The 143648-nt window shown below is 47.5% G+C and overlaps 3 protein-coding genes across 17 annotated transcripts; all 3 read right to left on the minus strand.

Moving 5' to 3' along the window:
• Window positions 1–11588: 11588 nt before the first annotated feature.
• LOC100501537 (uncharacterized) lies at window positions 11589–28805 on the minus strand. Its single transcript, NM_001196237.1, has 17 exons — window positions 28526–28805; window positions 28150–28431; window positions 27883–28052; window positions 27680–27794; window positions 27274–27329; window positions 27152–27190; window positions 26978–27076; window positions 23869–23931; window positions 23720–23782; window positions 23552–23634; window positions 21048–21156; window positions 20926–20979; window positions 17521–17608; window positions 17411–17448; window positions 17173–17278; window positions 16328–16494; window positions 11589–11840 (listed from the first exon to the last, which is right to left on the minus strand). The coding sequence occupies exons 1-17, from the start codon at window positions 28683–28685 to the stop codon at window positions 11781–11783; spliced, it is 1752 nt and encodes a 583-aa protein (NP_001183166.1). The 5' UTR covers window positions 28686–28805; the 3' UTR covers window positions 11589–11780.
• A 413-nt stretch (window positions 28806–29218) lies between these two features.
• On the minus strand, window positions 29219–78249 carry LOC103633789 (rho GTPase-activating protein 7). 13 transcript variants are annotated; one of them, XM_020545885.3, is made up of 23 exons: window positions 78046–78249; window positions 74712–74799; window positions 74098–74217; window positions 73460–73496; window positions 59897–59973; window positions 58993–59063; window positions 58820–58907; window positions 58486–58630; window positions 50624–50728; window positions 50285–50362; window positions 49800–49855; window positions 40296–40365; window positions 40044–40128; window positions 39602–39845; window positions 39290–39502; window positions 32278–32330; window positions 31794–31854; window positions 31633–31716; window positions 30502–30618; window positions 30252–30421; window positions 29873–30134; window positions 29529–29737; window positions 29292–29438 (listed from the first exon to the last, which is right to left on the minus strand). In XM_020545885.3, exons 2-22 carry the CDS (start codon window positions 74745–74747, stop codon window positions 29567–29569), a joined length of 2343 nt encoding a protein of 780 aa, XP_020401474.1. In that variant the 5' UTR covers window positions 74748–74799; window positions 78046–78249; the 3' UTR covers window positions 29292–29438; window positions 29529–29566. The 13 variants fall into 13 exon arrangements, 12 of the variants coding, with proteins under 12 accessions (XP_035816210.1, XP_035816208.1, XP_035816207.1 ...); XM_035960311.1 differs by having other exon boundaries at window positions 58829–58907; window positions 78046–78248; XM_008655487.4 differs by having other exon boundaries at window positions 29283–29737.
• A 1430-nt stretch (window positions 78250–79679) lies between these two features.
• LOC100193947 (uncharacterized) lies at window positions 79680–84718 on the minus strand. 3 transcript variants are annotated; one of them, XR_004853350.1, is made up of 7 exons: window positions 84453–84718; window positions 83959–84271; window positions 83312–83385; window positions 82683–82762; window positions 80717–80868; window positions 80439–80575; window positions 79680–80070 (listed from the first exon to the last, which is right to left on the minus strand). XR_004853350.1 is itself a non-coding variant. In XM_023301174.1 (6 exons), exons 2-6 carry the CDS (start codon window positions 84236–84238, stop codon window positions 80000–80002), a joined length of 657 nt encoding a protein of 218 aa, XP_023156942.1. In that variant the 5' UTR covers window positions 84239–84333; window positions 84453–84693; the 3' UTR covers window positions 79680–79999. The 3 variants fall into 3 exon arrangements, 2 of the variants coding, with proteins under 2 accessions (XP_023156942.1, NP_001336770.1); XM_023301174.1 differs by lacking the exon at window positions 80439–80575 and having other exon boundaries at window positions 83959–84333; window positions 84453–84693; NM_001349841.1 differs by lacking the exon at window positions 80439–80575 and having other exon boundaries at window positions 79682–80070; window positions 84453–84698.
• Between the last annotated feature and the right edge of the window lie 58930 nt (window positions 84719–143648).

Genomic DNA, 143648 nt, shown 5'->3' on the forward strand with positions numbered 1-143648 from the left:
AGCAGCTTTGGGGCAGGTGTCACGGCAGGAGGACTCCCCCCCGCTGAGGACGAGAACCAGCCATTCAGGCAGGGAGACGGAGATCCAGGGCCACTAGCGCCCTACATATCCCGGCATGGCTGGAGGAAGTCTCCGTGGGGCTCAAGGACGCCCTTCACCCCCGGGCGCGGGGGGAAGAAAAGGGCAGCCGACCCACGCGGGGGCGGCCCCCCGACTCGCCTCATCTTCCATCTTGGCCTGGATGACGAAAATCCTTGAGGCCGAGGGAGGAGTAGAGGCCGCGGCCTGGCCCGCTTCCCCCACCGTCGAACTAGAGGTCACCATCTTGGGTGGCCACCGGTGGCGGAGCGTGGCCAGGCTGCGTGATGAAAATCCTTGAAGCCGAACGATGGCTGAGAGGTAACAACTCCCATGGAGTTGCGTTCCTCCAACGAGGAGGCGGAAAGGCGGCGGATACCCCCCATCCGGGGGCTTGGAAGATGGGAAGACACGACGCTTAAGGGAGGAAGAAGACATGGTTGCCTTCCGAAAGGAGTCTCCCTCCTTTTAAAGGCAACTCTCCCTACGTGCGCCCCCAGGCGCCACGGGCTGAGTCTTCTCCAACACGCTCCAAGGCCCTCCCCTGCGACTCGGGGGCTGGGTCCCGCATGTCATGCAAGCCGGCTCAGGGCAGAAGAAGCCGAACCACCGCGCGTGGTGCGCACGACTGTCCAGCGGTTACAAGCGACCCCCCATTTCCGCCCAGACCAACGGGCAGAAGGGGCGGGCAGCCATGCAGGCGGCATGCAACCGCGCCAGATGGACGCGCTTCTCCAACTTCTGACACGCCAGCTTGGGAACCCAGGCCCACGCGTCGAGCAACCGGCGCGCCAGTTGCTGCATGCAAGCAACCGCACCGCCACTTGTGCCACCATCGCGCCTCTTCGGTTGCGGAGCCAATGCCGCGACTCGAGGCGACCCAACAGCGCCAGCCTGGCGCGTCGGTCAAAGCGACCGAAAGAGGGCCAGCAGTAATAGCGGTGGCAGGCGGGCGGGCGCAGCAGTCACGTCGTCAGCCAGGCTCACGTCCCATCCTGGGACAGCAAGAGAGCCTCCTCTCACGGCGTGGAGACGGTGCACCCGTGACCCGTTCCTCGAACGGATCGCACGCGCGCAACAGCCGCCCCGCCAACCACTCGCCCCGTCGCATTAACTCCGCGGCGGGACACGCGGCGCCTCTGACGGGAGGAGCGCGCGACGCTTCACCTTCGCCGTAATAACCGCGTCAGAAAAGGTACGCCACGTCGTCCGATTTCGTATCCTTTTCCATTTTCCTCTTTCTCTATCTCTTGCAACAGGGACCGGGGAAGGGGGATACCCCGAAAGGGATCCTTCTCCGCGAAGGAACCAGGCTCCGAGCCCCCCACTACTGATCAGGGGTTCGAAGGCTGGCCCTCCGAAGGGTTCAACAGCCGCCTCAGATCGCGTGGGCCCGACACCCACTACTGGTCAGGGGTTCGAAGGCCAGCCCCCCGAAGGGTTCCATGGCCGCCTCAGGCTACTCGGGCTCCGCGCCCATTACTGATCAGGGGTTCGAAGGCTGGCCCCCGAAGGGTTCACAGTCGCCTCAGACACCGAGCGAGGGATGACCAGGGGTACGTTCGATACATAACCAAGGCTCGGGCTGCGCTCCCGAGGTACCCTAGGACATTTCCGAGACCAGCGGGAACGATCTTGTAACGGAATCCCATCGGAGGGAGGCATCGAGCCCTCGGACCCCGTCGCCAGGGGACCGGGTCCGGCAAATCACCCGCAGGTACTTTTGGGCGTGCCTCTGGGCCCCTAGCCGACCCCCAACGAACGGGGCACGAACGTCCACTCGGATTACCCGCTTGCAGCTCACCGGAGACACCATGTTCGGTGCCCATCGAGGGTAGCATGGCGCACTCCCCCCCTCCTCCTTGCGGAAAGGCGACGTAGGGGCGTATGTAAAAAGTCGAGTCTGTCCCTGATCGCCCTCTCGCCCTGTGCAGAGGCTCGGGGGCTGCTCTCGCAAAAACCGGCTCCGGCCAAATCGTTGACAGCGTCAACATACCAGCCCGAGAGCTTGGACCCCGACCGTGCACCCGGGCTATGGCCAGTTCGCATGAGGGAACGACCAGACCAGCCGAAGCATTACACGAGGTATTAAGACCTCGAAGGAGTGTAACCACTCCTCCGAGGCCTCGGGGGCTACACCCGACGGGTGCCTTCGCGCGCACCCACCGGAACGAAATGCAACCGAGAAAGGCTGGTCCCCTTGCAAAAAAGTGCGACGAAAGCCTCCAAGCGAGTGCTAACACTCCCTTCGAGGCTCGGGGGCTACTGTCGGGGACCATAATTAGGGGTACCCTCAAGACGCCTAATTCTCAGCTGGTAACCCCCATCAGCATGAAGCTGCAAAGGCCTGATGGGTACGATTAAGTCAGGGATCAGTCCACACGAGTGACTCGATCACGCTTCACCCGAGCCTAGCCTCGGCCAAGGGCAGCCGACCTCGAGAGACTTCCGTCTCGCCCGAGGCCCCCTTTTTATGGCGGACACATCACCGGCTCGCCCGAGGCCTTGGCTTCGCTCAGAAGCAACCTTGACTAAATCGCCGCACCGACTGACCAAATTGCAGGGGCATTTAACGCAAAGGTGGCCTGACACCTTCATCCTGACACGCGCCCCCGGCAAAGCCGAAGTGACCGCCGTCACTCCACCGCTCCACTGGCCAGTCTGACAGAAGGACAGCGCCGCCTGCGCCACTCCGACTGCAGTGCCACTCGACAGAGTGAGTCTGACAGGCAGTCAGGCCTTGCCAAAGGCACCACGGCGAACTCCGCCCCGCCCGACCCCAGGGCTCGGACTCGGGCTAAGACTCGGAAGACGGCGAACTCCGCTCCGCCCGACCCCAGGGCTCGGACTCGGGCTAAGACCCGGAAGACGGCGAACTCCGCTCCACCCGACCCCAGGGCTCGGACTCGGGCTAAGACCCGGAAGACGGCGAACTCCGCTCCGCCCGACCCCAGGGCTCGGACTCGGGCTAAGACCCGGAAGACGGCGAACTCCGCTCCGCCCGACCCCAGGGCTCGGACTCGGGCTAAGACCCGGAAGACGGCGAACTCCGCTCCGCCCGACCCCAGGGCTCGGACTCGGGCTAAGACCCGGAAGACAACAAAACTCCGCTCCGCCCGACCCCAGGGCTCGGACTCGGGCTAAGACCCGGAAGACGACGAAACTCCGCCTCGCCCGACCCCAGGGCTCGGACTCCGCCCTGGCCTCGGCCGAACGACTTCCGCCTCGCCCGACCCCATGGCTCGGGCTCGGCCACGGCAACGGAAGGCAGACTCATCCTCGGCTTCGGAGGAACCCCCACGTCGCCCTGCCTAGGACACAGACCACCACGTCAACAGGAAGCGCCATCATCATCCTACCCCGAATCGACTCGGGTCACGGAGAACAAGACCGGCGTCCCATCCGGCCAGCTCTGCCGGAGGGGCAATTATGGCGCTCCACAAGCTCTATGACGACGGCGGCCCCCAGCTCTCTTACGGAAGCAGGACGACGTCAGCAGGGACTCGACCGCTCCAACAGCTGTCCCTCCGCCAGGCTCCGCCGCACCTCCGACAGCCACAACATCACGCCAGCAGGGTGCCCAGATCTCTCCGGCTGCCACATTGGCATGTACTTAGGGCGCTAGCTCTCCCTCCGCTAGACACGTAGCACTCTGCTACACCCCCCATTGTACACCTGGATCCTCTCCTTACGACTATAAAAGGGAGGACCAGGGCCTTCTTAGAGAAGGTTGGCCGCACGGGACCGAGGACGGGACAGGCGCTCTCCTGGGGCCGCTCGCTTCCCTCACCCGCGTGGACGCTTGTAACCCCCCTACTGCAAGCGCACCTGACCTGGGCGCGGGACGAACACGAAGGCCGCGGGACTTCCACCTCTCTCACGCTCGACTCCGGCCACCTCGCCTCTCCCCCCTTCGCGCTCGCCCACGCGCTCGACCCATCTGGGCTGGGGCACGCAGCACACTCACTCGTCGGCTTAGGGACCCCCCTGTCTCGAAACGCCGACAAGTATGCTACAGGCGATGCACAGGCACTGGCGCCCATGCGATTTTCATGTTCCAGCGGCAGCTCCAGTACGCTCCAGGCGATTCACACGTTACAGAATAAATTGCGTGGAAGCTAACAAGGTTGAAATGTCATATTAGTGCATTTTTGATTGGATGGTTCAATAGTCATTACACGAGTTGTAAAACAAAAGGACATGATACTGCATAACGACGAGTCCATATTTTCCTCTACAGAATGGATAGAACCACATGAACATGACTTAAACCTTTATTTGCCTGGACAGTTGCGCGAATCATGAAGAACCAACTGTTTGCAGATCTTGCATAAGCGTGGCACTCTTCCTTGCTTCTCCCTTTTGAACAGATATCTGTTGGTGGATAAACTGTTACTTCATTTGGAATATGGCAACCGATGAATGCCTCATATTCACCCTCCCTAGAATGTGTAGCTGCCGGCAATATCTGGTGTAGAGGTACCTCTAGGTTAGAAATACTAGACAATAAGAAGTCCATGCCTTCCTCAGAATTGTTGGCTTTTTTTATCAAGTCTTCAAACTTGTTGCGTACATTTGCTATCTTTTTTCTCATCACCGGATTATTTGATTCTAGGATCTTGTCATCCAATACGTTCCCGTACTCATCGTAGACAATTTGTCTGAAAATAAAATAGTTAGTCAAAAATATGTTGATAATCAAACACAAAATTAGTTAGCCGTAATCAAATTACCTTTTGCACCTTTTCTCCCATCTTTTCATAAAGTAGCAATCTGGTAGCTCCATTTGTTTTTCACCGCGCAATGCTAGAATAATGTGGCGGCAAGGGATACCCCTTGATTCAAATAACTTACACGAACATGTTGCCATCATGCTTGCATTAAAATGAACATCCCTATCTTTGTTTCTCCCATCACCAATTGTTACAATTTTTATTTCCTCAGACATGCCAATATTTTGAACCCAACAATTATCTCTAGCAGCAACCACCTCTTTCTGAAAGGATAAAAACACCTCATGTGTATATAGATTACTACTCTGTTTTTCCATGGGCCAAGATGTTATTAGCTTAGGAGCACTATGAATGCTTTTGTTGTCTGCCTTCAACTCCTCTTGGCGTTGCCATTCTAAGGCGGTCTCAAATCGAAGCCAAAACTCAACAAATGATAGTTTGCGATGAATAAAATGATTAAAAAAAGGAATTTGCACTCTCAGACCTTGATGTGGTTCTAAGGATGCCTGCTAGAGATACATCCATATAGTATGCTGGAATCCATGATTCACGAATATGATATCTATTTTGTATCCATTCATTCCCATGCAAGCCATAATCAATCATAAGAGAAGTCCATTGTGACTCAAATTCTTCCCCTGTTTCTGAACCCCAAACACATGCATTCAACCTCGGCCAAAAATCATATTCCTTATCATTAACAGAACCACTAACCTTCTCAGGGAACTTTTCCATGATATGCCACATGCATAGCCTATGAATTGTGTCTGGAAATATTTTTGCAATAGCAGCTCTAATGCTAGCAGCTTCATCTGTTATGATGATACTTGGTGCTACCCCTCCCATTGCAACTAAGAATGTCTTGAACAACCATTCATATGATTCATTTTTCTCATTTACTAAAAATGCACCACCAATAAATGTACTTTGTAAATGATGATTGACTCCAGTAAACGGTGCAAAAATCATGTCATATTGGTTGGTGCTATATGTAGAATCAAAGGATACCAAATCACAAAAATGAGTGTAGTTCTTTCTACTCATAGCATCTGCCCAAAAAACATACACCAATCTGCCTTGTTTGTCCACATCAAAATCATAGAAAAATGCTGGATTGATTTTCTTCTTCCTCTCTAATTGTGCAATAAACATCCCAGCATCTGCATTTGTAATTTTCTTTCTAAGGTCACGATAGTAGTTTTGCAAGTCCCTCAAAGTGCACCCAACATTATCAAATCCTCCCTCGCTAACATGTAGTAGCCTATATGCTTGTGAGGTGCCCATGCTTGCTGTATGGCAATTGTAAAGAGTGTTCTTTGCACGTTCGCTAACACTACAGTTCGATCTGAGCAAATGACGCTTATCTGGTGACACAAGACCATGATTGTGCTCTTCAATCATTGCCTCTATAGTGTATCGATTACCACTAGATAGTTTCACATAGATGTATGCGTCACAACCGCATCTTGTTTCAAAAAGGTTGTGTGTTTTCTTACCACCAGAGTGTTGAATATTATCATTGCATTTGTTCTTCCTAAATCCTTGCCTTGAGCACAAGAAACGCTTCCAGTAAACAATACCGTTCTCTAATCTCTGCTGACCAACATGAACTGAGAAGCCATTATCATGTGCATAATTTTTATAGAATTGCTCTGCAGCTTCAATACTCTCAAACGACATTCCAACATAAATTGGCTTCTATAAGAAATAAATTGCAAATAAATTAGCCATGCACTAAATTATCTAAGCACATGTACTAACTAAAATACTCACGGTTGGAGAGGTGCATGGGGTCTTTTTGGGTGTACTGAAGCCTTTATTTAAAACTGGAACTGTTGGTGATGTTGGAGCAGGCAACAACGACCACTCACAGTTCTCCTGATCAAACGTCATTGATCCTATATGGGCAGTTGCCTCTGCTTCCACAATCTCCATTGTTACAACTCACAGTTCTCCGGTGGATGGCAGCAGCGAGCCAATGTTGGAGGGCTCGTCGGCGGCGCACGAGGTGGTGATTTGGGGCTTGTCGGCTCCGCTTCCCGGTGATTTGATCAGACAGAGAACGCCGGCGCTAGGGCCGGTAGGCGTCGCGGTGTTGCACCAAAGCCAGAAGGCGAAACGTCGAGAGAGTGCCTGCGCGTGGTGGGCTGGCGGCTTACCAGGTACAGGAGAGCAGGGGGCATCTAGCAAAAAGCAAGCACCAGGTTGGGGGAGATAATGGATGAGGCGGGAGGGTGTAAACGCAAATATAGCAGGGAACGTTGGATGTGCAATGGATGGTTTGGATTGATTGATTGCATGCGTGCACCGAAGTACACGATTGCACAGGATATGGCCTCGTTAAGATGTTTCCTAAAATAGGAGCACCTGTACCTGTCTGAAATTTTGCAGATAAATATTGCAGGGAACTTAACGGAATGTTCAACTAAAATGTTTGCCAAAGAAATGTCAGAGCTAGGCTCCACATGGTTCCCAATTGAAAATAGAGAAATAAATGTCAGTTGCAGGACAGTTAAAGATAACATGATACCTAATGATATTGGGAGTTTTGTTTCTGCGAAATGTTTGGTTTCTAACTGTGCCTCCACCATTCTGCAGCTATGAATCAACCTTCTAGCACAAATGATGGGTCTCCCGAGCAATGGTTTCTAACTCATGTCTCCCATTTACTGCTGGTATCCATCCTTTAATTCGGATGATGATTAAAAGTCGTCCAAGCCAACAGAAGAAGTATGAGTAGCAACGACAATGATCACATCAACATGTTCAGCTAGCCGATACTAGGCCAGTAACATCAATTATGATCCGACTTCTAACGTGAGTTTTGCAGAGATTATTTTCTGTACTGGATTGCAGTTCGTCCACCCTAGATATACATCTTGTAGATTTTACGGAAAGACACTTCGTATTCTATAAACTCTTGTAATATAGTGAAGATTTCTGAGCCACGTCCGTTGTTTTTTTTTCCCTTAAATTTTTTCTTATGTGTCCCGAGTTTAATTTATATGTGCATTATTTGCAAGCACCTCTGAAGTAAGCACTCGATGACGATGCCTATGAACATAACCGCAATGTTTTGGTTCTCCATCTGGCTCATCTTCGTTAACTACCGCATGTGCGAAATCAAAAAAAAAGGATGGATATTCTAACACCTAACACCTGGTTCATGAGAAAGATATGTTGATCCGTGGCGGGTCCTTTTTACTTATCTCGAACTGGAACCAGACAATATTACGGAAGATATATGTGGTGTCCTAACAAGTCGACAAGAGGACCGTACCAACAGAAACGATTGAGCAGTCGGAAAAAAAAGTAAGGATCCAACTAATCGGATTTCTGATCCAACTAACTAATGACGTGTTAGTTTTAAATTATTATTGGGCGCAGCATCTCCACTAGTTCTAAAAAGAAACTCCCTAAATTTAGTTTAAGGTGATAGTAATAAAAAATCATAACCTCACGGTTGTTTAACGAGGTCTCTAAATATAATAACTTTCTAAATATTTCTATTTAGTTTCGAAATATGGGGAGTTACTTCTCACTCCAAAGAGCATGTTTTGCTCATCAATCACACCGTAAAATCACTTGTTTGCTATTAATTTCACACTAATGTACAAGTGATGCACTTTAAATTATTTAAGTTATGAAAATAATAAATTTAGAATCAAATTAGCATTTTAAAAATATGTAACAACATTAGAATTGGGAACAGTTGGAAACTAAGATTGTTTTTGTTCCTAATATATATTTAGCAACTTACTAAATCAGAGTTTAGGGAGCATTCTTTTAGAGAACCGATGAAAATGCCCTGCTATGACCTAAATTAATTTTGCGATATAATTTAGTTAAGAGAGCCTCTAATAGTTAGTTTTTATGTCTCATATTTCAGTATATCTATATTTTAGATTTCATTCTCATGAAATTTTCTCTACTCACCTAAAATTTTTATCATCTACCTTCGTTGACAACATATTTCCATAAAACTCGCTATTAGATGTTTCTACGCATATAGCCATTTGAGTTGAAATGTTATTACCTCAGTTAATGCCACACCCACGTAGTGCATGCCCCAAGAATAATACTTAATAAAAATGTTCCTAAAATAAATTTAAAACTGTTCGAAAATTTTCAGATAGCGATTCATTTGAACTGAAATGTTATTAGAGCAAGACTAATATTATAGTTAATTGATGCCTGTAAGGATCTTTGTAGCTTATACCTCTTATTCAATATGTACAGTAGTTAGCTCTTTATAAATTTTTTTTGTTGTTATGTCTAAGCCGACAATAAGCTTACAAGTTACAACCCATTTTCCCTCTCTCCTCTATCTTAGTATTCAGTCTACTTACAACATATTATCATACTTGTTCTTACGTCAGTTAATGCCACACCCACGTAGTGCCCTAAAAATAATAATCATTAAAATGTTCCCAAAATAATTTTTAAACTATTTCAATTTTTTCAGATATGTAGGAAACTTAACGCAATGTACAACTAGAATGTTTACCAAAGAAATATTCGAGGTAGGCTCCACATGATTCCCAATTAAAAATATTGCAAAAGATGTTATTTTCACGCTAGGATACCTGAGGACATTGAGAGGTTTTTTTTCAAGATGTTTGTGAGCATATGAGACTTCAGATCTATTTAGTTTAGCAGTGAGACGTAAAAAAACTGCTATATTTTGTGAGCTATGAAAAAAGTTATTGTAAACTATGTACTATGAAAAAGTCATTTGGATCAAACAAGTATAAAATCTATCCTTTTATTTTCTTCTGAAACGGTTGTCTATTCTTATCTATTCGAAAAACAGAATGCTAAAAGTAAGATAAAAATCTATAGTAAATGAAAGCTTCTGCTATAAAATGAAACCTGAAGAATTAGACTGAGTAAGTGGGTGTTTGGTTTCTAGTAACTATTTTTAGTCTCTTAATTTTATTTCATTTTAATCACTAAATTAATAAATACGGAAACTCATATTAAATAATTTAGGAGTTAAAATGGAATAAAATGGAGGGACTAATAAAAATTAGTTATTAGAAATCAAACACCCCTAACAATTTGCATACAAAGAAGTGTTGGGGCAGAGATAGTGTGCCTCCTTAGCGCTGCAGTCTGAAGCTATATATGAACCTTTGTGTTTCCCTAGCAATGATATAATCTATATGGATCATAGTACACCTATATGGCTATATCTGAATGGAAGAACAACGAATTGCTTTCATGCTTTATTTTCTTGAACGGATGTATCAAGGCTATGCCATCCAATCACGTTTATCTATCTGATTGGTTACCCACATCTTATCTTGAACTATTGTATGCGTTGACTTTGTCTAAACTTTTGATTGGTTGCCTGCACGTAGAAGCATGTTGCATGGGCTGATGCAAACAAGTCATTTTAAGGGCATTTGACTGCATCCACCCGTACACGTGAAACGTTTGTATCCGGTCGACCAGGACGGCGCGAGCGTGCACGTCCACACGCAGCCATCCAATCAGGTCCTATATATTTGGACTCAGTCTTGTATATGCTCATGCAATGTTAACCTATCAACATAATTGCATTCTTATATAACATGATAAAGCGTGCATTGTCAACAACAAAGAAAATGGTTGACCCGTGTCTCCCTCTTTTTTCCCCAGAACGTCTCACAATGTATTTTATTAAGAGCATGTAGAGATAATTTACATGACGCGGCTATGAAAGACTCCGCAGTGTATATTATAGAATCGCAAAGTCTCCCATTGCTGACGTTATACATCATTTATTCGGATGATGATTAAGATGATCACGATAATTACAGATTTCGCCCAGAGTTATTGTAACGGCTAGTTGGTCGGTTGGAGGTTATAAATACGCCTCAACCCATCTATTGTAACTCTCTTGCCCGTTCTAACGATTGAGGAAACCCATTTAAGTGCCTTGGATGACATCCTTGCACACCAAATATTTGTGAACATCTTTTGCGGTTAGAGAAACACTCCACCCACTTGCATATTGTGGATCACCATTTGGATGAGACTTAAGAGCTCCTAGCACATCACACATAGGTATTGTATCTTATGACACTAGTTGAGCAACTTGGATCGGTTCCACTCTTGTTACTCTATTAGACTTATGAAGAGGTACTCTAATAGAATCATGGCTTGTTACAGTGTCTCTCTAGTACGCCTCTTATGTTGCCTTTGTTGTAGGCTTAATATGTGATGAATCATCTAGCCTAGACTTGCTATAAGGACATAGGTCACCGACAAGCAATCAAACCTCAGGGATATATATCTATGCTATTTCTTTTCCCATGTGGTTTGCTCACTATACATATTCTTGCAATTACATTTTGTTGTGTGGTATTTGCTCAACCACCTTCTGTATAACTAGTAATAATTGCATTTAATTACTATCTCTTGCTAAGTAGCTTGCATCGATCAATATAAACTAAAGACTAAAGCTACTATAATTGTTTAAAGGCTTGTATAGGTTGAATTAGTGAGTGCAAGATAGTTTGGCCTTCAATTTAAATTGTGAACAAGGCCCCACCAATTAAAGTTTCACATTATCAGAAATCAATTGTTTTCGCTATATCGTTTTTTTCATCTTCAACAGATTTGTGAAAATGAAAATGGCGGGATCTTGTTCCGCTCGTTTTCATCGCTAGTTAGTTTGTTCTATCTGAATGAGCAACGTGGCCTCCAACATTAACATGCTACAAAGCTGACGAATATGACGCAAGACAGGTCGGAGGCGGTCAATCCACACCGGGAAATAGAAACACAAGCAAAAGAAGCGGATGCTTAATCTGTTAAGCATCACATTATTAATTTATTACCAAACTGCAGTTCTCGACAGGGGCCTATGCACTGCCAGCTGCCACCAACAGATCTGATAGCAGTTGCGACATCAGAGAAACAGAACTGATAGCAGTTGTGACATCAAACAAGAATATTTCAATAAACCGAAGGATCTCCCTGTTACACCCTGACCTCCACACCAGCATTGACCAGATGCTCTTTCACTGCTAGTATAGGAACCTGTGACGAGTAAAAGCTCGGAAGTCAATTCAATGTATATCAGGTCCACGACATTGTACTATCTCTATTCATACTGCATAGGGAATGAATGCAGTGAGTTGATCTATTGAGAGTAACAACAGACTAAGCAAAACATTATTGTAGGAGAATCTAACAGACTGTAGTAATGACGTTGTGCAGGTTATATGATCGAAAACACAACAACAATAATAACGAAGCGAGAGAAAAAAACAAAGGGTCAATCAACAGAAGGGTGATGAGGCAGTTCAATAACACAATTGATGATCTGCACCTCTTAGAGCTAGATCTCACCGATAGAGCATTTACCTGGTCAAATGAACAAGCTAACCCTACCATGACTAGGATTGACAGATTCTTCGCGACAACCGAATGGCATGACCTGTACCCCTCGGCTGATCTTCTATCCATGTGCACCATGACGTCGGACCATTGCCCACTGTTAATGCAAGGCCACTCCCCGGTTAATTTCTACCGGGGGTTCAGATTCGAATCGTTCTGGCCACAGTTGGAGGGGTTCAATGAGGTAGTTCATCAAGCATGGAATTCTACAGTTAACACTGATGATGCAATCCTTCGCCTTCACGTGAAGATGACTCGCACGGCCAGGGCTCTTCGGACTTGGAGACGCAATACAGTTGGCAACTTCAAAGTGCGGATGGCTATCATTCAGATCATCCTCACTCTTCTGGAGAAAGCACAGGAAATTAGACAACTCTCCTCCGAAGAATTGGAATTCAGGAGGACCCTTAAAATCAAGATTCTGGATATTGCCTCCGCTCAGAGGTCACGAGCAAGACAACATTCCAGACTTACTTGGATGCGATTGGGCGATGCTAACACTAAGTTCTTTCACTTAGCGGCCAATAATAGAAGAAGGAAAAATTTAATCAGATCGCTAACTCGAGATGACACGCTGTTAACGAGCCAGGAAGACAAAATGAACGAGGTACAACATCACTTCGGTCAGATTCTAGGCATGACAGGGAGGAGCAGTGCTGTTTGTTGGGACCATCTGGGGTATGCTCCTTTTGAGCTAGCTGAGCTGGACAACTTGATTGATGATAATGAAATTAAGGACGTGGTCATGAGGCTTCAATCTGAAAAGGCTCCCGGGCCGGATGGGTTCATTGGACAGTTCTACAAATGCTGCTTTGAGTTGATCAAAAACGATCTCTACATGGCAATAAATGATTTTTTCCATCATAGATCCAAAAGTCTGCATTTGGTCAACGAAGCAAACATCATCCTCATACCCAAGGGGGAAAATGCTGACAGAATTGATAGGTTTAGGTCGTTAAGCCTGATCAATAGCTTCATGAAAATTATAACAAAAATCATGGCAAATAGGCTTGCGCCAAGAATGAATGAAATTATTTCCAACGCTCAGAACGCCTTCATCCAGAACCGGTCAATCCATGACAACTTCCTATACGTGCAGAGGGTGATCATGAAGCTGCATAAAAAAGGTAATCCAGCTCTTTTTGTCAAGCTTGACATCTCTAAAGCTTTCGACACCCTGAATTGGGCATATCTCTTGGATGTGTTAAGGGCCTGTGGGTTCTCCCAGAATTGGCGCAATTGGTAGCTGAAATCCTGGGATCGTCCTCCTCAAGAATAATTTTAAATGGGCAACGTTCAAAGGCAATCAAACACAGACGTGGGGTTCGGCAAGGGGACCCTCTATCTCCCTTCCTATTCATTTTAGCGATGGATCCGCTGCATCGGATGATTGAGAAGGCCGCTGAGGATGGACTGCTTGGACAGGTATTGCCTAGAGAAGCTAAGCTTCGGTGCTCTCTCTACGCGGATGATGCGGGTGTTTTTGTTAGAGCTGACAAATCAGACTTGGAGGTGCTGAAAGGGATTCTCAACGCGTTCGAGGGGTGTTCAGGACTAAAGATCAACTATGACAAAACAGAAATTTTCCCAATTCGATATCCAGCATCATTATGGCCAACGCTAATGGACGTGTTCCCTGGAAATTACTCTAGCTTACCCAGAAAGTATCTAGGGCTACCCCTTCATTACAGGAATGTAAAAAGGACTGATCTCCAACCACTAATCGAAAAAATTAACAACATGTTGGCTGGTTGGAAAGGTAAACTGTTGTCCAAGGCTGGTAGGGAAACTCTAGTAAAATCGATGCTATCCGCACAGCCAATCTACCATCTAACGGTTTTTCCGCCTCATAAATGGTTGCTGCATTCAATTGACAAAATGAGACGCAACTTCCTGTGGAAAGGGAACAATCCAGAGGCTTGCTCCGGGGGTCACTGCCTTATCAACTGGCCCACAACTTGCCTCCCAAAGAGCAAGGGGGGTCTTGGAATTCTGGATCTTGATCGTTTTGCGAGGGGGTTAAGACTAAGATGGCTTTGGCTACGATGGAAGAGCAAAGACAGGACGTGGACTGCCATGAAGCTTCCTTGTGACAGTACTGATGAAGATCTCTTCAATGCATCCACAATGGTGACGGTTGGCAATGGAAAGATAGCTGAGTTCTGGAAATCTAGCTGGATCCATGGTCAAGCCCCTAAGAGCATTGCACCTTCACTCTTCAGGAAGACAAAGAGGAAGAATATCACGGTTGAAAAAGCACTCACTAACAACAATTGGATACGATTATGCTTCCCATGCTCGGGGGAGGTTGAGCTTAGAGAGTTCGTCTCTCTATGGCAGGCCATAGGTAACATGCAAGAACTCAATGGTTTGGAGGACACCATTACTTGGAAATGGTCGGCAGATGGGCAGTACAGTGCAAGCAGTGCTTACAACATCCAATTCTCATCCAATTACAGTACAATGAATCTCTGCCCTATTTGGAAGGCTATGGTGGAACCGAGGTGCCGTTTCTTTGCCTGGACATTACTACATAAGAGAATCCTAACGGCTGATAACCTTCTTAAAAGGGGTTGGCCTTGCAACCCATTATGTTGTCTCTGTAACTCGGCCCCAGAAACAATTCTGCACTTATGCAAGGACTGCCCCTTCAGTAGAGAGGTGTGGAACAAAGTGTTGTCCTGGGCCAACCTTCCTTTCTTGAATGGGATTCCCAGCGACACATCTTTGTATGATTGGTGGACGGGTCTGCGTAGCCTTTGCAACAGACAGTCAAGAAGATGCTTCGACGGCCTGCTAATTCATTTTTGGTGGAATTTATGGCTGGAAAGCAGTGATTTCAAGTCGTCCGACTAATCGTGATTAGTCGGGCTAGTCGGTTCTGTTAGCACGACTAGGGAGGCCGACCCGATCTGCTCGACTAATCATCCGGTCGTCCGATTAGTCGTCGACTAAACGCGATTAGTCGTCCAATTTGGATGGGGGCGATTAGTTGCCCTGGAATCCTAGTTTAGGTCAATAGTAAGTCTGTACTTGGCATTTATCTAGTAACTAGTAAGTCTGCAACTCTTCATCATATGAATTAGTGAGTTAGTGACTACTGAGTAGTAACTGATGTTCAATTGTTCATGTTCTGAAATCTGCAATCTGAATTTTGTCTTCCAGTATTCATATTTGCTATGTTTGGTAATTGGTATTGCTTCCTATATGCTATATATAATTGAGTTAGTGACTGATGTCCATGTTCTGAAATCTGAATTGTCCAGTTCCAGTATTCATATCTGTTATGTACTTATGTTTGGTGTTGCCTTCTATATGCTACATTGCTATATATATCAATATTATATACATAGGTCCTGCAAATATGCAGGAGCGCTGTAGGGACGACCAGGTCGACTAGGACCCGATTAGTCGACCTAGTCGTCGTCCTAATCGCGATTAGTCGCCTGGTCGCCCAGGTGTATCGACTAGCAAGTCGCCCGACTTGAAATCATTGCTGGAAAGAAATAACAGAATTTTCCAAAGTCAGCATAGAAGCGTTAATCAAGTGGCCCTTGCAGTCATCGGATATTGCTAGTAGCTGAGGTCTTGTTGATCTGGTCTAGTGGGTTTTTGTTCTTCTCTTTTTATTTTTTCTTTCTTATCCTCTCCCCTCCGGTTCTTTGGTTTTGTATCTTCCATTTCTTTGCTCTCTAATCTAATATATATCGGAGCGGCAAGTCTTTTGCCCCTTCCTTTCAAAAAAAAAGTAATAACAATACTAGTAAAATAAATTCAACTTCTAGATCAATGGTTCTAGAGGATTCTGGTACAAGATTGCTCGTACACATTCAATTCCCTTCAAGTCTAGCATTGTACAGTGATTTCCCAAATTAAAGATAGGTGTGCCTTTAAATAAGCTGTAAACAAGAGTTGCTAACTTGGCAGTTGGCACCCATACTGCCTAGCACGGCTGAATTAATGAGTAGCATAATTTTAGCAGAAGAGAACTCCGAAAGCTATGCAAGAAATTTAAAATTCTCTGATATGAGATAAGATACATGTAAGTTGCTAGATAAAAAAAATCTCAGGAAATAGTCAATGGCATAGCATTGCGATAGAAAAGAAAGTAGGATAAACATCAAAACCTCTTTCCGGTGGAAAATGCCAGCAGCAAGGGCAGCAGAAGCATTTGTTTTCTCAAAAATTTCAGAAAAATGTTGAACAGCTCCAGCACCACTGCTCGCAATGACAGGGATTGTCACAGCATCAGAAACCATTTTAACCAAATCTATGTCAAATCCACAACCTTGGCCTGCAGGATAAGTCAATCATGACTATATATTCTCATATAAAAGGAGTAACAAATTTACATGAAAATTCAAGCAAACATGCAACCTCAAGTGACCCTAACCACGAATTTCCAAACACAAAGTATAACTTATTAAATATTTATAAGAGAACTAAATGCTCATATCTATTTATTTCAACCTATACTAACATATTACATAGGCAAACCCAGCTTCCAAGGCTATAGAGCGCTTGCTTAACTTAGTCAACAATTATGCACTTGCACTCTTTCTGAGAAACGTGCTAAGGTGTTTTTGGTGTTCTATGAGTTCAAAATCCTTTTATTCTTAATATATTTATATGCACATTTGCGTACTCGAGGAAACAAGAAACATGTGCTAAGGCACCATCAGGAAAAAAAATTATATGTGAATAGGGCATTCAACTGGCTGTTTCAACATAGCCCATCCCTAGCCAAGATAACAGAAGGTTGTGGTAGGCTTGGAGAGCCAACTTAAAACCTAGCCATTCTTGATTCTTGTGTAGATGAATGAATGGGGTAAAATAATAAATCTGGACCGAAAAAGCACATGTCATAAAACTTGTATGAAATGGATTACAAAACCATAGTGCAACAAAGCTGAAACATTGTAACTATGTCATAGCATGCAAAACATAAATCATTCAACAACTGTGAATATACCATCACAATCAATGCAGTTAAGAAGTATTTCTCCTGCGCCCAATTCTTCCACAGCTTTCGCTAGTTCATATGCTCCTATAGCTCGGCTATCACGTCCACCATTCACCTGAAATATAAATCGATAATCATGCCACTGTAAGTCAGCTGCCAGTACTAGACCTAAAATTCAACCGAGCAAGAAATGAAGTCAGCACAAATTTGAAACAGTCTGTGGTTAAGCCAGACAAGAATGACTTACTGTGCACTGGTACCATGCATATTCTTCTCCCGATGGACCTGGGAATACACGAGACTTGAGAACTTAACACAACTGCTAGTTTACATCATAGAGAAATAATAAGAATATACCTTTAGTGGACACCTTTACAGTTTTAAATGGCACATCTTCTTGACTTTTGACATATACCCGTCGAGGATCAATACTGACAACTACAGCCTATGGAAATAATTACAACAAGTGATTTATAAGTTATTATAACAATTAGGTTAAAATAGAAACAGCTATTTGTATGAAAATGGTTAAGATGAATGCTAACCAGCAAGGTAGATTGTGGATAATGTTTAAAACATTTCTAGCAAAATGAGGCACATATAGAAGTAAATCTTTTACTGAATTGATTGATCAGTGCATGAGCAGCACAACCGAAAAGATTGGCAAGAACTAAATGGTTGCCATTGGCTTTTACTCAAATTGGTCATCAAGGCAAAATGATATCATCTCGTTAACTTCAGTTTTCAACTAAGTTGAATTCTTTTTTAATAATTTTGAATGATAATAAATTCAGCTTATTGAACCTTGATAGGCGGTCATGAGTCATCGTGTCAATAAATGGTGAAATCGAGAAGAGCTTTAATACTCTCTTCGTTCCCAATTATAAGATGTTTTGATTTTTCTAAAATCATAGCTTTTGTTTCACCTAGATATATGTTATGATTAGATACATAGTAGAAAGTAGAAACTATGAATGTAGAAATGCTAAAACATCTTATAATTTGAGATGGAATAAGTAGTTTCATAGGATATGTGACCACAAATCAGAGTTTCACCAAAAAAGAAAAAGGTAAACATAGAAGTGTTATGCAGGACCCATAGATCTGAATGAACAAGATCAAAATGATGCTTGGACAGTGGACACTGACTCACTAGAATGACAGGGAAGCTGAATCTGCTTACCGAAATGACAACCCTGGAACTGTTCTAAAGACTCATGACTTGAAACTAAACCTAAAAGAACACGACAAATCAAAATGGACATAAGGGAGCCAAAAAGATAACCCAAATCAAAATGGACAGAGGGGAGCCAAAAAGATAACCCAATCGATGATGCCATTGAGCAAACAGTGAGATGGAGTCATGGACAAAGCAGGAAAAGCAGAGCCGATAAGATGGCAGGGGCAGCGGAAGGAAGACGAAGTCAGTTAAGCTCCCATAAACGCTAAGAATCACAACGACGAGGGACAATACCAACCAGGCCACCGGTGCAACATCCTGAATATAGCAAACATTAGGATCAAGAATAACATGACAGTCATGATCAGCGAACATAAGTTGCATAGTTAGATTTGGGACATAGAAAAACATCAGGAACATAAAAAGAGTTGGACAAAAGAGTGTCCTGTCCAGCAACAGAGAGAAGATCCATCAGTTGAATGAACAATAAGGGAACAAGAGGAAGGACACATAGAAGAAAGATCAGTGCAATGAGGGGTCATGTGAAAAGAAGCACCAGAATAAGAACCTATGCACGAGTACCTAAAGTGGATGTGGAAGATGGTCCCTCAGTAGAAGACTGAAAAACAGTAACGGAACCTATAGATCAAAATAAGCTAGATTATATAATCTGGGCAGATTATAATCCCAAACAAACACCCCCATAATTAGCAGCACCTGGCGATGAAGACACAGCAAGGTGACCAAGGAGCATAAGCATCTCCTGAGTGATTGAAACAACAGGAACTCCCCTAAAAAACTCTATTACTGGCATTACTAGCAGGCTATGAAGTACAGCGAGTCTAAGCCTTATGCGCCTTCTTTCTATAGCAAAAAAGCATCTTCATGACCATCTTTACCATAATAGTTGTAGTGAATACCAACACCCTCATCACCTGTAGAAGGAGCGGGTGCTGACAAAGTTAAAGGAGAGCGGGTGCTGACAAAGTTAAAGGAGAGCGGGTGCTGACTGCTGACAAAGTTAAAGGAGATGGAGTAACAACAGGTTGAGAACGCGGAACAAGCAGCCAACACTGAAGATGGCAGTAAACCATCCACATGAAGATGAGCCTCCTCATTACAAACATCTGCAAGAGTATCCATCAACGAAACAGGAGGATGACGAACGAACAACTGAGCATGAAGTCATATGTCCAACAAAACTGAAAGTTAGACGACTGACCATGGCAAAATTCACAGGTGCTGAGGGACAACTATGGACCAAGAGCTTCAAGCTGACGCCGAACTATAGACATCTGACTGTAGAAATCCACTGTAATCTCCCTGACGTAACAACTGATCTTGACGAACAGCAGCTAGGTAAGTAGAGTGACTAGGACGCTCATAACTCCACATCTGATGAGACCGATCAAGGTGCACAATCTGTGCAGCAAATTGATCCTCCACACTTGTAGCAAGAATAGAATCAGCGCGAGCATCCTCATCCAACCACAACTTGTAAGCTATGAACTGAGACTCATATGAGATCATCAAAATCAACAAGAAGCTTCGCATTGTCTTCATTAGTTGCCTTCTCTGGTATCTGAGGGCGCGCAGGAGCCGTGAGAGAAGACATGCATGGAAGCTCGCCAGTGAGAAACTCCCAGAGGCACATGTCACACATGTGCCAACACATGTGAGGAACCCAGGCAAGATAGTTGGTCCCATCAAATAGCAGTGAACAGTGAAGGACGGGAACACCACCGTTGGAGGAAGACAGTGACATCTCAGTCAAGCAGGCAATGAACTTTTTTAAGGACCTAACAACCACAAAATTGTGAACAATTGTGAACAAGACAAGTTCACAGGTGGAGGAGCGGCGCAGGAGGCCACACACGATGCTTGACCAAGAAGAGGCGACCGATGCAGACGAGAAAGGCGGCCGGAGCGGGTGGTGGCTTGCATGGAGAGAAGGCAGGCAGATGAGCGAGCCGACAAGAGTAGAAGCTGGCGAGCGGTTGTGGCGTGCGTTGACAGGCGAACACATGGGCAAGACCACAAGAGGCGTGCAGGCGAACAAGAGCGAGCGCCGGCAGACAGGTTGTCGCAGCCAATGGACGAACTCCGGCGAGCGATCGTGAATATGAGCGCCACCAGGCCAAAGGAACCGACTGCGAAGATGTTCAGAGCAGCAAGAAGACAAGACAGAGCCATCAAGTGACATGAGAGAGGAACGATCAGGGAAAGAGAAAGAACTCTTACCCTGTTTTTTGGCTCTATATATTATTAATAGAACTCATATTCAATATGAAGACACTAGGACCAAATATATACACCAATACAGGATAGAGACCGTGACAAGGTCTCTCTATATATGAGACCAAATACAACAAGAACAACGCGTAGGCAGAACAAAGACATGCAAATGGTATTTTGTTATGTTACTTCTTTCAGAAAATAAGATGTAACAAAAGAAAACATCTCTCATATATCATGAAAACTAGCTAGTAATGTAAAAACCAGATACAACCTTTTAACTTATATTTGGCAGCAAACCAATAGAAAACAAAATTTTAATGCTGTAGAAATGAATAAAGAAAAACCTGATTGCCATATACTCTAGAGATTTGCTCCAAGCTGCTTTTCCCTGTCTTTACCTGATACACAGAAAGAACTGTATGATGGGGAAATAGCTGAACATTGTACAAAAAAATAAAATACATACACCAGTCTGTAAAAAGGCTTCAGCAGCATAAACAGCATCACTTCCAATTGAAATTTTGTCAGCACCGGACCTGAAATATTCTGATGCTACCTCCAAACTTGAGTAGTATCTGAGAAGAAATGTAAATGATTACATGGATATGTTTTTCTCAACTCAGTATTAACTATAACAACAAATGCAACCTATTGGTAATTAGTTGGAGCCAAAAGTTTCCGGCAAAAAAAGTTTGAATCAGAAGACAAGAAACAGGCAGAGTTGCTAAGGAATCAAGAAACGAGATGAGAAACTGTTTCATGCCTAAAACTTTGGCCAAAAACTAAGAATATATAAAACAAGCCTACTCAGATATAAAAATATGGAAATTGGGGCATCAGCTCATACTTGTCAGTACTTTCTGGATGCCATTTTGTTTTTTCTATTGAAATGGAACATTTTAATATCGGTCCCCATTCCGGCATGCCATTCCGGTGTTCCCATACAATATATTATATTACAAAAATAAAAGAAATTTGAGATGTTAACACAGGCATTAAGGTACTTTACGCCACTAAGCAATCCTAGCTGATGCCGGCATACTGTTTGGCTGATTCCCATGGTCCTCATCACTCCTTGGTGCTGGCGAGCTCACTTTGGAGCAGCAATGGTGGCTTCACTGCGTTGTTCATTCATCTTTGTAGGTTTAAAACTAGAAGACACCAATGACAAGGACAAATGAAGTGATATGCTACTGTCCTTGATGACGGAGACAGTGTGTGCATGTTAGCTTCGGCCCTAGAGCAGCCGAAGGGAGCAGTGGCTGGGAATTCACTGTGAGAAATGGCAGGGAGCTGCAGCGACTGGTAGCGGTATCGACGGAACTTCAATTCCGCCTAGAACGGCCGGAAAGAACTGAAATGGCCAGGATTGTCGCCAGTATGGATGCGACCTCTTATGTACTGGCACATGCGACGACAAGGTGTTCCATCCATCCGGAACGGACGGTAACGAAACAGAACTTACAACATTGCATGAACTTCAATAAATGTTTCTAATGAAGTTAACACAATATTGTGCTAAATAGAAGGTGGATTGGTGATATTAAAGGGGCTCTAACTGTGGGAGCCCTAATTGATTATCTGCACCTCGGGAATGCTCTCTCTGATCTGGTGCAGCAGCCTGATATTGAGGATAGGCATATTTTTTCTATTGCGCCTGATGGTCTTTACTCTGCAAAAGCTGCATACAATGGCCTCTTCTATGGTTCTTGTGCCTTTGTTCACCATGAACATGAACTGATATGGAGATCTTGGGCTCCTTCTAAATGTCGGTTCTTGTGGCTAGTAGCTCAGAACAAATGTTGGACTGCAGACCGACTTGCAAAAAGAGGCATGAACCATCCAGCCAGATGTACTCTCTGTGACCAAGAATCCGAAACAATCAATCACCTGCTGGTGTCATGTGTTTTCTCTAGAGTCTTTTGGTACATCTTAAGAAAATTTGGCCTGCACAGTCTAGCTCCTCAGCAAGGTGATACCTATTTCATGGTTTGGTGGGAGAGGGCTTCAGCTCAGGTTTCTGGTTTGAGGAAGAAAGGACTGGATCACTGGATTCCCTCCTTTCACTAGGAGCGTTGTTGATCTGAAATCATAGAAATAGAGTGGTGTTTGATGGAGTTTCTCCTAATCTCAATCTTCTCCTGCAGTCTGCACACAAGGAGAGGGAGAAATGGCAAGTGGCTTGTGCCAAGGGTCTATCCTATCTGGCTGCACCGCTCTCCATTTCTTAGGGACAGACCTTCAGAGGGTTGCTATTTTTAGTTTTTTCCCTATGAATTGTTTTGTGTATGCTTGTTTCTGGCCTCCTTAAGGAGTGTCTTGTATCTGGAATTCTTTGTCCCTTTCCTTCTGCTATAATATAATGGGGTGCAGTTCTGCGCTTTTCGGGAAAAAAATTAACACAAACTTTGAGCTGGCTTAATCCCTGTATTTATAGTTCTGCTTTTTTTCCTTTCTCTCTTGTTTTCTTCTTCTTTGCTTTGTGTTGTGTGGGGTGTTTCTTCTTTTCTGGTCCTTGCTTTTTTTTCTCGAACACGTGGGAGAACCACGTATCAATATATTAAGAAGATAAGAAAAAAAAAGGTCTAGAAAAGACCCAGTACAAAGGTGCCAAGAAAGCACCCTCGGAAATAAAAAAAACCAAAAATCAAACTACAGCCAAACCTGGCTAAGAGCAGCAGCCCCACCAAGACCCCATAACAAGGCCTCATCATGGATGGACAGTAAAATTGCGTGAATGTTTGGGGTTGCTGACTACCCTCTTTGTAGTTTCCTGTATATGTGTTTTGGGTGATTTATTTTATAGATTTACCACCGGGGGAAGGGGTGGAGTTCCCCGGTTCTAGTTCAAAAATTAAAGTTAAAACAATATTTAATAAAACTATCTTAGCAAGTCAACAGGAAAACTAGGTTGCTAAGCAGATAGGTTCTGGAATTCCCATTGCTCGAGAACATAACATGAGAAATAACCTTCCATTTGCATCTGTGAAGTCTCGTATGCCCCCACCAACTGTAAGTGGCACAAAAACCTTTTCAGAGGCACAACGCAGTACCTAATGAAGATCCCATGTCACTACACCAGACAAAGGGGTGTAAAGAGTAAAGACGACACTTGGAGATTACAGATCTTAAACAAACCTCTAGCATTGGCAAATCACCCAATGGAAAGTCACGGAAACCAGTTATATTCAAGAAGCTGACCTAAAGGGAATAGTATTCATGATATCAGATAATTAAGTTTACAGAAGAAAATTACAACATGAAGAAAAGCTTATGCAGAAAAGTACCTCATCAGCACCGTCTATGTAGTACTGGCTTGCTAAATCGACTGGCTTGCCAAGGTTTCTTACCTATGAGCATGTGATGTAAATATGTACAATTGATGAGAAAGCTCTGTATCAGCCTATATAACAAAGTTCATTTAGATTTATTGGTCAAGATTGCCGTGGGTGATTTGGCCTTGAACGTACTTAGTGTGTATGCCTCTAAGTAGGCCACGATGGGAGTGCTAACAGACTTTTCTGGGAAGACTTAGATGTCATGATTAGAGCTATACTATGCTTTTCACAGGAGGAAATCTCAATGGGCATGTAGCTACAACAAGTGCAGGTTTTAAGACAGTTCATGGAGGTTTTGAGTATGGTAGTAAGAATCAGGAGGGAGAGAAAGCCTTAGACTTTGCGGTAACTTTTGACTTGTTGATAGCCGACACTTCCTTTAGGAAGAGAGAATTCCATTTAGTAACATATAGTAGTGGCTAACACTCTAGTCAGATTGACTTTGTCCTCATAAGAAGAGAGGATAATAATAAGTATCCTTGGATTGCAAGGTGATACATGAGGAGTGTGTTGTTTGTCAGCACATGCTTGTGGTGGCGGCCTTTCATTTTTAGGTGCATGCTCATGGGAATAAACAAACTAAGATTATGAGAAAAAAATGGCAAAAATTGAAAGGGGAGGCATCAGAAGTCTTCAAGGAAAGGGCCATCAAAGAAGGCACTTAGAAGGGAGAAAGCAAACATGTGGGAGATGTCAACCTATATTCGGAAGGTGGCCTCAGAGGTGTGTGGAGCAACCAAAGGGAGTGGAGGCGAAGCTAAAGATACTTGAAGGTGAAACGAGAAAGTCCAAAGGATTATTAAGGAGAAGTAAGAATGCTATAGACATTTGTACCATGACAATAGTGTGGACAACACAAAGAAGTACGACGTAGCAAAGAAGAATGCAAAGGGAACTGTAAGTATAGCAAAGGGTAGGGCGTACAACCCCTTTTTTACCTTTTAAACGGTAAGGTGTGAGGCAAGGCGACGCCTTACTATTATATAAATATAGGCATATAATCTTAAATAGGTAGAGATAATGGGAAAATATCCTATGCAATCACTTATTCTGGTGCAAGCATGCAATCAAGCGATCTGGTGCATCCGATCTAGATCTAATGATGACTGTTATTTTATATTTAACCCCTTCCACCTAAAACATAATACCTATTTTACTTTTAACCCCTTCCATATGAAACCGTTGGATCTGGATTGGATGCTCTGGATAGTTTGATTGCACGCTTGCACCAAAATGAGTGATTGCACAGGATATGTCCTCAGAGATAATAGTACAAATAAGAGTACAAGTTGCCAGACTACATCCCTCAACCCACTTCCAGCCTAACTCCAGCACTTAGCTACACCTTAACCTAACTCTTTCCCGACCTATTATTTCCAGCCTGCTATTTCCCGGCCCAATCAACCCACTTCTTGACCTAACTCAATCCGCCACCCTGTAGTTGCCAGAGAGAGAGGAGGGAGTCGCCGCGAGAGAGAGAGAGGAGAATGAGCAGGGAGGTCGTCGCCCGCCCGAGAGAGAGAGGGAGGACCCACGCAACGCCGTGACCATCTCCGACCCGCGCGACGCTGCCGCGACCATCTCTGACTCACGCGACGCCACCGCGATCTGCGCCGACTTGCGAGACGTCGCGTCTTCCCCGTACAACACCCCAAGGCGTCCTCATTGCGTCGCCTTATACCTCACCAAGGCGCCGAGGCGACGTCCTAATGGCCGAAGTGGACGCCTTATGCTCCTAGGTAAGGCGAAGCGGACGCCTTGAGGACGAAGCATGCCTTAGCGCTTAGGCACGTCGCCTTAGGAACGTCTTAACAACTATGATTGAGACATGAAGATGCCTCGAAGACATAGCTATAGTCTGGCTAACCAAGTTGTTCAACCACATCTTCCGGTCGAACAAGATGCCTGATAAGTGAAGGAAAAGTACATTGGTACAAGAATAAGGGAGATATTCGTACTAATTACCGGAAAATTAAGTTGATGAGCCATACTATGAAGCTATGAGAGAGAGTTATCGAGCATTGTCTAAGAGGAATAACGAGAATATCTATGAATCAATTTAGTTTCATACCCGAAAGGTCAAGCATGGAAGCCATTTTCTTAATAAGACAAGTGATGGAGCATTATAGGAAGAAGGACCTACACATGGTTTTTATTAACTTAGAAAAGTCTTATGACATAATACCAAGGAATGTTATATGGTGCTTTAGACAAACATAAAGTTCCAACGAAGTATGTTGGACTCATTAAGGACATATACAACGATTTTGTGACTAGTGTTTGAACAAGTGACGAAAACACGAATGACATCCCAATTGAAATAGGACTTCCTGGTACTTCAACTTCTGGAGTCGTCCTGCCTGGAGGACATCTTGAAGTACCCCCGCCTAGACCAAGCAGTGAGCTTGGTTCCCGGACTGGAGGGCCAGGGAGGTTTGGAAAGCCCTAGGAGGCTAGGAGAGCCTCAGAGATCTGAAGAGCCCTAGGATCTGGTCCCTAGCATAGGGTGCTAGAGGTCAAGAGAGCCAAGAGGGCCCCTAGATCTGTCCTCCTAGCGTGGAGGGGTCCGAATTTACTCGGAGTTGGGCATGGCCCTCCAAGGAGCGAGGCCTCAGGGGCATGTGGCTAGCATCAGTTGGGCTCTCGTTGAGCTTTCTTCTACTGATGAGATCTTCGAAAGACATATAGTTAGTATCCACGGGTATGACCTTACTTACCCAAACACTGACAACATAGGAAGGGGCAGTAAAAAAAGATTTCAAAGGGATGGAATGTAACCAAAGATTTACCCTTGAATAGAAGTGCATGAAAAACAACTATCCACGTGCCTGAACCTTAACTTGTGACTTCTATTGGATTGTAACTCTAGCGTACCTCAACTTGCTTGGGACTAAATGCTTTGTTGTTGTTATCATTGTATTCTCGGTTTATTATATCGTTGAGGTGTGTGAACTAAGCCAAAGTATCACCTAGAACTAGACCAAAGGTGCCACCTGGAGCTAGTCCTAATGTTTAAGAAGTTTAGCCACACTTGGCACTAATGAACAAAGATGTGTACCTCTTTGCTGCTAGTATGATCTCTTACATCATATTGATCGCCTTTTGTTACCACAAGATCTCCTTTATCATTTGAACGAACATCAAGGCATGCTATCACCTGGATGATTTAAGAGAATAAGGCTGGCGATTTGAACTGTGGTACATACTGAAACATTGACGATACAAATCTTACTCTCTTCGCAAGTTTTGATGCTTTCCTACGTGCTGGGACCTACATTGCAAAAATATAAGTATGAATTTAATATTTAGTATACAACAATAGAGAGTGCATACTAGAAACTATTTTAGTATTACCTTGGTCCCAAGAGAGTTAGGTCTGAGAAATTCTTTTAGAATAGAAAGTCCGGTAGCTGCACAAAGGAAAAAGAATGTTGATACAATTGGTAAGTTTAAACTTAGGAAATCCAAGTGTCAACTACTACCTCTGATCACAAATACAAGTTTATTCATTAATCAGGATTGTTGTAGGGAAACTCTTTTTAGCTTTGACTATCAATATCTAAAAGGTCATAAAGGTGGACATCACAGTATTAACACACCAGATCGATCAAGAAAAAAAATACTTCCATAGACCATAATATAAAACTCTTTCTATTTGAAATAATATGTCCATAGATATTGCTAGTCAAGGTGATGTATTGGATACTGTGTTGACATCATAATTGACCTATATTGACTATCAGATGGAGTAAATATTCACCTCCACTCTTTTCTGGGTGAAATTGAACTGCCTGAATGTTGCCCATTGAGATGGAGGATATAAAGCTGTCACCATAGTTGCATATGGAGGAAATCCAGTTTCTATTAGCATCTGACTAAGCATGAAGAAAGAAAAGAACAAGTCACACCTCATCAGTCAACCAAAGTACGGTAATCTAAATGGCGCTGTTACTCGTTGCTTACAGGCAGTACGCGGTAGGAGTGAACAAAGTACACATGCTGGCCATCAGCTCCCTGCAACAGTGGTGTGTCCTTGGTGATCTGGAGAGCGTTCCAGCCAATATGTGGAACTATGAGGCCATTTGAGGAGTCGAATCGCCTGACCACGCCTGGTATCACACCGAGGCCGCTCACTGTGACAGTAAATGCAAAATCAACCACAGTACCATTCATCCATTTCGCTCAGCTAGTATGCAAGTCGCAGACGAAGTGGGGTTGAGAAGCGCTTACCCGGGCCGTTCTCCTCGCTGGAATCGAAGAGCAGCTGGAGACCGAGGCAGATGCCTAGGAAGGGGCGGTCCCTTTGGATGTACTCACGGAGTGCGTTGGCCATGCCCGTCCTGTTGAGGACGTCCATGGCGGAGCCGAAGGCGCCGACACCGGGAAAGACGAGCCGTTCCGCGGCGACGATGTCCTCCGGGCTCTGCACGTCGCGGATGTCGAAGCCGAGGTAGCGAATTGCGTTGCGCACGCTGCGTACGTTCCCCGCGCCGTAGTCCAGCAGAGTCACCGCTGCGGGGAGGCAATTTTAAGCAAAACGCAGCAGTCAAGCCATGGCTCGAGCCCCGGAAGGGAAAGGGAAGGATGCGTGGTTCGCAGCGCTTACTGTTTGCGCCGGAGGACGCACGGACGGAGACGGAGACGGAGACGGAGCCGCATCCGCGGGGCTGGCTGCTCCGCTTCGGGCGGCGGCCCGCGGAGCAGGGGACGGTGAGGATAGCGGCGACGTTAGCCATTGCTCCCTGCGCCTGCAACGGCGGCTGCATTCGTCCCCTTTCTCGCCAATCAATCGACGCTTATGTCACGCAGGCACGCTGGAGCAGGCGATGAAGGAGCCGGAGCCAGGAGGCGGCTGGCGACGCCGAAGGGGGACGTACGGCGGCGCCGGGGCCCGGGGAGATCGTGCTCAAACTCAGAGAACGTTCCGCTGTCTCGGCGCCCTAGCGGGCCTTTTCTTGCGGGCCCGGTAGGCCGCTTTTAGATAACGGAATAAATAGACGTTGGGCCTCAATGGCCTAGCCGGAGTAATGATTTCCAGCAGAAAGAAGAATCTGTTTTTGAGAAAGCATGAAACAATCAAACAACAGAATCTAACATGATTTTCGAAATTTTCTGCAAATGGACGAAACAAAATGGAGCACGATGCTCACGCAGACGCAGGTATACCGGTCGCTCTTTTTGGCACTGGAACTGCCAACTTAACGGAGCACGATGTTCAAGCAGGTATACTGGTCGCTCTTTTTGGCACTGGGACTGCCAAGTTTTACTGGAATTGCTATTAGGTTACACTGAAGGCATAGATACACATGGTACGGTATTTTTACTTAGCTTGATCGTAAGTGAAGTTGATGTACAAACCAGAGTACCAGACAGACCGACAAATAATTTGCAAACGCACTTTGGCTTTGTCCCAGAGTAGGAGTATTGTTTATTTGGAGATAAAATAGTACAAACCAGGTTGTTCGTCGGTGTCGCTAAAAAACTTGACATATGAATCATCAGGGTGAAGACATGAATGCCTGTGCGATGTACAAATCAAGTTACTCTATAGCTAGATAGTCTCTGTGCATTGTCGAATCGAAGTTTTCTGTTACTGCCTGCAATCCTACCTGAGCTTGTGGCCTAACAACGATGCAGTAAAACGATTCTACTTCTCAGTTGGAGTCTCAGCTTTCGGAGGAGCTGTATGCCTCTGGGCCTGGGAGCGGCCCAGATCTAAGTTTTGCATCTCACTGGCAAGCAAGGCCCTTCTTTCTTTCAAAAAGTTGAGTCGGGTAGTCAGCTTCGCTAATGCAGAGGAAGGTGCGCCTCCAGATTCCTGAAAATAGTGAAAGTAGTAACTTCAAGTCAAAGTGGCATAGTTAGCATAATCTTATTAAGACATAGAAAACAGGTGATTATGGTGACCCAGGGTAGTAAAATCAGTGTTTATTATGCTGCAGAATGTGATCACCTCGGTTTTAGTACTTGAATAGGCATCGGAACCTTGAACCCTGCTCATGACTGGACTATTTGAGTGTGGTCTCTGTGCAAAGTTCCATCTTGATGTAAGTGATCCGTCTTGGCCATCCTTCGCAATCTCACCCTTTGAATACAACATCTTCTGAACCATTTGGTTTGTAGCCCAGAACATGTCAGGTACAGAATAAGACCCTACAATAGGTGGTGCTTCGACTGAGGCAATCTGTGGAGAAAGGGCAGCGTTTTGTTCACCTCTGCAGAAAGCGAGGGGCAATTATATCTAAACCAAGGTTTCTAAATGGAGGCAAATATTATCAACAGTGAGAAAATAATAATATACCAATATTGAATGCTTGGCAGTAAAACCTTACTCGACAAGCTTGTCTGCATTTATGGATCGCTTGTTGTTGCATGATTCACATAACGAGGTGGAACTCAACTGAACTTGGTTGTTGAGTTGTCCCCGAAGATCAGAAACCTTTTGCTTCAAGTTCATAATATCAGCTTCAACGGCAGCAACTTCCTCAAGATCAGCCTTAGTCTATTATCAACATAAAGAAAAAAAAACTTAAAATGGTGAAAAACATTATCTACCTCAATAGCCAGATTCAGAAAGGATACCTTGGTGTCTATCGTTGAGGGGAAGGACACTTGTCCTCTTCGCATATTCATTAGCCCAGACTCCAGAGAAGCCCTCAAACTTCTCTCCTTCAGTAGCTGGTCTCGTAAATTTTCCACCTGTTGAATGTGCAAAATGAAAATATTCTTGTTGAACAGAGAAAAAAAAAGCAGAACATTGCAAGCACAACAAAACAATTCCCGAAACATGTAAATACAGCATAGTTCTGAGTCAAACAGATATCAAACAGGAGAGACAGAAATCAGATGGCAGCTGAAATACAGGAAGAAGGATGGAAGAATCCGCATGTTAAGTTCGTGCTCTATACTTCTATCTCTAGTGTACAGAAGCAGAATATATGGTCCAGTGCCGGATGGATACATGGCTATGACAAAGTGAGATTTTAATATTTTAATAATGGTTTTCTAAATGGCATTGCCCCCACCCTGCCTCTGCAGCCAAACATTACCATGCTAGAAACTTTTTATATCTGAAGGAAGAAATAAACTGATGTTTCACTGTGGCATCATGTTGGCTGCATAATGACCTAGGTCAAGTAAAGAACCATACGCTTTTTTATAAAATGTGAAGTAAAAAAAGTTGGCTGCATAATGACATTAGAACATCAAACAGAATCAGAACTTCATTCAGTTTGTTGTTATCAGGGAGATTCCTACAACAATAAAACATGATTGCATTGGATAAGTATCAAGAAGATGTTTGTTTTGAAAGTATCCATGCTTTAAAAGGGAAAAAAAAGAATCGCGTTAAGATATTGCATATCAGTTGCCCCAGGCATCCAAAATGACAAGAACAAACAGCTATCCCACCGAGTACCAGGACCGTGCCTCAAGCAAAATGCAGGGAGTCCATTTGTTGAATCTTAAAACATAAGGAATAAGAATCGATTTCTCAAACTTGTTTGGGCTACACATGGGTTTGTCTGCTAGTAGAACAACCTCACCTTCAACATAATGCATGATAAAATATATCTTCCTTGTTATTTAAGTTCAAACCCTACCTGGTAGGGAGTATTCTCTTTCCAGAACACCACCAACACCACACCAACACCACCACCACCAACAACAACAATAATAATAATAATAAGTCAGGCCTTAAGTTTGAACTCTTACTTCTTTTTCAAGTGCTACACGGCGCTTGTGTAATGCTTCTTTTCGTTTTTCTAAATTTGCCTGGAGGACTGTATTTTCTTTCTCCTGAAAAACATAATCATCTTACATGGAAGAATGTCACGCTACATGATTTTTGTGTGATCCTAGAGAAAAGGTTGTACCTCCTCCGTAAGTTTAGATTGGAGATGAGTCTTCTTGTTTTCAAGCTTCGTAATATGAGCCCTAGTTCAGAAGCTGAATTAGAAAAGAAAAGGCAGCATAAAATATCAAAAGATGTAAATTCTAAAGCTGACTTGTATTTCTATCTTTCTAAGTTTCCATCTATCCTTCTTAATATATTTTTATTTAGAATCAAAGGCAACAGGAGGAGGCAGCGGCTAGAGAAGGAAGGGAGGAGAGAGAGGTTGGCTGGATACCATGTTGGAGAAGTTGAAACCCTAACTCATTGAGTGGGCTGAGTGATACATATATTAGAGTTACATGGGTTAGGCTCAAGGCCCATAATACCTAGACAGAATACAATAGCCTAACACTAAGAACTAGCCAAACAACGTACAAAGAAAGAATTTGCTGTTTTTACGAGATGTTTATAACTCTTCCGATACATAGCACATGCCCAGTTGCATTGCATATAAGGCTACTTACTTGTCGTTATCACTGGAACAGCCATCCTCCTCTGTTGGCAAGCCTTTTCTTGCCTGTAAATAAAGTGTTTCATTCAAATTGTACGATAACACTAATTCTAACACACAGAATTTTTTCCCGAACATGCAGGAAAGCTGCGTATCATTATATTAAAAGTAGAAAGAAATAAGGTCTAAAATAGACCGGGGTACAACTGACGCCTTACGGCGGTCTAAACGAAACTAACATAGATTGACTCATCTATAAAGCTCTAGTCCACAATTGAGAGGGATGCAACAAGGGAGCTCAGCCCCTTGGCCCCAGCAGTCTCCCAAAGACGGCGCTCATCCCCAGTTTGGATTAGGAAATTAGCAATAATAGGGGAAAGGCCATCAAAGATGCATCTGTTTCGGTGATTCCATAAAATCCAAGCACCCAGTGTAATGAGGAAGTTTAGGTCATCTCTGAAGGACCCCTGAATAGCTTCATTTGCTTGATGCCACCACTCCATAAAATTAATATTCGATGGTTGTGGAGCCAAACCCTGCAGCCCATGGTTTTAAAGTCGTCCGACTAATCGCGATTAGTCGGCGATTAGTCGTCCGATTAGGCTTGTTCTCGACTAGGTGCTCTGTTTTGGGCTCCAGGCTGCTCTTTTCTATTTGGGCCGGCCCACCAGGGGAGCTGAAACTGAGCGCCAATGTGCCAATGCTGTTACCCCTCTTGTACAGTCTTTTACCGTAGCTGGAGTTGAGCGCTGCCGCCTTCATTTGCTTGCTGCTAACTGCTCTGAGCGCCGCCGCCCTCCTCTGCTTGCTGCTGCTCTGAGCGCCGCCGCCCTCCTCTGCTTGCTGGACTGGAGATGGACTGCTGAGTGCTGACTGCTGTGCTGAGCGCCGCCGCCCTCATCTTCTTGTTGGAGCTGGACTGCTGACTGCTGAGCGCCGCCTGCTCTGCTCAAAGTTCAGACCATCCTCCACTCCCTCCTGCTCTGTTGTTCTTTTGCTGGAACAGAGATGAGCACTTCTGGTAATCCCTCCCTCCTCTAGTCTTTTGTTCTTTTGCTGGAAACAGAGATGAGCACTTCTTGAGTTGCTCTTTGCTTGCTGCAGATGAGGATGGGAGTCGACTAGGATTTGCAATCTAGTATACTGTTATATATATATATATATATATATATATGGTCCTGTTATAGATGGACAACTATAGGACGACTAATCGAGCTAATCGACGACTAATCGCGATTAGTCACCTTATCGGTGCTTAGGCGACTAGAGTCGACTAGCCGACTTTAAAACCTTGCTGCAGCCCGAATTGCCTAAGGAGGAACCAACATTCTCTTGAGAAGACGCAATTCACAAACAGATGGTCAATTGTCTCCCTCTCCTGATCACACAGAGGACATCTTTCCGGATGATCCAGACCTCGCTTTTCAAGTCTATCTGTCGTCCAACATTTCTTATGAGCCACCAACCACAAGAAGAATCGACATTTGGGCGGAGCCCAAGATTTCCAAATCAGCTCGAAAGGTTCGAACTCCACTGAACCAAGGAAGAGCCCCTCATAAGCAGCTTTAGCCGAATATTTGCCATTATCAGCCAACCGAAAAATATGCTTGTCCTCCTTATCAAGGTAAAGATCAACTTGGGCCACCAAATCCCAAAGGCGCAAAAAGTCTGCAAGTGCACCAACAGATAAACTTCCAGGAATATCATTAATCCATAAATTATCTTTGATCGCCTCCTGAACTGTCCTTTTGTTAATCAGCTTCTTAGGAATGGTCTCTAAAAGTCGAGGAGCGATATCCACTATCCGCTGTCCACCCAACCATCGATCATTCCAGAAAAGGGTAGAGGCTCCACTTCCAATCTCAGAATACAAGGCCATTTGTAGAACCTCTCGAATTTTCCTCGGGATATGAAGGGGCAGGGATGACCAGAGCCGACCTGGCTCAGTTTTTTGCAGCCAAGCCCAACGCATTTTAAGAGCCCAACTCAGTTCAGTGATGCTGAAAATACCCAACCCACCAAGCTCGCGGGGTCTGTACACTCTGCCCCAGGCCACTGCACAATGCCCACCCATGGCATTTTTACGACCACGCCAAAAGAACCCTCTTCTAATTTTATCAATGTCCTTCAAAGTTCAAAGTAGCAGAAGGCAGGTCCACAGCCATAGCACTGTAAATCAGCATCCCTGTCAAAACAGATTGCACCAACACACTTCTTCCTGCTTTAGTCAACAAATCAGCTTTCCACCCAGGCAGTTGATTAACTATTTTATCCACAATGGTCTGTACCTGCTCCCTTCTTAATTTATGTAACGAAAGGGGCAGACCTAGGTATTTGCAAGGAAAGCTAGAGATCTCACAAGGCCAAAACTGTTGAATCACCTCTAAATTGTCTTCATGACATCTGATGGGATAGACACTAGATTTCTGATTATTATTATATAAACCAGAAGCCTCACCAAAAAGTTGAAGGATGTCCGAAACCATAATCATGTCCTCCACCACAGGATTGATGAAGAGAACCACATCATCAGCATAAAGAGAAACCCGGTGTTGCAGCTGCCTAGAAGAAATAGGTAGTAACAAACCTTCCTCATCTGCTTTAGAAAACAGTTGACCAAGCACATCCATGACAAGCACAAACAACATCGGAGAAAGAGGATCCCCCTGTCGCAGCCCTCTTTTATGTGAAATTAGGCTTCCCGGGTGACCATTGACTAACACCGAGTGGAGGAAGTGAGGAGCAGCCCTGAAATGATATCTCTCCAGATCTGCCCAAAACCTAGATTTTGCAAAACCTCAATAAGGAAGGGCCAGGAGACCGAATCAAAAGCTTTAGTAATATCCAGCTTGATCATCAGACGAGGATGCCTTTGTTGGTGAAGAAATTTAGTCGTTTGTTGAACCAACATGAAATTATCCTGGATAAAACGACCCTTAATGAAGGCATTTTGGTTTGGAGAGACCAAATCATTGAGTCTTGAAGCCAAGCGAGTAGCCAATATCTTGGTGATTAGTTTTGCAAAGCTATGAACAAGGCTAATAGGTCTAAAATCTTTGACCTGATCAGCACCATCTTTCTTTGGGATTAGAGTGATAAAAGCAGAATTCAGCTTATGGAAATTATCAAACTTTCTGTTCCAAATCGCCATCACCGCAACCATAAGTTCATCTTTAATAATGGACCAGCAAGTCTTATAAAATCTACCAGTAAACCCATCCGGTCCAGGAGATTTATCTGAGGGCAGGCAATTTATAGCATTGCACACTTCTTGCTCAATAATGGGGCTGTCCAATTCTAGCAAGTTTGAAAATGGAGTGTCGGCAGTTTCCAAAGCCTCAAGGTTAATGGATATATTTCTGTCTTTACCAGCACCAAGCAGATCAAGATAAAACTGATCCACTGCTGCAGCTTTGTCAATATGAGCAGTAAGGACTTGATTTCCCGCCCACTGTGGAAGCGTGCCGAGAGATGTTCAAAAGAGAAATGTGTCTTGTTTGCCACCGAGTTAAGCCAGAGATAGGTGATAAAATTAGAAGTTGGATTCAGCACTCTGTATCGTAGTGGCTCAGTTCCCACCTTGTAAATTGTTCATACTTTGCCAAGAAGTAATAAAAATATTGTAGGTACCCCCTACAGTAACTTATCATAAAAAAAGGACTTGATTTCCCACAGTAAGTTTGGATATAATATTCTTCTTCTTTCTGTAACGCGCAAAGGAATGGAACAACTTAGAATTTGCATCTCCCTCCTTGAGCCATGAAATGCTTGATCTTAGGCGAGCAATGGTTCGCTTGGTTGAGGCCAAAGCTAGAGAGTGTTTCTTCAACTTACTCAACAGCCACCTCTCAAGCATAGACAAAATACGACCATCCTGCGCAATCTCAAGCTGATGGATCAAGTCTCTAGCAAGATGCAGCTGAGTCTCAATGTGTCCCACCTTCTTGCTGCTCCAACCTTGAAGGGCTTTAGCTGTCCCTTTGAGTTTTAAATCAAATGTGGAAAATGGGCATTGGCCAACAGGAACCGAACTCCAAGCATTGTGCACCACTTCGTGAAACCCTTCAATCTTTGTCCAGAAGGATTCAAAATGAAAACGCCTTTTAACATCATTGCTATCTTTGAGACCCAATAATAAAGGACAGTGATCAGAATCTTCAGAAGCTGCACTTTGTAACATTGCGCTAGGAAACAATTCCTCCCAACGGAAGTTGGGAATGGTGCTAATACTCTTTTTTGGAAGAATCGATGGATTCAAGGACCGAGGGTGGCAGATATTGCGCCAAGACTTCTTCAAGTTGTTCCGAAAAGAAAAATCAATACAAGGACAGTGCAAGAAGCTATTACTGGAAGAGCATGGATGTCGGATATTCGAGGGGCCCTATCTGTGGGGGCAATTGTTGATTATCTTCACCTTTGGAACTTATTGTTAACTGCTGAATTAAGGCCGAATGTTGAAGATAAGCACATTTTTAGGCTGGCTGCCAATGGAAAATATTCAGCAAAATCTGCCTACGAGGGGTTATGCATTGGCTCGATTCCTTTTGAACCGTACGAGAGGATATGGAAAACCTGGGCGCCTCCTAAATGTCGGTTTTTTATGTGGTTAGTTGCTCAAAAAAGGTGTTGGACAGCTGATCGTCTTGCAAAAAGAGGATTGGATCACCCTGATAGTTGCCCTCTTTGTGAACAAGAAAGTGAAACAATAGACCATCTTCTGGTCTCTTGTGTTTTCTCAAGGGAGTGCTGGTTCCTTTTGTTGAGACAATTTGGACTGCATACTCTGTCCCCTCAACCAGAAAATGACAGTTTCCTGGACTGGTGGAGGACAATAAGTGAAATGGCAGCTGGACAAATGAAGATGGGGATTATGGAAGCACCGCAATCAGTGTGTCTTCGAGGGCGGCAGTCCGAGTGTTGCTGCTATTCTGGAGCAGGTTGGAGAAGAGCAAAGGTTGTGGGAGATGGCAGGGGCTAAGGGGCTTATTTTCCTAGCAGCTAACCTTCCTCACGGCTAATTTCTGTTCAAGGTCTGTTGTTTTTTATCTGTTTTTTGAGGAGTTTAAACCTCAGCATTATGGTTTGTAAGGGCTTCGGCCCGACTTTTTTCTTCTTAAATATAATGATATGCAGCTCTCCTGCATATTTGAGAAAAAAAATCAATAGAGCACAACACTCTATCAAGCTTGACAAGAGTAGGCTGATTCTGCTGATTAGACCAAGCAAACTTGCGCCCATGGAGTGGAATTTCTTTAAGAGCCAGATCGTCTACCAATTTTTTGAATCGACCCATCAAAGCCCGATTAATATGCAAGTTGTTTTTATCCTCGACTTGCAATATGAGATTGAAATCCCTAGAAATCATCCAAGGACCCTGACAAGCTGCTCTAATTTGTCTCAGCTCTTGCAGAAATTGAATCTTGGCTTCATTAGATTGAGGTCCATACACACAAGTAAGCCACCAATGATGCCCCTCCTCTGAACAGAACTGCACAGAAACACTATGAACGTCTGTCCTGGTAGCTCCAGTGACCCCCAAATGTTGTCTCCAAGCAATAAGGATTCCACCCCTCGCACCAATAGAAGGTAGGGCCAACGAACCGGTAAAATCAGATCCTAACATAGAGAGGAGAGTACGCTGAGAAGGTTGTGCCATCTTAGTTTCTTGAAGACAGATTATATCCGCACCATAACAATTGAGGAGCTCACGGACAGAATTATGTCGAGCCAAAGAGTTGAGACCTCTTACATTCCAAACAATTATTTTTTCCGGATCCATGGAGTAACAATGGGAGGTAAAACGACAAACAAGAACAACAAAACCGCCAACTAAAATATGCTTGCTGCGGTAATATCCCCAGTCCTATTATCATATTCCAAATTATCTGGGATAGACCACCCAAAAAGAGCAGGAAGAGCCTGCACATGACTACGAGAAAGAGTATGCTTGAAGAGCTTGGCGTAGTCGTCCAAGATTTTTCTCATCTTAGAATGAATCAGATGTTTTAAGAAGATGCCTAGAATAATCCCTTCAACCAAGAAAAAAGTAAGGCCTTTTATTTTACTTTTAAGAGTAAAAAGAATGCTATTTCAACCACTAATTTTTCAAAAGTGTGATTTATTAGCAAAAGTATTTCACAAACAAACACCCGTGTCATTTCAGATGTCACAAGTGATTTTCTCAAAGCTGCATGCATCCTATAGCATTGCCGTCTGAATGAAATACATAATAGTCGTCTATAAAGATTATCTTATTGGCATTTCAACTATATTCTCACCTTTTTCCTCTTAATATAATAGTGTGGGTGTGTGGGTTTTGTTTTGGCTTTGTATGAGGTTTCTATCCTCACCTTTTTCCTCTTAATATAATGATACGCAGCTCTCCTGCGTTTTCCAAAAAAAACAGACTGTCTCTAATGTTAGCGTAGCCGTATTATGTATTCCTGTATATTCTATCACTGTAATGGGCCTTGGCCCATGTACTTGGGTATATTAATATATTTCCTGCCCCAATTAGGGTTAGAGTTTCCAATCTCAGCCTCCAACATCTAACAGTACAGTATGATGGGTATTCCAGTGAGAGCACCAATTCATTCTAGGGAAAGTTAGTACAAAATCTTGTTGGTTTGTGTAGGGTCTCCAAGGTAAAATTTTGAGATGTGAATTTTATCATACAAATAGTTAATGAACAGTCGAGAAACGTTTGACAGAAAACCAGAATTCATAATCATCATTTGAAGTAGATAATTTAGAATCTCTTTTAACAAAAATATTGTTGGTGAAAATGTTTCTTCTTAATATAATTATATGTGTGTTCAAGAAAAAAGTTGGTGAAAATTGAAAATGTTTTACTAGGCATGTGAACACTGAATGGTTATGTTTAGGAATATAAGCTCTGAATGCTAAAAGCAAGACAATGAATAGCATGATAAAAACAAGATATCGATAAAGATTTACAAGAAAAGAGATATCCTCATTTCCATAATATTAGAAAAGAACGCAGTCGCAGTGATTAGATGAAGTACCTTATCATTTGCATTATCAATCCTAATGTTACTATCACATTCGACCTTCATGCCATAAGAGTGTTCAGTATCATCATTCAAATCTTCTTCAACATCTTCACCAGAACCAGAGGAGCCATCATAATCTTCAGGGATGTCATTGTCTGTAGAATATTCCTTGTCAATGTCAGACTCGGTATAAGCATCTGAAGAGTACGAACCGTCTTCAATATCCTAAACAGGTAATTGTTGGATTAAAATCCATAACAATACAGTATGGGTTCAAATAGAACAAGCTTGCAAAGAAAAGCACGTCCAGGGAAAAGCAGGTACATCAAATATCTGATCATATTCCTCAAGCATAATAATAACAATAGCTTGGGCATGGTTGGCAGCAGCAGCAGCTTGAAGCAACTGGAATGAACCATCCCCAGCCATACTGAATTCACTATCAATTTCACATTCACCAAGAAGAAGAGGACGGAGAAGAAGCGGTGCCATGCAAGCTGCCAAAGCAGATGAAGACATCCTATTTACAGCTTTGTGTGATCCAACAATCTGCATCATTTTGAGAATCCTAAAAGAAAAGCAATGAGTTCCATGGATTTCTGCTATTATCAGTTTACCATGCAGACTAAAGAAAACTGATAATTAAATTAACAACAAAAATCATGTACATATTCTTCTAGAATGAACATAGACATCATGAACATTATTTGTGCAGTCTACAATTTGGTTGATAACACATTAGAAATAAACCATTATAGGTAGATACCTCTGCAACAATTGACGATTTGGTTCTGGGAATACTTCATATATCACTCTATTCATAGCATCGAGTCTTTTTGTCTTGTCAGTTCCTGTACAGCCATTTATTTTGATCAGTTTATAATTTTTGGCACAACACAATGTTTAGTAGATAGAGGGTTGAGCTGGTATTTAGGTATGTACTCCATGAAAGGTAGTTAAACACTGAAAATCAAGATTGGGCAGATTGCTGAAAAAATAAGTTTCAAGTCAGTCTTACGGTAAGCTCTAACCAGGGCAGTGCAACATGGTGCCGGAATTGGAGAAGATGGCATCTCTCGAAGAATGCACTGCAGCGAATGAGAATCAACAAATGTTCCTCAGAGACAATGAATTGGCAGAAAATATGATGATTGATTAATGGGAGCAAAGGCTCAAGTACATATAGGCAAGGATGTCTACAGAAAAGGAAACAATCCTACACAATCACAGGAATAGGAAACAATCCTACACAATCCTATCAGGGAGATCCTTGTCTATTGAGACCAATTAACCAAATAAGGGGCAGGCACACAAGGCAACAAGCATGTGCAGCCGTGCCACCTAAACTGCCTAAACTAGCACACGCTAACACCTCCCCGCAGTCAGATCGTCAACCACTGCGCACGTTCAGACTGGTCCTGAATTCGTTGAAGACAGAGGATGGGAGGCCCTTGGTGAAGATATCGGCATACTGTGATGTTGTCGGTACATGTAGGACACCGAGAGCACCGGTAGCAACCCGTTCTTTGACGAAGTGTAGATCAATCTCAATGTGCTTAGTGTGTTGATGTTGGACGGGGTTGGAGGTCATGTAGACGGCACTGATGTTGTCACAATACACTAGTGTTGCGCGGCGAAGAGGAGCGTGGAGTTCCAGGAGGAGCTGGTGCAGTCGTGTGGTTTCGGCAACTGCATTAGCCACAGTGCGATACTCAGCTTCAGCGCTAGACCTAGAGACAGTGTTCTGACGCTTGGAGGACCAAGAGATGAGGTTGTCACCAAGGAACGTAGCATAGCCCAAGGTGGACCTGGGGATAACTGTCTTCTCCGGCGAGGTTATACATCTGCCGCAGGCTTGGTTCTAGGGTAGCAACCCTAGGCGCTTGAGAGTCATTGCAAGAGAGAGAGATTGGTTTGATAATATATTCCTCATTCCTTTGTCTCCTGCGTACATGCCTATATATAGGCCACCGGTTGACCAACTAGGCAACCACTAATTAGGCAAGTGACTAATTGGAATTATCTCCCCTACAATTTAGGTCTATCAATTTAGCCACCAAATCAGTCACTTTCCTTTGCCATGCCTTCCTTGTGCGCGCTTTCCTTTGCCATGCCTTCCTTGCGCGCGCGCTGCCAGCGCCCGTGCCTTCCTTGCGCGCGCTGCTGCCAGCGCCCCCTGCGGCCTCTCGCTTTTGGCGCGCATAGGTGCGACCCCACATGAGTGACCGCTCCCTATGATGCCCATGACATCTCCCCCTCCCTTGAGGACCAGCTCGTCCTCGAGCTGCCATAAACTTACCTGACACGACTTAAGGTTAAGCCTTTTACATCTCGGATTACCTTTATTATTTAAGACGAAAATACAAAATAATTGTGGAACTAAAATATAAATTTGAACTGCAGCTATGTCCTCCTGGATCCCAAGGAAAGAGCTGAACTGCGGCCTTCACGTTGGATGAAAAGTGGAGGAGGAACCAGCCCGTTCTTATGTTGGGTCAGTCCAGCACCAAGGCAGGTGCCCGAATGGAGACGACCCTCTTTGGCTGTGCAGGGGGGCTGCATACCCAGATCTCGACTTCTGCAGGGGGTTCAAAAAGTATAAACGAGACCTGGTGGTTGGGCGCGCAGGCTGCGAGTTGGTGCAGCGATGAGCTGATCAGCAAGTGCAGCTTCCGCACCGCCCGCCTAACAAGGAAGCCGCGCACTGCGGCTTGCAGGCGCACCACGACCTACTCATGTGATGACAGCCATGGGGTGGCCCTGGAGGCCACAGCAAGGTGCTTCTCCCCACGAAGGGACTGTACCTGGCGGCGTGCCAGGAACCCTCGCGCTGCCGTCTGAAGCCGCACCGCTGCTTGGAGTTCCTTCTCTGTCTTCTCCTTGTAGCGGTGGAACATCACAACGAACTGATCCCACTTCTCTGTGAAACGGCCAAAACTCTCTTCGAGCCGAGTGAATGCATCTGGAGTTGGAGAGGGCGGGTGGGAGAGCGTTGCGGCGGCTGATGGCGCGGCGGCTGGTGGTGGTGAGGGATGGGCGGCCGGTGGTGGTGAGGATAACCTGGAGCTGATACCAGGTGTCATGGTCCTTCGGTCCATGGGGATAATTGTCTTCTCCGGCGAGGTTATACCCTCTGCCGCAGGCTTGGTTCTAGGGTAGCAACCCTAGGCGCTTGAGAGTCATTGCAAGAGAGAGAGAGATTGGTTTGATAATATATTCCTCATTCCTTTCTCTCCTGCATACAGGCCTATATATAGGCCACCGGTTGACCAACTAGGCAACCACTAATTAGGCAAGTGACTAATTGGAATTATCTCCCCTACAATTTAGGTCTATCAATTTAGCCACCAAATCAGTCACTTTCCTTTGCCATGTCTTCCTTGCGCGCGCTTTCCTTTGCCATGCCTTCCTTGCGCGCGCTGCTGCCAACGCTCGTGCCTTCCTTGCGCGCGCTGCTGCCAGCGCCCCCTGCGGCCTCTCGCTTTTGGCGCGCATAGGTGCGGCCCCACATGAGTGACCGTTCCCTATGATGCCCATGACATGCGCGTATCCAGGCAACGGCCCAGTCAGCATCAGTGTAGACCACAAGATCTGTCGTTGTAGACGGTCGCAGCAGGAGGCCAAGATCAAGGGTGCCACAAATGTATCGCAGAATCCGTTTCAGCGAGGCAAGATGCGGTTCCCGGGGAGAGTACATGTGAAGGAAAACTTGCTGAACAGCATAGGCGATATCAGGCCGAGTGAATGTCAACCACTGCAAAGCACCAGCAAGACTGCGGAAATCCGAAGCGTCAGTTACCGGCGCATCATCGGCTGAAGCAACCTCTGGATTTGTATCAACCAGAGTGAAACAAGGCTTGCACTCTGACATCCCTGTGCGATCAAGTAGTTCCACCATGTACTGCTTCTGAGAGAGAACGAGGCCATCGCCTGAGGGCTGAACATGCATACCAAGGAAGTGATGTAGCACGCCGAGATTCTTCATGGAGAACTTCTGTTGTAGGGCCGAAATGATCTGGCACAGAAGGGGTCAAACTCAAAAGAGCAATTGTTGTCGATAGTAAATTGACGGACTGAAATAAGATTCTTAATAGTTTGTGGGGACACAAAAATATTATTAAGAAATAAGGAATGAGGTAATTCAGTAGAGCTCGTGCCGACCACAAGAAGCAGGGAACCATCATCGACGACAATTGATGAAGGAGTAGGATACCGCGGGAAAAGTATGTGAAAGATTGTTGGAAGAGGATGTCATGTGGGAAATAGCACCTGAGTCAAAGTACCATTCGGTGGATAGGGGTTGCTGCAGTGTCTCCATGCTGAAAGCAGAAGCCATCGACTGAGTGTCCCAGGAGGGCAGGCCGGCCATGGGGTGGTAGAACCCTAGCGGAGCCCACTGGTCGGCCCCTTCAGTCGGTGTAGCAGGAGCAGGAGCCGCAGGTGGCTACTGCTGGACGACGAGGGCATGCTGCTATGGACAAGCCGGAGGAGGACGTGCGCCGGGCCACATATGTATGGTACCCGTCCACGGGGTTGTAGACAGATGGCCAAGGGCTGCCCGGTGGCGCAACTGCTTTGGGCTGCTGCTGCACGCTGCCCTGTTGTTGTTGCTGACCGCCTCTAGGGCGGTGATGCTGCTGCCGGCCGCCACGCTTGCTGCGACGGCTGCTGTTTCTTGGAGTGATTCCCGTTGGCAGCCCCCCCCGGAGTTGAACTCGAAGGGCTGCTATGGGGAATTGGTGGTGGCGGCGAGAGCAACAGCCGGAGGAGACTGCTGGTTCGCCAGGGTGAGGTCCTCGCGGACGGCGAGGACGGTGAGGAAGGGCCGAGCGCGACGAAGCAGAGTGCCGACGTGGGTGAAGCGCTCGTTGAGGCCACGGATCGCATTGAGGACGAGGGTGCGGTCCGAGGCGACCTCCCCGAGGGCGCCGAAGTCATCAGCCATCTTGAGGCGTGGCAGTACTCGGCGATGGAGAGGTCTCCCTGGACGAAGTTGTGGAACCTCGTTTCAAGTTGTATGGCACGTATTTCCCGGCTCTCGAGGAACTGGGACTCGACGGCGAGCCAGGTGTCCTAGGCAGTGTCGCCCTAGGAGGAGACGATCTCGGCGAGGGAGTCGAGGATCCAGGAATTGACGACGCAATCCATCTGATCCCAATCCGGGGACAGGGAGGAAACCGAGGCATCGAGGTGGACGCGATCCTGGAGGGAGAATTTACCAAGGGTCGGTAAGAACTGGGCACGCCAGTGGTTGTAGTGACCGGAGTCGATGTCGAGAACAATGTGGACAAGGCTCCAAATGTTGCTGATGGCGACGGTCTGGGCATGAAGGTGGAGGGCAGCAGCCTCCTGCAGCAGCATGGTGCCATGGATATCCGTGGGCACAGGAGCGGAGGAGTCGCCCTCATGGAACAGGGGAGCGAGGGCAGCCGCAGCAGCCTCAGCGACCGTCCACTCCCGATCTGCGCGCCAGGGCGGCATCGTGAGCGCTGGCGGCGACGCGGAGCTCCTCCTCTGCCTTGGCAAGGCAGGCAAGGGATGTGTCGTAGGCTTGTTGGCGCTCCAGGGCAGCTCCTCCTTGGCTTGGCGAGCGTCAACTTCGTCGTGCTGAGCGCGGGTGAGGGTGGCCGATGTTAGAATAATCCCAGCACATGTGTGTGCACGAGTCGTGGTAGTTGTGCATGTGTGTGCATGCAGTGCAACTGCTAGCTCCGTGGGTGTGTGCGCATGGTGCTGGTCACTAGCTAGTTGAGTGGTGTAGTGTGTGCGTTAGTTGTGTGCATGCTTGCATGCTGGAAGGAGTGGCCGAGAAGCTAGCGCCTGGCTGGTGACTTGTTCGTGTGTGTGAGGAGGTTGCTTGCATGCAAAGCAAAATGAGTCATGCGGCTCATGGCGTGAAGGCTGGGTAGTGGACTGGTGGAGTTCGTAGCTCTCTGTATGTTCAGTCTGTAAAGGCTCATGTACTGCTCAAGATCTTGCGCTACTACCTCGAGTCCGAGTCCATGGCGATGGTTCCGCACGACGCCGGGGGGAGTTCGGTCTCCATGTCATACCCGGTGCTGTCGTCGGCAAGCTACACGGCGTGGGCGATCAAGGTGGAGTCGATCCTCGACGCGCAAGGTCTCTGGGAGGCCGTGTCTCCACCAGATGATGGCGAGGTGAACGCTGTGAAGAACAAGACGGCGCGGGCACAGCTTCTCCAAGCTCTGCACGATGACATCTTGATGCAGGTCTCCACCAAGAAAACGGCGGCGGAGGTATGGGCGAGCCTCAAGACTCGTTTCGTCGGGGCGGATCGGGTCAAGATGGCGCGCCTCGCCACGCTCAAGGGGGAGTTCGACAAGCTGTACATGGAGGACAGGGAGGCATTCGACGACTACGCCGGCAAAATCAGCGGTATGGCGGCGCGTTACGCCGGGCTTGGCGCGACGCTCGACGACGCTGCCATGGTGAAGAAGCTCCTCGACACCGTTCCAGATCGGCACTTCCCCGCCGTCGCGGGCATCGAGCAGTTCTGCGACGTCGAGACAATGGCGTTCGAGGAGGCGCTCGGCAGACTGAAGGCGTTCGACGAGCGTTCCCGGCGGCGTACTCGTGCTGGCGGCGAACGGCGCGACGACCAGCTCCTTCTCACGGAGGCCGAGTGGAAGGCTCGACAAAAGAAGAAGTCGACGATCAGCAAATGCTTCAACTGCGGTAACCGCGGCCACTTCGCGCGGGACTGCCGTAAGAAGGAGGAGGCGCTGCTAGCCAGGGCCGATGAAGAAGCGACGCTCCTGTGAGTGTGGGACGCGGCGCTAGGATTAGGGGGAGATTGTTAGAATAATCCCAGCGCATGTGTGTGCACAAGTCGTGGCAGTTGTGCATGTGTGTGTGAAAGTCGCCTAGAGGGGGGGGTGAATAGGGCGAATCTGAAATTTATAAACTTGAGCACAACTACAAGCCGGGTTAGCGTTAGAAATATAAACGAGTCCAAGAGAGAGGGCGCAAAACAAATTGTGAGCAAATAAAGGGCGAGACACGATGATTTGTTTTACCGAGGTTCGGTTCTTGCAAACCTACTCCCCGTTGAGGTGGTCACAAAGACTTTCAACCCTTTCCCTCTCTCAAACGGTCACTTGGACCGAGTGAGCTTCTCTTTTCAATCAAACGGGAAACAAAGTCCCCGCAAGGACCACCACACAATTGGTGTCTCTTGCCTCAGTTACAATTGAGTTTGTCACAAGAAGAATGAGAAAGAAAAGAAGTAATCCAAGCGCAAGAGCTCAAATGAACACAACAAATCTCTCTCTCTAATCACTAAAGCTTTGTGTGGAGTTGGGAGAGGATTTGATCTCTTTGGTGTGTCTTGTATTGAATGATATAGCTCTTGTAAGGTGTAGAAGTGTAGAAACTTGGATGCCATTGAATGTGGGGTGGTTGGGGTATTTATAGCCCCAACCACCAAAAATGGTCGTTGGAAGGCTGCTGTCGCATGGCGCACCGGACAGTCCGGTGCGCCAGCCACGTCAGTAGACCGTTGGGGTTCGACCGTTGGAGCTCTGACTTGTGGGGCCTCTGGGCTGTCCGGTGGTGCACCGGACAGGTCCTGTAGACTGTCCGGTGCGCCAACTGCACGTGCTCTGTCCTCTGCGCACGCAGGCGCGCATTAAATGCGTTGCAGTCGACCGTTGCGCGCTATGTAGCCATTGCTCCGCTGGCACACCGGACAGTCCGGTGTGACACCGGACAGTCCGGTGTGACACCGGACACTGTCCGGTACTTCACCGGACAGTCCGGTGGATTATAGCGGAGCGCCCTCTGATTTTCCCGAAGGTAGCGAGTTCAGCTTCGAGTGCCCTGGTGCACCGGACACTGTCCGGTGGTGCACCGGACAGTCCGGTGCGCCAGACCAAGGTGCCTTTCGGGATGTCTTTTGCTCTCTTTGTTTGAACCCTTTCTTGGTCTTTTTATTGGCTTATTGTGAACCTTTGGCACCTGTAGAACTTATAGACTAGAGCAAACTAGTTAGTCCAATTATTTGTGTTGGACAATTCAACCACCAAAATCAATTAGGAAATAGGTGTAAGCCTAATTCCCTTTCAGTGTGCATGCAGTGCAACTGCTAGCTCCGTGGGTGTGTGCGCATGGTGCTGGTCACTAGCTAGTTGAGTGGTGTAGTGCGTGCGTTAGTTGCGTGCGTGCTTGCATGCTGGAAGGAGTGACCGAGAAGCTAGCGCCTGGCTGGTGACTTGTTCGTGTGTGTGAGGAGGTTGCTTGCATGCAAAGCAAAATGAGTCATGCGGCTCATGGCGTGAAGGCTGGGTAGTGGACTGGTGGAGTTCGTAGCTCTCTGTATGTTCAGTCGATAAAGGCTCATGTACTGCTCAGTTGCAAATGGTGGCAACGAAATAGAAAACGCAGCGTCCGTGCACTGTAGGTGTGTGTGCGCCAAGTTCCTGTGTCCATTGTCTTGTGTACAGCTACTGTTCATCTCTGTCTATCTCTGTTCTTGGCGTTCCAGCGAGTGTGTGAGTGCCAGTAGATTCCAACAATTGGTATCAGAGCCAGGTTGACCCAATGCATTCTCAGACAAATCTTGGCTCACAATGTGTGAGGGGGAGATTGTTAGGAATAGTCCCACATTGTGTGGTGAGGGTGAGAAAGCATGGTTTATATGGTTGAGGGTGCAACCCCCTGACAGGCTAGCTTTTTGGGGGAGTGTTGGCCCAAGAGACCTAAAGCCCGCTGCTATACGTGCGGGCGCGTGTGTCGCGGCCCGACAACCTGGGTGGGCGCGCCGTGTGTGCGGGCGGCCCCGACGGACACGCCATGTGTCGGTGGTCCGGTTCCAACAATCTCCCCCTAATCCTAGCGCTGCATCCCGCACTCACAGGAGCGCCGCTTCTTCATCGGCCCTGGCTAGCAGCGCCTCCTCCTCCTTATGGCAGTCCCGAGCGAAGTGGTCGCGGTTACCGCAGTTGAAGCACTTGTCGATCGTCGACTTCTTCTTTTGTCGAGCCTTCCACTCGGCCTCCGTGAGAAGGAGCTGGTCGTCGCGCCGTTCGCCGCCAGCACGAGTACGCCGCCGGGAACGCTCGTCGAACGCCTTCAGTCTGCCGAGCGCCTCCTCGAACGCCATCGTCTCGACGTCGCAGAACTGCTCGATGCCCACGACGGCGGGGAAGAGCCGATCTGGAACGGTGTCGAGGAGCTTCTTCACCATGGCAGCGTCGTCGAGCGTCGCGCCAAGCCCGGCGTAACGCGCCGCCATACCGCTGATTTTGCCGGCGTAGTCGTCCAATGCCTCCCCGTCCTCCATGTACAGCTTGTCGAACTCCCCCTTGAGCGTGGCGAGGCGCGCCGTCTTGACCCGATCCGCCCCGACGAAACGAGTCTTGAGGCTCGCCCACACCTCCGCCGTCGTTTTCTTGGTGGAGACCTGCATCAAGATGTCATCGGGCAGAGCTTGTAGAAGTTGTGCCCGCGCCGTCTTGTTCTTCACAGCGTTCACCTCTCCATCATCTGGTGGAGACACGGCCTCCCAGAGACCTTGCGCGTCGAGGATCGACTCCACCTTGATCGCCCACGCCATGTAGCTCGCTGGCGATAGCACCGGGTACGACATGGAGACCGAACTCCCCCCGGCGTCGTGCGGAACCATCGCCATGGACTCAGACTCGAGGTAGTAGCGCAAGATCTTGGACATAAACTGGCTCTGGTACCAATTGTTGCAAATGGTGGCAAGGAAATAGAAAACGCAGCGTCCGTGCGTTGTAGGTGTGTGTGCGCCAAGTTCTTGGGTCCATTGTCTTGTGTACAGCTATTGTTCATCTCTTTTTTTCTCGAATACGCAGGAGAGCTGCGTATCATTATATTAAGTAGAAAAAGATGGGGTGAGGTGTTAAAGAACCTCATACAACTCAACACACCACGCAACAAAAGAAAAAGAGCATACTAGCCATTGTTCATCTCTTTCTATCTCTGTTCTTGGCGTTCCAGCGAGTGTGTGAGCGCCAGTAGATTCCAACAGCCGAGACAGAGGAGTCAGCAAGTCCAGCGGCAGCAGCAGCCGCCTTGGTCGTGGGAGACTGTGGAGGAGTGGCAGACATGGCGCAGCACGGTAGGGAGGCCAGCGCGTGGGCGCTGCTCGGCAGGGAGGCCGGCGCGCTAATTGAGTGGAGACGAGGAAATCCGAGGCAGAACCCGGACTCTTGATACCATGAGAGAAATGAATTGGCAGAAAATATGATGATTGATTAATGGGAGCAAAGGCTCAAATACATATAGGCAAGGATGTCTACAAAAAAGGAAACAATCCTACACAATCACAGGAATAGGAAACATCCTACACAATCCTATCAAGGAGATCCTTGCCTATTGAGACCAATTAACCAAATAAGGGGCAGGCGCACAAGGCAACAAGCATGTGCAGCCGTGCCACCTAAACTACCTAAAATAGCACACACTAACAGTTACTAAAAGAATAGAACCACAGTTTATTTCTATTGTAGATCATAGTAAATGCTTGTCAAATAAACACCTTAATACAGTCACCGATAACATGTGCATCCTCTTCTGGGGAGAACTCATTCTTTCCTACAAATTGATATTGAAAGACATGATTTTAAACACATAGCTAGCAAGTAACAAATAATCCAGAGCAAATACAACCCTCGGGTTATCAAACTTACACGGTTACACCCTCCCAAATTAGCTTGATGCAAATATGTACGGAAGATATTAATAAAAAGATAAATAACTTACTAAAACTACATACAATAAGCTCTTGGTAAGACACTGAGAAGTGTCAAGCATTGTTGTCTTTACTTTTTTTTCTAAAACACGCAGGAGAACTGCACGTTCATTGTATTAAGAAGATAGAAATAACAGGTCTAAAATAGACCAATATCCATGAAAAACACCACCTTATGGTGGCCAAAAAGGAAAATACACAAAATGATCCATCTAGAAAACAGCCTACAAGCTTTACTTAAAAGGGAAAATGTTCAAAGTACAAGAAATCACCCTTTTCGTAATCCTGAACCCTGCGTTTGACTTCTTCAACATCAGCAGACTGACGAAGAATTCCTTCGACCTTAACACCTAGAAAGAGGGGGAGGGGATTCCACTTGTCATTGAACATCAACTTGGTGAATATATATATATATATATATATATATATATATATATATATATATATATATATATATATATATAGAGAGAGAGAGAGAGAGAGAGAGACAGAGACATGTAGTTGGATGTTATTTGATGTTCACCAGGATATTTATGCCACAAATTCGTAACTACAGGAAATTCCAAGCAAACTAGTGTGTTGAATTATTAAAACAAGGAAAAAATATTTACCATAATCTTCGATGAACTTTAAGGCCTTCTGCAGGAATGCTGTAGTGCCATCAGCATCGACAAGTGCAAATTCTGCTGGTCTGCCAATTACAGACTTATTCTCTGCTGCAACAGATTGAATTTCCTTATATTCCAACTCCATGATAAGATTCAGTCCCTCCCCACCAAATCACAGTAAGAAAGAAATAGATGAAAACAACTATTCCAAATATTGTACAGTCTCAAGCTCCATTATGAAAAGTCTCTGATTTTAATATGTAAGCAAATATATACTGCATTATCTGACATCTGATGCAAATTTTCATATTTTTATGCCACATGTATTATATGTATACATGGTAGGTTGGTGTATATCCTGTCTTGGTCCATGAGGCCCAAAATCTATTTATAAATACTCATGAATAATGGATGACTGGTGCAATTGTAGATATCCTCCATTCTCTTTTTAACTCTTGTGGGACTGATTTGGCCGGCATCTGGCATTAGTTTTTTTTTAGATTTGTTTAGATGGATAAGTTTGTATGTGCGGTGTTGGCCATCGTAACATCCAACTCCAACCTTCCATGCGGCCGCTCAAGCTCCACTACTGGTGCCCGCAAGATCCAACGACATCCGCCATCTTCCAGGTTCAAACATTGTCGCGCAGGTCCAGCTCTTGTGTGTCCGACTGCATCAAGCAACAATGGACAGAATCCCATAATCCGAAAGATGAGCTCATCCTCAGATGGTGATTGTGTTTTTTGCTACTCTGGTTTTCTTGCTTGTTGCCCTATTGCTACTTGCTATAGCCCGTGGCCTATGTCCCTTCTTGTTGTTAGAGTACCCGTTTAGGGTTTGGGGTTTACCCCGTGTAATTACAATCTCACCATTGTGTAATGGGCTAGGCCCAACTAACTTGGTCTATTAATACATCACCCAACCCCGTGTTAGGATTAGGGTTTCCCACACTTGTTGCTACTAGGCTCGATTAGTCGGTCTAGTCAACGACTAATCGCGACTAATCGACAGGTCGATAGCTATGCAACTAGGTTCGACTAGACGACTTGAAAACATTGCTTGAGATGACTAGATGCAGTGATTTTGATGAAATATGTAAGGTACTTCATGTATGTCGACTAACAAATGATTGGCCACGCCCCTGTAGGGAGAGCATGCAACTTGATTAAGTTAGTGTCCTAGAATACTCTGATGCCTAAGTACAAGCACAAACAAACATAATTGAAGAAAGAACTAGAATATTTATCTGGCACAGTCATTTTTCACAGCATACCTCATTTTCATCTAGGCCTTACAGAACTTCTGAATCAATGTCATAATGTGCTTCCCAGCCCCGTCCCTCCCCTCCCGCCCTGGCGCCCCACCCTCACCACCCCACAGCCCCACGTCGGTGCCTACTCCAGGCCCGACGGCCATTCCTTCCTCTCCCTTGGCGCTGGGGACTGCCTCTACCCCGTTGGCCGCTGGCCGTTCCAAGGCCCTTAGGTGGCGCGACGACGGAAGCCCGGCGTTCTCTCCCGTTGGCTCTCCGGGACTCCATCGACGGAGGTCGTCATTCAAGGAGGCTCTTCTTCTACCCAGGGCTGCTCCCTGTCTTGGCCGGGAGGCCGATAATGGCGCTGGCTGGGTGAAGGTTGAAGGAAGACAAGCTCGTCGACGTCGTCTTCGCCCGCTCAAGTCCCCTCCTCTTCTCCCCAGGGTCGTTCCGTCCGACCTTAGGGGGAAGTGTTTTAACTGCCTTTCCCCTTCCCACCGTGCTGCTGCTTGTCGTCGGCTGGTGAGGTGTTTCTGTTGCCGGCTGCCTGGGCACCGTGCTTACGTGTGCCCGCGCCGGCGATCAGGCGTACCCCAGCCACGACGGGGCCTGGTGTGGAGGCCTGTCTCCCAGTCCTCTGGGATGGCTGGCTCTGGTGATAGTTCTGCTGGCAGAGCTGAGGCTGGTGGAATTGATGACGTTGGAAGATTGAAGAAACGCACCCGCCGTGGTCAGAGGAGGAGAAGATCAGGAAGCCAGAGGAATAGCGAAGATCAGGAAGCAGCAGTCGAGGTGCCCGCCCAGCATTGTGCCGAACAAAGCTTTGTTCATGCATCGGGTAGGACCACGCGGATCATCAAGTACTCCAGGAAGATCCTCCAGGAAGAAGAAAATCTTCGGCGGGCTCTGATCATCACTGTCTTTGATCAGACGAATTCTGGCTGCGCCGCGGATGTGTCTGAGGCGCTCGCTGCGAGGTTCAGCCTCGATGCGCAGTCGCTCGACCTCCGTCGTGCTGCGCCAAATTCCTACGTCGCGTTCCTCCCCAGTGAGGAGGTTGCCTGCCGGGTCCTCAACGGCGGTATGCCTTTTGTCTCTCCCACTGTTCGCCTTCACATCAAACGCTGGTCCAGACATGCCTTGGCCGTCGGCGGGCGAGCGTTGCCAGTACCAGTTGACATTGAGCTGCGAGGAATCCCTGCTCATCTCTGGGGGTTGGAGACAGCCTCGCTTCTTCTTGATGAGCACTGCCTCATCCGTGATGTGCACCCGGCGTCCGCGGAAGGCGTCGATCTTTCAGTCTTCAAGTTGAGTGCATGGTGCGACGAGCCAGGGCTTGTGCCGACGGAGTTGGATCTTCTTGCGGAGGAGCCGCGTGCCTGTGACTCCGACCCCAGTCCTCGCACACTGGTTTTCCCAATCTCCGTGCAAGTGTTCCGTTCGGACGGGATCCTGGACAGCAGTTCCTTGCCACCGCCACCGCCTCCCTACTCCGGCGACGATCGCGAGCAAGACCATGACAAGCGGCGGATGAGTCCACATTCAAAACCTACGGCGACTGTTCGCAGACCTGTGCACGCGCGCCTCGGGCCTAGTGCCCGTGCCGGTTCCGCGCGCATCGGGTCTGCTGCCCGCGACGGCTCCGCGTGCCTCGGGCCTTGTGTCCGCGCCGACTCTGCGCCTGGCGGGACGGTTGCGCTCCCTGTCCCCTTGGGGGAAGGGTCTGCCGCTTCGGTTTCTCCTCCTCTGGCGCGCGACTCTGCGTCTGGATGGACTTCTGCGTCGGTTGAGTTACCGGGCGCCTCGGCAGCAGAGGTTTTCGTGGGAACAGGGGTGGACGCTTCGGAGGGTTTCGTGGGAACAGGGGTAGACGCTTCGGGCTCCCCATTACCGTCGTTCATCCCTTCGGTTTCCCCTGGGCCAGTGCCGGTGCCCATCTCTCCTGGGCCTCCCCACGGAACCAATTTTCAAACGATGGAGGAATTTGGCGGGTGTCACAGGACTGGACAGAACTCAGAGCGTCTCTGTATTGTTCATTCAGATCAGGCCTCTGTGCCAAACATGCAAGACCCGAGGGTCCCCATCACCATTGCTGCACAGGTCAGGGACCCCTGGGAAATTATCAAGCATAGTCTGCAAGTAAAGCCACCTTGTTTGAAGGTGTACTCTAGAAGGAGAGATGCCACACCGGTTCACTCCCAGGCAGTGTCTTCGGCAGCCTCGACCCCCTTGCAAGAATTTAGTCAACACATCTCCAAGGCCATTAATGGTCTGTTGAGCCCGCCACCGGTCCCTAAACGCAGAAAGAGGACCCTTCCAAGAAATTTCAAGCCTAGGAGGTCCAGAAGGGTGGCCAAGATCCCGCCTGAGTTAGGCTCCGATGCAGCAGTCTCTGTTTGCAAGAAGTTGGGATTCTGTGATGGGCATGGCAATATCTCTCTGGAAGATGCTAGCAGATATGCTGCTCTATATAATTCACCCCTCTCCAGAGAGCACATCGCTGCTTTGGCAGCTCTGTTTGGTTGGGATGCATCTGAGCTCGCGTAAGCTTGGATCGTTTGGTCTGGTCGTGTTTCCTTTTTCTCAATGGACCAGTGCAGCTTTCTAATTTGGAATGTGAGAGGATTGAATAGTAGGGCTAGGAAAGATAATGTCAAGACCTTAGTCCTGGACTTCAAGCCTTCACTTATCTGTTTGCAGGAAACCAAAATGAGCAACATTTCGGACTTTGATATCCTTTCCATCCTTGGTGCTGGTTACAGTAATTTTGTTTTCAGTCCAGCACAGGGGACAAGAGGAGGCATTTTAGTGGCTTGGAGAGATGGAATTTTCACCCACAGCAGTCATGTGATCAGGGAGTTCTCGGTCTCTATTCAGCTGCAGGAGGCTTCAGGCCCACTTTGGTGGTTCACAGGGGTTTACGGGCCACATCAAGATAATCTTAAACAGGCTTTTCTACATGAGTTAAGTGAAGTCAGGGCAGGCTGTGATGGGCCTTGGATCTTGGCAGGTGACTTTAATCAGATTTCCAGGTCTGAGGACAAGAACAACTCCTGTATCAACAGGGCCCTGTTGAGAAGATTCAGAAGATGGATAGATGAAAAGGAGCTGAAAGAAATTCCTTTGATTGGAAGAAGATACACCTGGTCTAACCAGAGACAGGCCCCCACTCTTGTTAAATTAGATCATGTCTTCTGCACTTCGAGCTGGGAAGGGTTGTTCCCAGCGGCTACTTTATTCAGCAAGGCCTCAGAAGATTCTGATCATTGCCCTTTGATTTTAAAGCTGCGTGAAGAAGAAGGTACAGGGAAAAGGAGATTTCATTTCGAGAGTTTCTGGACCAAAATGCCAGGCTTTCGTGAGTTGGTGGCAGATTCCTGGAGCCAGCCACTTCCAATTTGTGGTCATCTGGAGAGGATCTCTCTGAAGCTCAAGAGGCTAACTAGAGCCCTGCAGTCTTGGGGGCACAAAACAGTGGGCAACATTAAAATTCAACTGGGTTTAGCAAGAGAGATTTTGCACAGGCTAGAAATGGCTCAAGACAGCAGGGTGTTATCCCCAGATGAGTTATGGCTGTTAAGAAAACTCAAGCAACAATGCCTGGTCCTTGCTTCACTGGAGAGAACTGTTGCAAGGCTCAGATCTCGAGTTCAGTATCTGAAAGATGGAGATGCCAACACTTCCTTCTTCCATATGCAGGCCTGCTGTCGCAGGAAAAGAAATCATATATATAGCTTATTAGATGGTGAGAGGGTGGTCACATCTCATGATCAAAAGCAGGAGGTGCTGCATGATTTTTACTCTAATCTGTTGGGGTGTGCCCCCCAGAGAAGGCTAACTCTGAAGCTTGAAGAATGTCACAGAGATCCTATAGATTTGTCTGCTCTTGAGCTGCCTTTTACTGAGGAGGAAGTGTGGGAGGCTATTGCCAGTCTTCCTTCAGATAAAGCGCCTGGGCCAGATGGCTACACAGGGAGATTCTACAAAACTTGCTGGTCTATAATTAAGGCAGATTTGATGGCTGCCCTTGCTGCCCTTCACCTTGGTAATTCACAAAAGTTTGGGCTTCTGAATACAGCATATATTACTCTGATTCCCAAGAAGGCAGACCCCATTTCTGCTGGTGATTACAGGCCCATCAGCCTCATTCACAGCTTTGCTAAGCTGTCCACCAAGGTCCTTGCCAATAGGCTTGCTCCTCTCCTCAACAAGTTGATTGAGGCTAATCAGAGTGCTTTTATTAGGGGCAGATCTATTCATGACAATTATATGTTGGTCCAGCACTCAATTAAGTCATTGCACAGGAGAAAAGTGGCCAGCCTTTTTCTGAAACTGGATTTAACAAAGGCATTTGATTCTGTTTCCTGGGCATTCCTTCTTGAGGTTTTATCCTACCTTGGTTTTGGTAATAGGTGGAGGAATCTGATTTCCAATCTACTGGCTACTTCCTCGACTCAAATTTTATTAAACGGATTTCCTGGGGAGCTGATTAGACATCGCAGAGGTTTGAGGCAAGGGGATCCCCTCTCCCCAATGCTATTTGTCTTGGTGATGGATGTGCTCAGTAGCCTTTTCAGAGTGGCAGAAGAAAAACAATTGTTGTCTAGTCTGGAAGGTGCCATGGTGAAGTCCAGATTATCTCTATATGCAGATGATGTTGTATTGTTTGTCAAGCCCAGGGTGGAAGAGCTAAATTGTGTCAAACTCATTCTTGACTGTTTTGGAGAAGCTTCTGGCCTAGTAACTAATTTGCACAAGAGTTGTGCCATCCCAATAAGATGTGAGGATAATTTGCTGCAGGAAGGGTGTAACATTCTGCAGTGCACCCCTTCTTCTTTCCCTTGCACTTATTTGGGGCTGCCTATCTCAGATAAGAAGCTTAGCAGGAATATTTTGATGACTTGGGTTGACAAGATTGCAGATAGGCTACCAAATTGGAAAGCTAGGCTCCTCAACCTTGCTGGTAGGACAGCCCTTGTGCGCTTTGTTCTCTCTGCCATCCCAGTTTATCTTTTCCTTGCAATGAATGTCCCTAAGTGGGTGATTCACAAAATTGATAAAATCAGAAAAGGATTTGTGTGGAGAGGGAGAAAAGAGGTGAATGGGGGTAGCTGCCTTGTGGCATGGGATTCAGTCACAAGACCTTTGAAGTATGGTGGGCTTGGGATCCCTAATTTACAACACATGTGTTGGGCCCTTCAAGCCAAATGGCTTTGGCTTCAAAAAACAGATCGGGATAGGCCTTGGCTTGGCTTGTCCATCCCCATTCAGCAACATGTTAAAGACCTTTTTGCTGCATCCCTGATTTCTCATGTGGGAAATGGCTCTAATACCTTGTTCTGGACAGATAAGTGGCTTAATGGATGCTCCATCAGAGATCTTGCTTCAGAAGTGGTGTCCAAGGTGGCTAAGCGAGCTCTTACCTCTATGACAGTGGTTCAGGCTCTTGAAAACAGGCAGTGGATTGCACATATCAACCCCCCCCCCCCCCTTTCCTTGATTGGAATTCAGCAATTTCTTTTCTTATGGGATACTTTAGGAGATGTGCAGCTTTCTCAGGAGGAAGACCGCCATGTTTGGAGACATGAGACATCAGGGGTGTTCTCCTCTAAATCCTGCTACAAGGTCTTTTTATTAGGTTCTATTGTTTTTGAGCCTTGGAAGAGATTATGGAAGACCTGGGCTCCTCCCAAATGCAAGTTCTTTCTTTGGTTGGCAATAAGAAACAAATGTTGGACAGCTGACAGATTACAGTTGAGGGGACTGCCACACCCAGATGTTTGCCCAATGTGTGATCAAGCCCAAGAGACAATTCAGCACCTCCTTACTACGTGCATTTTTGCCCGGCAATTTTGGCATACAATTCTTGCTGCTATTGGCTTGGGGCATCTCACTCCGACTGCTGATGAAGGAAATTTTTCAGAATGGTGGGGAAAGGTGTGCCTTAGAGTTACCAAGACAAGGAAAAAGGGACTTAACTCTCTGATAATCCTGGGGGCTTGGTGCCTATGGCTTCAGAGAAACAGAGCAGTGTTTCATGGGGAGTCTCCTTCATTGCCCAGGATTCTTAGATGTTTCTCAGATGAGTGTGTTTGCTGGGTTTTAGCAGGAGCTAAGGAGGTCGGTAGTATGGGCTTAGTTGCTGCCCTGGGCGAGGTCGGGTCTAGTTTCAGTACTTCTATGTAATTTCTTTCGGAATTTTGTGGGTCTTTGGGAGATTTGCTTTGCAACATCTCCTCTTTTGTAATGTTTCTCTTCCTCTTTATTATATAAGATGCGCAGTTCTCCTGCGCGTTCTCAAAAAAAAAAAAAAGAACTTCTGAATCAACAACATATTAAAGACATGTAAAACAAAGGTAGTTAAACACAAATTGGAATAGTATCACCACACTTTTACAGGCACAGCTATCAGAAATGAAAAAGACAGGGGTCAAGAGCTATTTTCTTGAACAATCAGGAGAGCTTTGTGTTAAGAATTGATATATCCATTGAAATTTTGGATAATCTATTGATTCCCCAAAAAGTTGAATTTTCTTGGTCTAGAAATTATGACTTATTATTGAATAAGAGAACCATACATGCAACTTCTGATAAAGTAAAAATAGCTTACATTGTTCAACAGCAGCTTCAACAGGTTCTGTTATGTCAGTGCTGACTACTGGAAGTTGTCCCGCTGTATTCACAACACTGGGTGCCTGAGCCAGAGCATTCTCCAATGCACTTCTCCACTCATTTAGGTCTTCTGTAGTTTCTGCCTGCTCGATGAAAAATCACACCTTTAAATCCATATATGATACCATGAGCCTTATTAATTATTTTTTGACACCCAAATTGCAACCCTAATCCCAATGACGCACTTGTTGCCTCACTAGTGAACCCTAATCCCAATTACACACTCCCAGTGCCAACCCTCCTATAGTAACTAAGAAACTGAATCACCGTACACAAGCAACCTTAAGGGTGAAAGTGCGTCCGTCACGGCCATCAGGAAACACGACTGTTATAAGTTTCCTTTCTTCTTTGACTATCATACTGAAACATTGCACAAGATTATAAGCTTATAAGATATTTTTGAAGGAGATTTATACTTCAACAAATATCAACATTAAATTCACACCTTGCAGTGTTATTCAAGTCAATTCCACCAAGTGTAACAATTGGTTCACTTCCTCTGGGAGGGGGAACATTCTGCAAGTAAATCAGAAAATTGGGGATAATTGCAATGTTTGTGCATAACCTAACATTTCAGTTTGAATAAATTACTGAGCCAGATCCATAGAAAATTTCACCAGTTTTACATGTGGCTGCAATCATGTATACCGCTTGAAAATGTTTACATGGACAGCAATTAGTAGAATTATCATTTTGGTTTTTTGCACAGAATCAAACTATAGTACCACATCACTTGTATTTATAGGTTCATTCAGCTTTCCTGTACATTATGTAGGTATAGTGGATAATGATACAATGACCTAGATCAAATCAGAATGCTAGTCTGTAGTTCATCTGCTATGATGCTAACAGTGGGTATAACTTGCTTTACTTGATTAAAGCTCAGGTAAACCTAAACAAGCAGATGGAGATAGTGAGCCACACAAACTTCTTGTTAAAAATATTCTGTAGAGTTTAGGTGTAGATGCTAAGAGTTGGGTTCATATACCTATTCTTCCACAAAACAAATTTGTGGAATTTATATGTCAAGTTTCACAAGGCTAACAAAATATCAGAACAGAAAAGATCAAACGAGATCTGATCACCGTGTGAGGGTCCATACAGGTATTAAGGGGTCTAACTCAGCCTCACTGCATAAAGGTATCATCACCTAATGTCTTCTTTCAGAATACACTTCACCTTGGAGTGTGCTTTATTAAAAAAATAGTCCAAACAACAATTTAAATCATTCAGAGTATTGTAACTGAAGCAAAGAGACACAACAACATACATTTTCTACAAAATAGTCTTAGACTAATTAGTTAAAGAAAATAGAACAGCATAGAAGGAATGGTAACAATTCATCTTACAGGATCGCTCCTGAAGAACACTAATGATGTCCTTGTAAGAATAAACCAACGCTTTTTCCATACTGTCCAGCCAATCCCTGTAAGCTATCCAATTTAATGAAATGGAAAGCGTAGTGTAGACAGAAATATGTAAAACTTCAAGTTGAAAAGAAGTGGTGAAATGTAAAGATGACAGAATGAAGCATCCAAACTTCTATAAAAGGTTCCACATTAAAAAGGATCAGTTGAAAGCAAAAAAAAAACTGACCCACCTAATTACACTTCAAAGATAACTTCCCCTGCTAAATGTAGTTAAAATATGGAAAATTCTTATTGTTCTACGTTGACCTGTTGCACTAAGTATAGGTGCAGGCAACTTGGAAACTATCTTATATTCCTATATGTAGAATAGTGTATGGCTGAGAATTGATTGATTAGAATGAGGGGGTAGAGGTTACATATATATAGGCAAGGATCACAAGGTTTATAGAAACACCCAATCACAGATTGATCCTTGCCTAATCAACTCATATACCCTACCTAATCTGGCCAGCCTGCATGGGAAGGTAATCATGTGACTAGCCCTGATTCTAGCTTACCAAAACTGACTAACATGCCCCCGCGGTCTGATCATCGGTGGAACGAACATTCAGACTGGTCCCAAAATCCACAAAGATAGAGGACAGAAGACCCTTGGTGAATATGCCACAAGCAACGCGTTCCCGCACAAAGTGGAGGTCGATCTCGATGTGCTTGGTACGTTGATGCTGAACCAGGATGGAGGTCATGTAGATTTGATTTTTTGAGCAAACGCAGGAGAGCTGCGTGTCATTTCATTAAGAAGAAAAAATACAAAGAGGGGCAGGACAAGACTTTCTGGCCCCAATTACAGACCGCGGCTAAGGACAGCGCCACACACAAGGTAGAGAACGATCACTAGCTTCACCGAATTACGGTGGAGTCCCCGAGGGGAGCTGACGCGGCAGGAGGTCTTGGAGGGCTGAAGCTCTAGCCAAGCACCAAGTGCGCCCTTCCTCGACCACCGCTAACACCACGTTTTGAACACAAGGCCTAGAACCCTCAAAGACACAAGAATTACGATGATTCCAAACCTGCCAGGCCACTAGGATGATTAGGGAATTGAGTCCTTTCCTCATGTCCTTTCCAACACTCTTGATGCTTTGGCTCCACCAGTTTGAGAAATGCGTGCAGTCCAGCAAAGGGGCAATGGGGAGCAGACCAAACTTGCTGAGGATCGAAGTCCAGACTTCACGGGCAAAAACACAAGAGATGAGGATATGTTGAATGGTCTCGTCGGACTGATCACAAAGAGGGCATGCAATAGGATGAGGCAGCCCTCTTTTAGCAAGTCTATCGGTTGTCCACACTCTGTTCTTGATTGCCAACCAAATGAAAACTTTGCAATTCGAAGGTGCCCAGGCCTTCCATACTCGCCTCCAAGGGGCAAAGGTTATGGACCCAGCGAAGAAGGCGTCATAGGCAGACTTGCTAGAATAGATGCCATGCTTAGAAAGGCGCCGAGTGTGACGGTCCGAAGTGTCATCCTGAAGCTTTATACTGTCGATGAGGTTCCAAAGCTGCAAATATTCCACAAGCACTTGTACAGACAAGAAAAGCCATGTAGATTGCACCGATGTTATCACAAAAGACCATCGAGGCATGACGCAGTGGTGATTGCAACTCGATGAGGAGCTGACGCATCCAGGATGCCTCGGCGACTGCGTTGGTGACGACACGATACTCAGCTTCAGCGTTGGAACAGGAAACCGTGTTTTGGCGCTTGGATGACCATGAGATGAGATTATCACCTAGGAATATTGTGTAGCCTGAAGTAGATTTGCGAGTGTCGGGGCATCCAGCCTAGTCTTCATAAGAATACACCACTAACTCCTTGACGACGACAGTCATCAACCCCAAATGCAGGGTGCCTCGAACGTAACGTAGAATGCACTTCAAGGCTGCAGATGGGGTTCCCGAGGATCATGCATGTGAAGACAATCTGTTGAACAACATATGCAAGGTCAAGTTGAGTGAAGATCAGATACTGCAATGCACCTGCCAGACTCTAGAAATCTGAGGCATCCTGTGAGCCAAAAGGGGTACCAGTGTTAGCTGAGACCTTCGGACTGGTGTCAACAGGGGTGGTGCATGACTTGCAGTCAGCCATATCAGCTCGATCGAGAATCTCCAGTGTGTACTGGTGTTGTGATAGAAACAGGCAGCCATCACAATGCTGAACACGCATCCCCAGAAAATGATGTAACTCGCCAAGATCCTTCATTGAGAACTCCTTCTGAAGAGCTGCAATACTGCGGCGAAGAAGTGTCGTAGAGGATGTTGTGAGGACAATGTCATCCACGTACAGAAGTAGGTAGATGGTGTTGCCCCCGTGGTGGTAGATGAGCAGCGAGGCGTCGGTGTTGGCGTTGATAAAGCCGAGAGACAGCAGGTAGTAGGCGAAGCGGCTATACAAGCATAGAGGGCTTGCTTAAGGTCGTAGAGAGACTTAGGCGGCACACGAAGTCGGGGTGCTGGGGGTCCTCAAATCCGGCTAGTTGAGCAGCATAGATAGTCTCGAACAATGTTCCGTGGAGAAAAGCATTCTTCATGTCAAGCTGGAGGACTGCCCAATTGCGGAACAAGGCGAGAAAGAGTACTGTGCTGATAGTAGTAGGCTTCCCAACCGGACCAAATTTGTCATCGAAGTCGATGCCGGGCTACTGAGTGAAACCTCAAAGAGTACTGGGCCATTAGCGCTTGTTGCTGCTAGGCCATTAGCGCCTACTGTTGTGGCGGTGCTATTGACGGAAGCGAGGGTGGCGGACGAGGCCCTGGTACGATGAGCCAGGGATTGTAGTATGTGGGGCACGGACTGTTGGGTGCCTAGGAACTGCCCGCAGTCAGATTGGAGCCGCCACCTTTGCGGTCATCCTTATTGCCGCGCTTGCCACCTTGATCGCGGCCACCACGTCTGCCCTTGCTATTGGAAAACGAGCCCCTAGAGTTGCCACCTTTGCTGCCCCCAGAGCCAAAACCTAAGCCCCTGGAGGAGTGCTGGGACGAGTCTCCGGAGCGAGTGTTGGGGTTGCTACCGATGCCGATGACGAGAGCCGTCGGGGGAGCAACTCCCATAGTGAGCTCCTCGAGGACAAGTTTGTCGCAGGCTTTGAGGAAGGTGGGGAAAGGACGCCCGCGCTAGAGATGACGACCGACCGGGGCGAAGCCCTCGTTGAGTCCACGAATCAGATTGAGAACGAGTGAGCGATCGGAGACAGGTTCACCCAGGTCATGGATATCATTAGCTTTCGTCTTGATGCGCTTGCAGAAGTCCACGACGGGAAGATCGCCTTGGACAATGGTGCGATGTTTGGTTTCGAGGATGAGAGCGTGTGTCTCCCGATTCCCAAAGAAATGGCTTTCAATGGCGAGCTAGGTGGCGCGAGCGGTGATGACGCAGTTGCCGCGGCGCATGACAATGTCGACAAGGTCGCCGGAGAGGGTGTCGTAGAGCCAGGAACGGACGACGCAGTCCATCCACACCCAGTCGAGCGAGTCGAAGGGGAAGATGGCCAAGAAGGTGACATGGTTTGCTGATACCATGCAGAATAGTGTATGGTTGAGAATTGATTGATTAGAATGAGGGTAGATAGGTTACATATATATAGGAAAGGATCACAGGGTTTATAGAGACACCCAATCATAGATTGATCCTTGCCTAATCAACTCATATACCCTACCTAATTTGGTCAGTATGCATGGGGAAGGTAATCATGTGACTGTCCCTAATTCTAGCTTACCAAAACTGACTAACACTATAGACATTCAACCTTCTTAAACACGCAAGAGGGTTATGCATCATTTCATCAAGAAGAATAGTACGGGGGTTCAGCTTTCCTAATATTGATGCATCAAGGTACATATAGTTTTTGCTATTAAAGATCCTAAGCTTTACCACATATCTCTATAAAAATGTATATGCACTTTTAGTGGTGCACCAGGGTCGATTTGCTGTGCTAGCTTCGCCCAAGAGTGTAGTACAAAAATACAAATACAACACACACACACACAAACACACCAACACCATTAGTTAAGACTTGACCAAAGCTTCCTTCACCAAAATTTTTAAGCATATGTTTTATAGGAAATATAAACAGATAACATATGTGTCAGCGTCCAAAGAAGGTCATACATGCAGACGATGCCAAAATACCTTCCAAGGATCCTAATGGAAAAAATTTACCAACGGCCCGGCTATGGCCGGACACATGTTCCTAGGCCTCGCGCCCCGGATGACCTATAAGGTAGGGGCATCATTATCAGAGGACTTGATCTCAAGACCTCCTAGACCTATAAGGTTGTCCAGATACCGTCGTCCACAAGAAAGATCGAAACTCGGGGTCCCTAGGGTTCCGAGACACTCCAGTCTTTAGGGAGCTCCTAGACTTAGAGTTCTCTCGGTCACTCAGGCCCCTCGAATCTCTGAGGCCCCCGACCTAGGAGCTTTTACCAATGGTCGAGCCTCGAGGCCTCCCGGTACCCAGGGTCCTTAAAAAGAAAAACAAAGCCCTAATCCGGCTAGGTTGGCCCCTGCCCGCTAGGGTAGGACGACCCTTGAAGGTACAGTGCTACATTCAACCCTAGTTTCGATGGCCTCATGATGTTGGCGATCTAGATAAGGCTCTCGTCCATCACATTAAATGTCATGGGTGACGTTATGGTCAAATAGGCGCACTGTTGTCACGATAAGGTAATAGACATACTCAACACCACTATTCGATATGTGTCGTCGTCTGTATAGTCTATAGCCACGCTTGAATGCGCCAAAGTACTAGCAAGAATTATAAAATATAGACTGCTACACTGGATACCAACTACTTTGTACACAACAGTGCAGACTTCGGTACCTGTCATTTTGACAAGTCATGTTTGCCTTTATAATAGGACATATCTAACACTGTAGCAAGTCATTCGCAACACTATGGCATGATCAGAGCTTGTAACTCTCTCCTCCCTCGACCTATAAAAGGAAGGAGTAAAGCAGAGTAGAGGGGGGTTGAATCCGACCAACATCTAAAAGGCAAACATAGAGGTGAAGTAGACAGAGATAGTATGAACTCTCACTAGAACAAAACATAAAGGAGAGTTAGGAGGTCAAGGTGCTCAGTTATATCTGAGCTTATAATATTCTTTACCTTTGTGTTCGTCAATCCATCATACACAAAAGGACGTAGGGTATTACGTGTGGCGCAGCCTGAACCTCCATAAACTTTCTATGTGTTGGTAATCAGGCTACAACTAGGATCAACATGCATGCAACCTATGCCCCTATCTCTATCCACAAACTTTCCCCCCTCTTTTGGGTGTGTACGGTACCCCAGTATCGTATCACGATGATAATATGATTTTTGGTCGTGCTATTTAGAGCAAGTAGATTGTACCATGGTCCACTCAAAATGAAAGTACCTCTCCCTTTTTCCTTTCTTTACTTTAATTTTTCTCCTAACTTAATGAAATGACACGCGACTCTCCTATATCGTTCAAGAAAAAATGACGAGTAAAATTCATGGGTGACCCTCAAACTTGGTAAGGGGCGTCTCACCTGGTCCATGTACTCTCAAAATGTTATTTTCGGATCCTTAAACTTGCTTCTAGGTCTCATCCGCATCCAAACAGGGCCTAACCCGCTCTATGCACTAATGTGCAAGCTAATTGTGCATTGATGTGGACCTGACAAGTGTCCACATGTCAGCCTACCACTCCTCTCATGTGGGACCCATTCATCAGTCCCTTACCCTATCGACTCAACCATCTCTCCCTACCTGCATTGTGTCGTCGACACAACTGCCTTCACGGCCTTGACCTACCATGTGGGCCCTCGCCCGTGTGGGGACCTCGCTCGGTGGCAATGTTGACCCATTCTCGGTTTGTGTAGGGCCAGCCAGTTGGATGTCTAGCTCACATTAACGTAGCCCGGTTTGAGGCCAAGCTCGTCGGTGCTTTGCCTAGGGTCAACCTCGCCCCATCCGTAGCATCTGTGATGGATCCACATGCAATGCCCGCAACCAGCCTCGCCTCACCCCCACTAATGCGCTTCGATTGTGGCGGCCCCAATTGTAGCACTCACAACAGTTGTGGTGGCTGTCAAGGGCGGTAGTGCCCAAGGTAGGAGGACCTCGGCTACGAAGCTCGTAACTTTGATCCGTGGTGGTCGGCAGGGTTATACCCCCACGCCGAGCTACACGTCGACAGAAGAAGCTCTCCTGGTCGCCGGCTTAAGAGAAGAGTGGGAGAGACTTGATAGGTAAATGCTTGATTTCCTTTCCAAAGTGCCATCATACATGGCTATATATAGCCGGCGGCTTACACAAATGGAGAAGGTTCTCCTTGATTGTAGACTAATCAAATAGGAAGGATACTAATCAGCTAGCTACTTTCTCTTCTAGCCAATCTCCTTCTATGTTTGTTGCATGCACAATCAATCAGGCGGTCGCCTTCTATGTTTGCTGCATGCACAATCAATCAGGTGGCTACTTTCCCTCCTAGCCACTCACCTGCTGCGCCTGTGCCTTTGCTGCCTGCTCGGCCCGGTGCACATCGCGGGCTCTCCTACGCCTGGCGTATGTGTGGCCGTACATGACATCTCTCCGCTCCTCGAGAAGCAGCTCGTCCTCGAGCTGAAAGGTGGGGAATTTGGCGGTGAAAGTGTCCATGTCCTCCCAAGTTGCAGATGCGGGAGACTGATCTTTCCACTGCACCAGTACCTGGCGCACTCCGCGGTTGAGCCGGGTTCGGACGGCCCTATTTGGCTCCAAGGTGACGGCCCCATGGTGAAGTGGGGGTAGTGGCGGCGTAACCTGCGGCGGTGTGCCGTGATACTTTTTGAGGACGCCCACGTGAAACACATCGTGGATACGAGCGCGGGCCGGAAGTTCGAGGCAGACAGCGACCTCGTTGATGAGCTCCCGCACGCGGTACGGCCCATAGAACCGGGGCTTCAGCTTGCCGGTGGTGTCAGTGGCGAGGGAGGCAGGGGAGCGTTGTCGGAGACGGAGCAGCACCCACTCGCCCACTTGATACGTGACGGTGCGGTGTCCCTGGTCATAATACTTCTTCTGGACAGCCTGTGCCTGCTCCAGCCGGTGGCGCACATCAGCTAGGAACTCTTCGCGCTCCTCCATGGTTCTGGCCACAGCCGCCACCCGTGTGTCCCCCGGCTCATAGGACCGGATGGATGGAGGATCACGCCCGTAGACGATCCTGAAGGGCGTGTCGCGGAGAGAGCTCTGGTAGGCGGTGTTAAAGACGTACTCCGCCCATGGGAGCCACTGCAGCCACTGGCGAGGCCGATCGCTCGTAAGGCACCGCAAGTACATGATGATTACCCTGTTCGCCGATTCGGACTGGCCGTCCGACTGAGGGTGGAAAGCCGACGTCATGTGGAGGTTGGTTCCCATCAACTGCATGAGCTCCCTCCAGAACTTTGACGTGAACACGACGTCGCGGTCCGACACCATGGACCGTGGCACACCATGGAGGCGTACAATCTCCACGAAGAACGCCTGAGCCACGGACTCTGCTGAGTATGGGTGTGCCAGTGGAATAAAGTGGCAGTACTTGCTGAACCTGTCCACCACCGTCAAGATGACAGACTTGCCGTGCACTCGGGGCAGGGCTTCGACGAAGTCCAGCGCCACGTCCGTCCAGACTCCCTGCGGAATCGGTAGGGGAAGGAGGAGTCCGGCCGGGTGGAGATGCTCGGACTTGTGGCGCTGGCAGGTAGGGCACTCTCGTACATAATCTTGGACCACCTGTTTCATGTTAGGAAAATGAAAGTCACGTCGAAGGCGGTGTAGCGTGCGCTGAACCCCTTCGTGGCCCTCGGCGTGCACAGCTGCCAGCAGCTCTCGGAGCAGTGGTGAGGAAGGTGGTAAGTAGAGCCGGCCCGCGTACTGGACCATCCCATCAACCACCTCCCATGGCGCACGCCTGGTGCCCGCCTGCACCTCGTCACGAATGGCAGTGAGGGCGGGATCGGTGAGCTGCGCCTGACGCCAGGACGTCGAAGCGCGGGGCCGAGAGAGCCAAGAGAGTCCCATCGTCCGGCGTGTCGTGGCGGGAGAGGGCATCCGCCACCACATTGGTTGACCCCGGCTTATACTCGACGGCGAAATCGAAGCCCAGGAGCTTGCCGACCCAATGGTGCTGTGGGATCGTTGCGAGCCGCTGGTCCAGTAGATACTTGAGGTTGTAGTGGTCGGTTTTGACGATGAACCGGCGTCCCCAGAGATACGGCCTCCAGTGCCGGACCGCCAGGACGAGGCCGATGAGCTCCCGTTCGTAAGCCGCCAGCGCCTAATGCCGGGGTGCGACAGCCCAGCTGAAAAACGCGATGAGGTGGCCTCCCTGGACCAGCACCGCACCGAACCCGTGGGACGATGCGTCGCACTCAACGACGAATGGCTTGGAGAAGTCTGGCATGGTGAGGACGGGGGCCAAGGTGACCGCGTCCGGCGTCCTTGAGGGCGGCTGAAAGGGAATTAGGCTTACACCTAGTCCCTAAATAATTTTGGTGGTTGAATTGCCCAACACAAATATTTGGACTAACTAGTTTACTCTAGTGTATAAGTTATACAGGTGCCAAAGGTTCACACTTAGCCAATAAAAAGACCAAGTATTGGGTTCAACAAAAGAGCAAAGGGACAACCGAAGGCACCTCTGGTCTGGAGCACCGGACTGTCCGGTGTGCCACCGGACATGTCCGGTGCACCAGAGGACTCCACCTTCAAAGTCGTCACCTTCGGGAAATTCCAGAGGCGACTCCGCTATAATTCACCGGACTGTCCGGTGTACACCGGACATGTCCGGTGCTCCAAGGAAGAGCGGCCTCCGGAACTCGCCAGCCTCGGGAATTAATTTCAGCTGCTCCGCTATAATTCACCGGACTGTCCGGTGTAACAGCGGGGCAACGGCTACTTCGGCGCCAACGGCTACCTGCGACGCATTAAATGCGCGCGCTGCGCGCGCAGAGGTCAGGCACGCCCATGCTGGTGCACCGGACACCCTACAGTACATGTCCGGTGCGCCACCGGACATCCAGGCGGGCCCAGAAGACAGAGCTCCAACGGTCGGAACCCAACGGCTTTGGTGACGTGGCTGTAGCACCGGACATGTCCGGTGTGCACCGGAGTGTCCGGTGTGCACCGGACTGTCCGGTGCGCCATCGAACAGACAGCCTCACCAAACGGCTAGTTTGGTGGTTGGGGCTATAAATACCCCCAACCACCCACCATTCATAGCATCCAAGTTTTCCACTTCTCAACTACTTACAAGAGCTCTAGCATTCAATTCTAGACACACCAAAGTGATCAAATCCTCTCCACACTCCACACAACGCCCTAGTGAATAGTGAGAGAGATTTGCTTGTGTTCTTTCGAGCTCTTGCGCTTGGATTGCTTTATTCCTTCTTGATTCTTTCTTGCGATCAAACTCACTTGTAATTGAGGCAAGAGACACCAATCTTGTGGTGGTCCTTGTAGGAACTTTGTGTTCCAAGTGATTGAGAAGAGAAAGCTCACTCGGTCCGAGGGACCGTTTGAGAGAGGGTAAGGGTTGAAAGAGACCCGGCCTTTGTGGCCTCCTCAACGGGGAGTAGGTTTGCGAGAACCGAACCTCGATAAAACAAATCCACGTGTCACACTCCTTATTCGCTTGCGATTTGTTTTGCGCCCTCTCTCGTGGACTCTATTATATTTCTAACGCTAACCCGGCTTGTAGTTGTGATTATTTTTGAGAATTTCAGTTTCGCCCTATTCACCCCCCCCCCTCTAGGCGACTTTCAGCGGCAAACGCCTCCGCGGCTCCTGCGCTCCACGAGAACCCCTCCTTCTTCAATAAGGTCGTCAATGGCGCTGCGACGGTACCGTAGTGATGGACGAACTTCCGGTAGTAGCCCGTCAGTCCCAGGAACCCCCGTACCGCCCTTGCTGATCGAGGCGTGGGCCAGTCCTGGATGGCCTGGACCTTTGCTGGATCCATGGCAACGCCTGCTTCAGAGATGACGTGGCCGAGGTAGCCGACCGTCGTCGCGCCGAACGCACACTTGGTGCGTTTCAGGAACAGCTGGTGGCGTTGGAGCTCCTCGAGGACAGCGCGGAGGTGTCGAAGGTGTTCTCCCCAGCTCTTACTGTAGATCAAAATGTCGTCAAAGAACACAAGAACAAACCGACGAAGAAATGGTCGCAGCACGTCATTCATTAAAGCCTGGAACGTTGCCGGAGCGTTGCACAGCCCGAACGGCATCACCAAGAACTCGTAAAGGCCGTCGTGGGTGCGGAAGGCCGTCATGTGGATGTCCTCCGGACGCATCCGGTCCTGGTGGTAGCCCGAACGCAGGTCGAGCTTGGTGAAGAATTTCGCGCCGTGGAGCTCGTCCAGCAACTCGTCCACCACCGGAATCGGGAATGCGTCCTTGACGGTGAGCGCGTTCAGCGCCCTGTAGTCGACGCAGAACCGCCAGGAGCCGTCCGGCTTCTTGACGAGGAGGACTGGTGATGAGAACGTCGAGTCGCTGCGTCGGACAATGCCCTGCTCGATCATGGCGTGCACTGCCGTTCGAGCTCGTCCTTGTGTGCCGCCGGGTATCGGTACGGGCGGACCGCCACCGGCAGCGCTCCCGATTTTAGGATGATCCGGTGGTCACGGGAGCGTTTGGGTGGAAGTCCGCGGGGCTCGGTGAAGACGTTGCCCAGGGAGTGGAGTAGGGCGTCGAGGAGGGGCTTCTGGGCTGGCTGGAGCTGTAGCATCGGCGTCGGAATCGTCGTGACTGTGCGGAGGACCGGCTTGTCCGCGGGGGAGAGGCCGGTCCAGCAGACAGCGCGTCCCTCGCGCTGGAACTGTATGGTCCGCGCGGCGACGTCGCAGACGATGGGTCCAAGGGTGCCCAACCACTGCGTGCCGAGGACGAGGTCGAAACCGGCCAAGGGCATGACGAAGAGGTCGACGTGGAATATGTCGCCATGCACCCTGATCGGCGCGTCGCAGATGACCCCCAGGCAAATGATGCGCTCGCCGTTGGCCACGGTGGCGGTGAGTCGTGGGCGCGGTTGGATGTGCAGCCCGGAACGGTGCGCTGCACGCTCTCCGATGAAGTTGTGCGTTGATCCCGTGTCGAGGAGGGCGACCAGCACTGCGGTCCCGAGGAACGCGCGGACCTGCAGCGTGTCGAAGGTGGGCACCCCCGCCACGGCATGTAGGGAGTAGATGGGGGCCTCCCCTGCTGGGACAGCATCGCCTGCGGCGTCGTCTATCATCTCAAGTTCAACGTCGTCGATGTAGAAGAGGCGGCGACAGGTGCGGTTGTGGCCGCGGGCGTACTTCTCATCGCAGTTGAAGCACAGCCCGAGTCGACAGTGTTCTTACTGTTCTTCCACGGAGAGACGACGGCCCGGATGTCGCTCGCGTGCGGCTGGTGCAGCACCCGCCGGCGGTGCCGGTAGCGCGAGGAGCGGGGGCGCCTGTGGTACGGCCAACGCCTGCTGTGGTTTCATGGTGGCCGGGAGCGCGCGATGCGCCGGTTTGGCCGGGGCCACCGCCATCTTGTCGAGCTCCATCAACTCCACTTGTCGGGCGAGGCTCATGGTCGCGGCCAGCGTCTCCGGGTTGTGAAGCCGGACGGCGTGGCTGAGGGGTGGGAGCAGACCGCCGGTGAAAAGCTGGACTCGCTGTGATTCGTCAAGCCGCCCGGCGCGGAAGAGAAGGCTCTGAAAACGGTTGGAGTATTCCTCCACCGTCCCGGTGCGTCGGCACTCCGTCAGCTCGAAAAGCGGTGCCGAGCGCAGCGCCGGTCCGAATCGCAGATCAATGAGATCTTTGAATCGTCCCCATGACGGCGTGCCTTCGTCGTCCTGAAGTTGCATGAACCACTCCTGAGCGACGTCTTCGAGGTTGTAGGCCGCCATCCCGACGCGCTCCTAAGCAATGGTACGTTGCTGACGAAAATAGGACTCACACTTGTTGATGAAGAGGCGCAGGTCAGACTTGCCGTCAAAACGGGGAAATTCCCACTTCTGGAACCTGGGGGGCCGATCCGGTTCGCGAGGAGGCTCCAAGCGAATGCCGCCACCGACGCCGGATGACGAGGATGCCTTCTCCTTCATGAAAGCCATCTCAATCTTCATCTCCTTGATCTCCGTCTTGAGCTCCGAATGCCAGGATTTCATCATCTCCATGAGGTCGGCCATGGATGGTTCCGACATGGTGTTGGAGTGACCGGTGGAAGTGGTAGAGGCTGAGGGCGAAGGTGGGGTTGAGGGCTGTTTAGTGGCTGCGTTGGTGGAGGTTGATGGTTGTGAAGAAGACGAGGATCGTCGGCTTCGTGATACCAGGTTGTCAAGGGTGGTAGTGCCCAAGGTAGGAGGACCTCGGCTACGAAGCTTGTAGCTTTGATCCGTGGTGGTCGGCAAGGTTATACCCCCACGCCGAGCTACACGTCGACAGGAGAAGCTCTCCTGGTCGCCGGCTTAAGAGAAGAGTGGGAGAGACTTGATAGGTAAATGCTTGATTTCCTTTCCAAAGTGCCACCATACATGGCTATATATAGCCGGCGACTTACACAAATGGAGAAGGTTCTCCTTGATTGTAGACTAATCAAATAGGAAGGATACTAATCAGCTAGCTACTTTCTCTTCTAGTCAATCTCCTTCTATGTTTGCTGCATGCACAATCAATCAGGTGGTCGCCTTCTATGTTTGCTGCATGCACAATCAATCAGGTGGCTACTTTCCCTCCTAGCCACTCACCTGCTGCGCCTGTGCCTTTGCTGCCTGCTCGGCCCGACGCACATCGCGGGCTCTCCTACGCCTGGCGTATGTGTGGCCGTACATGACAGTGGCCTTTCCAGTAACACTTGCGGTAACCATACTTGATATAGAGGGAGAAAATGGGAGGAAAAAATAAACAGAAATATATTTCACACACAAATGGGCCCCAAGTGTTAGAGATGGGGAATAGAAGGGAGAGGTGAACTTGACCTGTGACACATGTCACGTCCAGGTTAACTCATGGAGTGGGTTGAGCAACTTTTGGACCTAGATGAGATCCGAAACCAAGTTTAGGGAGCCAAAAAAAACTTTTTGAGAGTATAGGGACCCAGATGACCTCTTGCCAAATTCATGGACCAGCCATGAATTTCACTCATGTTATCTAGCTTTTATATATAATCCACTATGTTGGCTGATATCCTATCATCTAAGATTCATGGTAATATAACAATACACATCACAATATAGTTTGTCATGGTTCTAAAATCTGCTTAATGAATATTCTGATACACATAAGATAATGAGATTACTGCTATGACTTCTCAATATGTATGTTTTTCTGTCTTCTTTTACTTGAAAGCCCGACCATTGGTAAATTTGGAAGTTAGAAAGTTATTATGTTGCTCTAATTTTAGACCATCAGAAGGATAATCATCCTATGTCATATACATACGAAAACTTTACCACAAGTTAATGTAGGCATGTGAAAACAGAATTTATGTGTAGTACCAGCAAGAAATAACACCTTTAGATGAAAGCAGTAAATTTCCACTCTTAAGGACCTGCAGTAAAAGAATAAGTGGATCCTGAATTAATAGTATTTATGCAGTTCCAGAAAGGACTAAATGCTGGTTGAAGTGCAACTGAGACTTAGCCATTTAGGAAGCGTAAATCTAAAGTAAATAATAGCTCTACAGTGTATCACTTGCCCTAGGAAATCTAATCCCCATTACAAGTCTATCTCAACATGCATGCCATCCACATCATACTCCCACTAAGGGCTTGTTTGTTTGGAATTATAATCTGCCCAGATTATATAATCTAACTTATTTTGAACTAGCACTTAGCTCAAAATAACTTAGATTATATAATTTAGGCAGATTATAATTCCAAACAAACAGGCCCTAACTATCTAAATCATCTCCCACAAATAGACATGGCATCCCATTAACTTCCAACCTCTTAATTGCAAGATATCAGCATCACCTCCACTTAATTCCATTCCAAATTCTTCACAATCCCCGCAGCAAAAAGTGGGGTATCTTCTAGTAATAGAACATTAAAAGCCCATTGGGAGAATGCCCTTTGCATCTTTGCCTTTATGTACAACCAAACACAGCTTCGTGAAAACACATTTTTTAACTGCAAGAAAATCCAACGGACCTGACAGTTTGGACAAGTTGTTGGTGAATTTTCGCCACCGTCGGATTTATTTGTGATCTGAAAATTGGAGTCGCCCGACCCACATTGGCAGACCTTGAGTTGACCGACATTCTCAGGGGACTGCGAAGATGATACATGTCAAGAGTATGAAACAAAGAAGTTTTTTTTCTCTAACAAAAACAAAGCAGGTTGAATTAATACTCAGAAAATTGCAACAATCCAAAGATGCAAGACCTTTTGGAAATTCAGTTTACTTAAAAAGAGGAAACGTGCAAGATTTTACATGAGCAGTAATGTGTATATACTGTTAGCAAAAACAATCTCGTGAGCAAATCAGAGAGAAAAATGGTACCATTCCAGTAGAACAGTGAACTATATGAATAAAATAACAGCCATTTTATCCCGTTGATCAACCAAACTGAGCTCTATCAACTCGCTTTGTATTGCAACATTACATTAATCCAGTATCTTTTAAGTGAAACCCAGAATCAACTGAACTTCACTAAAGTGACATGGTAAAATCCAATAAAAACTACACAAAATCACTAAAAGGATTAGGACATGGAAAAGATAGGCGAATTAAGAATGTAAGTGAAACATATGTCCTCCCTTACTTGCTGGTAAGAAGTCCTGAATTCCGGAGCTGACATTTTCTGCTCTAGGTTGCTGACTTATGAAGACCTCAAGATGATATCTATCACACTGATAAGTACAGTATTACTAATGATGATTTCATTATAGATATTCTATGCAGGAATAATATAAAAGAAAGAAACTACCAGGTTCCAACAGGAAATCATGTTTTAGTGGTTTCCTGTTGGAACCTGTAATATGGATGAACTCTTTTAAATTTGAACTAGCTTTATAAATTCTTGAGTAACCCTCTTCATGCAAAAAACTCAAATTCCTCATGTTCACAACGAGAAAAAAAACAATGACGTTACTAATCCATGATCATGCACAGTGACTGAAAATATGTGCATGAACTATCAGTTAGCTCAATTGCTGATCTACCAATCCTATGGATTTGTAGTATCATACAAATTATAGCTAAGCAAGAGCAACTGTGATGTGATCTTCTGAATGCCAATCTAGTTTCTCATAGGAATAGATAGGTTTTTTTTTTTGGAAAACGCAGGAGAACTGCGCCTCAATATATTAAGAAGAAGAGATAAATCCAGATCAAAGAGATCTGGACAAATTACAAGGCCTCCTCAGGGAGGCCAGAAACACAGGAAACTGAAAAAATCCATCAAACTAAAAACTCCCTAGTCTCCAGGAATTAGGGCAGCAAGGTATGAAAGACCCTTAGCCCCAGCCATCTCCCAAGACTGCCTCTCCTCCCTGGCTAACTTAATGGACAGATCTAAACTAGGAGTACAACCATCAAAAACACAACTATTACGATGCTTCCAGGTTATCCAAGCTCCTAAGGCCACAAGAGAATTAAGACCTTTACCAGGGATACCAGAAGCCAACCCAGAAATCTGCTCCCACCAAGCCATAAATGAAGAATGTCCTGGCTGGGGAGCCAGTCTCTGAAACCCAAACGGTTTAAGAAGAGTAAACCAGAACACTCTTGTGAACACACAGGAGACGAGGATGTGATCAATAGTTTCAGCTTCCTGGTCACAAAAGAGGCACCTAGCTGGATGATCTAAGCCTCTCTTCGCAAGCCTGTCAGCGGTCCAGCATCTCTTGTTAGCAACCAGCCAAAGAAAGAACCGACACTTTGGAGGTGCCCAGGTTTTCCAAATCAGGTGATAGAGACCAAAGGACGTTGACCCAGCAAAGAGGCCCTCATAAGCCGACTTAGCCGAGTATTTACCATCTGCTGCAATACTAAAAATGTGCTTATCCTCCACTTCAGGCTGCAACACTATTTCTGAAAGAAGCTCCCAAAGATTCAGATAATCCACTAGAACTCCCACAGACAGAGCACCCTTTATATCAGATATCCATTTTCTGTTGGCAAGAGCTTCAAGCACAGTTCTTCTATTTGCAATCCTTTTAGGAATGATGGCGAATAACCTAGGCGCCAGACTACACACATTCTGCCCCAAGATCCATTTATCTGTCCAAAACAGAGTGTGTGCTCCATTTCCAACCTTAGAGACCAAAACAGTGGAGAAGAAAGCTTCTGCCTTTTTTGGAACTTGGATAGGGAGATTTGCCCAAGGTTTTTCTGGATCAGTTTTATGAAGCCATAACCATCTCATACGAAGGGCCCAGCAAAATTCCTTTAAACTAGAAATACCCAGCCCTCCCAAATGGAGGGGTCTGCACACCCTTCCCCAAGCAACCAGACAATGTCCTCCCCTGACTTCCTTGCGGCCTTTCCAAAGAAAACCCTTTCTAATTTTATCAATTGCCTCCAAAGCCCATTGAGGAAAATCAATGGTCATAGCCAAATAGATGATCATACTGGAGAGCACATGCTGAACCATAATCTTCCTACCGGCTCTTGTCATAAGATCAGCTTTCCAACTCGGAAGACGGTCGGCCACCCTGTCTATGATAGATTGAATCTGTTCTCTGGTCAGCTTATGAAGGGAGAGTGGAATTCCAAGATATTTGCAAGGGAATTCAGACCTCTCAAAAGGCAATAAGGAATAGATAGGTTACCAGAAGGTACTGAAACATATAGCTTATTTTAGTTCTTCATGGTCAGCTTCGGATTCACTGGATTGAATTCAGCATAAACCACAAGTGTGAGCTTAAGTTTTTATTCCACCGTTTAAACCTGGAGTATCATATAGCACAACATAGTCACAAAGAGAGGGACATTTTGAACTATGAAAACTCTCATTGTCTTGTTCAATGTAACAGAATATACTTTTTAGAGAACGAAAACTATACTAGAAATGATAGGCTGATAAGACCGTCTTCCACGGTTCACCCATATGGTCACCCAAAACATTGTTTTGCACTGTAGAGTGTAGACTGCATTGTTCACATAGTGGAGTTTAAATATAAGGATGTGGATGGGTACGCTGCTGGAGATAGCCTAAGAGTTGAAGTTCCAACATCATGGAGCGGTGGAGCCCACAAATAATTGAACTTGGCTTCAACGCAAGTTTAATAATAGAGCTCATAATGGACTCTAAATTCTTGCCATGACATCTAGAACCAACAATAAAAACATTCAAATAATGATGTTGGCTATAAGGTTGGCTCTTAGATTATTATCTTGTCTCTTTCTCTTTGATCCTTTTGACTTAGAGTCCGTATAGCAGTTGGCTCTTGCATGAGAGCCCACTTATCTTACTTTTTTATGTCTCTCTCTTCCACACTTATAGCCCATTGCTATACTTGCTCTCATGCTAGCAGTTAGGGTGCCAAAACATAAGCTTTCTAATAAATGGTTTTTAAGAGTTAAGACAAAAGTAACTGCAAATTGTCTATATATATATTGAGCTTCTGAGAAGAGAGTTCAGGCTGCACGGCATCAAAGCACCTTTTCTTAAATGACCCAAACTCTACTTAACAATCTTCAATAGATCGAACAAGATATCACCAAGGAATCTTGTGCTAAAATAAAGACGAGCGAACAAGTTTACACTGCACATGACACGGACCAATAATTGTCTTCAAAATCTTGTCATTTCTGACCGCTAACAAAAGATCCCCCGGATGAAAAGCCACACCCGCAACGATCCGCATGCACTGCGCCCTAAACCAATTGATCTAATTCGTAAATGAAGCACGCAACGGGCCACCCCCCCTCCCGCATGCAACAGCAACGCCGCGGAGAAAGGCTCTTCTGACGCACAAGCGGGTGTCCCCAAAACGAATGCAGCCTGCACAGCATCCTGAAGCCAGATGAACACCCGGCAACCTCATTGTCTCATAGACGCCTGGATCCCAACCTACGAAGGATTCCGCACACCACCCCCTGAAATGCGCAACGCGCACCGATCGAAGAGCGGAGGCGACAATGCGGCTCACCTGCGGGCACGTGCGGCCCGGAATCTCACGTCGGCGCGCGCGGAACCGAGCCTGCCACCTCCTCTTCCTTCCTCTCTTCTGTTCGCGCGCGTTCCTCTCGATCCCCTCTCCCTCCTCCTCCTCCCGCCTCCGCTCCAGTCTCCCGGTTCTATTTCCTCACACCGCTCGGCCTCGTCCCTCACGCCCGCACTTCCTACGGACCCAGTCACATGACCCGGACCTGACGTGTCATAGGCTCATAACAACGGTCCGATTCCCTTCGCGTTCTCCACTTCCGTTCCGCTACGCCACGAGCTAGAGCGAGCGTGCGGACCGGATCAAGCGACTGGGTCCGTAGGATCTCGATGCTAGGTACGTGGCGGCAGATCAGGGGCTCATTCGTAGAATCTCATGCCGTGATGCGGGCGTAGCGGGAAGCACCGAAGCACCAAGCACGTCCTGACGAAAGAGCAGAGTCGTGGGAACGGGCACGCAACCATGCACAGATCACAGATGCACTGCTTGCGGTGACCCCACCTGCTCTTGGGCGTGTGCCCCGATGTCACGCTTTTCCCACCTGCTCACCAGCCGCTGTACGTATCAGGGCATGTATAGTAAGTTGCGTTTTTCCGATCATTATATACACCTATGGTTTATATAACCCAACCTATCTAAACCTTATATCTTATTTATTAGAAGCATTAAGATACGGCTCATTTATATAGATTATATGAATTTAATGGTATATAGAATTTGAGAATCGTACTAAAGACGTTCATTCGCTAAAGGTATATACAGTCATCTTGAGATAATATGTTGTGGTTTTCTAAGCACTAGATACGTCTAAGAAACTCGTTCATACAACCTAATATATATAAATCTTGTATCTTATTTACTAGATACCCTTAAAATATGGTTCATTTATATGGATTATATAAGTTTAACAATATCTAGACTCGATAACCGTGTTAGATACATTCCTTCGTCAAAATACATCTCTTGCTTATGTTTTTTACCCTTAACTCTTAAATACTCCTTAGGCCTTGTTCGGTTATTCCAATTCCATGTGAATGGGAGTGTATTGGAATGTATTGGGATGGATTTTGACTTGCTATAAACCGACTCAATATCACTCAGTACGCATTGATTAATGGTGAAACGAACAAGGAACAAGGTACGCCTCTTGTGTTTTTTTATTTACACTTATCTCTTAAATACCTCTTAACATACGTGTTATTTATGTAACATGCCCTCAGTAGGAATATGCTGTGTGGTCTATTTGGGTAATGATCAATCTAGGATTTTCACATGGTTTCATCACAAATGTGCGTGCAACTCTCCCCGGTCATTGGCATGACCAAAAAAAAAACCGTACCGTCCGAGTAGCGAGCAACTAACCTGTTCTGCTACATGCCTGCACTCTGCACATCGGGACTGTGAGGCCGGTCCGTCCGAACGATTCCCCTGAGACCCTGGCTGATCTGAAAACCACTGCAACTTCAACCGGAGGACCGACATCGACCCATGGCAGTTCACATCGGGACTGCAGTGGAATGGCAAAACCACAAAAGGACGGTACCTGTTGTGCCGCAGCATGCAAAGCCATGTGCCTCACGGACGAACCCGGGGGCCCTCTTCATGGTAGCAACAGAACAGACGAAACACAGCACCACTCTCATAAACAGACAAGCAATGCTAGTCATACGTACAAAGCGTGACAAACAGTACCGCCACAGACAAGAAATGCACCCAGCAGGAGCAACCGACCCTTGGGATTCGTGCAAGAAGCGACGTGGTAACTTGAAAGTTGAAACGTATAAAGGGTTTTGAATCCGATTCACAGCCACAGAATTTTAAGTACAGGCACTGGTAATGAGACACGTATCAAACTGCCATATGTAGTGCAGTGTAAGCGTTTGATGTGATTCGTGCAGAGTTTACCAGTGCTGATGAACAATGACCACTGTTCACACGCTCAGTTGTCCCCTCTTGGTTCGGCGTCCTCGTCGAGATTGATGCCTGAGATGCTCATTTTCCCTATATTTACTGCAAATCAAGGAACAATGAATGAAATACAACACAAAAAGGTTGTGGTCGTGGCCACAGCCGCTGGAAAATCTAGCTGTTGAATGAACATCATGTGCTACTGATAAGGGGCTGCACACTGCGTCTATTTAGCACTTTGTATAGACTTAGGTGCTGTTTGGTTCTGAGAATATAGACCGTAATCCATTTACAGTGATAATGGATACCATTGTTTATGTTTGGTTATCCATTTACAGTGATAATGGATACCATTGTTTATGTTTGGTTAAACATTTACAGTGATAATGGATACCATTGTTTATGTTTGGTTGGACATATCTGCAACGGAACACACTGCTATCCGATCCCAACCTACATAACTCTGTTACCTCTATCCGATCCCTTTGCCGGGTGGAGGCGATTTAAGGGAGTGAAAATAATTAGCACACCCAATCAAACAAATGGCGGTATCTTTTGCACTGTAACAGTAAGCACCGATTTTAGATACCATTGACGTTGCCGTTACCTGCTTTGAAACAAACAGCACCTTAATGGTAATCCATGCTATCTAATGCTGTTCATCCGAGCAGATTCTGCTCATACATGGCCTATTTACAGTATTCATGTTGAACATTTCTCGTAATTTATGCAGAGTCTTAGTGCTTACCAACTGCGTCCAGTCCACACAGATTTGGCATATATTTGGCAATATGATCTTCCGCGTCTTTATCAGCCTTCAGCGTCTCGCATTCAAAGGAGAGCAAGACTTTCTGATTTCCGTGCTCCTTCTCAACCAAACCAACAATGTCATCTTCCCACCTGCACAGCAGTTTATTTGTCTTAGGGGAACCGATATCATTCTAGGAACCCACTAACAGCTATAAGCAAATATCTACATAGCAGTGAGGGTTCATGAACAGCATGGAAAGCATAAGTCTTAGAGAATTGAGCATGTGATTACTGACAGAACAGAAGCATCAGCATTGGCGCATTAATTTTATTAAGGTACCACCGTGCAGCTGTTTGCTGTTGTCCAAAGAAACACTATTATCTTGTAAAAAAAGATGACATGTTCCAACAATTTTTTGTACTAAAAACTCAGATTGGCAAGTTGGACTTCAGAAACCAAAAATAAAAAGGAATTAGGGGGCTTGAATTCATCAATATTCAGGTGTATTAACTTAAGAAAGAACTTAAGCATCAGTCCATTATGCAGCTATGGCCTGCTCTAATGTTTGGCTGATGTGGCATTGTGTAGAAAGGACCTTGTTGGGTGGGTGAGTCACCTGGGCTGTAATGGTTAGTTTTTTTTTCACTGGTTTTCCTTTAGTTAACCATGTGATTGACAGTTTCTAGGCCCAGATTCACACATAAACCGGTCAATTCTTCTTAAGTTAATTGTAGGAGCTCCCTGCCCTTTCCTAAGGTTGTTTGGGAAAAAAAAGAAGGGGCCTTGCTACCTTTAAAGCACTGGCATGACTCATGGTATGTAGATGGCACACCATCTACATTAATAAGCAGTTATAAATTATGAAGTGTTAAAGTAGTACCACATCTTTGTTACAAGATTAGAGCTGATCAATCATAGCTCTTTGACTGCTTGAATAACACACCAGAATGAAATAGCTAAATATAGAGCTTGCTGAAAATAAGATTATAAAACTCGACCTGCGAGGGGTAAGATAGCCCCCGGGCATTGTATTAAAAAGAAGATCTTCTCACACAGGTCGAGATAACCCACAAACCCCTACCCTATTTATACACAGTGTCACCGAAGCTCATACGAGAACGACCGCAGCCGAGGCCAGGCCTTAGATCTGTGCTTTGACGTAAGACAAACTGGGGACTTCTTTTAACACCAGCTTAAAATTCGCTTCCATCGGGAGTCGAACTCAGGACCTAAGGGATGTTACTTAGACCACCTAACCAATTCAGCTAAAAGCCCTTACAGGCTTGCAGAGATTATCAAGCACGTAGCTCCATAGACGTCTTGAATGAATAACCTAATTAGAAAATACTATATAAGTTGGTATGCTTTGCGGCACACCATGCAGGACCACATCTAAAGTTGCAGAATAATGAACTTACATTTGTTGGTGTGCATCTAGATTCTGGACCATTAGCATCCAGTTGCTATTTCATGCCTTGCTGCTACCAAGATTAAGGGATGATAGCAATTTTTGAAATATGTGTGTACACACATATATATACACATGTACACACATACTCACACACCCACACGCGCTCGCACGCACGCACACACACACTTAGCAATAATCCAAACCGCTATCATTTCTAGATTATATTAGATTACTCTTAATATGTGGCGAAACATACTGTTGATGAGACTAGCTCGAAGACACTACAAAAAGAATTTTGCTGAATGTGATACAAAATATGGTAACAACATTATGTTCCAGAAGTTCCCAAAAAATAAGACAAGAATTACTAGTACTAGCATAACTTGTTAACTGCCAATGGGACACAAGAAGCCATATAGATTCTCCATTCATGTACAACGACAGAAATTTATGCAAAATCTCACATATGAGCAAAAAAACACCACATTGTTTGATGAGAAGTAAATTCAGTAGCACCAAACTGAGCTGTGAAATCAAATGAGCAAAATTTACCCATGCAAATGGTCAATGTTTTGTAATCGAGCAGCATCATGGCCCCTGCATTCCACCACAAGCACCTTCTCTCTCTTGCTCTGCCACATCAGCATCACAGATTGATGAGAAAAGCTAATCTCGGCCCACAAATATCACACCTTCTGGAGAAAGTTATTCTTTGTTGCACAAATAGCGCGGTTTACTGAGAAAAAATAGCCTCTACCACAGAAGCCACATAGTTCCATGAGAAAAGATTAGATCTTTTGGCTCTATCGCACAAATTTCACAGTTTCATGAGTCTCTTTCTTAATATATTAATACGCAGCTCTCCTGCGTGTTTCGAGAAAAAAAATGAGGGCACACATTTACCCTAGTGCTTGAGCCTAGTGCACAAAATCATTCTAGGTGAGGTATGGCTTCAAATTCCCTGTCCTCCTCTTATTTAAAAAAAAGGACATGTAATTTTATCCTTTCGTGTTAATATATAACTAGGTGTGTGAGTATGATCTTTTTACATCAACTATGATGGACTTTTTACATCAACTATGATGGACCAGAAATAACCAGGACAGTTTTTAGTTAACGGCAGTATAATTGATTAGTACAAGCTATGCTTGATGGAGGCAAATACATAAGACATGCCTCACCTTAAAATCAATGATGGTGAGCTTTATAAGGCGGTAGTCCTCTCCTCGGCTACATTCCCTCTCGCAAGATATTGCTAACATAATAGAAAAAGGAAGAAAACAGCAAAATAAGCTAAAATCTTCTTATGATAATATATAATTTCAAACTTATCTTGTGTTCTATATAGCAAAAAAGTAAAGACACAGGTGGTGAACTGGTGCAAAGAACACATTATCTCACTGAAACTATACACCGTATCTACCAAAAAGATCAAAGTGACTAATCTAGCCCTTTTTTACTGAATCTAAAATAATTCAGTAGCATAAAAAGGAAGCTCCTGATTCAACAGGTTATACAACAGGTTATACAGTTTTACTTTTATACGTACATTTTGTTTCCAAAAAATGCTGTGTATAACAATGGAAATGTTGATCTGGTGACTGGTATTGCTCGGGATGGTGGCGCCAAAGAGAGGTGACATAATTCCAACAGATGAGAAACCCTCTTATGATTTATAAGATTACCATTCATCTTGTGCATTGAAAAAAAAACACTAGTGACTTCCGTTAGAATTTAGAAATGAGAATAACATAACAATATTTTTCCCAAGCGTGAAACTTGGAAGGAACCAACAACTGCTGTAAGGGGAATGGGGAGAGATGAATACGGGTGCCGTGTAGCCCGTAGCAGATGGAGTCAGGGAGGCGAATGAAATGGCCGGAGATGGCACCGGTAGGCAGCAAGGCGATGGAAGCGACGCCTTCCATGGTCACGCCGGCATCGCCCTCCTCGACGACCTGCCCCGCCTCAGCCACCAGCTCCAGCGGCTGGTAGTTGCCATTGATCCTGTCGACGGCAACGCCATCCTCGACGACCTGCTCCGCTTCTGCCTGCGGCGGCGGCGGCTGGTGGTTGCCATTCGCCTGACAAACCGAGACCGAACCCATAGCTCCCCCTGCGTCGAACACCGACTGCGCCACCTACGGTAGCGAAAACGACTATGAACAAGTTTCCTGTCACCTCTCACGACTCAGGGCATGCCCTATAAACAAGTTCAAACACCACATGGATTGGCTATTATCAAATCGATGAACCAATTACACAAACCCCTTCAGCTGTTGTCACCAATTACGACGGCGGTAGGGAGAAAAATGCACTCACCTCGTCCCCGGGCTCGACAGCCGTCAAATCCTTGGTGGGTGAGCCTTTTGTGGCCGGCGCCGCCACCAACATGATCGAAGCTGAAGGGAAACGTTACCGCGCGACCGCCGCCACCGCACACCGGCGTCGACTCGTCCCTTCCCGCTGCCCTCCTCGACAGTGTGTAGAAGGAACGATTTGGAAAAAAATTCGGCCCTTGCAGCCTTTCTGCATGTTTTGGGCCACCGCTGCAAAACAGCCCTATCTGGCCCTTTCGTGACTGCGCCCTGAAACCAAATCATGTTCAGATTTCTACAATTTGGTGTACCTTTTCATCTCACTACATCAAAATCGCGGTGCATATTATCCCCTACAAATAGTAGTGGTATATATCTGTCGGCATTTCGACCCCGGGGTCCCTGGACCGACGAGTAAATTGTCGCCGCGTGTCCCTGCCCAGATGGATTGGCGCGGGATGGAACACAAGATATGAGACAAGCCTTGTATTATCCTGCACCAGGGGTGCCGCTCGCAGTAGGGGTTACAAGCGCATCGCGTGAGGGAGAGAGAGAGGGGGACACAGAGCTCGTCCGCCACTTCCCTCGCGCGAACCCCCCTCAGGGTGGCCCTGGACTTCCCTTTTATAGAGGCAAGGAGAGAGTCCAGGTGTACAACAGGGGAGGCGTAACTATGCGCTAACGTGTCCGGCAGTGGAGTGCCTAAGCCCTGTGTACATGCCAACGTGGTCGTTGGAGGAGAGCTTGGGCGCTGTACATGTGATGGTGTGGCCGCCGGAGGAGCGCCTGAGTCCTGTAGGAGCGTAGCTGGCAGCGCGGCGAGGACCCTGCTGACGTCTCCTTGCTGTCGTAAGGGGCTGAGAGCCACCGGCGTCATGGCGCACGTGGGGCACCATCATTACCCGTCGTCGGGGTAAGCCGGATGGGACGCCGGTCTTGTTCCTTGTAGCCTGAGCAGGCTAGGAATAGGGGAATGATGCGTCCCCTATCAGCATGGTCAGTCCGAGCCCAAGGTCGATCGAGGCGGAGACTTCTCTTGTGGCCGAGGCCGGGGTCGGGCAAGGACGCGATTCCTCCCGAGACCGGGGTCGAGGCCGAGTCGGGGGGTCGGGCGAGGCGGAGACCTCCTCCCGAGGCCGGAGTCTGAGGTCGGGTGAGGCGGAGACCTTCTCCCGAGGTCGGAGCGTGAAGTCGGGCGAGGCGGAGCTTCCTATTGCGCCCGAGGCTTGAGCTCGGTGGTTGATCGTGACTTGTTGTCAGTCGTTGCCGGGGTGGCTGACACGACAGTCGGAGCGGAGCGGGCGACACTGTTTTCCTGTCATATCGGATAGTGAAGAGGAGGGGCGAAGTGACTGCGGTCACTTCGGCCTGGTCGACTGAGGTGCGCGTGTCAGGATACGGCGTCAGGCATCCCCCGCATTTAATGCGCCTGCGAAGCGGTCGGTTGGTGAGGCGGTATGGCCAAGGTTGCTTCACAACAAAGCCTGCCCGAGCCGGGCCTCGGGAGAGCCGAGGGGGCGCCTGCCGTCTGAGGAGGCCCTCGGGCGAGGCGTGAATTCGTCTGGGACCACTGTTCCAACCCGAGGCTGGGCTCGGGTGAGATCGCGTCCTTCGGGTGGACGAAGTCTTGGCTTGAACCGCACCCGTCAGTTGGTCTGAGGGGGTTAACCAGCCGTGATTAGGAGCGTTGGGGGTACCCCTAATTATTGTACCCGACAGTAGCCCCCGAGCCTCGAAGGGAGTGATGGTACTCGCTTGGAGGCTTTTGCCGCGTTTTTGGTGAGGGGACCGACCTTTCTCGGGTTTTGCCTGGTTCTGGTGGGTGCGCGCGAGCGCACCCGCCGGGTGTAGCCCCCGAGGCCTCGGAGGAGTGGTTTGACTCCTCTGAGGTCTGAATGCTTTTCGTGGTGCTTTGGCCGGTCTGATCGTTCCCTCTTGCGGCCCGGCAGTAGCCCGGGTGCGTGGTCGGGTTCCAAGTTATCAGGCTGGTTTATTGACGCTGTCAACAGTTTTGGCCGTAGCCGGGTGCGAGAGCAGCCCCCAAGCCTCTGCACGGAGCGAGAGGACGATCAAGGACTTTCCCGACTTTTATTATACGCCCCTGCGTCGTCTTTCCGTAAGGAGGAGGGGGGAAAGCGCCATGTTACCCTCGGAGGGCGCCGAACATGGTGTTTCCAGTGAGCTGCTAATAGGTGATCCGAGTGTACGCCCGTGCCCCGTTCGTTAGGGGTCGGCTGTGGCCCAGAAGCGCGCTCCAAAAGTACCTGCAGGTGATTCGCCGGACCCAGACCCCTTCGACAGGGTCCGAGGGCTCGATGCCTCCCTCCGGTGGGATTCCGTTACAAATCATTCCCACCGGTCTCGGAAATGTCCTAGGGTACCTCGGGAGCGTAGCCCGAGCCTTGGTTATGTATCGAATGTACCCAGAGTCATCCCTCACTCTGCATGCTCTGGGGCGATTGTCGAACCCTTCCAAGGGGCCAGCCTACGAACCCCTGATCAGTAGTGGGCACGAAGCCCGGGCGCTCTAGGGCGGCTGTCGAACCCTTCCGAGGGGCCAGCCTTCGAACCCCTGATCAGTAATGGGCTTGAAGTCCGAGTGCTCTAGGGCGGCTGTCGAAACCCTTCCGAGGGGCTAGCCTTCGAACCCCTGATCAGTAGGAGGGCTCGGGGCCCGCTTCCTTCGTCGGGAAGGATCCTTTCCACAACGTCCCCTTTCCCGGTCCCTGTGGCAAGAGAGAGAGAGAGAGGAGGAGGAGGGGAAGGATCTGAATTTTAAATAAAGTGGTGCACCTTTTTTGACGCTGTCATTATGGCGAAGGCGAAGCGACGCCCGCCTCGCCTGCCAAAGGTGTTGCCTGCTCCATCGGGGAGTTAATGTGACGGGTGAAAGGGAAATGTGCCCTTGGGCCATTTCTAAGTATTTTGGTGATTAAGTGCACACACAGGTGCCAAAATGTGAAAATATGCCCATGGATGAACAAAGTGCAAATCACAAGTAAAGGTATGTTTCTAAGCCTTAGTACATTGGTTTTGTGTACTAATATCTTGTCCAAGTGTTAGAAACAGGAAGAAGAAGAAAAGAAAAGAAGTGGAGAGTGGCTGTGTGCAGCCAAAGGCTGCTTCGGGCTGGGGCACCGGACTGTCCGGTGTGCACCGGACAGTGTCCGGTGCGCCAGACCAGCGCGGAGCAAACCAGCCGCTCTCGGGTTTTTCTCCGGCGACTTCGGCTAAAATTCACCGGACTGTCCGGTGTGCACCGGACTGTCCGGTGAGCCAACGGTCGGCCGCGCGATCGGCGCGCGACACGTGGCCGAGCCAACGGTCGGAAGGAAGCACCGGACTGTCCGGTGTGCACCAGACTGTCCGGTGCGACAGATCTGCAACGGTCGGCAACGGTCGGCTTCGCCATTTAAGGAAATAAATCGGGCACCGGACAGTGTCCGGTGTGCACCGGACTGTCCGGTGCGCCCGACGACAGAAGGCAAGGATAGCCTTCCAGATGTGTTCTCAACGGCTCCTAGCTGCCTTGGGGCTATAAAAGGGACCCCTAGGCGCATGGAGGAGTATACCAAGCATTCCTTGAGCACTCTTGATCACTCACACATCAATCTCGCGCACTTGTTCGACATTCTAGTGATTTGAGCTCCGTTCTAGTGTGCTAGTCTCTTGAGCTCAAGTCTGGGTCTTGTGTGTGCGTATTCGCTGTGATCTTTGTGTCGTGTGTGAGTTGCTAATCCCTCCCTTGCTCCGTGATTCTCTGTGAACATCTTTTGTAAGGGCGAGAGGCTCCAAGTTGTGGAGATTCCTCGCAAACGGGATTGAGAAAAGAAAAGCAAGAACACCGTGGTATTCAAGTTGATCATTGGATCACTTGAGAGGAGTTGAGTGCAACTCTCGTCCGTTGGGACGCCACAACGTGGAGTAGGCAAGTTTTGTACTTGGCCGAACCACGGGATAACCACCGTGTCATCTCTGTGATTGATTTCTTGTGGTTATTGTGTTTTGACTCATCTCTAGCCACTTGGCCATAATTGTGCTAACACTTAACAAGTTTTTGTGGCTATAAGTTTAAGTTTTACAGGATCACCTATTCACCCCCCCTCTAGGTGCTCTCAATTGGTATCAGAGCCGTTCTCTTCAAGAAAGGGACTAACCGCCCGAAGAGATGGATCCTAAGGGGAAGGGAATTGTGATCAACGACAAGGAGAAGGAGTCCTTCGTCAACGAGCCAAGGGATGACAAGTCCAATGACTCGGGCTCGGGCCACAAGCGAAAAGATGGGAAGAAGAAGAAGACAAGACGCATCAAGGAGATCGTCTACTACGACAGCGATGAGTCCTCTTCTTCCCAAAAGGACGACGACCACGACAAACAAAAGACGGTTAACTCAAACTTTTCTTTTGATTATTCGCGCATTCCATATAGCTCAAATGCTCATTTGCTCCCCATTCCACTTGGCAAGCCTCCTCACTTTGATGGAGAGGACTACGGATTTTGGAGTCACAAAATGCGTACTCACCTATTTTCTCTCCATCCAAGCATTTGGGAGATTGTGGAAAATGGAATGAAATTTGATAGCTCGGATAGCCCTTCATTCATTAATGAGCAAATCCATAAGAATGCACAAGCTACCACTGTTCTTCTAGCTTCATTGTGCAGGGATGAATATAACAAAGTAAGTGTTGGGCCCATGCTTCGTTGCGCCGAAGGTCTTGCGTGAAGAAGCAGCTTCGGCTGAAATCATCCCCAGGAAATGGCCGAAGGTTCCTTTTTATAGAGCTTCGGCGTTGCGAACCGACATAAAGATAGAATGACCTTTTTATCCATAGAGGTCTAACATAATGTTGTAAACTTTTGTAAAGGGCATAATTGTAATTCGTCACAGGCTGCGTCCTGTGTCTATAAATAGATGAACAGTACCCCCGTACTGTTCACGCTAACTTGGCATTTGCTTTTGCGTCACGCTTGTACTTTCTACCCTCTCTCAGGACCAAAGGTACATTTGTAATTTGAAGTCATTTCTATTTTTCCATGTTAATAAAATAGAAATGATTCTACGATGATGCTTATATTATATTTCATGCTTTATATAAGTCCTTCGTCATTATCTGTTATGTTTGCGAAGGTATTTCTTTTATGACCTTCGTCCCAGACTCATTATTTCTCGAAGGGGACATAATGCTTCGAAGGACGAAGGACTTTAACACTTAACACTTTTTATGTTGCCTTGTTCTTAACTCTTAGCATTTGAGAACAAGTCCCCAACATTGGCGCCCACCTCCGGTGAACTCACTTCCACTTCCTGAGCTTTTCGACACCTTCAGCAAGCATCAGCTTCGTCATGCCGCCGAAGAAGGCTTCAGCACCAGGGGCTGGCACGCTGCAGCCGCTGGACCCCAATCAAGACGTCCTTTCTCTTAGAGAGGCACGAAGCCAGAAGAGGAAGCCAACAGCAAAGGCCACAATGCCCCTCACAGGCTTCTGGACAACAGCAAAGCTCTCTCCGGCCACCAGCTCCAAGAGGCAGAGGCGCCAGGGGCTTCGGAGGAAGATTTGGCGATCAACCGAGAAGAATCTTTTGCTTATTCTGCGGTGAGAACAAAGGCCATACTACCAGGATGTGCCATGTTACTATACAGAAGCAAAAGGAAATAGCTGAAGCAGCAGCACAACAAACCCAGCCGAAGCAGGTCATGCATACAGCTTCGTATCATTCGCCCTACATCCCAGAATATGAGGGCAACCATCCTGCAGTCTCTGCTGCTTCGGCAAGTCAGCCTTCAGCTTCCTGGCAACAGCCTCCGCCTCCACCTCCGTTGCAACAAGGCCAGCAGCCAGAAGGGAGCCAATATGCTCCACATCAAAGGGACTTCAGAGAACAGTCCGAAGCTCGCACGGTCAACAGCACCGTGCCAGAGTCGAAGCACATCTATTGACAAATATCCTACCTTAATAGCAATCTTTTTCATTCAGTTTTATTCTCTGTAATAAAGGACATTGTTTTCATGTAATTAGTTTCGTTGATTCTTACAAGAAAAATATGTTTTCTGCACAGGTTTGTGACAATAAAAAGGACCATTCTTAGTAGTATCTTCGTCAAGGCCTGGATTGTACAGATTGAAGGACATGGATGGCAACGAAATTCCAAGGTCTTGGAATGCGGATGAGCTTCGGCGATACTATGTATAACATGATGTAATTTTTTATGTTTTTTCTTTTCTTTTTCATGGCACCCTTTTCCTTTCCGAAGGGGGAGAAAGGTTTTTAATGGGGCCATCATGTGTAATTTCCTTTTTTAGTCTTATAAGAGCAAAATCCCCCAAAAAATGTAAATGTAACAGCTGAGAACGCACCATCGAGTGCAGAAACTGAAAAAGTAAAAGACGAAGAAGCTCCAAAGACGTCCCTAAGGGGATGCAGAGCTCTCAGCGAAAAGTCAACGCTGGTACCGCCTAAGTAAAAGGCGAAGAAACTCCAAAGACGTTCCTAAGGGAATGCAGAGTTTATACCGTCTAAGTAAAAGACGAAGAAGCTCCAAAGACGTTCCTAAGGGAATGCAGAGCTTATACCGCCTAAGTAAAAGGCGAAGAAACTCCAAAGACGTTCCTAAGGGAATGCAGAGTTTATACCGTCTAAGTAAAAGACGAGGAAGCTCCAAAGTCGTTCCTAAGGGAATGCAGAGCTGATGTGTGGTTGATTCCAAGGAAATAATGGTTGAGTGTGGCTTCGGTTATATGTTTTGGACATTCATTCGCACAACACATTACATCATAGCATTTGCATTCATAAGCATTCATTCATGGCATCTGTGTTACTAAGTGGTTGCTTCGGCAGAAAGAAGAAGTAGTCTTTTATGTTTTGTACAAAAAAGAAAAGCTTCGGCAGAAAGAAGAAGTAGTCTTTTATGTTTTGTACAAAAAAGAAAAGCTTCGGCAGAAAGAAGAAGTAGTCTTTTATGTTTTGTACAAAAAAGAAAAGCTTCGGCAGAAAGAAGAAGTAGTCTTTTATGTTTTGTACAAAAAAGAAAAGCTTCGGCAGAAAGAAGAAGTAGTCTTTTATGTTTTGTACAAAAAAGCAAAGCTTCCGCAGAAAGAAGAAGCAGTCTTTAATGCTTCGTTGTGTACGAAAAGAAGGGAAGGTGTTTTTTTTTCGCCTTCGGCTCAAAATATTGATTTCGTCCACATCAAAGCGTCTTAATAAAAGGGTAAGGATATATTACAAGGTATGTACAAAGTTCCTTGAGAACGGTTTAATTGTATTTACAACAAGTTGTTACAAATTTTCCTCGGTATTTTCTAGCCTACTACTACTAATCTTCTTCAGGCTTCCGCTTCGGCGGCATATTCTTTAATCACCTTCAGCTTCGTCATCCTACATGAATCCAGGTATCCAGAGTAAAAATCAAGTATGAAGGAGAAGGTAAGTACAAAGTAGGATTTCTTACTGGTTCAAGATGACTTCGAGCTTCGTCTCCAGCCTTCTCCCGCCCGCCTTTTGTCCATATCATTTTTATAAATCTATTTGAGATACTTCGGGCGAGGTCAGGTATATCGTCCAGGATTGATGGAGACAGGGTGAAGTTGGGCCTGTTGACGATCTTTCCATGCTCGCAGCCAGCCTTCAGGAATGCTGCAGCAGTACCCCGAGAAGCTACCCAGGCACAGAAGTCACCGTGCCCAGCTATAACTTCGTCAAGTTCTTCAATTTCAGCTTCGATATGATCGAAGGCTTTTGGTAAATCTTCATCCGAAGGGGTAAATTTCTCGCTGCTGGCTCCAACTGAGTAAAAGATCTTCTTTAGTTGTTGGATACAATTGTTGCTAAAATTCAAACATTTATCCTGAAGGCTTGTTAATGATTTCTTCAAATTTGAGTTGGCTTGGACTTCGGCTTCAAGTTTAGAATTAAGCTCTAGCTTTTCTTGTTCAAACTGTTTTGATTGATCGATAAGCTTCGAATTCAATTCTGATATTTTAGCTTCGGTCTCTGCCAGCAAGCCTTCGGTTGATTGAAGTTCGAAGTCTTTCTTTTCGATGATGACTGATTGTTCTTTTATTTTGCTCTCTAAATTTCCAATTATAGCTTCGTGTTTTTTGTCCTCCAAATCCTGCTGCATCATCAGAGCTTTGCTCAGTAGCATGCTCTGCACAAAAACAGTTTTTGTTAGTAACATTTTCATTATCCAAAGCAATAAGGAACAGAGAAAAGATTGTTTACCTTGAAATTGGAATAAAACAAGCTGCCGACGATATGCTGTCGTCGGTAGCGGCTGATATCTGTCTCTAGCTTCGGAAAACCGATACTCTTTGACAGAGTACCGATGACCTTAGCTCCGGTTTGGTCTCGAATGCAGCCTAATTTTTCATCGTCCACACCTCCGAATAGAAGAGCTCCTGGCCTGTATCCGCAAGATTTGGCATAGTCTTTTAGCTCTTCTATTTCGTCTTCCGAAAGTTTTTGCCCAATTAAATTTTGAAATGTGTAGGCTTCGTCGTCCGAAGCGGCTTCGGCTATTTCTTTCCCTTTCTCAGGCACTGCGGCCGTGACTTTTTTAGCAGCAGCCGCAGCTTCTTCTGCAGCCATGTCTTCTAAAATTTTGTCGATATTCTCAATGGTAGCCTCTAAGTTCACATCTTCGGCTGTAGCGGCTTCGGTAGCCGCGACCTTCGGAGGTGCGACTTCGACGTTTGTTGTGTCTTCAGTAGCTGCTGTTTTCTGAATTGATGCTCTCGGTGGCGTCTTGTCAATAACCTCTGTTACGGCAATAATTCTTTGCCTTTTTGCTTTGGTTATCTTCGTTTTTTCCGGCTCCGCCACCTTTTGAAAAAGCTTCGTCAGTCGAGGCCCTAATGGACTTAGCTTCGTGGGCATGGGTTCAGTCATTACCTTTAGAATTTCCTCCACGTCGCTGGTAGAAGGTGGTGTGGGGGTCCCCTCTTCTTCGGATAGTTTTCGCTTTGGAGTTAATATTTTTCTCTTGACAATTTTCTTCTTTTTTTGGTGGTTGTTCTTCATCCTTGTTTAAAGCTTCGGCCGCTCTTTTTATTCTCTGGCCCTCAGCACCTTTGTTCAGCTGCGCATAGTCAGGATATTCGAAGCCCAGTGCATCAAACACTCGGTTCAGCCTTCGCTTCGGACGGGTGCCGAAGGCTGCTGTCATCAGTTGATCTTCTTTTTTCGAATAATTTCCAAGAATTTCATTACACATCACCTCAACTGTGTCTAGCCACTCTTGGCAGGGTTTCTTAAAATATTTCTTGAATTTGAAGTGGTAAGGAAGCCGGACAAGATCCCCTTCCTTCTTCTCCCCCTTTAATTTTGGCATTTCCCATTTTTTCATAGTAGGGAAGACTTTGAATGCTAAGAATTCTTGAACCAGATCCCTGGTACCAATATGCTCTGCAATGATTCTGAATTCATCCATTGCCCGTTGAGTTTGACCCTCTGGTGTCATGTTGCAGTGGGGTCGGGTTTCTCCGAAGGTTAGCTCGAGTGGACTTTGCACAAGCTTCTCCTTGTCCTCATCAACCTTGACATAGAACCATTCTGATTTCCAGCCTGCCGGCCATTTGCTTCGGTAGCTAATCACAGGAAACCTTGCGGTTTTCCGGTAGGCAAAATTGTAGCAACCGAAGTTTTCGTGAAGCCCATCTTTTCTGGCCTTTGTTTGATAATGCAATTCATGAACTCGACAGAAACTGTCAGCAAAGGGCTCCACTGCTTGGCTTCGGAGCGCCCAAATATAAACGCTAAGCCTAACGATAGCGTTAGGAGTTAACTGGTGAAGGTAGATGCCAAACCTCTTCAATATCTCCGCAACAATCTCGTGAAGAGGAAATCTTAGCCCAGCCTTTAAAAAGCTTTTGAAGATGACAACCTCGTCCTTCTCTGGCTTCGGGGTGGTTTCTTCTCCCCCGAAGCGAAGTAGCTTCTTCTGATCTTCACTGAAAAAACCTGCTTTCACCATCTTGGCGAGATCAACCTTTGAAACAGTCGATTTTCCGAAGTCTAGGTGGCTGGGTTTGCTGGGCATGGCAATACGGTAGTCATCTTCGGAGTCGGTTTCTTCAATGTCCCCTTCTCCTTCGGCAGCTGTCGGGTTTGCTTCGGCAGCAGGTATTTCTTCCACAGTCACCAGTCCGGAGCGCTGCATCACTTCGGAGATGGGCACAGTCTCCGAAGCTTCAGTTTCGTCCCCCTCACGTTCAACCCTAGCTGTAGAGCGAACTCTGGCCATTTAATTATGAACTTGTGAAACTTTAAAACTTTTTTCTCCGAAGCAGGCTTCAAGATGGAGCTTCGTTCAAACCTGACAAACAAGCTTCGGTGATGGTTAAAAATTTTGGCAGCAAAACAGTGCAAATAGCAGTAAATGCTGTGGTAACTTCACACCTACTCGTCTGTTTATATAGTACTGCAGGTAAGAAGGCGAAGCGGCAGGGTTTTTACACCAGGCGGGCAGTAACTTGTACTCGCTGCGCAGTGGACCACAAAGACCAAACAGTGACTCTGCAAGGTGGGACCGACACGATCTCGGGAAATGAATCGTTTCTCGGCAACGAGCTCAGGGAAGGTGTTTTTTGGACCTTCGGCTTCCCGAAGCTTGAGAGGATTTTTTCACGGTTCAAGCTCGTTACGAAAAACGATCTAGCGCCGCGAAAGGGGCTACTGTTGGGCCCATGCTTCGTTGCGCCGAAGGTCTTGCGTGAAGAAGCAGCTTCGGCTGAAATCATCCCCAGGAAATGGCCGAAGGTTCCTTTTTATAGAGCTTCGGCGTTGCGAACCGACATAAAGATAGAATGACCTTTTTATCCATAGAGGTCTAACATAATGTTGTAAACTTTTGTAAAGGGCATAATTGTAATTCGTCACAGGCTGCGTCCTGTGTCTATAAATAGATGAACAGTACCCCCGTACTGTTCACGCTAACTTGGCATTTGCTTTTGCGTCACGCTTGTACTTTCTACCCTCTCTCAGGACCAAAGGTACATTTGTAATTTGAAGTCATTTCTATTTTTCCATGTTAATAAAATAGAAATGATTCTACGATGATGCTTATATTATATTTCATGCTTTATATAAGTCCTTCGTCATTATCTGTTATGTTTGCGAAGGTATTTCTTTTATGACCTTCGTCCCAGACTCATTATTTCTCGAAGGGGACATAATGCTTCGAAGGACGAAGGACTTTAACACTTAACACTTTTTATGTTGCCTTGTTCTTAACTCTTAGCATTTGAGAACAAGTCCCCAACAGTAAGCGGCTTGGATAACGCCAAGCAGATCTGGGACACCCTCAAGATCTCTCATGAAGGAAATGACGTTACCTTGCTCACCAAAACGGAGTTGGTGGAAGGTGAGCTCGGACGGTTCGCGATGATAAGGGGCGAGGAGCCAACTCAGACATACAACCGGCTCAAGACCCTTATCAACAAAATTAGGAGCTACGGAAGCACGCGATGGACGGACCACGACGTCGTCCGACTAATGCTCAGGTCCTTTACAGTTCTTGATCCTCATTTGGTGAATAATATTCGTGAGAATCCCAGGTACACCAAAATGTCGCCCGAAGAAGTCCTAGGAAAATTCGTCAGCGGGCGAATGATGATCAAGGAGGCAAGGTATGTGGACGACGCCTTGAATGGACCGATCAACGAGCCGCAACCTTTTGCTCTCAAAGCCACAAGGAACAAGGAGGCGCTACCCAGCAAGGTGGCGCAAATTGAGGCGGCCGGTCTTAATGAAGAAGAAATGGCCCTCATTATCAAGAGATTCAAGACGGTGCTAAAGGGTCGCAATGGACAGCCGAGCAAGACTAAGACCAAGGGGAAGCGATCATGCTTCAAATGCGGTAAGCTTGGTCATTTTATTGCTAACTGTCCTGATAATGAAAGTGACCAGGAAAAGGGGAACAAAAGGGAGAAGAAGAAGCACTACAAGAAAGCCAAGGGCGAGGCGCATATAGGCAAGGAGTGGGATTCGGATTGCTCCTCCTCCGACTCCGACAATGAGGGACTCGCCGCCACCGCCTTCAACAAATCAGCCCTCTTCCCCAACGAGCGTCACACGTGTCTCATGGCTAAGGAGAAGAAAGTAAGTACTCGAAACTCTACTTATGCTTCTTCTAGTGATGATAATTCTAGTGACGATGATGAAATAGACTATTCTAGTTTATTTAAAGGTCTAGATAGAATTACGATTGGCAAAATTAATGAATTAATTGATGCATTGAATGAGAAGGATAAACTCTTAGAGAAACAAGAGGATTTATTGTATGAAGAGCATGATAAATTTTTAGAAGCTCAAAAATCTCATGCTCTAGAAGTTAAAAGAAATGAAATGCTTTCTTTTGAACTATCTACTTGTCATGAAACCATTTCTACTTTGAAAGGTGTCAACAATGATTTAAATGCTAAATTAGAAGTAGCAAATAAATCCAATTCTTGTGTAGAACATGTTGAAATTTGTACTAGGTGTAAAGATTTTGACGTTGATGCTTGTAGTGAACACCTAGTTTCAATTTCCAAGCTTAATGATGAACTGGCTAGTCTTAATGCTCAACTTAAGACTAGCAAGAATGATTTCGATAAGCTAAAATTTGCAAGGGATGCTTACACAATAGGAAGACATCCCTCAATTAAGGATGGGCTTGGCTTCAAGAGGGAAGCCAAGAACTTAACAAGCCATAAGACTCCCATCTCCACCAAGGAGAAAGGGAAGGCTCCTATGGCTAATAGTGTTAAGAAGAATCATGCTTTCATGTACTATGATAGGAGATATTCTAGAAATGCTTTTAGAGGTCATGATGTTTTTGATTCACATGCTTATGACTCTTATGCTATGACTGCTTCTAGTTCTCATGATATGCATGGTAGAAATATGTCTAGGAGAAATGCTATTCATCATGTGCCTAGAAAGAATGTTATTCATGCTCCTAGGAAAGTAGTGAATGAACCTTCCACAATTTATTATGCTTTAAATGCTTCCTTTGCTATTTGTAGAAAGGATAAGAAAATTGTTGCTAGGAAGCTAGGGGCAAAATGCAAGGGAGACAAAACTTGCATTTGGGTCCCTAAGGATATTTGCACTAACCTTGTAGGACCCAACATGAGTTGGGTACCTAAGTCCCAAGCCTAAATTTGCCTTGCAGGTTTATGCATCCGGGGGTTCAAGCTGGATTATTGATAGCGGATGCACAAACCATATGACGGGGGAGAAGAAGATGTTCACCTCCTACGTCAAGAATAAGGATTCCCAAGATTCAATTATATTCGGTGATGGGAATCAAGGCAAGGTAAAAGGGTTAGGTAAAATTGCGATTTCTAATGAGCATTCTATCTCTAATGTATTTTTAGTAGAGAGTCTTGGATATAATTTGCTATCTGTTAGTCAATTATGTCATATGGGGTATAACTGTCTATTTTACAAATGTAGATGTGTCTATCTTTAGAAGAAGTGATGGTTCACTAGCTTTTAAGGGTGTATTAGACGGCAAACTTTATTTAGTTGATTTTGCAAAAGAAGAGGCCGGTCTAGATGCATGCTTAATAGCTAAGACTAGCATGGGCTGGCTGTGGCATCGCCGCTTAGCACATGTGGGGATGAAGAACCTTCACAAGCTTCTAAAGGGAGAACACGTGATAGGTTTGACTAACGTGCATTTCGAAAAAGATAGACCTTGTGCAGCTTGTCAAGCAGGTAAACAAGTGGGAGGAGCACATCACAGCAAGAACGTGATGACCACTTCAAGACCCCTGGAGCTGCTGCATATGGACCTCTTCGGACCTGTCGCCTATCTGAGCATAGGAGGAAGTAAGTATGGTTTAGTTATTGTTGATGACTTTTCCCGCTTCACTTGGGTGTTCTTTTTGCAGGAAAAATCCGAAACCCAAGGGACTCTCAAACGCTTCCTCAGGAGAGCTCAAAATGAGTTTGAGCTCAAAGTGAAGAAGATAAGAAGCGACAACGGATCCGAGTTCAAGAACCTTCAAGTGGAAGAGTTCCTTGAAGAGGAAGGGATCAAGCACGAGTTCTCCGCTCCCTACACACCACAGCAAAATGGTGTGGTAGAGAGGAAGAACAGGACGCTCATCGATATGGCGAGGACGATGCTAGGAGAGTTCAAGACCCCCGAGTGCTTTTGGACGGAAGCCGTTAACACTGCTTGCCACGCCATCAACAGGGTCTACCTTCATCGCCTCCTCAAGAAGACTTCGTATGAGCTTCTAACCGGTAACAAACCCAATGTATCTTACTTTCGTGTATTTGGGAGCAAGTGCTACATTCTAGTGAAAAAGGGTAGAAATTCTAAGTTTGCTCCCAAAGCTGTAGAAGGGTTTTTATTAGGTTATGACTCAAATACAAAGGCGTATAGAGTCTTCAACAAATCATCGGGTTTGGTTGAAGTCTCTAGCGACGTTGTATTTGATGAGACTAATGGCTCTCCAAGAGAGCAAGTTGTTGATTGTGATGATGTAGATGAAGAAGATGTTCCGACGGCCGCTATACGGACCATGGCGATTGGAGAAGTACGGCCACAGGAACAAGATGAACGAGATCAACCTTCTTCCTCAACTATGGTGCATCCCCCAACCGAAGATGACGAACAGGTACCTCAAGTGGAGGCGCTTGATCAAGGGGGAGCACAAGATGACCAAGTGATGGAGGAAGAAGCGCAACCGGCACCTCCAACCCAAGTTCGAGCGATGATTCAAAGGGATCATCCCGTCGATCAAATTCTGGGTGACATTAGCAAGGGAGTAACTACTCGATCTCGATTAGTTAATTTTTGAGGAGCTCAACAACTTCAAGCGCAATGAAGTTTGGACACTGGTGCCTCGTCCGAAGCAAAATGTTGTGGGAACCAAGTGGGTGTTCCGCAACAAACAGGACGAGCACGGGGTGGTGACGAGGAACAAGGCTCGACTTGTGGCAAAAGGTTATGCCCAAGTCGCAGGTTTGGACTTTGAGGAGACTTTCGCTCCTGTGGCTAGGCTAGAGTCCATTCGTATCTTGCTAGCATATGCCGCTCACCATTCTTTCAGGTTGTACCAAATGGATGTGAAGAGCGCTTTCCTCAACGGGCCAATCAAGGAGGAAGTGTACGTGGAGCAACCCCCTGGCTTCGAGGATGAACGGTACCCCGACCATGTGTGTAAGCTCTCTAAGGCGCTCTATGGACTTAAGCAAGCCCCAAGAGCATGGTATGAATGCCTTAGAGACTTTTTACTTGCTAATGCTTTCAAGGTTGGGAAGGCCGATCCAACTCTTTTTACAAAGACATGTGATGGTGATTTGTTTGTGTGCCAAATTTATGTCGATGACATAATATTTGGTTCTACTAACCAAAAGTCTTGTGAAGAGTTTAGCAGTGTGATGACGCAGAAATTCGAGATGTCGATGATGGGCGAGTTGAACTACTTCCTTGGGTTCCAAGTGAAGCAACTCAAGGACGGCACCTTCATCTCCCAAACGAAGTACACGCAAGATCTGCTAAAGCGGTTTGGGATGAAGGACGCCAAGCCCGCAAAGACTCCGATGGGGACCGACGGACACACAGACCTCAACAAAGGAGGTAAGTCCGTTGATCAAAAAGCATACCGGTCAATGATAGGTTCTTTGCTTTACTTATGTGCTAGTAGACCGGATATCATGCTTAGCGTATGCATGTGTGCTAGATTTCAATCCGATCCTAAGGAGTGTCACTTAGTGGCGGTGAAGCGAATTCTTAGATATTTGGTTGCTACGCCTTGCTTCGGGCTCTGGTATCCAAAGGGGTCTACCTTTGACTTAGTTGGATACTCAGACTCCGACTATGCTGGATGTAAGGTCGATAGGAAGAGTACATCGGGGACGTGCCAATTCTTAGGAAGGTCCCTGGTGTCATGGAACTCTAAGAAACAAACATCTGTTGCCCTATCCACCGCTGAGGCCGAGTACGTTGCCGCAGGTCAGTGTTGCGCGCAACTACTTTGGATGAGGCAAACCCTCCGGGACTTTGGCTACAATCTGAGCAAAGTCCCACTCCTATGTGACAATGAGAGTGCTATCCGCATGGCGGAGAATCCTGTTGAGCACAGCCGCACAAAGCACATAGACATCCGGCATCACTTTTTGAGAGACCACCAGCAAAAGGGAGATATCGAAGTGTTTCATGTTAGCACCGAGAACCAGCTAGCCGATATCTTCACTAAGCCTCTAGATGAGAAGACCTTTTGCAGGTTGCGTAGTGAGCTAAATGTCATAGATTCGCTGAACCTGGATTGAATTGTAGCATACATGTACTTATGCTTTTGATCATGTTCCTTTTTGCATTTTGTTGCTTATTATGGTGCTCAAGTTGTACAAACACTCCCTGGACCTCACAAGTCCGTTGCAAAGTGATGCACATGTTTAGGGGGAGATGTGTTACAACTTGACCCTTTGAGACTAACCATGTGCTTGAGTTTGATAATTTAGTCTCGAAGGAGGATTGAAAGGGAAAAGGTGGACTTGGACCATGAAAGACTTCCACTGCACTCCGATGAGAGGGTAACTAATTCCAAGTTCATCTCATGAAATCTTATTGCCATTTGCTCTTAATTGAAGACTTTGGTGAGGCAATGGGGTTAGAAGGCCAAGATTGATCCCGTTTTGGTGCTTGATGCCAAAGGGGGAGAAAATAAAGGCCAAAGCAATAAATGGATCAGCTACCACTTGAGAAATTTTGAAAAAGTATAATAGAGCTTTTGGTTTGTCAAAACTCTTGTATTGTCTCTTTTGTCAAAAGTTGGCTTCTTGTGGGGAGAAATGTTGATTATGGGAAAAAGGGGGAGTTTTTGAAATCCGTGGTCAAATTTCTTTGGAATGACTCTCTTTATGCTTCAACATGTGTGTTTGACTTAGAGATAGAGATTTGAGTTTGATTTGCAAAAACAAACCAAGTGGTGGCAAAGAATGATCCATATATGCCAAAATTGAATAAAACTCAAAGTTAAGTTTTTATTTGAAGTGATTTTGCACTTGTTCTAGTTGCTTTATGTTGTGTTGGCATAAATCACCAAAAAGGGGGAGATTGAAAGGGAAATGTGCCCTTGGGCCATTTCTAAGTATTTTGGTGATTAAGTGCACACACAGGTGCCAAAATGTGAAAATATGCCCATGGATGAACAAAGTGCAAATCACAAGTAAAGGTATGTTTCTAAGCCTTAGTACATTGGTTTTGTGTACTAATATCTTGTCCAAGTGTTAGAAACAGGAAGAAGAAGAAAAGAAAAGAAGTGGAGAGTGGCTGTGTGCAACCAAAGGCTGCTTCGGGCTGGGGCACCGGACTGTCCGGTGTGCACCGGACAGTGTCCGGTGCGCCAGACCAGCGCGGAGCAAACCAGCCGCTCTCGGGTTTTTCTCCGGCGACTTCGGCTAAAATTCACCGGACTGTCCGGTGAGCCAACGGTCGGCCGGGCCAACGGTCGGCCGCGCGATCGGCGCGCGACACGTGGCCGAGCCAACGGTCGGAAGGAAGCACCGGACTGTCTGGTGTGCACCGGACTGTCCGGTGCGACAGATCTGCAACGGTCGGCAACGGTCGGCTTCGCCATTTAAGGAAATAAATCGGGCACCGGACAGTGTCCGGTGTGCACCGGACTGTCCGGTGCGCCCGACGACAGAAGGCAAGGATAGCCTTCCAGATGTGTTCTCAACGGCTCCTAGCTGCCTTGGGGCTATAAAAGGGACCCCTAGGCGCATGGAGGAGTATACCAAGCATTCCTTGAGCACTCTTGATCACTCACACATCAATCTCGCGCACTTGTTCGACATTCTAGTGATTTGAGCTCCGTTCTAGTGTGCTAGTCTCTTGAGCTCAAGTCTGGGTCTTGTGTGTGCGTATTCGCTGTGATCTTTGTGTCGTGTGTGAGTTGCTAATCCCTCCCTTGCTCCGTGATTCTCTGTGAACATCTTTTGTAAGGGCGAGAGGCTCCAAGTTGTGGAGATTCCTCACAAACGGGATTGAGAAAAGAAAAGCAAGAACACCGTGGTATTCAAGTTGATCATTGGATCACTTGAGAGGAGTTGAGTGCAACTCTCGTCCGTTGGGACGCCACAACGTGGAGTAGGCAAGTTTTGTACTTGGCCGAACCACGGGATAACCACCGTGTCATCTCTGTGATTGATTTCTTGTGGTTATTGTGTTTTGACTCATCTCTAGCCACTTGGCCATAATTGTGCTAACACTTAACAAGTTTTTGTGGCTATAAGTTTAAGTTTTACAGGATCACCTATTCACCCCCCTCTAGGTGCTCTCAACGGGACGGGCGATTCACGTGGCGCCCGTTGCGCGTGCGAGCCGTTCGAGGAACGGGGCACGGGCGCGTCGTCTTCACGCCGTGAGGGAGGGCTCTCCCGTCGCTTCAGGAGGGGACGCGAGCCTGCAGGCGACTTGACTGCTGCCTCCGCTCGTCTGCCGCTGCAGTTACTGCCGTCCCACTTTTGACCATGCCAACCGTAGTGCCTACCCCGCGGCTGATCGACCCGTGGCCATCGCCTTTAATTGGCACTGTTGGGTCATGCGCAGGGGTACCTCGAGTCACGGTATTGGTCCCGTAGTCGAGGAGGCGCAACATTGGCGTGAGTGGCGGTGTAGCTTCTTGCACGTCGTAACCGGCGCGCCGATTACATGACATGTGGGCCCGCTTCCTTTGCGCTGGTCCACCGGATGTGGACGGAGCCGAAGGGGCGCACAGTTGTGGTGCAGTTGGACGCTTGTCGCGTGGCAGTCCACCCTTTCGACCACCGGTTTCTATGAAGATGGGAGAGCGCTTGTAACTGCGGGACGGTTACATGCCTCGCGCGCGGCGGTTCGCCTTCTTCGTGCTTCGGATCAGCTCGTATGATATGTGGGTCCCAGCCCCCGTGTCGTGGGGGGAGAACCCTGGAGGATGTCAGTGGGGACTTCGCCCGTGATGCTAAGGGGTGCAAGCGAGGAGGTCTGCCTATAAAAGAGGGATCGATCCCCTGGGCAGTGGCCATGCCTTCATCATCCCCTCATGCCTTGCACCCTTCCGCCTTTTGAGCCCCCGGATGGGGTGCCCCAGCGTCGCCTTGCTCTTGCTGTCGTTGGAGGAGCGCGGCCTCGTGGAGATTGGTACCTTTCAGCCATCGTTCGGCTTCAAGGATTTTCGTCGTGCAGCCCGGCTGCATTCCCTCACCAATGGGCAGTTTGGTGGGGAGAAGCAAGCCGGGCTGCGGCCTCCGCCCCGCCCCAGCTTCAAGGATTTTTGTCGTCCGGGCCAAGGCAGAGGGGCGCACCGAGTGGGGGGTTGCCTCCGTGTGGGCCGGTAATCCTTTTCTTCCCCCAACGTTTGGGGGAGAAAGGCATCCTCCAGCCCTGCGGAGCTTCCTCTAGCCATGCGGGGGAAGGCGAACTGCTGCTTCCTAGACAGGGTGCAGCTTTTCGTCCTTCGTCCGGGCAGCGGTCGTGCCGCGCATGGGCCGACCACGTCCAGGTCTTCCTCGCACCGTCAGCCGCGCCAGAGGGTTGCCCAGCACGTCGTGCGCCGCGAGGGCGGTGCTCGTGTTCTGGGGCGGCCTCGGCGGGGGCAGGAGTGAGGACCTACCGGTGCGCTTTGGGGCGGCTGGCGCTCGCTGGTGCGGTGTTGGTGGACAGGTGGACGCCGCTGTCGGTGCTGTGGTGGCAGTAGCCGGAGAAGGTTTCTCCGCCGATGAGATCGTCGGTGTCACCTGCGTTTCGGGCCTCTGGCTCTTCGGCTTTAATGGCTGGTTCTCGTCCTCCCGTGAGGGGATACGAACGAGAGCCTTCCATCGGTGGCGTTCGCCCTGGGGCCATCGCCGCTGCCGCAGAGGTCGTCGGCGAGCCACCCGGAGCTCGTCATCCCGCAGGCCCTCCGATGTGGGGGGTTGTTCGTACCCGCAGGAACGAAACCAGAGTCCCGTTTGTAATGGCACCTTGAGTGCCAGTGTATGTTCATTATGGCTGTCGAGGCCTGATCATTCGGGTATTCGAGAACGAAGCTGTGTGTCTTCTCATTCCGAGCGCTGGGACTTGTCTGTTGGCTGGCCGAACCACTTAACCGAGCGTCGATCGCCTTTCACGGAAGGTGACGAGTGAGGTGTCCGTATCCCGGAGGCGTAGGAGTCCCTCGGCTCTATCAGCCTTGCCGCTCTAGGCTTCCCTTGCTCAGTTTTCGGAACCCTCGGCTGCTCTGCGATGAGCCGGAGCCGGAGGCAGCGGTGTTAGTGCAGACAGACGCGGAGTCAGCTCGGAAAGAGACTTCGTCGGCCCGGGAGACGGCGACTTCCCAGGCCGAAGAAGGTGTGGCAGCAGCCGCTGGAGCTTGGCCAAGACATCTGCTGGTGCGGTGCTAGCGTCCTCCCTTAGGTGGATGTCCTTTTGCCCGGGTCGCCGTCCGAGGCCGGGCCTCGTTCCGCCGAGGGTGGAATCAACGCCGAGGGTGCTGCTGCTCCCCCTGCTGATGCCAGGACCTGCAGGAACAGTTTGTCTGTAGCATGCGCATGCTTTTTTGCGGCCGCCGAGGCCTAAACACTTTATCATCGTGTTTAAAAAGCTGCGTCTTCTCTCCCCTTGTTTCGAACATCACGACTTGTCTGTCAATAGCAGAATCGTTTATCCGAACGAGAGTTACTTTTCGCGGAAGGTGATGAGTGAGGTATCCGTATCCCGGAGGCGTAGGAGTCCCTCGGCTCGGTCGGCCTTGCCGCTTACGTGCGCTCTCATTTGGTCGAAGGATTCCATTATTGGGAAAGTCGAGAAGGCGCGAAAGTCGTTTTCTACCCGAGTGTTAGGACTTGTTCGGTAGTAGGATCGCTTATCCGAGCGTGAGTTACTTCTCGCGGAAGGTGATGAGTGAGGTATCCGTATCCCGGAGGTGTAGGAGTTCCTCGGCTCGGTCGGCCTTGTCGCTTACATGTACTCTCGTCGTTCTCAGGATCCCGCTATCAATACAGAAGTCGAAAGCACAAAGGTTGTTTTGGTAGAAAATTTTTCCGAGGAAAATTTTGACGCAGAGGGGGTTCCCCCCTTCTAGCCCCCGAGGGAGGGTTGGGCTTTGCTGAGGCAAGGCCGACCCTTCCTTGATGGTTAGACTTTGTGTATGTAAACGAGGTACATGAACGACTTAAAACATCTTAAGGGTAGAAGTGACGTAGTTGTTGGATGTTCCAAGCGTTGTTGTAGACCTCGCCTTGGTCATTGGCCAGCTTGTATGTTTCGGGCTTCAAGATCTTAGCGACGATGAAGGGCCCTTCCCAGGGAGGAGTGAGCTTGTGGCGCCCTCGGGCGTCCTGTCGCAGGCGAAGCACCAAGTCTCCCACTTGGAAGCCTCGGGCCCGAACGCTTCAGGCGTGGTAGCACCGCAGCGACTGCTGCTACCGTGCCGAATGTAGTAAGGCGACGTCTCGAGCCTCCTCGAGTTGGTCCAGCGCGTCTTCTCGGCTGGTCTGGTTGCTTTGGTCGTCGTACGCCTTGGTCCTCGGGGAGCCATATTCTAAGTCCATGGGGAGGACGGCCTCGGCCCCATAGACTAGAAAGAACGGCGTAAAACTCGTGGCGCGGCTCGGCGTCGTCCTCAGACTCCAGACTACCGAGGGTAGCTCTTTCATCCACCGCTTGCTGAACTTGTTGAGGTCGTTGTAGATCCTTGGTTTGAGCCCCTGCAGAATCATACTGTTGGCACGCTCCACCTGCCCATTCGTCATGGGATGAGCTACGGCGGCCCAGTCCACACGGATGTGGTGGTCGTCGCAGAAGTCTAGGAACTTTTTTCCGGTGAACCGCGTGCCATTGTCGGTGATGATTGAGTTTGGGACCCCGGATCGATGAATAATGTTGGTGAAGAATGCCACCGCCTGCTCGGACCTGATGCTGTTTAGGGGCCGGACCTCGATCCACTTGGAGAATTTGTTGATAGCGACCAGCAGGTGCATGAAGCCCCTAGGTGCCTTCTGCAAGGGACCGACGAGGTCCAGACCCCACACAGCAAATGGCCAGGTGATGGGCATCGTCTGCAAGGCCTGAGCGGGCAGATGCATCTGCTTTGCGTAGAATTGACACCCCCGACAGGAGCGCACAATCCTAGTGGCGTCGGCCACTGCGGTTGGCCAGTAAAAACCTTGTCGAAAGGCATTCCCCACGAGGGCTCGAGGCGCTGCATGGTGGCCGCAAGCCCCCGAGTGTATTTCTTGCAACAGCTCTTGTCCTTGGGCGATAGATATGCATCGTTGAAGGATGCCCAAGGGGCTGCGGTGGTGGAGCTCTTTTTCATCACCCAACAGGACAAATAACTTGGCGCGCTGAGCCAACTGTCGAGCTTTGGTCTTGTCGATGGGAAGCTCTCCTCGGAGGAGATATTCTAGGTACGGGGCCTGCCAGTTCGGATCTGGCGTGACCCCATTCTATTCCTCTTCGACGGGCAAGGCCTCTTCCTTGATGGCCGAGGGTGCCTCGGGTGCCGTCGAGGGTACCTCAGGCTCGCCCGAGGGTGCCTTGGGCTAGGCCGAGGCTTCCTCAGGTTGGGCAGAGGCTTCCTCAGGCTCGGGCGTGTCGTCGATCTTGACGGATGGTTGATGTAGGTCACTGGAGAAGACGTCGGGGGGAACTGTCGTTCGCCCCGAGACTATTTTTGCCAGCTCGTCTGCAGTCTCGTTGTACCGTCGGGCGATGTGGTTGAGCTCCAGCCTGTAGAACTTGCTCTCCAGGCGCCGGACTTCGTCGTAGTAGGCTTCCATCCTCCGGTCACGACAGTGGGAGTTCTTCATGACTTGGTCAATGACAAGCTGCGAGTCGCCTCGAGCGTCGAGGCGTCGGACCCCTAGCTCGACGGCGATGTGTAGCTCGTTAACCCGTGCTTCATACTCGGCCACGTTGTTTAACGCCGGAAAATGGAGGCGAATGACGTAGCAGAGATGCTTTCCGAGGGGTGAAACGAAGAGCAGGCCAGCGCCTGCTCCTGTTTTCATGAGTGACCCATCAAAGTATATGGTCCAGAGCTCGGGCTAGATTGGAGTTGTCGGTAACTGGGTGTCAGTCCACTCAGCCAGGAAGTCTGCCAAGACCTAGGATTTTATGGCCTTCCGAGGAGCGAATGATAGCGTTTCGCCCATAAGATCCACTGCCCACTTTGCTATCCTACCCGAGGCCTCGCGGCACTGGATGATCTCCCCCAGGGGGAAGGATGACACCACAGTTACCGGATGAGACTCGAAGTAGTGTCGCAACTTTCGTCGTGTCGGGATCACTGCGTAGAGCAGCTTCTGGATCTGTGGGTAGCGAGCTTTAGTCTCGGAAAGTACTTCACTGATGAAGTAGACTGACCTCTAGACGGGTAGTGCATGCCCTTCTTCTCTTTTCTCGACTACGATCGCGGCGCTGACCACCTGAGTAGTCGCGGCTACGTAGATCAAGAGGGCTTCTCCTGCGCCGGGGGGGGGCACCAGGATGGGTGTTTTCATAAGGAGCGCCTTAAGGTTTTCGAGAGCTTCCTCGGCCTCGGGGGTCCAAGTGAAGCACTCGGCCTTCCTTAAGAGGCGGTACAGAGGCAAGCCTTTCTCGCCAAGGCGTGAGATGAAGCGGCTTAAAGCCGCAAGGCATCCCATGACCCTCTGTACTCCTTTCAAATCTTTGATTGGTCCCATACTGGTGATGGCCGCGATTTTCTCCGGGTTGGCCTTGATGCCCCGCTCGGAGACGATGAACCCAAGGAGCATGCCTCAGGGGACTCCGAAGACACACTTCTCGGGATTGAGTTTCACGCCTTTCGCTCTCAGACACTTGAATGTCGCTTCAAGGTCAGAGAGGAGGTCGGAGGCTCTCTTCGTCTTGACAACAATGTCGTCGACGTAAGCCTCGACCGTTCTACCGATGTGTTCTCCGAACACGTGGATCATGCACCTCTGGTAAGTGGCGCCTGCATTCCTCAACCCAAATGGCATTGTGGTGTAGCAGTACATGCCAAAATGTGTGATGAAAGAAGTCGCGAGCTGGTCGGACTCCTTCATCTTGATTTGGTGACAGCCTGAGTAGACATCAAGGAATGACAGGGTCTCGCACCCAACTGTGGAGTCCACGATTTGATCGATGCGAGGTAGAGGGTAGGGAACTTTCGGACATGCTTTGTTTAGACCAGTGTAGTCTACACACATCCTCCATTTCCCATCCTTCTTCCTTACAAGAACAGGGTTAGCTAACCATTCGGGATGGAATACCTCTTTGACGAACCCTGCCGCGAGTAGCTTGTGGATCTCCTCGCCTATGGCCCTACGCTTTTCCTCATCAAAACGGCGCAGGGTTTGCTTCATGGGTCGAGCTCCAGCTCTGATGTCTAGTGAGTGCTCGGCGACATCCCTCGGTATGCCGAGCATGTCCGAGGGACCCCACGCAAATACTTCGGCGTTTGCGCGGAGAAAGTCGACGAGCACTGCTTTCTATTTGGGGTCAAGCTTGGAGCCGATCCGAACTTGCTTGCTGGCGTCGTTGCTGGGGTCGAGAGAGACGGACTTGACCGCCTCAACTGGTTCGAAGTTGCCGGTGTGCCGCTTCGCGTCGGGCGCCTCCTTGGAGTGGCGTTCAAGGTTGGCGATGAGGGCCTCAGACTCGGTGAGAGCCTCGGCGTACTCCACACACTCCACGTCGCATTTGTACGCGTGGCGGCACGTGGATCCGACAGTGATGATCCCATTCGGGCCCGACATCTTGAGCTTGAGGTAGGTGTAGTTGGGGACGACCATAAACTTGGCGTAGCATGGTCTTCCCAACACCGCATGGTAGGTTCCTCGGAACCCGACGACCTCAAAGGTGAGAGCTTCCTTTCGGAAGTTTGAGGGAGTTCCGAAGCAGACGGGTAAGTCGATCCATCCGAGGGGTTGGATTCGCTTCCCGGGCGCGATCCCGTGGAAGGGTGCCACACCGGCCCGGACTTCGGACCGATCAACCCCTAAGAGTTCCAGGGTCTCGGCGTAGATGATGTTAAGGTTGCTGCCTCCGTCCATGAGGACCTTGGAGAGCCTAACGTTGCCGATGATCGCATCGACGACGAGCGGGTACCTTCCCGGGCTCGGCACGAAGTCGGGGTGGTCGCCTTGGTCGAAGGTGATAGGCTTGTTGGACCAGTCTAGGTAGACTAGCGCCTCCACCTTCACTGAGCAGACTTCTCGGTGCTCCTGCTTGCGGTGCCGAGTCGAGGCGTTCGCCGCCTGCCCGCCGTAGATCATGAAGCAGTTGTGGACTTCCCGGAATCCCTCTTCCTTGCCACCCCCCTTCTTGTCGTTGTCATGGCCCTTGCCATCCTCCGCCGGGGGCCCAGTCTTATGAAAGTGGCATCGGAGCATGACACATTCTTCGAGGGTGTGCTTGACGGGCCCCTGGCGATAGGGGCACGACTCTTTGAGCATCTTGTCGAACGCGCCGGTCCCTCTAGGTGGTTTCCGAGGGTTCCTGTGCTCGGCCGCAGCGACGAGATTCGCGTCTGCGGCGTCGCGCTTCGCTCGTGACTTGTTTTTGGCCTTCTTCTTCGTGCCCCGCTGGGCGGACGCCTCAGGGGCGTCTGTCTTCGGCTCCCCTTGAGGCTGCTTGTCCTTCCGGAAGATGGCTTCGACCGCCTCTTGACCCGAGGCGAACTTGGTGGCAATGTCCATCAGTTCGCTCGCGCAGGTGGGAGTCTTGCGCCCCAGTTTGCTCACCAGGTCCCGGCAAGTGGTGCCGGCAAGGAAAGCCCCGATGACATCCGAGTCGGTAACGTTGGGCAGCTCGGTGCGCTGCTTCAAAAACTGCCGGATGTACTCTCGGAGGGACTCCCCTGGCTGCTGGCGGCAGCTTCGGAGGTCCCACGAGTTCCCAGGGCGCACGTACGTGCCTTGGAAGTTCCCCAGGAAAGCTTTGACTAGATCGTCCCAGTCAGAGATCTGCGCAGGAGGCAGATGCTCCAGCCAGGCTCGGGCGGCGTCGGAGAGGAAAAGGGGTAGATTACGGATGATGAGGTTGTCATCATCCGCCCCTCCCAACTGGTAGGCCAGTTGGTAGTCCGCGAGCCACAGCTCCGGCCTCGTCTCCCCCGAGTACTTGGTGATAGTAGTCGGGGCTCAAAAACGGGCAGGGAACGGTGCTCGTCGTATGGCCTGGCTGAAGACTCGCGGGCCAGGTGGTTCGGGCGAAGGACTGCGGTCCTCCTCGCTGTTGCAGCGTCCCCCGCGCCTAGGATGGTAGCCTCGGCACACCTTCTCGTCAAGGCAGGCTCGATGGTCGAGATGGTGATGCTCGTTGCCAAGGCATTCCCGGGCGGTGGGCGCCTCGTCCTGTGTACGCTCGGAATGGACCGAGGCTTCCCGAATGTGTCGGGAGGACACCGTGTGATGCTCCGAGGGGTCAGCTCGCCTTCTGGAGGCGGAGCTCTCGGCTCGTCGAACCGCGACGCCCTCTAGAAGATTCTTGAGTTCGCCCTGGATGCGCCGTCCCTCGGTGGTGGATGGCTCCGGCATGGCCCGAAGCAGCATCGCCGCTGCAGCTAGGTCCTGGCTGGACCCGCTGACGGCTAGAGGCAGCGTTGCCCTGGCATTATCGATGATGCGGTGCCAGATGTCTTGGGCCCGATGACAGGCTTCTCTGGCGAGTGATCGGCCTGCCCACTCCTGTTCGATGTTCTGTCGGAGCCATACAAGCCGACCTGCTTCCCCGTCGACCCGGGCCTGCATCTCACGGATTTGCTCGAGCTGTATGTCCTGACCCCCCCGAGGGACTGGGACGACAGCTAGCTTTCGTGGGATGTCAACGCGAGATGAGGGCCCAGGGGGATCGTCAACCTCTGGCATACCGAGGTGGTTGCCTTCATTGTGATCTCCCAGATCGACATGGAAGCATTCGCGACTTGGGCCATAACCTTCATCGTCAAGGTCATGGCCATCGTCAGAACAACCGGAGAGGCAGTGGTCACATGCGGACATGAAGCCTCGCATGGCACCAGGGTCATTGAGGGCAGAGAAATCCCAACCGGAGTCGGGGATGTCCTCTTCCTCAGAACCCGCCGGTCCGAAGGTCGAGACGGCTATCAGTCGGTCCCAGGTCGACCACATGTGGTACCCCGAAAGGTTTGGATACGCCTTTACGAAGGCGCTCACCATAGCGGGGTCGCTAGGTGGATCGAAGCTGAACCGAAAAGGTATGGGATGGAAAGCGGACGGTACCTCTTGGTCGTTGGACGGTGGTGAAGTCGCGTCGGGGGCGGTGCACACCGTCATATTAGGTACGAGGGTAACGCCCAGCATGCCTTTTGCGAGGGTGCTGGCGTCATCAGTCCGCTTGGGGCTGACACGTTGCGGGGAAGTGACACCCGCCGTCGCCTCAGGTGCGAGGGCAATGTCCGACATGTCCCGTGGGGGAGTGCCGGTGTCGTCGACTCGCTCTGGTGAGACAGCCGACAAGGTGCCGCCTCCTGCGTGGCCATGATTGCCCCGTCTCCGCCTCCTCCGACGAGGAGGGTGGCGGGGACGACCGGAGTGCTCCTCTTCTGCCACAGGGAGATGCTGTCGTAGAGCTCGCTGCCGCCGGGCGAGTCGAAGACCATCGTTGTCGTCACGCCGCGGGGGAAGGAGTACCATGTCGTAGCTGCCGTCGAGGGACATGAACTCCAGACTCCCGAAGCGGAGCACCGTCCCAGGCTGGAGAGGTTGCTGAAGACTCCCCATCTAGATCTCAACGGGAAGGTGTTCGTTAACACGCAGCAGGCCCCTACCTGGTGCGCCAACTGTCGGCATTTCGACCCCGGGGGTCCCTGGACCGACGAGTAAATTGTCGCTGCGTGTCCCTGCCCAGATGAGTTGGCGCGGGATGGAACACAAGATGTGGGACAAGCCTTGTATTATCCTGCACCAGGGGTGCCACTCGCAGTAGGGGTTACAAGCGCGTCGCGTGAGGGAGAGAGAGAGGGGGACACAGAGCTCGTCCACCACTTCCCTCGCGCGAACCCCCTTCAGTGTGGCCCTGGACTTCCCTTTTATAGAGTCAAGGAGAGAGTCCAGGTGTACAACGGGGGGGGGGGGGGGGGGGGCGTAGCTATGCACTAATGTGTCCGGCAGTGGAGTGCCTAAGCCCTGTGTACATGCCAACCTGGCCGTTGGGGGAGAGCTTGGGCGCTGTACATGTGATGGCGTGGCCGCCGGAGGAGCGCCTGAGTCCTGTAGGAGCGCAGCTGGCAGCGCGGCGAGGACCCTACTGACGTCTCCTTGCTGTCGTAAGGGGCTGAGAGCCACCGGCGTCATGGCGCACACGGGGCACCATCATTACCCGTCGTCGGGGTAAACCGGATGGGACGCCGGTCTTATTCCTTGTAGCCTGAGCAGGCTAGGAATAGGGGAATGATGCGTCCCCTATCAGCATGGTCAGTCCGAGCCCAAGGTTGGTCGAGGCGGAGACTTCTCTTGTGGCCGAGGCCGGGGTCGGGCGAGGACGCGATTCCTCCCGAGACCGGGGTCGAGGCCGAGTCTGGGGGTCGGGCGAGGCGGAGACCTCCTCCCGAGGCCGAAGTCTGAGGTCGGGTGAGGCGGAGACCTCCTCCAGAGGCCGGAGCGTGAGGTCGGGCGAGGTGGAGCTTCCTATTGCGCCCGAGGCTTGAGCTCGGTGGTTGATCGTGACTTGTTGTCAGTCGTTGCCGGGGTGGCTGACACGGCAGTCGGAGCGGAGCGGGCGACGCTGTTTTCCTGTCATATCGGATAGTGAAGAGGAGGGGCGAAGTGACTGCGGTCACTTCGGCCTGGTCGACTGAGGCGCGCGTGTCAGGATACGGCGTCAGGCATCCCCCGCATTTAATGCGCCTGCGAAGCGATTGGTTGGTGAGGCGGTATGGCCAAGGTTGCTTCACAACGAAGCCTGCCCGAGCCGGGCCTCGGGAGAGCCGAGGGGGCGCCTGCCGTCTGAGGAGGCCCTCGGGCGAGGCGTGAATTCGTCTGGGACCACTGTTCCAACCCGAGGCTGAGCTCGGGTGAGATCGCGTCCTTCGGGTGGACGAAGTCTTGGCTTGAACCGCACCCGTCAGTTGGTCTGAGGGGGTTAACCAGCCGTGATTAGGAGCGTTGGGAGTACCCCTAATTATGGTACCCGACAATATCACGATTCAAATATTTCTTCGCAATTTGTTTAAACCTTTAACTAATTTTATTTTAAAATAAATATAAATAAAGTATGATTCTAATCCAATTTAGTCCTTGAATTTTATAGTATTAAATTTAGAGCATATTGTTACCTCTACCTACAAACCCTCAAGACCGTTTAAGTTACTTCACCACCATAGTTTCAAATGGCTGTGAATACGGTTTCATTTTTTATAGTTTATAAAAAATATGATAAATACATTACAGTGTTTTTAAACTAAGAAAAACTCTCTAAGTTTATATTTCTAATAAAAAACCTAAAATCCAGATAAAATTTAGGTCATGAAAATATCTATATAAACTTTAAATCTATAATATATATATATATATATATATATATATATATATATATATATATATTTGCATAAGTTTTGAAAACTTTTCATATCAATGCAACCAACATGATTACACATCTTGAATGCACTAATATTTGTTGACATATTATTATCATGAATATTCTTAGAAACATGCTTAGACAAGGTTAGAGAGTTTGGGGGTTATCTATTTTTTAAGTTAGCATTTGGTTGGATGCTAAGTTGGATGAGATAGTTTTGTCTCTGATTTTTAGAACAGGATGAACCCATTTTCTGTTTGGTTGAGAAGGGAACGAATCGACCCATTTTCTATTTGATTGAGGGACTATTCTGGCTCATTTTTTGTTTACCGTGGAAATACAAAAGGTAGGATGAGACAATGGCATCGTATCCTCGTTCACTGCAATGTACGATGTGAACTTGGGTAGTGTTTGGTTTCAGAGTTAGGTAGATTTTTGTTGTTTAGTTCCTGCATATAGCATATTTGGTTTGATTCCAAATATAATGTAACCGAGACGCTCCAAAAAAAGTGAAATATTTCTCCAATATGGTTTGAACATGTGCGCTCACGAGTCCAGCGCTCCTCTCTGTGTTTTATTTTGTTAAACCATCTCCAGTAGTTTACCCATACTCATACCCATATTCAAACTACACCCGACAAACAATACAATCTACAGTGCAAAATAGTGCAAAAAGGTGCTGCTGGTGACCATATGGGTGAACTACTATACATCGCACGTATATAGTCACTAAAAACATCGTTTTGCATCGTTTTACATTGTAGATTGCATTGTTTATAAAGTGTAGTTTGGATATGGGTATGGGTATGGGTATATGTAAGCCGTTGGAGATGGTCTTAATAGCATTTTCTTCTCTCTAGAACCAAATGCATAATGGAACCGCTTCCATTTGGTTTCACTCTAGAACCAAACAAAAAACAGAGCAACATCGTTTTAACTACCAAACATAGAACGAAGTTATTCTATCATTAGAATCTGGAATAGAGTCACTCCATCCAATAAAGCTCTGGAACCAAACACTACGTCAAAGAAGCAGATGTCAATCCCTAAGGAGCTATTGATTGTCTGGTTGGTGGAACATGAGGGATCTGCTAGGAGTCTGACGAAGCCACTAAGGGCTAGTTTAGGAACTCTAATTTTCCAAAGGATTTCTAGTTTCCTAAGGGAAAATAAACTAATTTTCCTTAGAAAAATGAAAATCAATGTGGTTCTCAAACTAGCCCTAAGGATCCTAACGTCACGGCGGTCTCGATCACTAGTGTTGTTGAAGCTTAACGCTTTAGTGGTACGATAACCATAGGTGGAACCCTGCTGTTCTAATTAGGTGGCACAACGACATTCATCACTACGACGGATGATGGAATAAGTGGTGATTGGAATAGCTTGAGACATCTCGTCGAAGCTCGTAAGGCTGATTCCAACCATTCACTCTTTTATCTCCCACTATTTGTATCTTCTATTCATCTTTAAATATATTCCCCTCTTTCATTTCTCCTCTCATTTTAACTTTTCTCTAACCATTCCCCCATCCAATTCCCCCTCTACGTTTTAACTAAACTATTTGATTTTTATACATCAGCTTTTAGAGTCCAAAAAACTATATAGTATTTGTAGTATTGTGATACACATTGTTATCTCATAATATAATTTTGTAATTAATCTTACTGATAAGTGAAAAGGGATATTAGACACCCCCTCTTCACAGGAGTGAGAGCTCTAATCTCCCCCTCTTCACATAAAAATTTCTCTGGCACACGAAATAAATGGGGCGAAAGAGAGTGAACCGTTGGAAGCGGCCTAATCTGACTCAGAACACGTGTAGAAAAGTTGAGTGTCATCGGATGGGGCTGGCGAGGCATGCTCGTAGAGACTCTAGCCTTGGAGCCCTCCGAACTGTATAGCTAGGACCACATGAGTCTAAAGAGCATGCAAAGGAGCCATCTGCAAAGGAGCCATCTGGGCTGGCGGTGGTGGCACTATGACTTCGAATTGGCAGAAGAGGTGTTGGCACTATGCTGGAACGAGTATGAACAGGCTTGAATAGTATCAAAAAAATGTTAGCATCCTGGTTGATTGGCTTGTTGGGCCTCGCTGAATGGCCTCCCATCGAAGGGAATATTATCTAATGGGATGTCTTTGACTCTGATCTAACTTTGAACCAAATACCATTATAAAATAGGTAAACACTACCTTGGAGTTAAATTTTTTTTGAATCTTCAAGGGTTAGCATGTTCACAAATTATAATGTTTATTCAGTTTTTATTCCTTGATCTATCTTTAACCTTTTTACTATTCTACAAGCTTAAAAATATTATTTGTGATTTTAAAACCTTTACAAGCATTTATCAAGATCTTATTAAGCAAGAGGAGTGAAAATGCTTTCAAAGACATTCTAATCCAAGATAGAGAGAAAATTAAATGCCTTTAAGACTTCAAATAAATATAAGAGATGTAAGGTGAAAGGGAAATAGGGTTAAACCTTTTCCTAAATGATTTTGGTGGTTAAATTGCCCAACACAAATAATTGGACTAACTAGTTTGCTCTAGATTATAAGTTCTACAGGTGCCAAATGTTCAACACAAACCAATAAAAAGTCCAAGAAAGGGTTCAAAAGAAAGGAGCAAAAACCAACCGAAGGCTGCCCTGGTCTGGCGCACCGGACTGTCCGGTGCACCACGGAGAATCACTCCGAACTCCTCAGCTTCGGGTTTCTGAAAAATGCTCTCCGCTATAATTCACCGAACTGTCCGATGTAGCACCGGACTATCCGGTGTGCCATGCGGAGTAACGGCTACAGCGCTAACAGTCGTCTGCAAAAGTGAACAGTGCGTGAACAGTGCGCGTACAGCGCGCGCAGAGTCAGAGCAGGCGCCAGAAGGCGCATCGGACAGTGAACAGTGATTGTTCGGTGCACCACCAGACTGTCCGGTGGCCCAGTTGTCAGAAGCTCCAACGGTCGAACCCTAACGGTTGGGTGACGTGGCTGGCGCACCAGACTGTCCGGTGCGCCATCGACAGCAACCTCCACCAACAGCCACTTTGGTGGTTGGGGCTATAAATACCCCCAACCACCACACTTCAAGGATCCAAGTTTTCAGCCATTGCATTCAATACAAGAGCTCTAGACTTCACTCCAAGACACAAACAAGAGATCAAATCCTCTCCCAAGTCCAAATATCACTCCAAACAATTAGTGACTAGTGAGAGAGAGATATTTGTGTTCATTTGAGTTCTTGCGCTTGGATCGCTTTTCTTCTTCCTCTTTCTTGTTCTCAAGCAACTTATAATCAACGCAAGAGACACCAAGTTGTGGTGGTCCTTGTGAGGGGTCTAAGTGACCCGTTGATTAAGGAGAAAAGCTCACTCGGTCTAGGTGACCGTTTGAGAGAGGGAAAGGGTTGAAAGAGACCCGGTCTTTGTGACCACCTCAACGGGGAGTAGGTTTGCAAGAACCGAACCTCGGTAAAACAAATCAATGTGTCACACTCTTCATTTGCTTGTGATTTGTTTTTGCCCTCTCTTTTCGGACTCGATTTTATTTCTAACGCTAACCCCGGCTTGTAGTTGTGCTTTAAGGTTATAATTTTCAGATTCTGCCTATTCACCCCCCTCTAGGCGACTTTCAATTGGTATCAGAGCCCGATACTTCATTAGAGCTTAACCGCTCGAAGTGATGTCGGGATATCACGCCAAGAAGGAGGTTGTGACCGGCGAGAAGCCCACCACAAGCCACGGGAAGACTCCATCGGGAGAGTCCGGCAACAAGGGGAAGGGATCCCCTTCACACACCAAGTCGCATCGGAGCGGCGACAAGAAAAAGAAGATGAAGAAGGTGGTCTACTACGAGACCGACTCTTCGTCGCCATCTACCTCTGGCTCCGACGCGCCGTCCGTCACTTCTAAGCGCCATGAGTGCAAGAAGTTTAGTAAGATTCACTTACGCTACCCTCGCATTTCTAAACGTACTCCATTACTTTCCGTCCCATTAGGCAAACCATCGGTTTTTTACGGTGAAGATTATTGTATGTGGAGTGATAAAATGAGGCACCATCTAACCTCACTCCACACTAGCATTTGGGATGTTGTTGAGTTTGGAGTACATGTACCATCCGTAGGGGATGAAGATTATGACTCGGACGAGTTTGCGCAAATCCGGCACTTCAACTCCCAAGCCACTACTATACTCCTCGTCTCTCTAAGTCGAGAGGAGTATAATAAGGTGCAAGGGTTGAAGAGCGCCAAGGAGATTTGGGACGTGTTCAAGACCGCGCACGAAGGAGATGAGGTGACCAAGATCACCAAGCGGGAAACGGTCGAGGGGGAGCTCGGTCGATTCATGCTCAACCAAGGGGAGGAGCCACAAGCCATGTACAACCGGCTCAAGACCTTGGTGAATCAAGTGCGCAACCTCGGGAGCACAAAATGGGATGAACATGAAATGGTCAAGGTTATTCTAAGATCACTTGTTTTTATTAACCCTACACAAGTTCAATTAATTCATGGTGATCCTAGATACAAGCTAATGTCTCCCGAGGAAGTTATAGGAAAGTTTGTGAGCTTTGAATTGATGATCAAAGGCTCCAAACAAATCATCGAGCGAGGCGCCACCTCCACACCCGAGGTGCAACCCGTCGCCTTCAAAGCGACGGATGAGAAGAAAGAAGAGTCTACATCAAGTAGGCTCCCCATCGACGCCTCTAAGCTTGACAACGAGGAGATGGCGCTCATCATCAGGAGCTTTCACCAAATCCTCAAGCAACGGAAGGGGAAAGACTACAAGCCCCGTTCCAAGAAAGTTTGCTACAAGTGTGGTAAGCCCGGTCATTTCATTGCTAAATGTCCATTATCTAGTGATAGTGACAGGGGCGACGACAAGAAGGGAAGGAGGAAGGAAAAGAAGAATCACTACAAGAAGAAGGGCGACGATGCCCACGTGTGTCGGAAGTCGGACTCCGATGAGAGCTCCACCGACTCCTCCGACTACGAGGACGCCGCCAACATCGCCATCAACAAAGGCCTCCTCTTCCCCAACGTCGGCCACAAGTGCCTCATTGCAAGGGACGACAAAAAGAAGGTAAAATCTAGAGCCTCCACTAAATATGCAACATCTAGTGATGAGGATAACTCTAGTGATGATGAAGATAATTTGCTTGCCCTTTTTGTCAACCTAAACATGCAACAAAAAGAAAAATTGAATGAATTGATAGGTGCTATTCATGAGAAGGATGAACTCTTGGATAGCCAAGAGGACTTCCTTATTAAGGAAAACAAGAAGCATGTTAAGGTTAAAAATGCTTATGCTCAAGAGTTAGAAAAATGTGAAAAATTGACTAGTGAGCTTAGCACTTGCCATGACACTATTTCTAATCTTAGAAATGATAATGCCAAATTAATTGCTAAGGTTGAAAAGTTAAATGTTTGTGATGATTCTCTTGTCAATCTTAAAAATGATAATGCTAGTTTGATTGCTAAAATTGACAAGTTGAGTGAATCACTTTCTAGCCTTAAGATTGAGAATGAAGAATTAATTGCTAAGGCTAAGGATTTAGATGTTTGCAATGTTTCTATTTCCAATCTTAGAGATGAGAATGCTATTTTACATGCTAAGATTGATGAATTAAATGCTTGCAAACCCTCTACATCTACTGTTAGTCATGTCTCTATTTGCACTAGATGTAGAGATGTTAATATTGATGCTATCCATGATCACATTGCTATGATTAAACAACAAAATGATCATATAGCAAAATTAGATGCTAAAATTGTCGAGCATGAATTAGGGAATGAAAAATTTAAATTTGCTCGTAGTATGCTTTATAGTGGGAGACGCCCTGGCATTAAGGATGGCATTGGCTTCCAACATGGAGGCAATGTCAAGCTCAATGCCCCTAAAAGATTGTCTAATTTTGTTAAGGGCAAGGCTCCCATGCCTCAGGATAACGAAGGCTATATTTTATATCCTGCTGGTTATCCTGAGGATAAGATTAGGAGAATTCATGCTAAAAAGACTCATTCTGTTTCTCACCATGCTTTTATTTATAAGAATGAGGCTTCTAGCTCTAGGCGTTCAACCCATGTTAAAATGCCTAAAAAGAAATCTCCTATTGCATCAAATGATCATAACATTTCATTTAAGACTTTTGATGCATCATATGTTTTAACTAACAAATCAGGCAAAGTAGTTGCCAAATATGTTGGGGGCAAACACAAGGGGTCAAAGACTTGTGTTTGGGTACCCAAGGTGCTTGTTTCTAATGTGAAAGGACCCAAGACCGTTTGGGTACCTAAGAACAAGGCCTAAACTTGTTTTGTAGGTTTATGCATCCGGGGGCTCAAGTTGGATCATTGATAGCGGGTGCACAAACCACATGACTAGGAAGAAAAGGATGTTCTCCTCCTAGGAGAAAAACCAAGATCCCCAAAGAGCTATCACATTCCGGGATGGAAATCAAGGTTTGGTTAAAGGACTTGGTAAAATTGCTATATCACCTGACCACTCTATTTCCAATGTTTTTCTTGTAGATTCCTTAGATTATAATTTGCTTTTTGTCTCTCAATTATGTAAAATGGGCTACAATTGTCTTTTTACGGATATAGTTGTTACTGTCTTTAGAAGAAGTGATGATTCAGTAGCATTTAAGGGAGTGTTAGAGGGTCAGCTATACTTAGCTGATTTTAATAGAGCTGAACTCTACACTTGCTTAATTGCTAAGACTAATATGAGTTGGCTCTGGCATCGCCGACTAGCTCACGTTGGGATGAAGAATCTTCATAAGCTTCTAAAGGGAGATCACATTTTGGGACTAACAAATATTCATTTTGAGAAAGACAGGATTTGTAGCGCATGCCAAGCAGGGAAGCAAGTTGGTGTTCATCATCCACACAAGAACATCATGACGGCCGACAAGCCGCTTAGACTACTCCACTTGGATTTATTCGATCCGATAGCTTACATAAACATCGGCAGGAGTAAGTATTGTCTTGTAATTGTGGATGATTATTCTCGCTTCACTTGGGTATTCTTTTTGCAGGAAAAATCTCAAACCCAAGAGACCTTAAAGGGATTCTTGAGATGGGCTCAAAATGAGTTTGGCTTAAGGATAAAAAAGATAAGAAGCGACAATGGAACAGAGTTCAAGAACTCTCAAATTGAAGGCTTTCTTGAGGAGGAGGGCATCAAGCATGAGTTCTCTTCTCCCTACATGCCACAACAAAATGGTGTAGTGGAGAGGAAGAATAGAACTCTAATTGACATGGCGAGGACCATGCTTGATGAGTACAAGACACCGGACCAGTTTTGGGCCAAGGCGATTAACACCGCCTGCTACTCCATCAACCGGTTATATCTACACTAAATCCTCAAGAAGACATCATATGAACTCCTCACCGGTAAAAAGCCCAATGTTTCATATTTTAGAGTCTTTGGTAGCAAATGTTTTATTCTTGTTAAAAGAGGTACAAAATCTAAATTTGCTCCTAAGGCTGTAGAAGACTTTTTACTTGGTTATGATTCAAACACAAGGGCATATAGAGTCTTTAACAAGTCCACTGGACTAGTTGAAGTTTCTTGTGACATTGTGTTTGATGAGACTAATGGCTCTCAAGTAGAGCAAGTTGATCTTGATGAGCTAGATGATGAAGAGGCTCCATGTGCCGCGCTAAGGAATATGTCCATTGGGGATGTGTGTCCTAAGGAATCCGAATAGCCTCCACAAGCACAAGATCAACCTTCATCTTCCATAAAAGCATCTCCATCAACTCAAGATGAGGATCAGGCTCAAGATGATGAAGGAGAAGATCAAGAAGATGAGCCACCTCAAGAGGAGGGCAATGATCAAGGGGGAGATGACAATGATCAAGACAAGGAAGATGAACAGGGTCGAAGACCGCCACACCCAAGAGTCCACCAGGCGATTCAAAGAGATCACCCCGTGAACACCATCCTCGGCGATATTCATAAGGGGGTAACAACTCGATCTCGAGTCGCTCATTTTTGTGAACATTACTCTTTTGTTTCCTCTATTGAGCCACATAGGGTAGAGGATGCACTTAAAGATTCGGATTGGGTGTTGGCGATGCAAGAGGAGCTCAACAACTTCACGAGGAATGAGGTATGGCATTTGGTTCCATGTCCTAACCAAAATGTTGTAGGAACCAAGTGGGTATTCCGCAACAAGCAAGATGAGCATGGTGTGGTGACAAGGAACAAAGCCCGACTTGTGGCCAAGGGTTATTCACAAGTCAAAGGTTTTGATTTTGGTGAAACCTATGCACCCGTAGCTAGGCTTGAATCAATTCGTATATTACTTGCTTATGCTACTTACCGTGGCTTTAAGCTTTATCAAATGGACGTGAAGAGTGCCTTCCTCAATGGACCAATCAAGGAAGAGGACTATGTTGAGCAACCTCCCGGCTTTGAAGATAGTGAGTACCCTAACCATGTCTATAAACTCTCAAAGGCGCTTTATGGGCTCAAACAAGCCCCAAGAGCATGGTATGAATGCCTAAGAGATTTTCTTATCACTAATGGCTTCAAAGTCGGAAAAGCCGATCCTACTCTCTTTACTAAAACTATTGCAAATGATTTGTTTGTATGCCAAATTTATGTTGATGATATCATATTTGGTTCTACTAACAAATCTACTTGTGAAGAGTTTAGTAGGATCATGGTTAAAAAATTCGAGATAACTATGATGGGGGAGTTGAAGTATTTCTTAGGATTTCAAGTCAAGCAACTCCATGAGGGCACCTTCATCAGCCAAACAAAGTACATTCAAGACATACTCACAAAGTTTGGAATGAAGGATGCCAAGCCCATCAAGACACCCATGGGAACCAATGGGCATCTCGACCTCGACACGGGAGGTAAATTCGTAGATCAAAAGGTATACCGATCGATGATAGGTTCTCTACTCTATTTATGTGCATCTCGATCGGATATTATGCTTTCTGTATGCATGTGTGCAAGGTTCCAAGCCGATCCTAAGGAAGTTCACCTTAGGGCCGTGAAGCGAATCTTAAGATATTTAGTTTATACACCTAAGTTTGGTCTTTGGTACCCCAAGGGATCCTCTTTTGATTTATTAGGATATTAAGATGCTGATTGGGTAGGGTGTAAAATTGATAGGAAGAACACATCAGGGACTTATCAGTTCTTGGGAAGATCCCTGGTGTCTTGGGCTTTAAAGAAACAAAACTCAGTAGCTCTTTCTACCGCCGAAGCCGAGTATATTGCCGCAGGCCATTGTTGCGCGCAATTACTTTGGATGAGTCAAACCCTTAGGGACTATGGCTACAAATTTAGCAAAGTCCCTCTCCTATGTGATAATGAGAGTGCAATCCGCATGACGGATAATCCCGTTGAACACAGACGCACTAAGCAAATAGCCATTCGGTATCACTTTTTGAGAGATCACCAACAAAGGGGGATATCGAGATAGCCTATATTAACACCAAAGAACAATTAGCCGATATCTTTACCAAGCCACTTGATGAGAAAACCTTCACCAAACTTAGGAATGAGCTAAACATTCTTAATTCTAGGAATTTTGATTGATATCTTGCACACATAACTCATTTATATACCTTTGATCATATCTCTTTTATGTCTATGACTAATGTGTTTTCAAGTGTATTCTTATGCTTAGTCATAGAATTGAAAGGGAAATGGAGTATTCAGCAAAGACGACACTTCCACTCAACTCCATCGGTATTATCTACTATTTGCCGGTATTCTGCCATCTCTCCATTGGCATAATCTTTCACTCATATTTTGTTTGCCAAAGTGGGAGAGAATTTTATGAAGGGCTCATATTTCACTCACAAGTATCCGTTTTTGGCGATTCATGCCAAAGGGGGAGAAAGTATTAGCCAAAAGCAAAAGGACCGCACCACCATGCCAATTTCAAAAAATTTCGAAATAAGTTTAAGTTTTAAATGTTTTTCAATTGGTATCTTTGAAAATTCTATCTCAATTGGTAAAACCCTCTTGAACACTGTCACACCCGGTTTTAGAAGGCAAACCGAATGCGAACCATGTACGTGCCAGGATCAGCAATTCACGTACACAGCAGTTACATAACTGGACATCATCACACCGTGCTCAAATAATAACATAAAAGGGTAATAATAGTCGATTACATCATATGTCTGAGACATCCACATAGTCTTTACAATAATCAAAGTGCGGAAAAGAAACATAGATACACGCGGCCTTCACAGGCAGCCGACTGGGGGTTGCCGCTAACCCATGCCTAGAACTCCTCGTAATCTTGGTATTCCTGGAAGTCTCCTTCCACGGCTTCATCCTCTCCTGAGCAGTGGTCGCAATGCGGACAACTTGGGGGGGGGGGGTTTGGTGTGTAGAGCAAGGGTGAGTACACATCAACATACTCAGCAAGTGTCCTGTTTGGCTATAGTGGACTAGCTTTATATGGGGGTAAGTCAAGCAGTTGCTTTTAGTTGGTCAGATTATTATTACTAGTAGAGAAAGCCAAGTTTTAGAATTAACCCATGTTATTAACCCAAACGTACTCTTTCCAAATGGAAAGAATACCACTTACCATTACCATAATCAATACCAAAACCATCATTCTCATTGCCACCTGTAATTCGAACATCTCTGATCAAGTACCACTAATCACTGGAGCTCCCTTGGCCGCTCATAACCGCGAGCATGGCTGATATATCAGTTTTCATACACTCTGCAGAGGTTGCGCACTTTACCCACAAGCCGTGATTTCCCTTTCTGCCCGGAGATCATGACTCTCCATTGATCACTACCAAGGTGACCCAGCAGGGTATCACTACGTAGCCTTTACAAAGATTCCCCGGAGCTGTAGCCGCCCGTTAAGTTTCCTAAATGTACCGCACTCCTCCCTAAGGGACAAATCAACCTTGGCAGAGCGAGCCGCATACACCAAGCCCCATTAACGGCACGACGGCGAAGCAAACCACATCCCGGTTCCTCTAATTATTCAGCTAAGGGCGTCCCACTCCACCCTCATGGTTGCACTGTTTTCCCGGGCGGTCATCCAACGAACAGGTCCTTACGGCGAGGCACTTGAGAAACTGCTCGAGTCCCCTTAAATGCCACAAGTATATCATCATAAATAAGAGGGAAAACATCGTATCATAGATAAATCTCATCATGTTCATTGATTAGTGTTAAGCACTAGCAATAAGCTAAACAATAATAATCCAACCCAAATAGGTAAACAAGAACATGGATAACAAAAGCTAGTCAATCCTTAGGTATAACTATGTAAATGCGGGAAGTGAATTATAGAATGTATAGGACAAAGATAGTTCAAGTGACACTTGCCTTCACCAACTGACTGCTGCTCAGGGTCTTCACCTGCAACTCCTTCGGACTCCACCAACTGACCGTTATCTATACGAGTTCAAACATACATTCCACACATTTAATACAAAAGAACAGTACACCATACAATGGAATGCAATAATCAAACAGACGTTCAACGCGGGGCTCGCAATTATGGTTAAGCAAGAAAGAGGAATTGACGGTCGAGTTTACGGTCGAGAAGCGATGACGTTACATAATTGTAAATTAAACCACTCGCTTAACAGAAGGGCATTAATCTGGCCACTGCATTCAGCATAAAGTAAGGTCATGTTCCATATTTAATCATTATAAATAGATAAAGATGAATGAAAGGGAGTGGTCGAACGACGAGACGTACGACACAACATTTAAATTGAATTAAGAAATAAATGACTTGCTGCGCGACAGAACGCGCAACGAGATTCTTGCATTAATTAAAGACAAATGTTACGCGTTGCGCGACGAAATGCACGACGGCTTACGTCAACAGAATTGCATTTAAAACGAATCGTCGCGCGACGAAGCGCGCGACACAGCACTGTAATAAATATAAATTAAACGAATCGTCGCTCGACGAAGCGCGCGACGCAACACATTAATAAATATAAATTTAAAAGGACCATCGCGCGACGCAGTACATTAATAAAGATGAAATTAGAATGAATCGTCGCGCAGCGAAGTGCGCGACGCAGCGCATCGACTAAACAACAATTAAAAAGGATTAAAATAAGGGTTAAACGCAGCGCGACTACAGTCGCACGCGCGAGAGCACGTTGCGCGTGCCGAGGGCACGCGAACCGTGCAGGCGCGCGAGACGCGAGTCACCGGGGCACGAGCGTGGGCAGGGGCGCGACCGAGGGCGCGTGGCGCGCGGCGTGGAGCGCGCGGCCAGGGCGCGACACAGGGCTGAGGGGCTCGCGACCGGGGAGGGGCTCGTCGGGGGCGGGCGCGACCAGGGAGGGGCTCGCCGAGGGTGGGCGCGCGGCCGGGGAGGGGACGCCGGGGGCGCGAGCGCGCGGGGAGGGGCTCGTCGGGGGGGGGGGGGGCGAGCGTGTGGGGGAGGGCTCGCTGGGGCGCGAGAGCTGTTCGGGGGAGGGCTCGCCGGGGCACGGTAAGGGGCTCGCCGGGGGGGCGCGAGCGCGCGGGGGAGGGCTCGCTGGGGCGCGGGGAGGGCGCGCGCGCAGGGGCTCGCTGGGGAGGGGCGAGGCCGGGCGCGGGGTCGAGGGCGGCGCGGGCGCGGGGCTGGAGAGCGGCGCGGGCGTGGGGCCGGGGAGCGACACGGGCTTGGGCAGGGGAGGCCGCGCGGGGAAGAAGAAGGGGAGGGGGAGAGAGAGAGAGTAGGGGAGGGGAGGGGAAACTCACCTCGGGGATCCAAACTCCGGCGATTACTGAAAGCTCTCTTGTGAGTTTTGGTGTTTGGATGACAACTCAATTAAAGGACTAACAAGTGTACTAAGTGTTGAACAGGTGCTTAAGGTAAAGCTAACAAGGTTCAACAAGTGAACAAGTGTGATGGTCCAAGGACTAGATGATGATAGATAATGGGCATCACAAGTAAGATGGACATCGCATAAAGTGAGACTCGGGTGCGTAGCTCGGAGACAACTGATCAAGCCAAGGACGGAGGCAAGAAGAGCTTCTAGGAACCAAGAGCATGGGAGAAGGTCAAGGAGGCTAAGGAACCCAAAGCCAAGGGTGAAGAAGAAGGCTTGCAAAGTCAAGGGTGATCGAGTTGAGAACAGCTACGGCACATCAAGGATCACTACATAAGGACGTGACTTACAACCAATGAGGAGATATTTATAGGTATGTGGTGTAAGTCATAAGGCTCAAGACCAAGCTCTAAGAAGGAGATCAAGGTCACTAGAAGGAGAACAAGTGTCAAAACCAGAACTGGAAGCAGCCCAAAAGAGCTAAGTTCATCTTGATCTTTTGTTTGGGTTGTTCCTATGTTTGGAGATGTTCTATGTGATCTTTGCAGGATGTTGGAGCCAAGAAATGTTAATCTAGATCAAGTCAAGCCGACTTGATGATTTATGAGTCCAACATCAAAGCTCAAGCATGACAAATGCTATAGATGTAATAATTAAGAGAAGGTATGTTTCTAGATTTAGTACATTGGTTTTTGTGTACTAATATTCTTGTCTAAGTGTTAGAAACAGAAGGAAGAAGAAAAGGAAAGAGGTGCAAATGGCTTGGCTGTGTACAGCCAAAACTCAGCCCAGTCTGGCACACCGGACTGTCCAGTGGTGCACCGGACAGTGTCCGGTGCGTCAGGTTGAACCCCGGTGAATAGGCTGCTCTCGGGAGGAGTCTGGCGACGTACGACTATAATTCACCGGACTGTCCGGTGGTGCACCGGACTGTCCGGTGAGCCAACGGTCGGCTGGGCCAACGGTCGGCCGCGCAATCCGCGCGTGACGCGTGGACGAGCCAACGGTCAGATGGGGGCACCGGACTGTCCGGTGTGCACCGGACAGTGTCCGGTGCGCCAACGGCTCCAGGACTGCAACAGTCGACTGCTCCATTTATGGAAGGAGATCAGGCACCGGACAGTGTCCGGTGGTGCACCGGACTGTCCGGTGCGCCACCCGACAGAAGGCAAGATTTGCCTTCCTAGATTGCTTCCAACGGCTTTTAGGCCCCTTGTGCCTATAAAAGGGACCCCTAGGCGCCTCAAGCAGTATACAAGAGCAGCCAACAAGTGTAGACATCACTTGGATCAATTCTCACTCTCCCTCTTGTGTGTATCTCTATAGTTTGTGTAGAAGGCACAACTATAAGCCTTTAGAGAGAGGAGAAGTGCTGCTAAGAGCTAGAGCAAGGTCTTGAGCGTACCGTTACTCTGCCGAGGTGCTGCCAAGAAGTGTGTAAGCAGCCACAGTGTTGTTGTAACCCAAATCAATAGTGAAAGGCTCTATCTGTCATACTGATAGATCTGAGCAAACGGAGGAAGGAGTTGAAATAGATTCCAAGCCCAGGTGTGGCTAACTCCAACGAGGACTAGGCAAGCATTTCAGGCTTGGCCGAACCTCGGGATAAATCCTTGTGTCTGTGTGCTCTGTTCTGTATTGTATCCTGACTCTCTGCATTACTCGTCTTTATATCTGCACTTCAATACTTATCTGTGGTATAAGCTTTATTTGAAGTGCAGGACATTTTGAGACAGGATCTTTTATTCCGCTGCAACCTACTCGAAGAGTCTTCTCACTCCACTGCGTACTAAGTCTTCGAGTAGAGTAAGAATTTAAGTTTTAAAGTAATAAGTTTTATTCGCCTATTCACCCCCCTCTAGGCGACATCCAGATCCTGTTCCCGGGTCAAAGGGAACTTTCAATTGGTATCAGAACTAGGCCTCTCCAGTGTGGGCTTAGCCGTCCGGAGATGACGATGTCGTCACAAGAGGTAACTGTAGAACTTCTTTTAGGCGATGGCTCTAATTACAAGTCTTGGTCTGTTTCTATTTATAGTGCTTTCATGAGTGTTGATCCTGATTTGAGACAGATCTTTGGTAGAAGTATTTTTCCCTCTAATGTTAGTAAAAATCCTTCAAATGATGAACTAAGATGTCTATCTCTAAATCACCATGCTTGCAACATCTTAGTTGATTCTCTTTCTAGAGGTGCTTATTTTGCCATCATGAGTAGTGATAATGATCTATTTGTTGATGCTCATGATTTATGGAATAGAATTAAAGAAAAATGTTCTGTGGCAAACTGTAATGCACCTACTCCCCATATTACTTGTGATACTAACCATTCAAAGGGAGAAGAACAAGAACGATGGCACCCAAACGATGAATCCACCTCGTCGACAGGTTTGTTCTCCACTAGTGATAAATGTTTTATTGCTAACAATAACGGTGGAGACGAAAGCCATGACGAGGAGGAATATGAGGATGATAGCGAGGATGAATCTTCATCATCACAAGGTACATTTTCCTATATTGCTTCCACTAACATTAATGACAGGGAAAATGAGACCGATGATGTGGAAGAAGAGGAGATTCGCCGTTTCTACAACCATCTCAACAAAGCGGACAAAGCTCTGTTGATTAAGTTGTTGAGAAGGAACAAGGAACAAGGCGAGACGCTTCTCAGGCTAGAGGAGTCCCTCATCAAAACCAACAACAGCCTGGAGAAGATGACCAAAGAACATGAGGAGCTAAAGTGCTCTCATGATGATTTGGTCCAACGGTATGAATCTATTTTATTTGAGCAAAGAAATAATGATGATGCTTTATCCTGTGTTGCTCAACTTAAAATGGAAAACGCCATGCTTGAGAGACAAGTAGAAACAATGAATTTAGAAAAGCTTGCTCTTAGTGAAAAGTATGATACGTTGTCATACTCTCATAGTAAACTAGTTGATGATCATATCATGCTCGATATTGCTCATGAGGTAGTAATTACTAGTTTAAACTCATATGAACCTCATTCGTGCACTAGTAATCAATTGGTCAAAATATTATCATGTGCTGACCTCCACCGCCCCAAGAAAGGCCAATCTTTGGTTGAGAAACAAGTTTCAGGATCAAAAAGGAAATTGCTTGGGAACAAGAAACAAAGACAATTAAGGAGAAGATGCCTTGCTCGACTTCCGCAAGATATCTACGAACACGTGGTGAAGAAGCTTGAGGAAGGAGAAACCGCAGCAAGGGTCAAACTCCATAAGAAGGATGTTCCCAAAGCAATAAATGAAGAAATCAACATGAACAAGGAAAAAGGTAAAAATTCAATTAATCATGTTGTTTGCACTGATCATCTCTCCATGTCATTCAAGTACAAAAAGGGAAAAGGAAAAAGGAAGTGCTTCAAGTGCAAGAAGTTAGGTCACCTCATCGCGTCTTGTCCGTACAAAGACAAGAATGAAGGGACAAGGAGTTGTTTTAGATACAACAATAAGGACCACACGATCACTTCATGTCCGGTCATGAAGAATCAAGGATGTGCATCCTCCAAGGTGACCCTCACCAAGGAAAATGACAAACAGCAAGCGTCATGTCAGGTTGAGCGACGCTTCTGCTACAAGTGTGGTGAGCAGGGTCATCTATCCAAGGTATGTAATAAAGGTAAGGTTCCTAAGCAAGTAAATTTGCCTCAATCGCTTAGGAGACCCAAATCATACACTTGTGCTAGATCTATAACAAGATCACCTAAAACTAGCACAAAGGCTATTTGGGTACCAAAGGCACTTTTAGTTGAACGTCATGGACCCATCCCTAGGTGGGTACCAAACTGTGCTAACTAGACCATGCAGGTGCCTTGAGATGGACTGGAGACCATGGGAGAGCTTAAGACGGTTATATCAAACTCTATGCTTAAGCTGTTAATTGTTTTGGTGTTTATTCATTGACCCAAGGTTGAATTACTGTGAGATAATAATTCCATGTTCATCTCAAGTGAAATAAGTTGTAGAGGTCCTTAATCATTATTGTTGAATCAAGTAAAGGACTTTGATGAGAATCTACAACTTGCTCTCCAAAGGACGGTACCCGTGTATTTTAAGTACATAATTGCAATTTAGTATTGCTCTTAAGTTGGCTTGTTGTGCTACCTGTCCTTAGAGTAGTTATGCTTTATGATTACCTGTGTTAAATGGATCATAATGATGTTCGCTTAATCATGGCTGGTGCTCTATAGGATATATCTTTTGAATCATTCATGGGTAGCTCTTTCATTTGTTATATCCACAACGATTAACTCTCTTGGTGTATATGGATAAACATGTAACTTTTTGTAAGTCATGCTATGTGCAAATATGACATTTTGTTTAGTGCATGTTCACATGATTACCCTAGTTTGGTATTGTGTGAATTTCAAATCCATGTCGTGCCCTTTTGAGCTATGAGGTGCGTGAGCAAAAGGAGCCCTGAATTGGTGATAACAAGTGCTCTCATTAAGGCAAAGGTATGGAAAATGGAGCTATGCAATTTCATTAAATATTCTTGAAATTCCATTCATTGTGATCATAGCTATGTTCTTGTCTTTCAATTGGTAATATCTTGGCTTAGGTAATTTATGCCTTTAAAATGTTGTTTCTTTTGTGCACCTAAGAAACCCTCTTAATTATGGCATGCTTAGACATTACACTTTATATACATGATTGTGTTGATCTTCAATTGGTATATGCAATGATAGTTAAGTATGAAGCATGTCCAAGTTGCGTAAATATTAGACTTCCTATGAGTATTCAATTGGCTTAGGTGCTCCTGAGGCATGCATTGTTGTATTTAGTCAACCCTTCATTTAGCCTTCAATTTATTTTAAGTGGCTCTCAATTTGGTATTTAATTGATATCTCTTTGAGATGAAAGTGATGGAGTATGCCTTGACCAAGGTATGTTGTGATCCCCTCTAGTTCTGAGGAAGCTAGAATGTGCAAAGTGCAAGTCATTCAAATACTTGATGCACAACTTGAGGGGGAGCACACATAACTTGTGTCTTTTGAGACTAACTGTTTCTTGAGCAATCTTGTACAGTCTCAAGGTGGAAAAGAGAAGATGAGCATGAAATGGAGCAATCAGGATTTGGGTACCTCTGTAAGTCAAGTAATTGGTATCTTAAGTCATGAGTAATTGTATATCTTTAGATTGCTCATGCTCTATAATATCTGGTGATAATAGATGCTTATTCTTAAATATCATGGAGATATGATAATAAATGAACTTGCAATTGGTATCTTTCAATTGGTAGCTGTGATAGTTTGCTTCATTTGACATCTTTTGATAATCATTAGAATAGAAGTTTTTTTTCTTGTGCCCAATACTATAACTTGTTCTAAGTTTGGTGTCTTAGTGACAAGAAAAAGTTAGGATAAAGAATCAGGCACAAGTGTGGAGAAGCTCTCGAGAGATTAAATACTTTCAAGATGGGAAGTACACTACAACATGGTAAAGGTACAAAAGGAAGTATTAACCTTTTTGCATATATGTATCTTACCTAAATGTTGATAGTGCATATGTTCAATAAGTAAGGGGGAGTTTTGATAGTCGTTTTTCCTCCTAAACACCCTGCTGTCCCTTGACATCATCCTATGTTTTTGCTTGAGTATGATTTTTGGTGTTTGATGTCAAAGGGGGAGAAGTTGTGCATTAAAGCTTATCTCAACCTGAGAGGAAAGCTTATCCTAAGGGGTGATGTGTTAGTTTAAGCTGTGCTAGTGTGTAATTCATATGCTTCTTGCAGTATTATATGTGTTGCATCATATGGACTAGTGTTTCCGCTACGATGAATTATTTGGCTTCTATAGTGTAATAGATAGTCATGTGGTTAATGGTGCTTTAAGATTAAAGGTGCTTTAAGATTGCTTTAAATTGGTATCTTAGTTTAAACTGGTATCTTAATGGTGAATAGTGGTAGGTTGATATTCCTGTGATATATCCACTAATTTGAATGGTGTTTAACTCTGATTATGTGCATTTGTGTGTTATAGCATCATGGTTTGATTCTTGACACAATGCATCCTAAAAAGTGCTAAGGTGTAGAAATGTTTCGAATTGCCTAAGTATGTGCAAATTGGCGTCTGAGGCCAAAATTATGTTTCTGAAGTAAGCACATATTTAGGGGGAGCATTCTATAAACTTAGAATTCAAAATTTGTGCTTCAAATCTTATTCTTATGTAAGCTTTAATTGTGTTGCCATCAATCACCAAAAAGGGGGAGATTGAAAGCTCTCTTGTGAGTTTTGGTGTTTGGATGACAACTCAATTAAAGGACTAACAAGTGTACTAAGTGTTGAACAGGTGCTTAAGGTAAAGCTAACAAGGTTCAACAAGTGAACAAGTGTGATGGTCCAAGGACTAGATGATGATAGATAATGGGCATCACAAGTAAGATGGACATCGCATAAAGTGAGACTCGGGTGCGTAGCTCGGAGACAACTGATCAAGCCAAGGACGGAGGCAAGAAGAGCTTCGAGGAACCAAGAGCACGGGAGAAGGTCAAGGAGGCTGAGGAACCCAAAGCCAAGGGTGAAGAAGAAGACTTGCAAAGTCAAGGGTGATCGAGTTGAGAACAGCTACGACACATCAAGGATCACTACATAAGGACGTGACTTACAACCAATGAGGAGATATCTATAGGTATGTGGTGTAAGTCATAAGGCTCAAGACCAAGCTCTAAGAAGGAGATCAAGGTCACTAGAAGGAGAACAAGTGTCAAAACCAGAACTGGAAGCAGCCAAAAGAGCTAAGTTCATCTTGATCTTTTGTTTGGGTTGTTCCTATGTTTGGAGATGTTCTATGTGATCTTTGCAGGATGTTGGAGCCAAGAAATGTTAATCTAGATCAAGTCAAGCCGACTTGATGATTTATGAGTCCAACATCAAAGCTCAAGCATGACAAATGCTATAGATGTAATAATTAAGAGAAGGTATGTTTCTAGACTTAGTACATTGGTTTTTGTGTACTAATATTCTTGTCTAAGTGTTAGAAACAGAAGGAAGAAGAAAAGGAAAGAGGTGCAAATGGCTTGGCTGTGTACAGCCAAAACTCAGCCCAGTCTGGCACACCGGACTGTCCGGTGGTGCACCGGACAGTGTCCGGTGCGTCAGGTTGAACCCCGGTGAACAGGCCGCTCTCGGGAGGAGTCTGGCGACGCACGACTATAATTGTCCGGTGGTGCACCGGACTGTCCGGTGAGCCAACGGTCGGCTGGGCCAACGGTCGGCCGCGCAATCAGCGCGTGACGCGTGGACGAGCCAACAGTCAGATGGGGGCACCGGACAGTGTCCGGTGCGCCAACGGCTCCAGGACTGCAACGGTCGACTGCTCCATTTATGGAAGGAGATCAGGCACCGGACAGTGTCCGGTGGTGCACCGGACTGTCCGGTGCGCCACCCGACAGAAGGCAAGATTTGCCTTCCTGGATTGCTTCCAACGGCTTTTAGGCCCCTTGTGCCTATAAAAGGGACCCCTAGGTGCCTCAAGCAGTATACAAGAGCAGCCAACAAGTGTAGACATCACTCAGATCAATTCTCACTCTCCCTCTTGTGTGTATCTCTATAGTTTGTGTAGAAGGCACAGCTATAAGCCTTTAGAGAGAGGAGAAGTGCTGCTAAGAGCTAGAGCAAGGTCTTGAGCGTATCGTTACTCTGCCGAGGTGCTGCCAAGAAGTGTGTAAGCAGCCACGGTGTTGTTGTAACCCAAATCAATAGTGAAAGGCTCTATCTGTCATACTGACAGATCTGAGCAAACGGAGGAAGGAGTTGAAATAGACTCCAAGCCTAGGTGTGGCTAACTCCAACGAGGACTAGGCAAGCATTTCAGGCTTGGCCGAACCTCGGGATAAATCCTTGCGTCTGTGTGCTCTGTTCTGTATTGTATCCTGACTCTCTGCATTACTCGTCTTTATATCTGCACTTCAATACTTATCTGTGGTATAAGCTTTATTTGAAGTGCAGGACATTTTGAGACAGGATCTTTTATTCCGCTGCAACCTACTCGAAGAGTCTTCTCACTCCACTGCGTACTAAGTCTTCGAGTAGAGTAAGAATTTAAGTTTTAAAGTAATAAGTTTTATTCGCCTATTCACCCCCTCTAGGCGACATCCAGATCCTGTTCCCGAGTCAAAGGGAACTTTCAATTACCGTCTCCGAACCCTAGGGCACCACAGGGAGAGAGAGAGAGGTGGAAGAGGGAGAGGGAGGTTACTGCGCGGGAGAAATCAAATGAGACAACGGGATTAGGGGGAGGGAGGGGGCGCGCACATGGGGAGGGCAGGGTGCGCCAGGGGCGCGCGGGCCGGACCGGGCCGGGCTGGGGCCACATCGTGGATCGAAACCCACGACATGCACGACCACTAAATGAAATCCAATCGCGAACCGAAATCCGAAACGGGACGAGACGAACACGCGACATCAGACAAAGAAATGCGCTTCGGCATGATGCAACACCCATGACACTTAGGTTTTGTTTATACATGACACGGACACCTGTCACTATACTGGTTTGAAATTGGGAAGAAGGAGCGAAACGGGAAGAAAAAAGAGAGTAATGCCTGAATTTGGTGAGTAAAAAGAAGAAAAAAATTCTACCCCCAAATTCAGGGCGTTACAAACCTATCCCCCTTAAAAGAATCTCGCCCTCGAGATTCAGCGTTGGCTAGCAAAGAGCTCAGGATATTTAGCCATCAGATCATCTTCACACTCCCAGGTTGCTTCTTCCTCAGAGTGGTGACTCCATCTGACTTTGCACATTCTGATAGTCTTCCTCCGGGTGACTCTGTCTGTAGTCTCAAGAATCTGCGCTAGCTTCTCTATATAGGTCAAGTCGTCCTGGACCTCCAGACCTTCCACTAGCAACTGCTCTTCTGGCACACGCAAACACTACTTCAACTGAGACACATGAAAGACATCATGCACTGCGGACAAGCCTTCTGGCAAACTGAGTTGATAGGCCACTTCTCCATGCCTTGCGAGGATCTGATATGGACCAACATAGCAGGGCGCTAGCTTACCTTTGACTCCGAATCTTCTGACTCCTCTGATCGGTGACACTTTCAGATAGACAAAATCCCCAACTTCGAAACTTAGCTCTCTTCTTCTTGTGTCTGCATAACTTTGCTGCCTTGATTGCGCTATTTTCAAATTCTCCCGAACCATCTTGATGTTCTCTTCAGCTTCAAGTAGAACATCTGGCTCGAACACTTGCTTTTCTCCGGGCTGATCCCATTGCAACGGAGTTCGACAACTCCTTCCATAAAGCACCTGAAATGGTGACATCTTCAAGCTGGCCTGGTAACTGTTGTTATAGGAGAACTCTGCATAAGGCAACCTCTTGTCCCATCCGGACTGATCTTGCAATGCGCAGGCTCTCAACATATCTTCGAGGATTTGATTGGTTCTTTCAGTCTGACCATATGTCTGCAGATGATAAGCGGAACTGAAATTCAGATGTGTACCCAAGGCTTCATGCAACTGCTGCCAGAAATGAGAGGTGAACTGCATTCCTCTGTCTAACACTATCTTCTTTGGCACACCATGAAGACAAACAATCCGAGACATGTACAACTCTGCCAATACTGCACTGCTGTAGTTGGTCTTGACAGGTATGAAGTGGGCTAACTTGGTTAAGCGGTCCACCACTACCCAAATGGAATCGTAGCCGGCTCGAGTGCGAGGCAATCCGACTATGAAATCCATACCGATTTCATCCCATTTCCACTAAGGAATTTGCAATAGTTGCAACAATCCAGCGGGCCTCTGATGCTCTGCCTTGATCTGTCGACAACTATCGCACATCGCCACATGCTCTGCGATTTCCCTCTTCATTCCGTACCACCAGAATTTTTTCTTCAGATCTTGATACATCTTCTCACTTCCAGGGTGTATCGAGTAAGCTGTCTCATGAGCTTCCTTGAGGATCTACTCCCGAATAGACTGGACATTGGAAACACACAAGCGGTCTTTGAACCATATCACCCCTTCTGCATCTTCCCGAAAATCTTTACCTCTGCCTTCTAGAATCAGTCATCGGATTTCATTGATTTTCTCATCATTCTTTTGTGCTTCTTTGATTTCCCGCTCCAAGGTGGGTTCCAGCTCAACTGTTACTCCTCGCGTATTATTCAGAAATCCGAGGCTCAACCTGTCAAACTCTTCGGCCAACTCATAAGGCATCGAATGAGCGACCATCAGATTGACCTGACTCTTCCTGCTCAAAGCGCCTGCCACTATGTTCGCTTTGCCTGGATGGTAATGAATCTCCAGTTCATAGTCCTTGATCAACTCTAACCATCTTCACTGCCTCATGAAGTGAATATGTACTTCAAACTCTTGTGGTCTGTGTAAACATCAAATTTCTGCCCATACAGATAGTGCCTCCATGTCTTCAGTGCATGAATCACTGCTGCCAACTCTAGGTCATGGATTGGGTAATTCTGCTCATGAACCTTTAGCTGTCGGGACGAGTGAGCCACAACTCTTCCCTCTTGCATCAACACGCATCCCAAACCAGTGTAACAAGCATCGCAATACACTGAGAAAGGCTTGTGCACATCAGGCAAGACTAAAACAGGCATTGTAGTCAACTTCTCTTTCAGCGCTTCGAAGGCCTCTTGACATTTCTAGGTCCACTTGAACTCAACTTTGTTGCCTAGCAAAGCTATCATTGGTTTTGCAATCTTCGAGAACCCTTCAATGAATCACCGATAATATCCGGCCATTCCAATGAAGCTCTTGATTCCTCGGGCATATGTTGGCGCTTTCTAGTTCAAAATGTCTGCCACTTTCTTCGGATCCACAGCCAATCCTTCTTTGTTGATTATGTGACCCAAGAACAAGACTTCATCAATCTAGAACTCACACTTGCTTAACTTTGCATACAACTGGTGTTCTCGCAATCTCTGCAAAACCATCCTCAAATGATCTGCATGCTCCTCTTCGCTTTGAGAATATACCAGAATATCATCAATAAATACCACCACAAACTTATCAAGATAATCCATGAATACACTGTTCATCAGATTCATGAAGAAGGCTGGTGCATTTGTTAGGCCAAAAGACATCACAGTGAACTCATACAACCCATACTTGGTAATGAATGCCATCTTCGGAATGTCTGAAGGTCGGATTCTGAGCTGATGATAACCTGACCTCAGATCTATCTTTGAAAACACGCTGGCTCCTCTCAACTGGTAGAACAGATCCTCTATTCTGGGTAAGGGGTACTTGTTCTTGATTGTGACCTCATTCAGAGCTCGATAATCGATACACATCCTTCTGGTGCCATCTTTCTTCTCCATGAATAGGACAAGGGGCGGCTCAAGGCGAGGTGCTTGGCCGGATGTAACCTTTCTCTGACAGCTCATCAATCTGCTTCTTAAGCTCAACCAACTCTGGTCCAGATACTCTGTAAGCTCTCTTAAAGATGGGGGCGGTGCCAGAAAGAAACTCTATGGCAAACTCAACTTTTCGCTCTGGTGGCATACCTGGTAGGTCCTTTTGGAACACATCTGGGAACTCGAACACAACCTTGATAATCTCAAGTGGGTCTGCTTCACTGCTATCAACAGCCATCTGATAACAACTTCCTTTCTTTGGCTCAGGCGGAACTAACTCGGTCATCACTTCCTCTCCTAGTGGGGACATCAACTTGATTGTCCTCTTATCACAACTGATAACTGCCTGATACTTATTGTCGGCGTCTCGGACCCGGGGGGTCCCTTGGACCGACCAGTGAAATCGCTGCGTGCCCCTGCCCAGATGGGTTGGCGCGGGATGGAACACAAGAGGTGGGACAAGCCTTGTATTATCCTGCACAAGGGGTGCCGCTCGTAGTAGGGGTTACAAGCGCGTCACGTGGGGGAGAGAGTGACACAGAGTTCGTCCGCCGCTTCCCCCGCGCGAACCCCCCTCAGGGTGGCCTTGGACCTCCCTTTTATAGAGGCAAGGAGAGGGTCCAGACGTACAACGGGGGGCGTAGCTATGCGCTAACGTGTCCGACAGTGGAGTGCCTAAGCCTTGTGTACATGCCATCGTGGCCGTTTGGGGAGAGCTTGGGCCCTGTACATGTGATGGCGTGGCCGTCGGAGGAGCGCCTGAGTCCTGTAGGAGCACAGCTGGCAGCGCGGCGAGGATCCTGCTGACGTCTCCTTGCTGTCGTAAGGGGCTGGGAGCCACCGGCGTCATGGCGCACGCGGGGCACCATCATTACCCATCGCCGGGGTAAGCCAGATGGGACGCCGGTCTTGTTCCTTATAGCCTGAGCAGGCTAGGAATAGGGAAATGATGTATGCCCTGTTAGCGCGGTCGGTCCAAGCCCAGGGTCGGTCGAGGCGGAGACTTCTCTTGAGGCCGAGGCCGGGGTCGGGCGAGGACGCGATTCCTCCCGAGACCAGGGTCGAGGCCGAGTCCGGGGGTCGGGCGAGGCGGAGACCTCCTCCCGAGGCCAGAGCCTGAGGTCGGGCGAGGCGGAAACCTCCTCCCGAGGCCAGAGCATGAGGTCGGGCGAGGCGGAGCTTCCTGTTGTGCCCGAGGCTAAACTCGGTGGTTGATCGTGACTTGTTGTTAGTCGTCGCCGGGGTGGCTGACACGGCAGTCGGAGCGGAGCGAGCGGCGCTGTTTTCCTGTCATATCAGACAGTAAAGAAGAGGTGCGAAGTGACTGCGGTCACTTCGGCCTGCCCAACTGAGGCGCGTGTGTCAGGATACGACGTTAGGAATCCCCTGTATTTAATGCGCCTGCGAAGCGGTCGGTTGGTGAGGTGGTCTGGCCAAGGTTGCTTTACAACGGAGCCTGCCCGAGCCGGACCTCGGGAGAGCCGAGGGGGCGCCCGCTGCCTGAGGAGGCCCTCGGGCGAGGCATGAACTCGTCTGGGACTACTGTCTCCACCTGAGGCTGGGCTCGGGTGAGATCGCGTCCCTCGGGTAGACGAAGTCTTGACTTGAACCGCACCCGTCAGTTGGTCTGAGGGTGTTTACCAGCCATGATTAGGAGCGTTGGGGGTACCCCTAATTATGGTACCCGACAGTAGCCCCCGAGCCTCGAAGGGAGTGTTGGTACTCGCTTGGAGGCTTTTGCCGCGTTTTTGGTGAGGGGACCGGCCTTTCTTGGTTTTTGCCTTGTTCTGGTGGGTGCACGCGAGCGCACCCGCCGGGTGTAGCCCCCGAGGCCTTGGAGAAGTGGTTTGACTCCTCTGAGGTCTGAATGCTTTTCGTGGTGCTTCGATCGGTCTGATCGTTCCCTCATGTGGCCCGGTGCGTGGTCGGGTTCCAAGTTATCAAGCTGGTTTGTTGACGCTGTCAACAGTTTTGGCCGTAGCCGGGTGCGAGAGCAGCCTCCGAGCCTCTGCACGGAGCGAGAGGACGATCAAGGACTTTCCCGACTTTTATTATATGCCCCTGTGTCGCCTTTTCGCAAGGAGGGGGGAAGCACCATGTTGCCCTCGGAGGGCGCCGAACATGGTGTTTCCAATGAGCTACTAACGGGTGATCCGAGTGGAAGCCCGTGCCCCGTTCGTTAGGGGTCGGCTGGTGGCCCAGAGGCGCGCTCCAAAAGTACCTGCCGGTGATTTGCCGGACCCAGACCCCCTTCGACAGGGTCCAAGGGCTCGATGCCTCCCTCCAGTGGGATTCCGTTACAAGTCGTTCCCGCCGGTCTCGGAAATGTCCTAGGGTACCTCGGGAGCATAGCCCGAGCCTCGGCTATGTATCGAACGTACCCAGAGTCATCCCTCACTCTGCATGCTCTGGGGCGACTGTCGAACCCTTCCAAGGGGCCAGCCTACGAACCCCTGATCAGTAGTGGGCACGGAGCCCGAGCGCTCTAGGGCGGCTGTCGAACCCTTCCGAGGGGCCAGCCTTCGAACCCCTGATCAGTAATGGGCTTGAAGTCCGTGTGCTCTGGGGCGGCTGTCAAAACCCTTCCGAGGGGCCAGCCTTCGAACCCCTGATTAGTAGGAGGGCTCGGGGCCCGCTTCCTTCGCCGAGAAGGATCCTTTCCACAACATCCCCTTTCCCGGTCCCTGTAGCAAGAGAGAGAGAGAGAGGAGGAGGGGAAGGAGATGAATTTAAATAAGGTGGCACACCTTTTTTGACGTGGTCATTATGGCGAAGGCGAAGCGGTGCCCGCCTCGCCTGCCAAAGGTGTCGCCTGCTCCGTTGGGGAGTTAATGCGACGGTACGGGTGATTCACACGACGCCCGTTGCGCGTGCGAGCCGTTTGAGGAATGGGGCACAGGTGCATCGTATTCACGCTGTGGGAGAGGGCTCTCCCGTCGCTTCAGGAGGGGACGCGAGCCTGCAGGTGACTTGACCGCTGCCTTCGCTCATCTGCCGCTGCAGTTACTGTCGGCCCGCTTTTGACCATGCCAACTGTCGTGCCTACCCCACGGCTGACTGACCCGTGGCCGTCACCTTTAACTGGCACTGTTGGGTCATGCGCAGGGCTACCTCGAGTCGCGGTACTAGTTCCGCAGTCGAGGAGGCGCAACATTGGCGCGAGTGGCGGTGTAACTTCTCGCACGTCGTAACCGGCGCGCCGGTTACATGACATGCGGGCCCGCTTCCTTTGCGCTGGTCTGTCGGATGTGGTCGAAGCTGAAGGGGTGCACAGTTGCGGTGCAGTTGCATGCCCGTCGCGTGGTAGTCCACCCTTTCGACCACCGGTTTCTGTGAAGATGGGATAGCGCTTGTAACCACGGGACGGTTACATGCCTCGCGTGCAGCGGTTCGCCTTCTTCGTGCTTCGGATCAGCTCGTATGACGTGTGGGTCCCAGCCCCCGTGTCGTAGGGGGAGAACCCTGGAGTATGTCAGTGGAGATTTCGCCCGTGACGCTAAGGGGTGCTGAAAGGGAAATGTGCCCTTGGGCCATTTCTAAGTATTTTGGTGATTTAGTGTCCAACACAAGTGCCTAAGTGTAAAAAGGTGGACAATGTACAAATCAAGATTAAAGGTATGTTTCTCAAACTTAGTACATTATTTTATGGACTAATGTATTGTGTCTAAGTGCTGGAAACAGGAAAAATCCAACTGGAAAAGTCTTGGCTCGAGCAGCCAAGAATCTGCTGAGTCTAGGAGCACCGGACTGTCCGGTGCGCCAGGCTAGCTCGAGCGAAGTGGCCGCTCTCGGGAATTCACCGGCGACGTACGGCTATAATTCACCGGACTGTCCGGTGTGCACCGGACTGTCCGGTGAGCCAACGGTCGGCCGCGCGATCTACGCGGGACACGTGGCCGAGCCAACGGCTAGAAGGAGGCACCGGACATGTCCGGTGCGCCAACGCCTCTCTGGCTGCCAACGGTCGGCTGCGCTGTTTAAGGAAAGAAATCGGGCACCGGACAGTGTCCGGTGTGCACCGGACTGTCCGGTGCGCCAAGCGACAGAAGGCAAGAACTGCCTTCCTGGAATGTTCTCAACGGCTCCTAGCTGCCTTGGGGCTATAAAAGGGACCCCTAGGCGCATGGAGGAGGCAACCAAGCATTCTTACAACATTCCTAAGCACCAAGACATCAATTCCGCGCCTTTGATTCTTTGCGATAGCAATTAGAGCTCTAGTTGAGTAGTGAACTCTTTGAGTTGTGTTGTGAGCTCTCGTTGCGACTTGTGTGCGTGGTGTTGCTGTGATTTCTTGTCTTGAGTGCGTTGCTAATCCCTCCCTTGCTCCGTGCTTCTTTGTGAATTTCAAGTGTAAGGGCGAGAGGCTCCAAATTTGTGGAGATTCCTCGCAAACGGGATTGAGTAAAGCAAACAAAACACCGTGGTATTCAAGTGGGTCTTTGGACCGCTTGAGAGGGGTTGATTGCAACCCTCGTCCGTTGGGACGCCACAACGTGGAGTAGGCAAGCGTTGGTCTTGGCCGAACCACGGGATAACCACCGTGCCATCTCTGTGATTGATCCTTGTTGGTTATTGTGTTTTGTTGAGGATTCCTCTTTAGCCACTTGGCAATTATTGTGCTAACGGTTAACCAAGTTTTGTGGCTTAAGTTTTTAAGTTTCACAGGATCACCTATTCACCCCCCCTCTAGGTGCTCTCAATTGGTATCAGAGCAGTTCTCTTCAAGAAAAGAACTAACCGCCCGAAGAGATGGATCCTAAAGGCAAGGGGATGGTGATCAACGACAAGGAGAAGGAGTCCTTCGTCAACGAGCCCAATGATGACAAGCCCACCGACTCAGGCTCGGGCCACAAAAGAAAATACGGGAGGAAGAAGAAGACAAGGCGCATCAAGGAAATTGTCTACTACGACAGCGACGAATCTTCCTCCTCCCAAAAGGACGACAACGACCACGAGAAAAAGAAAACGGTCAATTCGAACTTTTCTTTTGATTACTCTCGTATTCCTCAAAGTACTAATGCTCATTTATTATCTATTCCACTTGGTAAACCTCCTCATTTTGATGGAGAGGACTACGGATTTTGGAGTCACAAAATGCGTAGTCACTTGTTCTCTCTCCATCCTAGCATATGGGAGATTGTAGAGAGTGGAATGCACTTTGATAGTACGGATAGTCCCATGTTTATTAATGAACAGATTCATAAAAATGCACAAGCTACTACTGTGTTGCTAGCCTCTTTGTGCAGGGACGAATACCATAAGGTGAGCGGCTTGGACAATGCCAAGCAGATCTGGGACACCCTCAAGATCTCTCATGAGGGGAATGATGTCACCTTGCTCACCAAGATGGAGTTGGTGGAGGGCGAGCTTGGACGATTCGCGATGATAAGAGGCGAGGAGCCAACCCAAACATACAACCGGCTCAAGACCCTTATCAACAAAATAAGGAGCTACGGGAGCACGCGATGGACGGACCACGACGTCGTCCGCCTAATGCTAAGGTCCTTTACCGTTCTTGATCCTCATTTGGTGAACAATATTCGTGAAAATCCTAGGTACACCAAGATGTCGCCCGAAGAAGTTCTTGGGAAG

The sequence above is a fragment of the Zea mays genome, chromosome 1 (assembly GCF_902167145.1).
Source record: "Zea mays cultivar B73 chromosome 1, Zm-B73-REFERENCE-NAM-5.0, whole genome shotgun sequence".
Classification (NCBI taxonomy): domain Eukaryota; kingdom Viridiplantae; phylum Streptophyta; class Magnoliopsida; order Poales; family Poaceae; genus Zea; species Zea mays.

Excerpts from the sequence above, each read along its gene's own strand:
- LOC103633789 (XM_008655487.4), bottom strand. The coding sequence starts at position 74,747 with ATGTCAGCTCCGGAATTCAGGACTTCTTACCAGCAA. Across the intron at positions 39,503-39,601 it reads AATATGATCAGATATTTGAT|GATATTGAAGACGGTTCGTA; the intron begins GTACCTGCTTTT and ends TTACCTGTTTAG. Across the intron at positions 30,619-31,632 it reads GTGTAGCACTTGAAAAAGAA|GTGGAAAATTTACGAGACCA; the intron begins GTAAGAGTTCAA and ends CACATTCAACAG.
- LOC100193947 (NM_001349841.1), bottom strand. The coding sequence starts at position 84,524 with ATGTTGGTGGCGGCGCCGGCCACAAAAGGCTCACCCACCAAGGATTTG. Across the intron at positions 84,272-84,452 it reads CTGTCGAGCCCGGGGACGAG|GTGGCGCAGTCGGTGTTCGA; the intron begins GTGAGTGCATTT and ends TCGCTACCGTAG. Across the intron at positions 82,763-83,311 it reads TCACCATCATTGATTTTAAG|AGCAAGAGAGAGAAGGTGCT; the intron begins GTGAGGCATGTC and ends CTGATGTGGCAG.
- LOC100501537 (NM_001196237.1), bottom strand. The coding sequence starts at position 28,685 with ATGCAGCCGCCGTTGCAGGCGCAGGGAGCAATGGCTAACGTCGCCGCT. Across the intron at positions 17,449-17,520 it reads TGTAAAGGTGTCCACTAAAG|GTCCATCGGGAGAAGAATAT; the intron begins GTATATTCTTAT and ends GTGTATTCCCAG. Across the intron at positions 17,279-17,410 it reads ATGCATGGTACCAGTGCACA|GTGAATGGTGGACGTGATAG; the intron begins GTAAGTCATTCT and ends TTTATATTTCAG.